Here is a 130664-nt window from a genome sequence, read left to right on the forward strand (position 1 = left end):
GGTTTAAGGAAACAAGGTGTTTCCAGGAGTAGTATTTATTGTGTAGAGCTGACATATTTAGATATTAGTCTTGAGGTGAATAGTGTATACGTACAACAAGACAGGGTTTCAGCTGGCTTTACTTGGAGTAGATAAACTGCTTATCTCTCCTTGGCAGTTGACCATTAAAGCATGTTCTCATGCCAGTTAAGTATGCCTGAAGTTTGGTGACGACCATAGAATCTGTCAACAGAGTCTGTAAAGTAAAATCCTGTTTATCATCAATGGTGTTTCTCCATGGATGTAGTTTCCAATGTCCAGTCATTTCTTGTGTCACTGGGCAGGAAAATCTGAGTCATGTCAGTCACCTGAACTGCCCCAGTCATTGAGTCATGTCAATTAGTCACCTTAGATGCCAGTAACCTATGACTGAATATATGGAATCAGTTAAACATACACTTAAAATGTTATCTGCTGTAACAATCGAGATTTTTTTTTCCCCCCTCAAATGCAGCACAAATGTCCTGTGGACATACCCCAGTTATTTCCTGATGTGTTAGTAATGAATTGGCTGTGCCGTGGTGTTTGCTTGCAGTCATGAAATTCTCCCTGCTTCCTGGAACAAAACCAGTCCCCAGCAGTGCTATTGCACTTGGGCCATTCCGTCGCCAACCTTAAAGAAGCCCTTTCTGGCACTCGGCAGTGAGGAATGGCAGGAGTGGGCGTAGCTGTTGCATGGATCTTTTGCGGTCTTACAGGTTGACACACAAGGTGTTGTGGTGCTGTTTCTTGTCAATGATCATTACAAGCCAGACACGGTGGAGAGGTGAGCCTGGTATACAGAAGAAATTTGTCTACGTTCTTTGGATCGGAGAGTCTTCTCTGTAGATAAAAAAACCGTACAAAACTGTTTGGCTTTTTTATTTATTTCTTTAGTGAAGTGGAGCATTGTAGATAGAGAAAGGAAAATTGGGACAGGAAAATAGGTCGTTTATGTACTGTGGCTAGAGCAACCCACAACTAGGTCAGAAATTAGCTCCTCCAAAAGCACAAAGACATAGCTCCTGTTCAGTTTAATAAATCTAACAAGTGGTTGCAAAGGAAAAAATGGTTTTTTCATTTGTGCTCTTGGAGAGACAGATAAGTGCAGTCTTTGACAAACTTTCTGACCAAAATCCAAATGGCATAAAGCTCTTGGATTGAGCCTGGGAAGCTAAATTGCTATTAGGAAACTACCTAGAATGGAGACTTACTCAAGCAGAAGCAGTTACAGGCAAGTGCAAAAGTGTTGTCCTTGATGGAGTGGCTGTACGCCCAGCCTCGCTTTTTGAGCCATTCTTTATGATTCCCACCAGATATACCATGCAGTGGTGGAAAGTAACATTGGAGTGTAATAATAACATGTCTCCTTGTTAACTCAGTTGATGCCCATGTTTTTTGAATTGTCTCATGAATAGCGCTTGCCAGAGAAGATAGGCTTGGTGAAATTTGTCCCTCTAAAGTTTGTAGACAGGTGGGGGGAAAAAGAAAAGCAAAACAACACAGTAAAGAACTTAAATAGCCCCAGAACACAGACTTTAAAGGGAAAGTGTATTTCAGAGGCCAGACTGCTGAAACTAGTAAAAGAGGCAAATACTTCTAAGTTCAGAAGCTATGTCTTGGGATATCTAAAGATCTTAACTGTAAGAATCACCTTTTGTCACATTTAAAATCCATTCTGAATTAAGCAGATAGAGGATTAGGATAAGGAGAGTTTGTTACATCTAATGTATTAAAGAAACAACCATAAACTGAAAATAGCAGTAAAATGGTATTTTGAATAGTAGTACATAAAAGGCTTGACTGGAAGCCCAGTTCTTCTATTCAGGACCAGGATTCAGAAATGTTCTGAAATTGGGCTGCTTTTAGTTAAGCCTGGAAGAGAAAAAGTCAGAATTCTAGATCCTGGAAGTGATCTAGGGCTTCCTTCAGACAAATCCAAACTTACTTGGCCTGTTACATAAAAGGCACTTGCGTGTCTCTCTGGAGAGGTGGATAACTAGCAGGAGAGTAGAGGAAAGCCTCTCAGAGACTGTGTTTATCATACTTTGTTTCCATGGGAAGGGAATCATGGCAACAGGCTGGTACCTGACCCAGTGCCACATCTGTTCTTCAGGTCTGAAATAAACCCAGCAAACTTCAATGGAAAATACAAGTTAATAACTCTGTGATTAACAGGACATTTTAATGCTTGTGGACTAACACTGGGGTGTAAGCCTTGGGAGAGTAAATGGCTTTCAGATTAATTGCAGGTTTTATTTGGTTTATGTTATGTCTGCTGTGAGTTCTCATTAACATTGCATCCCGAAGGGTTCCTATTTATCACATTCAGGTGGAAACCATCACCTCTTCAAGGGAAAATGGATATACCATATGCTGAATGCCCTTCCAGGTGATTTTCTGGGAGAGTTCCAAGAAATTCTAAGAAGCAGAAATCCTAAGTCTTTATAAGTACATAGCACAGCAGAAGAGGACGGTTTGACCAGGACCTGATATGGTGGAAGTGTAAGGGTGGGAGGAAAAGCTGGGAATCACAAAGGAAATTTGAGCACCAAGGTTCTGATGTAAGTTGGTTAGCTAAGTGATCATCACCAGGTGTTTGTGTTGGCTGTGTCACTGTTCCTCCTGTGCATGTGAGCTGTGAGATGAGGCTGTGTTGTGCCTCTCACAGAACAATGGAAAACACGGATTGGAGGGGACTCCTGGAGGTTGTCTGATCCAACAGTCAGCTTGAAAGCCAAAGCAGTTTTCCCAGAGGGACATTCAGTCAAATTTTGAATGTCTCTAAGGATGAAGGGCAACACCAACTTGTGCCAGTGGTTGAGTACTCTCACTCTAAAAACCTTTCCTTTATCAGAATTAACCTTGTTGCAACTTGTGGCCATTGTCTTGAAATGAGAAGTTTGGTTCTGTCTTCATTCTAACTCCTTTCTGGAGTTAGAAGAGTCTTCCACTTTCTGGAGTGGAAGACTGCAATAAGATCTACCCCCAGCCTTCTTCTATGTAGACTAATAAACACAATCCCATTGTCATTCCTACGTCATTTGTCCAGGAGTCAGAACAGTAAATTTTTTTCCCTGTGAAATCATGACTGGTACTTTCCTTTGATATCCTGCTAAAGAACAGAAGAGAGAGAGAGATAGAGACATTTTATCCAAATCAGCAAACCCCCAGTGAAACAAATTCACAGGGCAAAGAGAAAGACAGAATGCCAAGTTTTGGTGTACCTGTTATTTCCTTCTGTGGTTTCTGTAAAGCACGGTCAGTGTTCTCACCCTGCTGTATTAACGTGGCTTAGCTGTGGTAAAGTTAGCTTCTGTGCTCCTTTGGTTAGGTAAGAACTTTTCAGAAACAGGCAATTTGGTCATGAGCACAACCTTGAAATCATGAACAGTAAATGGCTCAAAATTCAGAAGTTAAAGAACACCATTTCTTTCTTAATATCAAATCTTAAACTAGCGTCATAACTAATTTAGACACTTGACATACATTTTGAAGCAGTTGGTTCAGTGATAATGCTGCATGCCTCTAGCCAGTCATCTTTCTTTAAAAGATCTCATTAGAATAGCCTAGCTTCTTTTCTTGCAAACAAAAGACCTATAGCTGTGAGCTGCCAGTAATGTGAATTCAGCACTTTGGAGCGTGCGTGAGGCGCGTATAGAAAAAGCTATGGCTCTTTAGTTAGGAAAACAACCTGCTGCTGCCAGCCAGTTCTGCTGCATCAACACCATCATCTGTGTGCAAGCTGGGAAGCAATTTCATCATCTGGTCCTTTCCCTTGACAGCACTACAAGCGTACCAGGTCCTCACATAAAAATTTAAAGCAACAAGAGTGCTCAGGAGTATGTTCATCTATAAGAACAGCTCTTTATTTTCCAGTAGTCTTCTTGCAAGCAGATGACACTAACAGCAGAATGGGTATCTAGCAACATGGAAATAGAAGAAACAAACCTTGTTTGTTGCTTGAAGTGGCAACCCAGAGTTTGACAGTGAAACCCTGAAGTCTCATGCTTATTCTGAATTCTCTGCTTTGCTCTTGAGCTAAATAAATCCAGCTTCAGTACAGCGGCAGACATATCACTGTGAAAATCAGCCCATTTGTATTGGTGTGGAGTGCATTTCTGGCCTTATGTAAGCTAAGCAGTATATAGGCTTACACATTTAAACTTAGTTTCCTGTTTTATCCTACAAGTTAGCTGCTTATGGAGTCTACTGTCAGTGCTTTTTGCTATCAGTGCCCAAACATCTGCATTAGGGACATTGCACAAGCTGACAGTCAGATACTGGTATCTGCAATAAGTAATTAATCCCTTAAGCACACAGGAATTTTCTGTCAGTCGAATTGTCTTGGTAGAGTTTCTCTAGAAGAAAGATAAAGCTGATAGGTCACAGCTTATCTTTCACCAAAGTTTCTTCTTGGCGTCACAAGATTGATCTCTTTTTACCATCTGGCTTCCCAGCCTGCAATCCCAGTTTAGGGTTTGCCCTTTTGAAACTGTGGGTTTCTGTCAGTGCTGATCAGACCAGCCATCAGTTGAAAATGGTTTTATATTAATTAGCCAGGTATTAGCTTTGGTTTGTTGTTTTGTTGTTTTTTTGTGTTTTTTTTTTTTTTTTTTAATATGCAGTTGTTTTACTATACAGCTTACACAGACAAAGAGAAGTGTTCTGCCAATGTGCTAATACAGTTTCCATTTAATTGTGTACTTCATATAGGTTAAGAACCCTTCTGCAAGAGGGTAAGAGGAGCATACAGTTAGGAAAAAAGGAAGAATAAAGTGGGTTTATACTGTTCTGTTTGTTTTTTTTAAGGAAGTAACTGAAGAATCCAAAAATAGAGTATTTGCAGTTACTATGCTTTATAGAACATACACTGAAATCTATGCAAATCCAAAGGTAAATCTAAACTTAATTCTGCAGACAATTTTAAATGATGGTGGATTTTCAAGTTTAAAATAATTTGTTTACTCCCTAGTATCAGCTGGAAGGTATTTTTTACACCATCTTGTGTTTTATTTCCACCTTCTATGTATGAGTGAGAGATGGCAGCTTGGAAAGCTGCCAGCCTGTTGCCACAGGAGTGGCTTTTCTCCTAGAGGTGTATCGAAACTTTTTGGCAGTTTCTCTAGAGCAACCCAAGTCATGGCAGCTGGCAGCATTCTTGGTGCTGCTTCCTTGTTGATGCTACTGAGACAGACACAACAGCTGAGAAAGCAATAACTGGGGCGCTGATGGAAAACAAGGCTGCTATTTTAAATATGAACCAATCTTTTTAGAGGATCTAGCCTTAAATTAATATGTACTCTGAATAAAGTGCTCTTGAAGGCTACTTTTCCTGGGAAACACTTCTTCCCATGATTTAGGGAGAGCAAGCAGTCAGTCATGTTAGGAGTGGAGAGATCTGGAGCACTGGCACCTCTGGGTGCACTGTGGTGCTGCCTTGCACCTGTTCAGTGGGATTGCTGACATGAGGGATAAAAGATTGCTATCAGGTATTACAAGTGATGATATAAGCAGGCTGACAAAAGTGGGAAAGACATTATGGCATTCTTCTCAGCAACAGAAGGCCAGGGTTTGTTTCTAGTCTCAATTCTGGCTATGGGTGCAAAGAAGTTTTTCTTTGAGAAAGAAAGGAATGGGCTTCAGATCTCTTACCTACCTCTCATTGCTATACCTATTGTTGGGATTGAGACAGCAACACTTCACCCTGCTAAGTCCCTGCTGTCAGAACTCATCCAGCATTTACAGGCATCTTAATATCTTCCTTAACTGTCATCTCCGTTTCTGAGTCAAAGGACAGTAAGGTCACAGGTCTGACAGAACAAAGAAGAAGATCCCTTAAAGGATTTACTCCCAATGCTGGGTAAATCCTTAACTACTTCATTTCATTGTTTTATTTGACACTCTTGTGTCGAAGGCATGTGCCCTTCACTAACCAAATGCTGCACTAACCAAGGCACCTCTGCATCTGGGGAGTAGAGCACACTTGATATTTTTATTCAGCAGTCAGGTTTTTTTCACAGTGCTTTATCACTTTATCTGTTTACTATTATTTTCCTGAGCTGGATAATTTCTTGGTTTTTTTTTGCCTCTGAAGAATATATTTCTGTCCATTACAGACTACCACAGCAGTAAAAAGTGGTTGGTGAGAGGTGACTCAGTAATACAATGACACTGTCTCCAAACACCTTCTCCAAACAGGAAGGTGTCCCTGGCTGTGATGAGAGAATCTTGTTAATCTTGGGGGGTTATCTGGATTCCTCCATTTTAAAGGCTGGACTAAGACCCCTTGGGAATTCAGAATATCTCTGGGTTCTTGATATTTTGAGTGACTTCTGGTGAGAAAAGTTAACATGCATTTCAGTATGGAAACAAAATTCCAGCTTAAATGTATCTACAGCATGATTCAGACCTCCCACTGTTGCAGGACTGGCAGGTTGTTGCTCTGCTGTCTGTTACATTTGTGGAAGGCCATGCCTTTGTACTTTTCCTCTAGTTTACATTTAGGAACTAAATGTATCTATACTATTAAAATTGTCCCTAGTGGATTCTTCCTTTGATATGGGAAGATGCTGTCCTTTTGCTTCCTCTTTGAGGATTAGTGTTCCCCAGACCACACTTTTTCTCTGTGCTTTTTTCATTTTAAAACTCCAGGGTTTTAAAATGCAGCATCAGCACCATCGTATGTCTCTCTTCAGTCCATTGCCCATACAGCTTTCAGACCTCTCCCACACCCTGTTGAAGCCATTTGGAGTTTAGGGTCATGAGAACCAGTTACTTTAGGACTTCTCTCGTAAATATATCCATGTCTTTGATTTATCCATGCTGATTCTTCTTGCCTACATCTGATTCTTGCATTTCATCTATCCTACTCAAGTTTAGTAATGCATAAAAGTGAAGTTGCACACATAAACAAGTTTGGTTTTTTAGTACTTGAAGGGAGGATAGTTTTATTCAGTTTAAATAAATCAGCCAGGGGTGTGCCTTATCATCTGAGCTGCATTTTGCCTGAAGAATCCTTCAGTTTAAAGGATTACCATGAGCTGCTGTTTCAAAAACGTTCCTTAAAAAAGAAATTAGTTGTTGTAACAGCCACTAAATTATAATGTAAACATGACACAAATGCTACAAAACCCACTAAATTATAGCCAATTATTATAAAAATGCCAAAACTCACACCCACAAACAAAAAAAAAAGGTAAAGAGAACTGTGGATGTGATTATGCAAAAAATGTTGTTAAAAGCTGAAATAGAAAAAAAAATAGAAATAAAGCTGTCTGCTTATCAGTAGAAGGGATCTGGTGTGACTATAAGAGGGGCAACACATGGGAGTGTTGCATAAATGCTGTTTGGTGCAAGAAGAGACAATACATGACCTTGAATGATGCAGATATTCTGAATTCTCTTTCTGCCTGTTTTTTGTGTCCTATACTTTTCTTGGCATTGCTACTTCTCTCTCTCTCTGTCCCCTCTCTCTCTCTCTCTCCTCTCTCTGTCTTTGGAGTGTTTGCTGGCATTTCCTTCCCCTGACAAGCTACTGGCCTATTTGGGATCTCTTGGGACTGCATCCCTACAAATCTGGCTGCTGTGATTATTTCAGTACTCGTCGCACATTTCCCTGAGGAGCAGCGGAACTGTGCCAGATGTGGTTCATGCGCTTTGCTTCCCCTGGGCCCGGCAGGGAGGCTTTGTGCCAGCTGGAGGGACACCAAGAGGGGGCTGGAACAATGGCATTGGTGCCTGCCTCAGCCCCTGGGAAAGGGGGATCCCCTTTCCTTCCTCCAAAGGAGAGGCTGCAGGACGTGTCTCTGCACAGGCTCTTCAGCAGCGTGGGACAGCACACAGCTGATTGCAGGTCCAGAAGTTTAGCTGAGTGTGACAAAATGCTTTCCCATTCTTTCTGGAAATCTGGGCCAACCTATGAGGTTGAGGAAGGTGAGAAACCACAGTAAATGAGAGGTGATCTGTCTGGGAGCAGAAGACATTTCCATATTGGATTTATTGAATTATGTGTGGTTTATGATGGAGAGAGAAATCAGGACTTTCTTAGCTGGGTACAGGATGAGATACCCTTTGATTAGAAATCAGCATTAATGGGTTCTTCAGGAACAGCTTTACAGGTTCAGTTTTCTGGGTTCACTATTTTCTTAAACTCAAAGCAAAATGCAGAAGATACAAAGAAAAAAAAAAAAAGGTTGTTTCTATTAATCTCAGAATATCATTGTCTTGATAAAAATCACAGAAAACTAGGGTTTGTTTTCAAAAGGTGGGAAAAGTATAATCTTCCAAGTCTTCCACTGCTTCCATTTCTTGACATCAGAAAAATTTCTGGTAGTGGAAGTAGAGTGTCATCTCCAGGCTCTTTCATAAGATGTCATTGCCTTCCTGTTATCCTAAGGGCCTGGATTGTCGGGACTGAAAGGAACAGAGGTGATGTAGGGATGGGAAGCAAGTCTCATGATATATTCACCTTCTCTAGCTATGTCATCAGTAAAAGAGAGAGACTCTGTGACAATTTTTTACCTTTTCTTTCACTGACTTACTTATTCCACAAACTGTGAATTATCTGCCTTCTCATTTCCCTTTAGAATCTCCTTCAGTATCACAGATACCATCAATTTTCTCTCAGGTGGTCTTACTGATGCAAGTCTAACTAAATTTTAGATCAGTTTTTCTCAGTTGGTTTTTATTTTTTCAAGGCTGCTCCTATTTGCTATTTTGGACCTGGAGAAGGAAATGTAGTTGAAAGCTTATTGACTTTTTCCCAGCAAGACTAGTGGGTTTAATAACATAGGTCTGGCTAAAAACCTTATTTTCATCATATCCAGGGATACATCAATGATACTGTTTTGTTATTTCTTCTAGCATAATTTATGGCTGTCAGTGCTAGGCAAATATCCCAACAGTAAGTAGTAATGATACAAGGAGTGTTACGTTAGCCCATTTCATCTGGGAAAAATTAACAGAAAAATCTCAGGCAACTGATGCACTTTGAGAAACTGCAACACAAATGTCTCTTCTTGTTATGAAGTTGCCATAAGACAGTTTTTTTTTTTGTTCACTGTGGATTGAATAATTTTTTTTTTTTATTCTTGTGTGCTTATAAATCAGAAAAATTTGGTGTTCAGGGTGTGTTTATCCCTGCTGGTGACATTCCAGAGCAGTTTGCAGTTTCCCTGCAGTCCTATGGAGTGCAGGGTGCTGAAGAGCATGGAAGCAGACCCTCGAATCTTGTAACACCATCAGTAGAAGAGCTGTGGTGAGCGTAGGACACAGTAAGCAGTTGTTAACATTGAACTCATATATTAAGAGACACTTGTGCTGAGGCAATTGAGTTTCTGGCAGCCATGGGAGGGACAGATCCAAGTACCAAAATGTTACCTGTCAGTCTGCAGCTGTGTCATATTAGCAGCTCCAGCACTGGCCTCTCCCCTCGTGCTTGGCATACACAGTCCAGCAATGCCTCTCCCATGGGCAGAGGACACATCCTGTATGTCTGCAAAACAGAGCCATGCCTGGGGTGCTGCTTGCTGAGCACTGAGACTGACAAGTGCATTTCTCTCCTGCATCCATGTGGGAGAGGCAGGGGGAAATCAAGCACGTACCCTTCACCCTCCTAATCCGGATCTCCTCAGATGAGTGCTAAGGTCACTCGTCTCCCAGCATGGCCTCTGGGGCGCCAGGGCAGCAGAGAGCCGTGGTGAGGTGAGACTCCAACTTGCACAGCTCCTATGGAACTTCTGAGGTTCTGTAAGCTCAGGACTTCTTTCTCATCAGGGAATAACATTGGTGAACTGGAAAGGAGCACCTGAAGCCCCTGCTAGTGCGTGGCGTGATATCAGCTACCAGGCCTCCGTGGGAGGAAACTGAGGCTGTCACCGTGGTGTTAATCAGATTCCTGCCAGGAGAAAATAGCAAGTGAGCTATTTTAGTCATCCAGGACACCAGTGCAGTGGCTCTGTGACATGGACCAAATATAGGTTACATGCACAGCCCAGGAGTGCTTGCCTGCCTGAATTGTGTCTTCCGCAGTTGTTGGCATAACTTTGCCTCCTGGCATTTGTTTTCATTTACATGAAGCTATAAAGGCCCATGTGGCTGGGAAGGAGCAAGAATTAACTTTTGCTTAAAATATCATAGCAAAAACAAAACCAAAAGCTTGGTGGAAAAGTAGAAGTCAACCCTTGCTTTTTTTCCCCTTCAAAATCAAAAGATGTGGCTTTTTTTGGAAAATATATACTTATGTAATTTGTACTAATTTTGGTTCTTAATAACCAGCACAGCTCAGTGAGAGATGAATGGTTGCTGCAATTAAACCCATGTAACGTTATTTGTGGCTCTTTTTGAGAAAAGGCTGGTTTGTCTCAGCCCACAAGACTTATTTTAGATAATCACCATTTTTAAGTGCAAATGTGACTTTAAAGGCAGTTATTCTTGTCCATGAACATGACAGGAGCTTAAAAGCCTTTGAAATACCAGAATGGACCTGTTAGAACTACCAGGCAGTTCACCAATGCCTCAGTTAAGGGCATACGTGGGAGCAAGAGGTTTTATTCTCCAAATGCTGTTTAGAATAACCTCGCATGACTGATTCACCATGTGCCCCCCATCTGCAACCACTCTAGGCTGAACCCACTGGTTCTGGTAGGTCACATTTTGAGGAAAGGGTTCAAAGCAGAAATCAGAGTTCAGCAACCCTAAGCCCTTACATTAACGAACATATGGGATTTTTTCCTTTTCTTGCCCCCTGCTTGCCTTGAAGTGCTGGCCTGTCTTTGCTGAAGTGCACAAGCTGCCCTGAAATAAAGCTGTGCTGCTCAAATACAGACACGAAGAAGCTTGTTTCTTGCTGCGAGTGAAATACCAAAGCTGCTTGTCAGTGCCCTGACCCAGGCATCACCCCTGGGGAGCTGTGCTGGGAGCAGGAGCCCCACGAAGAGCTGCACCAGACACTCTCAGCCCGAGTGTTACCTGGAGTGGGGAGGAAGAGCCTCCAACACTCTCCAGTCCACCAGTCCCTCAGTGCTGCTCACTCAGTGCACGGGTGTTTGTTCTGATCAGAGCTCTGCCTCTTAAACTGTGGATTATGGCAGCACTGAAGGAAAACATGACTCCCACACCCACCTATTTATGAGGCATTGTTTAGCACTACCTTGTCACTAAATGGACGAGGGAGGGGGAAGGCTTTTAAAGACTTGAGAAAATGGCTCTATATTGCCTGAAGAGCCACTTTTGTGGAAAAATCTTAATTGTGCACACACACAAGACCACCTACATTATCCCTCCATCTCCCAAGCGTGGTCATAAAGTGGACTCTGGGATCTTACAGGGGATCTCACCTGGCAGATGCTGGTTTCTCTGGGTGTTAAATGCCTTCCTTGCTCAGCCAGCCTGCAGCTGCCATAGGGATGAGGTTGAGGAGTTTTCCATCACTCCTTTTGGCACGGGTCTGGCTGCTGAGTTTGGGATGTGCTGACCAAGCAAAAAAGGGGGATGCTGGCACAGCAGGTCAACACCTACTTGGGGGTAAATCTCTCTCAGCACTTTAACCAACCTCACTGTAAAACCTCACTGTTGCGTTCCAAGGGTGATATGGTCTCTCTCCTGGAGAGCACTTGTACACCAGAGGAATGTTTTAAAGCAATATAATTGGCTTTCTTAGTTAAAACCTCAGCATTCCAGAAGGGAGAGACCAGAACAGAAGAATCACCTTCAAATTCAGCAATCTCCATTTTAAAGTGCATCCTATTGCAATTTATCGTAAAGCAAAAGATGCACAGTTCTGACATTAAGACTGCAGTTTCAAAATTGAATGCAATATATTATGTGAAGCACATTTTCTATGAAGTATCTTTTTATTTTTACAAGACACCTGATTTCATATTTAAAACATGTATTTGGTGTTGACTGTAGCTTTGATTTCTCTAGCAGAGAAACACCAGTTCAGGAGCTGTGTTGAAGAAATGCCTTGGGTTGGGAACATTTTTAACTGAAATGCAGACTCTCTGAAGGCTTCAAGGGAAGGGCACTTTGCCTGAAGGGAGTCACATCAAAAGCTCTGCCCAGCTTCTACTCTACAGGTTTCCTGAAAAACCTTATCATTACACACTTTTATACTGACATTCACTCTGATGCAAACCAGATCTACTTGTATTTGTGCTCCTACCTAGTTCAGTTACCAGCATAATGTATGTGAAATGCTGGATGAAAAAGTACATGCGTAAGTTCCCATCTGAACTGATCTCAGAGATTAAGTGGGAAAAACTGAAAACTAGATTCAGAAACTGTTAGTGCCTAATAATTTTCCTAGGGGAGGGCAAGCTGAGAGGGGCTCCCAGGAGCTACATATTAGGCATAATATGAACACAGAAGATGTAGGGCTTTGGGCATTGCATGACTGAAAAGTGAACAACTCCTGTCAGCCCAGAGTGCAACTCCTCACCCTACTCCAAATCACAAGCCTCAACTTGGCCAGCAGCCCTGTGCTAAAAACACCCATTTCTCTCCAACACAAAGTCTATAAATGGAGCTAGGACAACTGTGTCAGCAATCACAGAGTATCTCAGCTTAGCAGGGACCTGAAACAATCATCAAGTGCAGCTTGGGTGCCTGGCTTGGAGGTACCTGAACTCCAGTGCAGTGGATCCACTCAGCTTTGCTTGTACCTGCAGTGTGCTGGGGGCACAGTTGCAGCAGGCACCCCAGAGTTGCTGCCTTCGGCCTCACAGTGCCTCTTGCAGCCGATGATTTTTGTCTCCAGCAGATGGCCCAGCCAGCCCACAGCCAGCCGTGCTTGGCTCTCCCTTGGCAGTCTCACTGCAGGGAAATGGAATCGTGATCTCCGTGCACTACTTGAGATTGGCACCTTCAAAATCAGTCTAAGTTAAAGATTATACAGAAAAGTGGGTTTGTGTACGCCAAACTAAATGTCCATTAGTACCTCAGGAAACAGCAATTTTGAATTTAAGATGTTTTTAGCAGTAGTGGCTGCATATCAATGACTCAGTACTACCACGTCACAGCTGCAGAGTTTTGCGCATGTGTTTTCATGCCCAGCAAATTTATTTTCTGTAATAACAAGGACAAAATGGAAACTATGCAGCTAATGCATCAGTTCTGCTTTTTAATATGACTGGCTCTGGTCTTCTCAAACTTACTGGAAACATCACTATGACATTATTTCCCTTTCCAAAGATCTATACCGGTTAGGAAAATAAATGCTGTAATAGATGGAAAGCTGGCACTCAACAGCACTAGAGTTCCACTTGCTAATTGTTGTTTACAGTAAAGCTAGATACATACTGAGACACGACACTTCCACTCATATGATCTGTGGTTTATATGAACTGTTGACTTTTCCTCAGAAAAATCTGTACTATCTGTTATCTTACTGGCTTCTAATTACAAAATACACTACTTCATTAATTGATTATGCTGTCACGCTTTTCCCCTGTAAGAATACAAACCTGGCTTTTCTAAACCTGATGTAAATAAATTTCAGATTTCACATGTAATGACTTCTAGTCATGCATGTTCTGAAGCTAGTTCTTCTAAAATGGGACAATTTCTCTTTCAGAATTCAGCAATCACCAATAACTGAGTGTAGTTTGAACTGAGCAGAGCATATTATTCTATATACCATTTGCATAAACTGTACCTGCAAAATTGGGACTCCACAGATTTGTTCCTGTACATTTCTTTGAATTAAGGAACAGAATGAATCAATATTTGCTACGGAATATGGTTAATCTGTCCAAAGTTGTATGTAAGGATAGGAATACACAGTGATCCCTATACCAGTTAACTACAGCTGGTGGTTTTATGGGGAAGAAGTATGAAAATGATCTGTTTGCATTCTTATGTAATTTTTACTTGAAGAATCATAAAAACTTTGGCAAGCAAGAACTTTACATACACACTAATACCACAAAACTAAGATATAAAAGCCATTTATTCAAAAAAATGTGGTGGTGTCAAATCACATACACAAGCCAATATTGAGCTACAAACACAGACCAAACAGTTCTATAAACAGAAACTGGAGTGTTCATATACCATAGTACCTGAAAAAGACCGTTAATAAAAAGGAGTCCATAAGTATTTCACGTCACTTTTTCTATATGGCTCCTTGCTGAATGTCTTTGCCTAAGTTAGTGTACACTGAGCCAGAGGTAGAGTCCCAAGTAAAGCATCTAATGCCTCAGGGCTCCATTAAAAACCTTTATTCTTCTAAACAAAAGGAAAGTCTAGTCTATAATTTTCTGTATGACACTGAAGTAAAGCCTCTTTGCTTGAACAGTACGGCATTCCCAAGCGCATTTGGCATTAACCTAGACTGAGACTGTGCTCTGTGGAACCACCTCAGTTCTCCTCCCCTTCAGACTCCGACTCTAGAAGAGAAGAGAGTAAAACACTTCATGTAGGTTGCACAAGGACACTGATGTGAGTAATTCTGCAAAAAAGCAAGTTATCCTTCCAAAATGAAAACGAAAATTTTCACCACACCTTGTAGTTCCTAGGAAAGGTTGGCACATCAAACAGAGCAAACAAGAAAGAAATACACAGCTTCAGGAAATGAAGGTTTACTCTGCTGCCCTCCATGGTGGAGCTCTTAATTTACGGATCTGTCATTAAAATTTTCACCATGTTGCTATGAATGATTCTGGTCCTCAACTACAGAGCCACACGATGTGTACCTGAGCTGAGTTTAATAAAGGATCAGCATTATTTACTCACTCTTCTAATCTCTATGAGTAGACTGTACTGCTCTCATCCAGGAAGCACCCTTAAAACTATTTGCTTTGCAAGTATCAATCAGCATCACCATCCAGCCTATCTAGAAAGGCTAAGTGGTGTTACCTTACAGGAGGTATGAAACATGTACAAACCACATTTTTAAATGACTTTTATAGCATATGATAAAGTTCATTTAGTAATGGAAGCAGAAGAAGTAGGAAGTAACCCAGAAGCAGGAATACACATGCTGGCTTTGTAACCTAAAGCTACTTTGCATCATCTTGTATTTCTATGTTCACCTGACAGGAAAGGGCTCACTGCCAACAAATATTACACCATAGATCAGATTTCTGAGAGCAAACAGAAACATTTTGTCTCCGTTTGTACTGGACTTTGTAATTAAGGACATCTGGCAGAGGGGACGTGCAGGAAAGGATAAAAATAAAGAGCAGCCGAGGCATACAAGCAGAAAATTAAAAAGCGGGGCAAAAAAAAAAAAAAAAGCTTAATTAGACCAAGCTTGCCCATCCAAAATTTGAAGTGTGAAAGCAGCTGCCATTTTTATACTGCTACCTGAACATGTGAATTGCTGCTAAGATTTATCTAGTCCTTGTCACTAGTACATATTCCCCCAAAGTTTATAAAATTGATTATATTAAATGGATGCAAATGAACCCTAATAATTCTATCCCTATCTATTACACATGGATTTATCTTCCCAAGTGATGGGGAATTCTTTTTCCATGCAAAAAAGATAACTAACTTATTCAATAGAAGTATTTTCCTATCAAGAACATGAGGAAAACCAAGTTAGGGATTAAAGAAACCAGTTCCCCTTCTAAATAACATTTTTAAAGCAGCAAATACAGACCAAATAATGTTAACCTGACCATTCAGCTAATGCCAGTTTCAAGAGCCAGGGCACAGGCAAGCTCATGCTATGTGCCATTAAACATGACAATAGCAAAAAAGGCACTGAGACAGGAAACTGTGTGGCTGCAGGTGTTAGCACCGAGGTACTTCATGCTGTCATCAGTGCAGAGTTCCTCCCTGCAGAAGCTAGAAGAGTTTATCTATAGACAAGTGGTACCCAATGAATAAAGGACTTCACAGGACTAACAAAGCAGCAACTGTTGTTAGGTTTAGGCATGCCTGGAAACAACTGAGATGGTCATGCCTGCTGTTTTGTATTTTGAGTCTTGAATGCTTCATATCCTGGTAGAACTAAAATGTGAAAAAAAAAATTGTTTTGTAAAGAGACTACCATAGTTCTTCAAATGAACCCATACCTTCTTCAGCATTTTGCAGCCACTCCACAAATTTCTTCATCTGGTCAAGAAAAACACTTTTGCCTTTGGCAACATGTGCTTCTTTATACCACTTGAGGATAGCTTCTTCGCTCAGAACATCAGCTGAAATACAGATCAGTGTTTGTGAAAAAAAAAGTATTTTTTAGAGATTGGCAGATTTTGAACATGAGAGGAGAAAGGTATTTTAAAGGCCATATAAAGCTAATATGATTGCAGTGGAACAAGCTTTGCATGATCTATATTAGGCTACAAATAGAGAATATTTGATGCATATAATGGGTTCCAGATGCCATAGAATGTGTAATGTATTAGGCCTAAAATAAAGTATCAAACATTGTGCTTCTGTCAAGAAGAGTTCTTTATTCATCTGTTTTAAATATACCACATAAGATTGCTGGATAAAAGAAATATAATAATCAGCCTGCACATCTCGGAAGTTACCACAATAAGAATTACCATGATTTTCTTGCTGTTGTATCACAGAATTCTGCATGGTTCTAGATGTCTGAAGTGACAGATACCTCCTGACTGAACACTTAAGAAACAGCCAGTAGGGATTTTTTTGCAGTCATTTCCCCCTAAAGGTCTTATATTGTTTTTAGCTACTAAGTTTTAAGGTCACTATTCAGACCACCCATTTAATTGGCTTGGATGGACAGCACAGCTGACATTTTTATGTCAAGCATCAGAAGAAAAACAGCTATCAGTTAGGACATGTGAGGCTGAGTGCAATTCAGAATAAAAAAATACTAATAAATAGCAAGGACACTTATTGTTACCAACATATGCAAATTTAGGTCTAGCAACAGACCTCTAGCTCCAGGACAAAGCTCCTGTAATCCAGCCAAGTCAAGTATCTCAGTAATTGATGGCTTTGGAGGCAAAATCTGGGATCCACAATGGCATTTTGGCAGTTATGTAATACAAGAGGCAAGAACAAACAACAACACCAACACCACCACCAACAACAAAAAAATCAAACTGTATTTGTTCTATAAAAAGACTAAAGACAGCTTTCTACACCTCATTAAAATTTCCATTCTTTTTGTCTTTGAACAAACTACCCTCCCTGCTCAAAATCATCACATTTATGGACTTCCCTGCTTCTTGGTGCCATCCCACCCACTGGGTATTTGCTTGCCAAGGCACCAACCCTGACCATCACCTTCTGCTTCAGCCTAAAGTTAGAGCAGATGTGGCAGGGAAGGGAAGAAGACAAACTGAAATAAATGACACTAAAACCCCAAAGCATCTGATCAAATGAGACAGAGGAGACACATTTCACATATGCTGTTGAATAATAAACAGATGGAAGCAACCAGGGATACGTTTGAACTTAATCAAAACTATTCCAAGACATTAAACAGTAACTGAATATGAAATCTCCCTGAAAATTAGGAATTTAGTAAATGCATGTGACTGGCAATTACCTTGTCTCTCAGGCACATTTCCAAAATAAAACCTCTTCTGCAGTATACTGCAACTGACAGTAATGCTGAGGAAATGCAGGGAAAACAGGACTGAGCTGGCTCTAGGCTTTTTTCCTTACATATAAATTGTGCGTAGTGAACCTACCAGAGGCACAAAAATCCACCATCTTCCTGAAATCATAACCTGTCACAATAAACGTTTTCTCCAATGTTACAGAAATGCTGGAGACAAGAAAGAAGTTTTGAACATGTTGCATTAAGTACTTGGTTATAGTCCTTAGCAGCAGCTCAAAGGCATTACAGTATTTAATGAATCTGGATTTTAATTTAGCATACCTGAAAATATGTCACATGGACTCATGAGCCTGCCATTTAATGTTAAAGTGCATGTGAAAAGATAACATTTACCTCCAAGTCCTGAAGTTCAAAACTACATCTGGAAAATTACTCAGGATATGACACATAACAACAGGCAAAGAAAATCAGGAAAGATTTCAGGAAAAAAAACAACAACCAAAAAAAAAAAACCTAAGCAGAGCAGCTCTGTCCCCAGCTCAAGCTCTGGGGCACTGTGGACATTCACAAGTATGACGCTGCTGTATAGAAGTGCTGAAGCCCATTGCTGCATGACAGGTCACATTATGATACTGTACAAAGAAGCACCTCCAGGTAGGCACATAGCTCAGTTTAAAATAATAGGACTTAAGTCTGTTTTTTTTGATTTGAAGCCCGTAAGCTCAACGGTTTTGTTGCCAAAGGGGAAAGTGCAATTGCTCCTTCCCTTCCCAAAACCCCAGTCTAATGAAAGCAGGAAGTCTCACTGTGTGCATCAAAGGTTAAAACATGTGCAAGTCTGGAAGATGAAAAATTTGCCAGGATTTAACTCCATGGCAATAAACCTCCTACCCTAACAGAGAAGAACAAAATGCCCTGAACTACAAAAAGGACAACTGCGATGCTCTTTTAATTTCTAAGAAATATTATGTGCAATACATTCATGCCTCCAGTGCTCATAAGGGATGGCATTCTCCCACCAGCACAAAGATGCTCAATTCAACAATCATGCAGGATAGCGTGTAGTTAATCAGACCTTTAAGTTGCTTTGAAGCAGTGGGAAGGGAAAATGGAAGGAGGATGAAGGGAATGACTCATTTTGTATATATATAGTTATTCCTCATTAAAGTTGATTATAGATATATTTTAATGGCTGAAGCTGAGCACTGCGGCTTGTGGGCGTGTGCACATCATTCTCACTGCAGTCCCAGGTGATGTCAGCCCCAGGGAGCTGCTTTTCCTGCAGGTGCAGCCAACTGCCACTCAAACCACCCACGGCCAGAGCCTCTAGGGACGTCCCTCATGAAAGGGAGAAGCTGCAGAGCAGACAGACTGAACAGCCCAGTCTCTTTTCTTCAGGGTTAACTGGAGAGTTACTTGAAGTTCAGGTCTCAGCTTTGCATTTAATCACCCGCTTCAAATGAATTTCTGCTTTTAACTCAAACCACATAGCCACAGGCAGTAAAGGGAAAAGCACACCCTGGCAGCTGCCAACACAGACAATCAATCTGCAAAATTCAACTTTATTGCAGCTAACTCAGCTGGGAGAACGGAGCCTTCAGACAAGGGCTCTTTCAATGCAAGGAATGTCCCCCACAGTACAGTTAAGGCCTTTCTGGTTTGTTTTGGGTTTTTCCCAGGAAAATTTTGCATCAAGCACCACAAAAAGTACTTGCATAATGAAGATGTTTAAAGATAATTGTGATCCATCAAAAAACAAAACCCCTGTATGAAGTGGAACTTGAAGATTCCATTCTTCTGTTTCCTGCAGAGTTTGAGAATCTCTGTCAGTCTGCATCATTTGGTTGCTGTATCTGCAAAAGAGTATCTCTGAGGCCAATTATGCCTCAAACCAGAGCCCTACGTCACGTGTACTTGCAATCAGCTATTTCTTCTTGTATTTTGTAAATGTTGTCTTGAATTCTAATGAAAAAGTACACAGAGGCTTTGTGTTTGCCGTTCAGAGGGTGAAATTCTGATCCTCGTTAAAGGAACGATCGTTAATTTCAACACTGTTAAGATTTCACATTTGAAATTTCAAGGAGAGAGACAAACTAAAAGAAAGGGGATCAACAGGTGAATATGATATATAATACCTATTCCAATAACAACAGTGCTAATTTTACCAACAGTTAAGGGACACACTGCAACACAGAAGGAACTAACAAACAACATACATCTTTACAACACTAGCAAGGAAACCAGCAAACTTACTGAGTGCCACTCAGAATTCAGCAATTCTTATTCTGCAACTGGCTTTTAGATCTTGGTCAAAATGCAGCTGTCAGATTAAAAACTGTACTGGCTTTAAGTGAAAACCAAAGAAGCAAGATCATAGCCAGGGATCAGTATAGAACTGAACAGCTTATTTTTTGCTACACTGTCTCAGGAACACAAGGGTAGAGTATTAATATTAATAACGATGCCAACAAGCTTTAACCAACTACAGAACTGCTTTTGGAAATTATACCGAGAAGCCAGTAAGTAGCTGCTGCTACTTAAGGGAAAATAGGGCCTGGGTTTACATTGGGGAAAAAATGGATGCTCCTTCTTGTTTAGAGACAGAATAATAAATAAAAAAATCAGGACCACAGACTTTCAAGATCTTCTAGGTGCTAATGAGGCCCAGCTGTCAACATGTTTAAGTATTTCGAGGTAATTCACAGGAAAGTAATCCAAGGGCTATTTTATGACGGAAATATGGAAAGCATTGAGATGCAAGATGTTGGACATGCTGATGAGAGTAGTCATAGAACTAAATTAGTCAAAGCGTGACTGGCATTAGGTGCCTATCATCATCACTGCTGACTATTTTTATGCCCAGGAAGCTCTCCCTCATTATGAGTAACAAGCAACAAACTGTCCACATTCATGCTGGTACAAAGCTGCATTTTTATCTGCCCATTCACAGATATTCAGATATCTTTATTTGTCACTAGATGAAGTTCATTAGGGACCCTGAAACCTCTCGAGATCTTGTGCATGTTGCACCTAACAACAAAAAGGGGAACAAAGGTGTCTGCTGTTCCCTCACCACTGACACAGCCAGTAACAGCTTTAGGGGACCTTTTTCCTCAGCTATTAGGAAACAGAAGATATGCTGTCATTGGAAGTTATCTAAATAAAGTGTATGTCTCTAAAAAGACTTGATGGCTTTTTAGTAGATAGATAAGAATTGGGAAGAAGGAGAGGGTGAAATCTACCAGCACTGAAACAAAGAAGAGGCAGGCAGCATGGCACTGGACAAGCCACACCATGAGCCATTAAAGCTCAATACAGTCATGTAGAAGAAACAGGAATTGAAGGCCTAGTCCTCCCAGAATTTTCCCTGGTTGACAAAGCAGCATATCCTCAAATAACGGACACAGTTTAACTCCAAAGCTCCCAAAACCAGATGGAGCTGATGCTCCCTGTATCCAGTATCCAGAAGGGCCCTATGACCTGTAAAGTCAGGCAAGCAGTTGGCAGCAGGTAGCAGGTCTGTCAAACAGAGCAGATCCAGCTTCAGCCTAAATGGGGCCAGGAAGGGCTGGCAGCTGTGCTGCCCCATGACTGCATCAGATGGCAGAGGCAGGTGCTGCAGCACGCCCGCCCCACATATTCCAAACAGAAATGCAGGCACACCAAATACTGGACAGACCCTAAGGTAGCCCCAAACACTCCTCTAGACATCATGTGAATCCTAAACAGTATTGTGGCACCTGTAGTGCTGAGGCTGAAGTCTTCTCAGCCCTCCAGACAAGCCTGCCCAAGTAATCTCCAGAGTCAGAACAAGAGCATGTGGGGTGAGCAGAATAGATGGGAACTAGGTTCTTCAAGTATGTTAAGTTTAATGTAAAATTCAGTGATTTATTTTCTTTTTAATTTTTAAATGCTTTGGCATGTCAGGTTTGCTCTTGCAGGCTAATACAGTAATGAATCTACAAAAATTCTGAAGGCAATCCTACACAAGCCTATTTCTGGTTTGACCATCAGTTATGCTCTGAATGCAGAGCAATTACGCCTCTCATTCACCATGTCCGAAGCAAATGTTCTTTTCCAAAGAAAACTGAATTGCTGCAGCTTGCAGCTTCAAGCTGTTCCACAGTCATTAATAGTATTTACAAATTGTAGAATTTGAGGGCAGAAGGACAAGGTGCATTGCCTTTTCATTTATCATTGAGGCCACGCTATATTGAAAGGATAGAAATAAATCCACATGACTCACTTCCTTCTGCAACCATGAAATTATTTTAACAGTTGGAACTCATTTGCCTTGAACATGTACCTGGACTCAACAGGGTGAACAAAGATCAACATTGGGTTTCTACACCTGCTGATTTTTCTCCTCCAACTATTTATAGCAAGAACGTCAGAACAAACTGTTTGGCACCCACCCATCACACGCGGTGCAAGACCATTAGTCTCTATGACAACCTGATCAGAATAAACTTGTGAAGAAGTCAATTTCACAATAAAAATGAAATCCATCAAAACTATGGCACCTGCAAAAATCTGGCAGGAAAAGAAGAATAAGAAAAGCTCCTTCTGGTAGGGAGTGAGTCAAAAAAAACAAACTCCAACTCCAAACCCCTGAAAAATCTTCCTGCTAAAAGGGTTTGCACTTTCAAGGTTTCTTAAAACCAAGCTCTGATCTACTTTTGAAATCTGCCAGAAATTTATAGAAGTGTCTTCCCAGAACTGGTTTTATACAAGGACTAAACTGCACTTGAAGTGACTGGACAGTGCTTGATCCTGCTCATGCTTCTTGAATATGAGATGAAAGCAAGAAAGGGAGAGAAGGGCTTGTTTTGGCTTTTCCTGCTGCCATATACTCCTTTGAGCTATCAAAGTATTCCAGAGTTCAACACCAACACAGCCTTCTCATACACACTACCTGGTGAAACATCATAGGAGAGTGGTTGACACTGAGAATCCAAGCAGAGAATACAACAGTGGATTATACACTTTTACCTTTATAAAAGAGTACCACTATCTTCTGAAAGGCTTTCATGAAGTGGATGTTGTCATAACAGTACTCCTGCACCTTCTGGAGTAGGATCAACTCTGACTGGCCTTGAGTGCTGAACACAGCAAGCAGGGGGGCATATTGCTGAAAGGAAGAGAGGGTAAAAATCAAAATGCATGTCAGTATACTTAAAAATAATTAAGCTTTTTTGGAATAAACATTATTAATTACATCCCTGAAAATGTTTCACTGAAACCTTAGATTTACTTGCACACTGCATTTTCCGGAACACATACTATGCATATACACAAATATCCATGATTTTTTGTAGCATGTCCTGCATGCTGTAAACTAAATTTCAGTACCATTTAGTTACTGAATTCTGTAAAATCAATTTATAAAGCCCACAAGCTGGCATTACTTCTGTCATACATTTCACAATGCAGAATTCTGTTCATTCAGGAGTGATGCTTTACAGATGTTCATAAACTAAGACATCCCAGGATGAAATACATGAAAAAAGTCTCTGGTTTCACAGGGGTTTTAGAAGTCCCAGGAAACTGAAATAAAATAAATTATTCCAAGTTAACTGTAATCAACTGTCCTTATTTTTTCTCATTACCACAATGAAGAATATCATGACACTCTGGTAAATGGCAACGTTTTCCAAGCACAGTATTAACTGCTAATGTTGTTCTGACAAGACAGTGGTACATTTCATTGTCTTTCCCTGGAGTTTATTAATATAATAAAAAATAAAGCAAAAATTTATTTGTTATGCAATTTTCCACTCTTATTTCAGATCTTAAAACTAAAAAATACACTGAAGGACCACCTCTTTCCTTAAAAGCTAGTGTTTATGTCCATATTTCTCCAATTTCCTGTCATCTTAGCCTGTGATGAGTCTGGCTAAGACTGCAGTCTTAAATTTAAGGTAATATTATGAGCATTTTTCAGAGATGAAGTTAAATTACCTTTGATCTTCAGAGACCCTAGCCAAATATACACTTCATGTTACTATTTCATCTGCTCTTGCACTAATCAGCTCAGCCTTTCTTCCAAGCCTTCAGTAACCCCAGTCTGGCATTCTTCAGCTGGATTTGCAATGGCCTGATATCACAGAGTTCTGGTCTGAGTGACCAGGGCTGCTGCTGGTCTTAGTCAAGTGACAAACCACCCATCACCACAGCACTGATGGGCATGTTTAAAAGTACACTTCAGCACTTCTCTGCAAGGGGCTAGATCCTGAGGGTTTTTCCCAATATGGTCCATGGAAATAATTACTAAAACACATGAAAATCAACTGAAATTTGAAAGGTTGTTCCAAAATGTGTTTTGCAATAATTATCAGCTATTTAAGAGAGCACAGAACCACAATAGCAACGAGAAGGTCAGCAGGCTGATGTTATTTAGTACTTTTGGAAGAAACACCCTTGAAATGACTAGATATAGCTTACACCAGAGGTCAAGTTTTTCCACTCCTGGCAGGTATAGCCACATCTTTAGAAACAACATCAGTGCTTTGGTAAGAGCACTGAAAAACTTGTGCAGGCTGTGAGTAGCTCTTTTTCCCCTTTTAGCCCTTGTAGCATCTAGCTGGTATCTAGGCAAATTGCAGGGAGGCAGGTCAATACACAATGCAGTTTATTTAATACCCTCAGCAGAACTCACCCCCATCCACATGTTTGTGAAGTGCTGCTCTATATAAACATTGATAACTTCTAATAAAAATCCTATGCTTTCAGTTTGGAAGTAAATTGTCTTCATTTTGCCATATCTGACTTTATCCCCTTCACATTCCTCCCTTACTTCTCAACTAGTACAGGCTCATAGTTATGAGTTTCACGAATGTCTAACTGACTTAGGAACCTTCTTTTAAATGCTAGCTGAGCAAGTGTCGTTATTTTCCATTTGCATCATGTTAGGGAGCAGGGGTTCAGCACCCACACTGCTCTGAAGCTTACCAGAGCCTTCCTTCCAGTGAGAATAGCCTGGAAGATTCTCCTCACCCATGCAGAACATCTCTTCTCTGCACTGGAGGCAGCCTAGGCACTAAGCCCCAGTGTCACAGTGAGGTTACTGGGACAATGAGGAGCTTATTCTGTGAGATGCAGGGTTGAACAGCTTGCCCTGTCTCCTCCTGAGGTCAGCTCCTGCTGGTCCTGCCATATGGATGGCACACATGACTTTTACTGCGCTGCCCGAGTACGCTGGTTCATGGCTGCCCGCCTCAACCCTGCCATTAGGTAGCCACTCATCCAGCAAGGATTTTTGAGACCTGTAAACTAGGTCAATACCCTGTGTTCTGACACATCTTTTCAGGGGTGCCTTCTGTACAACTTACTGGAAGAATCTGCTAAGTTAGAGACTGGTATCCAGATGTCAAAGCTCTGGCAATGTGCTTTGTGAAAGTTACCTGTTAGCTAGAGCTATACAAGAATAAATCCCACCATCTGACATGTCACATCAGGTATGTATTTATACACATCCTAATCACAGCACCAGGTCAAAGCAACTCCCTGACTGTTTCCTGGGACATTGACACACAGGAGGGCACAGAACTGAGCTCTGTATCATCCTAACACTGTTAATCCACTTTATAGAGTTGGCTCATACATTGAGCTAGCTGAGAGCCCTAAGAGAAGGATCTAAGATGTCTCCACCTGTCCTAAGAGGAAGGATGTGAAAAATGCTGTTTCATTTTTGAAGACCGAACTGTAAAACTGTGTATCAAAGCCTAAATTGCTATTTCTATTGTTTCTATTAAAATCTTACCCATGAATGCAAATAGTAAATACCCCATACAAATTTTCCTTACTTTTTAGAAAGTGGATATACGTAGAAAGATGCCTATCTTATATAGGCAAGATGCCTTACCTAATTCATTGGGGATACATTTACAGCTGATGGATTGGGTCAGTGAGATGCATAGGACTAAACATCCAGTCAACAGAATTTGTACAAAACCAGCTATGTTTCTCTTTTCCCAGAGTTCAAATATTCCAGAAAGTGTTTGTTAATTTGCCCTGCAGCACTAAACAATAAATCCCAATGGATACTTTGTTACAACTCAAAGAGAGATAATCAAATTTTACATCAAAAGAACAAGAAAAACAATGTCTCTCCTCCTTCTGGAAACTATCTGTCTTCCTCCCGATATTTGAGCCACTTCAGAAGACTTGAAGGCGGTCAGTCTTACCATCAAAGACTACACAATATCCCAAGTGACTGCATTTCTAGGACTGTGGATTGGGAAATCAAATTCAGACAAAAGGACAGCTGCAGCAGGAGCTAAGACAACATGGGAACACCCAAGTATGGGGAGACATCCAATATGAAGAAAGATCTACTTTATCATGAAGAATAAAGCCCAGACTGCTTCTGTTCCAAGGCAAGCCTTTGAAGCCCTGGCTATGAGGGAGTATTCTCCTGGTCATAGATTACCAGCTTAAAAGGACCAAGTCTGCTGAAAAGCCTCTGCTCTCAGATCCAGTGTCTTGCACTGCACAGTTACTTCACACTTAGATGAGGAACACCAATGATGGCAGTGATTGATGCCTCTGCATTCATTTCATGTTTCTTTTCTATCCCAAGTCCTTTAGAGTTTTTGTACCAAGATGCAACGAATGGTGGTACTGCAATACTGCAGCCTGTCTTTTTATGTATTCAGTTCCCCCATCCTCAAGGACAGTAGCTGGACCAGAGAGTAACCATGCTGTATGTACACACAGTCCCAAGCCAGCACCTGGCTTATCACCTGACAAGTCACTGAGTGTTCAGCTACCACAGCCAAGATGGGCAACAACCAATTCACAGATTCTGGCCTCACCATTCCTGCCCGGATCTATCCAGCCCTCTGCATAGCCAGCACAGGTGCTGCCTTATCATGCTCCCAAAACGTCTTTGCTTCTGGCAAAGACATTGCAAAGGCAGTTCCTGCAGGCTTACTAGTCAGGTCTGAGCAGGCTGAGTCCCAGCAGTTGCTTAGCCCTGCCCCAGTACAAGGAGCCTCTCAGGGATCTGGCACCCTGGGAAAGCACAAGGAAGAGGTGCTCAGGCTGTGACCACCTTGGCCTGCCCTGGCACTGTGGGACTCAGGGTACTCCATGATCTGAACTACCTCAGTTTTGCATCCATTTGACTGAAGTCAGACTATAAACAAGACTTGGCATGCTCAGCATCAGCCTTCTAAAATCTAAATCTCCTGGATTTAAAAAGGTAAAAGCTTGACAGCCAAAGAATGCATTCTGTGAATTCACCCATGTAGGTACCTTCAGATGTTTGAGGGCCTGCTCTGCAACCAGCTCTTCTTTCTTGTTCCATTCCACAGCATTCATGACACAGGTCCAAAGGAGACCAATCACTGCTGGCTCTGGCAGCTCATTTCTTTTCATTTCCTCTTTTACATAAAGTACTACCTGGAGAAGGAAATAAGGGACATTTCCAGTGAACCACAGATTATGCTGACTTTCCAAATACTTTCAGTCATTTACAACACAATGATGTAGAAGTATTAAGAAATAAAATTAGAACGAGATTTTGTCCCTCCCCTCTAACCTAACAGTTAATGCAGTTAAAGAAAATACATTTTCAAGGATAAATGAGGGAGAAACCCCCCCTTCCTGCAAATAACTACACTTGGAAATCCAGGATATTTGGCTGCTTTAGTCTGAAGCACAGAGTGAATTGATGGATAAATTAAAATAGTTTAAAGAAAAACAGAGGAAATCTGTTCCTCTCTACCTAATGTTGATTTAAGTCTTTGATTACAATTAAATAAACAGAAAGTTGTAAAAAACCACTTTTACCTCCTTAATTGGGCATTCCTGAGAGAGACGTTCTTGTAGTTCTTTTTGAAGTTCTTTACGAGTCCCCAGAGACTGCTGAACTCTAAGGAAATCTGAGAGCTCTTTTAGACCCGCTTCAGTAAAATACTTGGCAAAATGGTCCACATTCTGCCGGTTGGCTGGAAATAGTTCCTAAAAAGACAGGAATGCTCTCTGTTAAATAATCAACTATGACTCTTGACAGAATGGAGAGAACATTTTTCAAGAATGAACAGTGGGAATAACCTGCTACTTCCCTTAAAACACTGCTCGTATCCACACTGGAAAAGTCAACACTTCATTCATATTGCAGTGTTTCGCTGCAGTGGAGGGAAAAAGGATGTCCAGTTACGCAAATAAGCTAGCACTCACTCTATGTGAAGCGTATGTACGTATGAATAGCCCGGAGCCACACATGTTGCTCAAAACAAACCTAAGAGGAACCATACTTTTTCCAGATTCCAAGTCTTGTAGGGAAAATACAAAGGAATAGATGGCAAAGCCATTATAGGCAAAGCACATTTATCACGCTCCCTCAGCGCATCGCCACATTTAAGAAAAATGCATTTAATAATACTTAAGTGGCCCAGACACCCTGGCCTACCACTAATGCATCATTTAAGAAAAATCACAAAATCCACTATGTACTTTTAACATTAACTCCTGTAGACATTTCTAATTATAAGGCACTATCATTTTATGGAATTCCAGCTACTTAGAAAAGTTAAAATTATTCTTAAAAATCACTACAGCAAACGCCCCATCTTGGAAAGCGTTCAAAGAAGCTGGAGACTGTCCATCTATTTACTTACTGACTAATGAAATTAAGAAGAAATTTTCATAAAGGCATCTATGCTAGGGCAATGTCATCTGATACTTTACAGTTGTTTAATAGAGCAGAGTAATGAGACCCAACAGCTGAAAGTTTAAGTCAGTCAAGCCTGAAACAGAAATAAGATGCACTTTTCTTCCCTGCCCTCCCCCCCAATAAACAGTGTAATTAGCCATTTCCCACCTTAATGGCAAATTATTTATGACTTGGACACTTAAAATCAAGTACAGATTGAAGAGATGGAGGAGCATGGGAGGCATGTTACTTTTGAAAAATACTTGCTTAATTATATATTACTGAGGTAGAAACAGGAAATACTGATGAGTCTCCAGGCAGTGCTACACGGGACATGTGTTTGACTGCATTATCACAGCAGCAATCTTTCTGAGGACTGAAAAACCCCAAATGATCTTCAGAAAGACACTGGGAGAAAAAGGCACATGAAATTGCTCCATATGTATATATTCTCTGAACACCTTGCTAGGAACCCAGAACACAGGTTCTGAGTCCTGAGGCTGAAAGCATCTTGCACTGTACTTACTAGGTCTGAGGTCACCACTGCAGGACCATTTATGCTACCTAGATGGCTACTGCTGCAGAAAATTACCTTACTATTCATCTGCTATACTACTTAAACACTGCTGCTTCAGAAACTTACATTCAAATCATAATTCCTTATACTTTATATACCATTTACAAAAGGAAAACATATTTAAAGAAACAGAGCTTCTCACGCCCATTTGCTGGTATTTTTTTTAGCAGTAGTTAGGAAAAAAAATCCCATTTATTTAATTCTCAAGCCTCATATATACAGTCTCTTAGAAGACATCTGACTACAGGAAAAATAGAGACAGAATGTAAAAACATGTGATACTTAATATTCCTGAACCTGTATCAATGCTACAGCCATAACAATATTGCTGTGTTTCAAAACATTTTAGAAACTCTAACAGAGTCTGAGGGGGAGTTAACATGCTTACAGCAAACTACCATCTGCATTTCATTTCCTTCTTTTTCCCTGGGAGAGATAAAGATTATTGAAAATATCTTGTACTTACTAGCAATCTCTTATCGAGGTTGGCTTTTCTCAAAGCAGAGGTAACAGAATTGGCATCTTTCTCTGCCATCCATGCTTTAAAAAGCTTTACAGCAAAAGAGGCTGCAATCCCTATTAGAGAAAAGCACAAAACATGTTTCAGCAATTTTCAACATAAATTAGAGTTGACCATAAGAAGTTCAAGGTTACAAAAAAGTTACAAGACTGTGGAATGAAAATACATTTATGACAACAGAAACAAACACGTAGAGCTGAAACGCCTATTTTTTTTCTTTAATGCAAAATTAGTTTTCTGAATTATGCCAGATTGTTTGAAAATCTTTTCATTTGGTATTGCCCATCTCCATTCAGTTGTTCAAAGATTTTCTTTGCGATTATTTTTCCTACATTCTCAATTCACAGACTGAGTACAATGCAAAAGGAAAAATTATGCATTGAATGGATAGGAAACAAAGGCACAAAACAATAAAGGATAATCAGAAATAAGAACTAAGAAAACAGATCTTCAAATGTTTTTTTAGCAAATTCTGGAATAGGGTTAAACAACTTTACAACTTCAAGGTGACTGATTGTACTATATCCTCCTAGGAGCCATTTAGTAGCCAGCTGCACCAGGCACAAACACTATTTTAAGTGAAAAAATTCTTCCTTGAGGCACAACGTAGTATTTTGTGTATTAAATCAAACAGACTCTACCTCCACTAGCTGTGGATTTCCCAGAGAAGTTAAGAAACCATTAAGTTCACGCCTCCTATTTTCTAGAGCTGCACCACCACCATGACCTGCTCCATATTCGTCACTGCAAGTGCAGGGAGGTGAAGGAAGCTGAAAGGTCTCAGAAATGGAGCTCACTGTTGAGGAAGGTTGCCTGTAGGTCAGTCATGATTCTCCATACTACACTCACACCAACATCAGGGCTACTGAAGGTAGTGATAATGGTAATGCATGATGAAAAGCACAATCCCATGCTACAGCTGGCCACTGTAGTTTTCTGTCTCACCTCCAGATAGTCCAGAAGCTCTCAGAGCTACATGGAACCTACTGGTGAGAAGGAGCTTCATCACTCTTAGCCACTTTATAGATAGATATTCATTATTTTAACTTCTAGGATACTTCGACTAAATGCGCCACCAAACAAGAACAGAAGAGACTATTCCCTGACCACTGTAAAATTCACTGACAGTCTTAACACATCTTGACTGTTACAGCAGTTTTGGCAAGCTTATTTCAGGAGCTCAGTCATAAGATGTGATCCTTAGAGAAGTACTGTACGGAACCAGGCATGCACAATGCCACGCCAAGAGAGCCCTGCAAATACTTCTTTGGGCTTGTTTTACATATTGGACATGATGCAGCAATCCTAAGTGCTGCAAGCAGACTAAGCAAGATTCACAAAGCCTGGTCAACCAGTAGGTGACTTAGGCATAACTTCCACCTGCAAACACACTTCAGCATATCGATGTTCTTATGTGCTCAATAACAAAATTGAATGGAATGCTCTCTGTCACCAAGCATTGTCCCAAGACACATATCCTAAACACATTTTGTAGTTTTAGCTTAAAACAAAGTAAGTTTTATGCCAGTATCAGTATTAGAGAGTATGCTGTTTTCAGCTGGGGTAGTTAATTTTTTTCACAGTGGCTGTATAGGGCTGTATTGTGGGTTTATGCTGAACACAGGGTTGATTATACAGATATGTTTTTGTTATTGCTGAGCAGGGCTTACACAGAGCCAAGGCCTTTTCTGCTTGTCCAACTGCCACTCTGGCAAGGAAGTTGGGAGGAGACACAGCCAGGACAGGTGACCCCAACTGACCACAGGGATATTCCAGACTGTATGACATCATGCACAGTATATGAAGTGAGGGGAAGAAGCAAGAAGAGGGGAATATTTTAAGTGGCAGCTTTTGTCTTCCTAAGTACCCATTATGTGTGATGGGGCCCTGCTCTCGTGGACATGGTTGAACACCTGTCCATGGGAAGCAGTGAACTAATTCATTGTTTTGCCTTGTGTGTGCAACTTCTGCTTTCCCCATTAAATGTCTTTATCTCAACCCATGAGTTCTCCAGCTTTTACTCTTCCCATTCTCTCCTCATCCTGCTGGTGTGGGAGTGAGCCAGAGGCTGTGTGGGGGCTTGACTGCAGGCTAGGATTACACCATGACAGAGGTGGGCTGTTCTACGGCTTCACTACCCACAGATTTACAAACTTCTCATTTACAGCCCAAATTTATCACTGGCCTGTTCCCATACTCTATGCACGTGCTGCCACTCTTTCGCTTTAAATAGCTCTTCTCTTTTTGTTTGCTTTGGGTTTTTTTCCCCTTATTTGCAGAAAGTAATTCCAGCCATTTATATTATTGACTAACCCCATTAGCTGCTTTCTGCATTTCCACTACTTTGCCAGCAGAGTGGACAAGAAGGATACACTTAACCCTGACAAGATTCCATCACCATCCACACCTTTCTCAGTCTCTACTACAAGTTCGTCAGCAATCCATGAAAGATTATTTTGTTTTTCATCTATATATAACAGTGAAAGTAATGACAACACTGAAATAAGGTAACCTAAAATTAAAGCAAGTATTTGCACTCAAACTTGATAGAGTTCCTGTCTACACAATCTACTCTTACCTCACTTTCAGCCATTTCTTAGCCAGTGTTACAAGTCCAATGCTGATCAACAACTCTCTCAGCTCACCTGTTTAACTTGTAAACTACTCATGCAGTTTAACTTCAACTGCCTGCAGCATTTTTTTTTTGTAAATCAAAGAAATCTTTGCGTTTATTCATGCATGATCTACTTCTTTTGCCTTGCTAGGTCCCCCATTTTTAAACTATCTTTGCATATTGCATATTTTATTCTTGTATAAAATATCTACCCCAGGATACCGACTGGACAATCTTTCCTCGAATGCTGTCACGGATGCATTTTCAGTATATATAAACCAATAACTCAAAGTATATGTAAGCTCTGACAAATTTTAGGGCTCCTAGAAATGTAAGGTCATGATGCAAATAAGAATTGAATTCTTAAAATGCTAATTTAAAATACAGCAATTTTCATGATTTTTAAAAATTTGGGTTTTCCAATGCCTCTTGTCTTCCCATAACTAGGAAGACTTTAATTTAAACACATTGCAGACAATCACCCTAAAAACATGGATTAGTGCCTTTGTTTGAGATTTTTCCTAGTTTGATTCTGATTCCAAAAGCCATGAGTGATGACAGAGCAAAGCTGCAGCTGTGCCTTTTCTTTCTGCAGCATTTAGAAAACAAATGTAATGGTTAGCATGCTGCAAATGAGAACATGAAGTTAGAATAATTTTTTAAAATGAAAATTAGAATACATTTTAGCTAATTCATAACTCTAACAAAATCAAAAAAAGGTCATGAAAACTGCTCAAAACTGCCAGCATCCTTGCAATCATGCCAGGCAGTCAGAACTCTCAGAGAAATTGTTGAGCAAGCAGTTGCAAAATCAGGACTCCATGGTAGAAAGCTATAAATATAAAACAAAAATCCTTTTATAAAAGTAATCTCAAAAAGGCATTGTACCTTAAGACTGAAAGACCTCATTTACTTATCATATAATAAACACAAATTCATGAGAATGTTTATCAGTCACTCATCACTACTAGTATGAAGGCAAAATGAGGGATTGATTTTCCTCCTGCAATATCCCACTGGCCTGCACAGGATCTCTGTCCCACTTCTCACTCACAAGACATTAGCAACACTTGAAGAAATGCCAGCAGATCTATCTCAGGAGTAGATATACTTCACACCTTTATAGTACCACAATAATACATCAATTCTACAATTTTGCACACACAAGTATGACTTCCAAAAAACTATAAATCCTTTGGGGTTTGTTTTTGTTTGTGGCTTTTTTTCTGTCTAATTGGCATCTTACAAGATTTCACAAAGTATGCTGGGCACTGCTGTCTCTATATGCTTCTGCTTTAAAATACTGATTTCTGTTGTACAGTTACAAGTTTCCAACTTACATTTTATTGCAACATGCATCATACATTGCAATAAAATACATCTTCTTTAAAAAAGCTAAGAGAAGAAAAAAGATATGGAAAATTACCTTCTTTGACTATATTGTCAGTGAAGAGGCTTGTTAAAATTGTAGCAGGAAGAGTCCCATTGGCTAACAGGATGCCAGAAAGCATTGCCAGTTTTGTCTGCTCCGTCTCAGTAAAGGCTTTAAGAAACAACAGGAGCTGTTGACCAGACAAGGGAAAAAAAAAAAGTATTTATCTGAGGCATAGGTAGACAATAGGCAGAAATTAATATTAACAGTTTTATTTCTTGTTTCTTGAGAAGTCTCAATGCAAATTATAGCAATCACATCAAAATCTAACTAGAAGCATGACAGTGTCATTTCACTGATCCCTTGTAATTTCACTTTCTCTAAGAACACAAGATAGTACCTGAAGGGAGCCTACAAACAAAATGTAGAGAGATTATTTACAAGAGCAGCTACTGACAGGAAAAGGGGGAATGGCTTCAAACTGAAAGAAGGTTGGTTTAGATCATATATTAGAAAGAAATCTTTACTGTGAGGGTGGCAAGGCTTTGGGATAGGTTGCCCAGAGAAGCTGTGGATATCCCAACCTTGGCAGTGTTCAAGGCCAGGTTAAATGGAGCTCTGAGAAACCTGCCCTAGTAAAGACCCTGTGGCAGGGGGTTTGGAGTCAGATATCTTTAAGCCCCCTTCCAACCCAAACCATTCTGTGATTCTGTGATGCTTTGGGGATATGGCCTTAGTCAGGTATAAAACACCGGTCTTCTCCAAATATACATATATATACATATATATATAAAGGTAAAAGTACTTGCCACAGGCTTGAGACACACAGAAATTACAGGATCACAGACAGGAGCCTGACTATTCACACCTTCTGACTTCCAGCTAAGCCACACAGAGTTGCAGTTTGTTATCTAGCTTTCAAAAACTATTGCTCATGCAAACAATAAAAGGATAGGGAAATTTCATGGTTTTCTTTTAGGGAAGGGAATACAGCACAACTACAACAGATTTTTCTACTGGCTAAAATAAGAAATATAGTTCAAGATCAGACATTCTTGATAAAGCTGACAAAGGACAGACAGGAACGCAGGCTAATTTAAGACCTTGCCAGTACTAATTACAAGAGAAAACAAACAGCTTGAGAAAAAAATACAAATCTCATAATCTTGGAAGATCTGATCTTTTAATTCTAAAACTGGCAATTAAGTCTGTTTTTAAAATTTTAATTTCATATGTTAAAATTATTGACTTGAGAGCATACTGATGAAGTACATTATTCCCTTTTTCCTTTATATCAGGAAAAAAAAGTTATGCAGAATCGGATTTTGTCAATGGCATTACTGTTAACAATAATGGATTTTTTTAAAATTTTTTTTTAGTGATCACAATATGGATGATGGAAAAAAAGAGATGAGACAATAAAGGACAGCTTCATTCAATGCAAAAAGCTGCTAATTCCATCAGATGCTAGCTTACAAATTTACCATCACCACAGAAGAATGGGGGGAAAAAAAGTACTGCAAATACAGTATTCGGCAGTTAAAAAGAGTACTCATTTTTTCTTTTATAAGGAAGAACAAATGGCGCCCCTCCAAAAGGATGTCCTGACCTTCTGCTGTCAGGACGTCCGTTTTTTCTTTTCTGCATAAGCAACAAATGTAATCAAAGCAAAACAGTTTGTTTTGATAGAAAATTCTCACTAGTTTTGCACATTGAAGGTATTTCTCAATTACCAGATTCTACCTCTACAAAGGGACAGAATATTACACATGGCCCTGGTCCTTATTTGTTACCATGGACAGTGAGGGATCTTCTCTGGAATATCTAAGCAGCTTATCAACAACTGTAAAGCTTTCTGAATGCAGCGATGTTCTAAAAATCCAGGTAACTAATGAAGTTATTAAATCTCATGCAGTGTTTTATGAATAGTTCTGCTCCGCATCGGTGAACAGAATGGAAAAAACCTCATTCATACGGTAGTACTTACATAATGAACATCAGCTTTAAATTACAGCTCACACAGGACTGAATGAGTCAGCCACAGACAAATCACTCAGAATTTTTTTTCAGTGGGCTTCAGCCAAATGACTGCAACATACACTTTCAGCTTAAAAGAACAATTATGAAACGACCAAATTTCAAGGTGTAATTTTATTTCAGCAAACTGTGACTCAACCACAAAATGCACGAAAATTTGGGATGCAGAAGAATGGAGTTATTATTTCTAAATATATGAATGAGAAACAAATGGTGTGCTGTATTTCCAAATGCAGCAACTAACTGGTGTGTATAACGGTGTAGGCAAAGAACTCCAGGGCTACATTTAATGGAAAACAGAGTATTTTTACAGAATTTCAATATAATCCTAGGGCAATCCTAGTGTTTACTGGAAGCCTGTGGATTTAAAGCTTTCTTTATACAAGCTTTATCAATAATACCGTACTAAAATTAAGATCTGCCAAGAAAAAAAAAATATGAATCAGACCTCTTTACTAGAAGTACTGAGACTGTTAATAAAGAGGGAACAGCATCAGATTTCTGTGTACCCCACTTAAATCTTTTTTCTTTTGCCTCTATATAATCAATAGATGAAGATTTTGACTAGAAAGTGGTCACACTGACTACTTTAACATTACAGGTTATGTTTTGATATACTTCTGAGCTCTACTGATAAAAGGATGGAGGTTAATGTAGAGATAATGAACAGTTATAGCCATTCATGTCAAATTTGAGCCAGGAAAGCAAGAACCCAGCAGCAAAGCCAAAGTTATAGCTGCAGTCCAAGATGAAGACAGATTGCATGAGGACACCCAAAAATTCATCAACTCTAATTTTGAGAAATCTGTTTTAGTTCAAATGTTTTGGAAGGTCTGAAACCACATGTCTGTGGAGTTTGCAGCCTCATCTTTTTCCCCTTCCTCTGAAACATGCTCCTTGTAAGTCTCTCAGCATTTATGCGGTTTCTGGTGTTCTTTAACTGCATCCCACTGCAGTATGTTTGAAACAGTACCCTCATCTTCTACACATCCTTCTCTACTTAAAGTACCGTTAGTGCTACTAGGCTAATTTTTGTTTCATTATTTTTCAAAAGCAGCTCAAACCAAGACATGTCTTTTTCTGCTGTTTAAGGATACTATTCTGTACTTTCCAGTAATTGCAAAACATAGTTTAGGGGAAGACTGGGGGATAGGAAAACCCAAATCCTTTCATAAATCCATTTGAAAAACCATGAAACAGAACCTAAATTTGAGTTCAAAGTTGTTACTTCAGATTTCTATCGCTGATTGATTTAAGCACTCTTCTTTTGCCACCACAATTACAAACCTCAGCAGGGAAGTCACAAAACGTCCAAGACACTTCAGAATAGTTCCCAACCACCCACAGAACATTCCCCAAGCTAATGCCTCCCTGCTGTCAGCCAAGCACAGACATTACTGCTTTTGCTAGATACAAACTGCTTCCAGGCATAAAAAGGGCAGCTCTGGCTCACAATTTTGTATTGCTATGATATCTGTAAGAACTCCCAACTATTTAGGCAGAAATTCAGAATACCTAATAAGCACAAGACCAGACCTAATGCGATGTTCCATGTTGTTTTTGTCATTAAAGTCTTTTAAGCACAATTTCTGGGCAGAGAAGATGTGCACAAGTAAACACCTGCATGCAACATTAAAAACCACAAAAGAGAAACAAGTGTTTCTGATCACTTCTTCTGATCCAGAAATCTTAAATGGTGAAAATTAAGGAACTCTACCCACACAGGGAGCGTGGTGTTGTTTTATGTCTTCATTATCTGAACTGGTCTGTCACTGACAGTTTGTCACATCTGCAGACAGCACTGAATTGTCAGCAATGGAGAAGGCAGCTAATATAGCAACAGGTATCTGCTGACTCTGCCTTGCCTTTCACTTAGCTGACTTAAAGCATTTCTGCTAACTATACAATCTCAGAATGCTATTCTCCTCTTATTTCCTAATTCCTAGCTTAATTTAAAGTTCTTTCATCAGGAAAATAGGAACACAAATAGCGGATGTCACAACATCTCCCAGCACTTCAGACGTCCTCTCATGACACAGCAGTATTTACCACAGTTAAGACAAAAAAATTTATCTGTACTTTATCCCACTTTTGATACTAAAAGGTTTATATAGAAAATTACCTAAACACATAAACATACTAAAGAGACAGAAAATAACTGCATTCTTCATCCATGGAAATACATATGTAGAGGAACACATGTTTGGAACCTAGAATTCTTGAAATATCATGGGCCTATGTCACTACACTGGGCCACGCTCATATGAACTTAAGCTACATACATCCAAACACAGAAAGTAAGCAATGCATCTAAACATCTTTGTCTTCTGTTGAAATTGCTTGCACAAAATAATTTAGCTGTAAAACTTCAGATACATGGTTTGCTTATGCCATCAGAAAAATGAGTAACTGGCAATTTTGAGGAGAGTTAAGAAATAAAACAACTGAAAGCTAGAAGTAGACAAAAAGGGGAAAGATGGTAGAAAATAATGTCCTAATGACAAAGTTGTGACCTAAAAGACATAAAGCAAATACTTATGCAAATACTGCAATCTAAGATAATAATCTCTCTTGAAAGAAAAGTCCCACTGACACCATCTGCTTCTTTAGTGTGAAACTGCTGGTACTGCCTTGGCTTTTTTGGTATGCCTTTTTTTATGAGAAGAGCTAATTTTCCCCCAAGTGCTCTATCTGCCTAATGAGTGACAGAAACACCACTTTCATTGCTGGGACCATGACCCACAAAAAAAAAAAAAAAAAAAATCAATGAGTCACTCTCTTACATATCTAACCACCAACTAACTGCAGCAGTCTTTGTTCTAGCAGAAACACCTTCTGGAAATACAAAGGTATCTATCTTCTGGCCCTCCATGGGCAGCTACTCCTGTACAAATTACAGCATGCAGGGATTAAAGGATTAAGTGGTTAAAAACCCTGCAGCCTCATAAATAAGAAAACAGCCACTTTGTGGGTTCACACAAGCAGGGGGAGGGAGAAGGTAAGCAAAAGGCACCTACAAGAAGTTCCTAAGGGTTTTAAGGGCAACGGCAGTAGAGGTGCATTACAAGGCACAAACACCCTCACAACCACCATCCTATTTTCTGAATCTCTAAAAACTGGATTAACTGAGGAGGATACACCCTGCATCCCCAGGAGCCACACCAAGATTCACACCAGCACCATGGGTGGTGATGAAAGGGCAGATGGAAAGATTTCCCCACAGCCTAAGATCACTGTGTGAACCTCATCTCATGATTTGTCATACAAGATGCAGCCTGACACTGAAAACTATCCAAAAACCATGTACATAAAATTAAAGTTTCCAGTCTGCAAGAACAAGACTGCTCTGATCCCACACTGCCATGGCTAGGATGTTTCCAATGGCTTTCAATGAGTAGCTTGGCCCTAGTCACACTGCACCTCAAATGACTGCTTTCTCTCAAGCTGGCACGTGCCTAAACTTTACATCAGAGGCACCTGTTCCCTTACTAAGAGTTAAATTATTATGTATTAACCATAGCCTCATCTTGTCACTTAGAGTGCAAAGTGAATTTTTGGAAGCCTAAGAGGATGCAAAGCCAAGCAAGTTACAGAGATGAGCAGAGGCGGCTTGAATTGACATGGCACTTGATTAATATGCTGAGCGCTCTCTGAAATTTGAATGCTGTGAGTCAGCGCTTCTCATGTCAGTGATTACAGTAATTAACAGCAGGAACATTAGATTTGTGTGGGGATAGAGGTAAATTTAGGTCTTTAGAATGATGTACTGAGTAATCAGCAGCAGTTGATAGGCATGCTGGCCACAAGTGTAAAAATAATTTCCTGTATTAGCAAGAATGTATAAATCAGAGCCAAATTAATTCAGGCACAAGAAGTGTTGGTGAGGTATCAAGCTACAAATGTGCCTTCATTTGATGCTTACAGCAATCTTTCTAAAGTTTAAATAATATGGAAACACATTTTTATGTTTAACAAACATGATACTTTACTCACGGGCAGGTTTTGCCACTACCAGCATGCCTGTTAAGTTACATGACAGTACAGTGTTTATTACTCATTCAGGCCGTTAGAAAAAGATATTTACATTTGTTACTAGGAACTCAGAATAGACAAAATCAATCTCTACGCTGCTTTTCAAACATTTTCACTCTGGCTTTTCCTGTCTCCTGAGAATTCAGTATCACCAAACAAAACAGTATCCACAAATAGCCACTGGAGTCTAACAGGCAAATGCTGAGCACTGTGGCACTGGTGAGGACTTTCTCTTACACAGATTTGTGGCCTCAAATACAAAAAACTTTTGGTTAGGATTCAGTCCACAATGCAGGAGTGGTTTAATACTCATACATGAAAGAGACATCCTGCATAGCAGATTTGCATTTGTTTTTTGGAAAAAAAAAAGAGTTATGTTCTATTTGCAGGACAGTAAAACCACTTCTCATTAAGAGGTACATCTCAAAGTGTATCAAACCTCTGCACAAAAAAAGTCTGAAATAAGAAAGGGAGTTTGGTCAGAGCAACCAAAGGAATCATTAATTCAGAAATACTCTACATCAAGTGCTTCCTGCAGTATTCCCAAAGAGGTGAATTTGCACAGGAAAACTGCCTCCTGTAGATTCCATCCCTTTTCCAGTAGAGCTAAATAAAATACTTAACAGCACCACATTTGTATATATATAATTATATTAGAAATACAGTAAAAAATATTAGCATTCCAGTAAAGACTGCTATCAACATTACCTTTTTGATTTCATCTTCAAATGCTTTCTCCAGATATTTGTATCTCCTGATAAGTTTATTGAAGACCTAAAGATAAACACAGATTAATTTTAAAAATGTAACAATTAGAGCCATCTTTCTGTACAAAAAAAAGTAAAGAGAAATAAGCAGCTTGCAGAATGATATTTCTCTAGTGTAGCTGCATGGAGAGCATGAAACACCCTTCTCTCAATTCTGTGATTCTTGCTTCATGGAGCAATGCTTGAATTGGAGAATTCATTGCAGCTTGAATCTTTTCATATTTCTCAACAGTTGTTCCTTCTCTACTTTTCACCCTATCCACAGATAAAAGCAAGGGAGAGGAGGAGAAGGAGAATAACTGCACCCTTCCCCCAGTAAGGCAGCGCTGGGGAAGCTCTCACCTGTAGGCTGATGGAGTGAGGCAGTCAGGATGCTGGGCATCTTCAATAGATACAATATCTTGGCAAATCAACTAACATCAATGTTTACAACAAAACACACTACTGTCAAAGAAAGAGGAAGAACATTTGCCAAAGCTTCTACAACAATTACGTTACTGGAACCACTTGTTCTGCAGTTTTGACCATTTGTTTCCCACCATGTGACCACATTTTATGAAACCAGAAGCAGCACAGGTGCAGAGTTCATTCAAGGTGAAGAAGGAAGAGATAAGAAATTAAATAAACAAATCATTGCTTGCACTGCTGTACAAAGGCACAAAGCGTATGACTCACTGTCACAGGTAAAAAGGTTTATGTGGGGAACAAATGATATTATTGCCACACTGGATGGGGGAGGAAGGGAAATTAGGTTTAGAAAGCTTCAATTCACTTTCCAGAATATAAAATACATCCAAACAATAAAATACATCCAAACATCCTAACTGGTAGTATTTTGGCTCAGAAAATCAAGTGTGGCCATGCTGAGAAGTAGTGACACACAGTATCCTAAAAAAATAAGACAGAAGACGAAAATATAGGATTCTTGTTAATATTTCTAAACAAAATTCTGCATATTTTTAAGCCTCTGTAAATGACAGAAGCATGACTTCATATGCAAATAATCTGCTAAAATATCAATACTAACTTCAGTCTTTTGACTTCAAGACTTTTAAATTTTAATTGTTCCACAAAAAAAAAAAAAAAACAGCCACGCTACTAGTTCATTTCGGAGACAGAGTAGGAAATTACCTTCTAGGTAAAAAGATCTAAGTAATATTTTAGACTCATTCCACATTTTGATAATACAGTAAGAGCTCTATTTTTCATTATGCATGAAAAAATGGCAAGGTCAATAAAAAGACACATCTCTTCAGGCATTAATTACAAAATGTTAATTTATTTTAGTGGCTTTTGAAGTGCATAGAATCCATTGAAAATCTCGCTCCTTCAAACCCTGAAGCGAAGCCTTCCTTTCCATTTTCGAAAACGCAATCTTTTACTTTAAATTTCTCCTTGGAGGACTGGCACTGCTGATTTTTGTTCAAAAGATCATTAAAATATTAGAATTCAAGAAGACAGAATCAATGTCTTTACTGATAACAGAGATTCTCCTGAAGCAGAATACCCTGTTTTTAAGAGACGATAAAGCTGATGCATAAGAAATACTGACTCCCTTTCCAAAAATAAGTATATTTCACTAGTTTAGGTTATTAAAGATGTTTTTTAAAGGAGATTTCTGCTATTAAGCAAACATTTTTTACCAAGGCAGATTTTGATCCCAGCATTCTTTAAATCAACTATGCACCTTTCCAGGAACTTATCACCCTAGGCACCTTAGCAGGAAAAGCAGCTTTTATGCTTTTAGTTGCTGTCTCCAGCATTCCAATAATACCTAGCAATTAAAAAAGATAAATACATACATAGAGTTTTGACGTATGTGAGTTGCAAGGGTATTGCATTTTTATGAAGTCCTGCTGGTATCCAGAATTGCATGGTGGCTTTGAACTTTCCACAGAATTCTTACTGTACTTTCTCATATAATTACTACTTTCCATTAAGGAGTTATGCAAAGTTAGCTTCTTTTCAAGAATGTTTTAGGGTTCACTGTTTTTTTGTATTAATTTCACACAGACTTATTTATGCAAGCCTGATTCCTGAAGGAAGAAATTATACATCCCATATGTAGGAGAAATGAAAGCTTTTGGAATATATGCCCAACTCCTAACTAGTTATGCAACTAAAGGTTGGAGGCGTGAGCTTTATATTTTTTGTCATTCATGTACTTCATAGAATTGGAAAATACCTTTAAGACCACAGAGTCCAACTGTTAACCCATCACCCAAGTGCCACTAAACCATGGCCCTAGGCTACCATGTCTACAGATCTCTTAAATACCTCCAAGACTGGTGACTCCACCATTTTCCTAGGCAGTCTACTACAATGTTTAATAACTCTTTCAGTGAATAAATTTTCCTAATATCCATCTAAACCTCACCTGGCACAACTTGAGGCCATCTCCTCTCATCCTGTCACTTGTTGCATGGGAGAAGAGACCAACCTCCACCTGGCTACAGCCCCCTTTCTGGGAATTATAGAGAGCAATAAGGTCTACCTTGAGCCTCCTTTCCTCCAGGCTGAACACTCCCAGCTCTCTCAGCTGCTCCTCCAGACGTTCTCCAGCTCCATTGCCCTTCTCTGAACACTCTCCACCACCTCAGTGTCTTTCTTGCAGTGAGTGCCAGAAAACTGAACATAGGATTTGAGGTGTGGTCTCACCAGTGAGAAATGTACAGGGAAATGTACACTGCTGTGCTGGCCACACCATTGCTTATAAAAGCTGAATTTCTGATACAGTTCGTGTCTTTCTCAAAATACGGTCACATAAACACTTCAGTCTGCACACAGAAAAGGTCAACAAAATTAATAAGGGTGGTGTCTAAAAACAGACTCAACCAATCAGACTGTGATAAGCAAGACTGCTTTTTGTAAAGAAAGCATTGTCAACTGTGATCAGATTATTTTAGACATCCTATTTTCTTACCTAAAATGTGTACATTAGGGTAGATTAATGATTAACTGGATTTTCAATTGGTCTGTAGCTAGCCTAGTGCAGCTTAGACAGTCTGCAGATGTTCCACTATAATCTCTTTTGACACATAAATGGAAAACAGTAATCAGCTGTGCCTTTACTGACCTGAGCATAATTTCGGATGGCATCATGATCTTCATCTGCAAAAAATACACAGTGGTTGGTCATCTTGGTCTTGTCATTGTCATCTATGCGTGTGCCTCCAGGAGCTATAAGAAAGCAGAAGAAAAAGGAAAGGAATTATTTCTTACTTTAAAGAATATAAGATTTAATAACTCTAGTAAGTCTTACATTAATATCACTGAGGGAAAAGGCCCCAGTAACAGTTAGCAGGGGAGAGGGAGAAACAGAGACAGACCAAGCCTTGCTAAGATGTGGTGGCACCTGACAGAAGGGACATCTGGCTGATTTGCTGCACCATAGATCACAGACTCCTCACAGGACTGAGTGATTCAGTTCACCCTAAGGAATCTCCAATGGTCTTGAGAGCATGGAGAGTGATCAAATAGTATGGGTTGGAGCACAACCCTTACACATTACTTTAACTCTTACTTTAAACACCATCATAATGTAAATCCTTCCCAAAGAGAAAAGTATTAGCACTGTGTTAGTAATCAGAGTACTTGGAACATCCTGCTAACCCTTCTAATACTCACCAGGCTCATGTAAACATTCAAAACACTGGCTTATTTTTTTTATCCTAGGTATTTTCATTAGCTGTTGATTCCTGCATTACCTCAAGTCTTACAAAAACATCTTTTCTTTTTACATACCAAAGAGCAGGAAGCAGGAGTCAAAGCAATGTGATCAATAAAAGGAGATAACTTACTCAAAATAAAGAGGAAAGTGAAAAGTATGTTTTTGCCAGAAACCACCACTGATACCTGGCAGAAATGTCCCATGAACATCCACAGAGCACTTCATTATTTCTCCTAAGCTACCTTTTGTTGCAACATCTATAAAGCAAGATTTGCAGCAGCTCTTAACCTGGAGTGCACCTTTTTATGCTAATAAATCCTTCTGTTTCCCCTAGTTAGTATGTCTCATTCTCTTTGCTGTTGCAATTATATGCTGGTTTAGCTCAGACTGAAGGCTTCTCAGAGCAGTATCCAGAAAGTACTGAGGTGTTACTGCACGACAAACAGTGCTATGATATGAGATGCAAGCAGTGAAATTGTAATACAGGTTATAATTTCCACTGTAGAGGAAGATAGCATCTTAAAAGGAGCAAGCAAGGCTGATTATCAGAATTCTCTGTCAGATACTCTGCAAGTTACCTAACATGCTGCCAGCTACCAAAATATCAAAGAGTGTGTCAGCATAGCGGCGATAATCAAGTCGTGAGCCTGCTGCATCCAGAAACTTGGCTATAGCCTCCAAGTCATTCCCAGCTTCATTGAGGCCTTGGACAATTGTATCCCTGAAGACTGTGGGTTCAAATTTCTCCTTTTCATCTGAAACAGAGAGAAAGGAGAAGGAAAGAAAGCGTCAGTTTTTAAACTTGTTAAAATCCTGTATTGGTCAGCAACCGAAAGGACCATGGCATCTAATATACTCTTTTCATTCTGGTCGACACACCAAAAGTGTGTTTGACTTGAATCATTTCTGGAAATTCTGCAGTGTTTATTCCTGCTTCCCCTCTCTTCCTCATCTCCCAACACCAAAACACACACAAACATACGGGAATAAATAAACAGAGGAAAAGCAACTATTGAAACTGTTTTCAAACTTCATACTCTCCTCTTGCTGAGGATATTATTCCATGCGTGTAGCACTGTGCATTGCTAAATTTGATAGCAGAATAAAGGGAATGCCAAGCTATGAGTATGTAATTTCACTGTATGAACATTTCACTTCTCTTGCTATTTTTCTTTTACTAACTATGGTCACATAACTAAAATGTTTTCAAAAAGACAAGTCTTCAAGAAGAAAAGGAGACTGAGTTATTAATAAAACTAGTTTTTGAATAAACACTTAAGGCAACACGGTGTAACAAAGAACTTATCTTTTATATTCACACACCTATGCAGCACTAGGAACACAGCACTCACATTGCATTTTCCACAGCTGTCCTTTGTTGAATTCAATTAAGGCACAGCCTGACCCCCAGACAATGTCCCTGTGTCAAGGTCATTAGTCACAACAGAAACAACTGTAATGTCCAGATAACTCTTATGTAGATTTATCCATACCTCCTGCTGCCTTTTTGCAGTTAACAGCTTACCATGGCTACTTGAAGCTTTGTAAGAAACTTGCCCGGGCTCTATGTAAGGGCACAAATGACATACTTGTTACTGTTAAAATAACTTTGAACTCCAGAAACAAAATAGCAAGCTGTTCTGTGCACTCAAACCCCGGGTTGTAATCACCGGCTGACACGAACACTGATACAAGTTCTTGAAAACCTGGAAAATACTATATCCGGAGGATAAATTCAGAGATTTTTACTAACTAAGATAAAAAATGATTGGTTAATTTCTGTCTAAACACCAGCTGCAACTCTTGCAGGCTTTTTGTGACAAGAGGTTCTGGCCTTTATGCATCCTTTGGCTGCAGGCTTCTGTTCCCTGCTACTCATAGTGCAGTTTTTCATTAAACAAGAGACCTTGGCTTTTAACATCCTCTCTTCCCTAATCTCTTCCCTCCTGCCACAGTACTTTCATGGCCATTAAATAACTATTTTACAGACAATTCCTACTTTTGATAGCTTTTCTTTTCTCATACAGAAAAGTTGTCTCTCCTCTGCTGCAAGTACCCAGGGTGTGCTCATTCTAGCTCCTTCAGTACATCACTTGTGCATTTTCCTCCTATTCCAAAGCATCCCCTTCTTCCATAGCAATTGGACCTGGAAGGCATAAAGCAGTCCCTTCCACTCTGTCTCAGGCCACTGGAAAGCTCAGGGGACTAGTCCACTTGTCCTTCCAGAGACCCTGGCAGCACACAGCCACCTGCAGTTCAAGGGCTGTCTTTCAAGCACTAAGCATTGGAAAACTGTAGCATCCCCTTACTTTCCAGAAATCCTGTGCCATGCTTAGCTTTTCGTGACTTACTGAGTCTACTACCCTTCTCCACATGGATTGCTTCCCCATCCCCCAAATCTGATCTCCTCAGACCAAAACTGAGACAACTCCATGGACACTCACATATATGCTCATACAACCATCTGCTCCCAACTGTGGCTCATCCTGAAGTGATGCATACAAACATAGGGCCAACCTAGATTCTCCACTACCACGCTCTCACCACCCCAATACACTACTCAATATGACCCTTCTTTGGACTGCAAATGACTTCCTCCCAGGCTTTTACTCCACACCAGACCTTGGAGATGTTCAGGCTCTCAGCCATGTTACCTCAACTTTGGCTGGATAAAAACCTGGAGTCTGTGTTCTGAGGAATCACCTCTCAAAGTTGCAGGGCACAGCCATCAGGGACAAACCAGAAGGTTGAGAGGGGAACTGAAGTACGTGCCTTTGCTCCAGGAAAATGCCCACAGAGAGGCATACTATTGGAATCCCATCTGAGCCACCAGACCTGTTACCAAACACTCAGTTGCAGCTCTCCTCCAACTTGAAGTACAAAACCAACCCAAAACAAAGAACAAACCAGCCAACCAAGCCACAAACAAACCAGTCTTTCACTGAAATAAGTACTTCAGTATGTGTACTTCAGTCAGTTTTACTTGTGCACAAGAAACAGTTCCACCCATAAACAAGCATCTGAGTATAATTATTCTCTTTGGATTGCCAAATAAGTATGTATTATTTGAAAAGTAAAAAAAACCAACCAAACAAAAAAAACAAAAAAAAACAAAAACAAAACCAAAAAAAACCCCAAAAAAACCAAAACTTGATGACACCTCAACCAGCAAGAAGACAGACTTTTGTCTTAAGAGATAAAAAAAAATCCTGTTTTACTTTTTCTAATGTATTTTGCCTAAAAATTTAAGATGTTCCCATATAAACTGGAAGGTATTTTATGCCTGGTATCATGAGTACACAGTGCTCAGTACAAACACAAATACCATGATTAATATTTCTTAGCTATTTTAAATAGATTCTTCCCCTATCCCAGAAGTCCTCCTCTCATCTGTAGCACCCTATTATTTTCTTGTCTATCACAATCTAAAAATTTACACAGGAACAGAAGGTGAATTCATTGCATGAAAAAATGATTTATAATTTTATTGAAACATTTTCCCACCAAGCTAATGTACTGAAGAGGAATATGCTGATGTAGTACAATAGGGTGAGTAAGAAGCTATCACCATCAAGGGGTGACAGTCTGTTGAGCTGTCAAGTGCACAATTATTGAACAAGCACAGCTCCAATCATGGGCTAGCAGAGGCAGGTGTAGCTTGCAGATGCGATGCACATAATATCCACTGCAGCAGTGCAATACATAGCTTTTCATTTTCAGCATGTTCCCAGAGCCTTATTTCCTATCTTTTGCTTCCAAGAAAATCACAAAACACGTTCATAGCCCTGTCCTTAATTAATTTTATCACTTCAACAGAAGGCCCACAATTCTGTGGAAGAAAAAAAAAGAACATGAAGAAAGAAGAGGGGTCAAACAAGGTAACAGAAAGGTGTTAATATTGACTTTTTATTAGATAATTTTCTTATCTCCATAAACATAGCTCCATAAACAGAGGTATTGGCCAGACACCAACAACTGCTGACCCTCACTGAAAAAGGAATATTCAACAGGTGCTGAGATTATATCAAGAGCTAGCCAAACTACTTTATTTGCCTAGATTGATAGGAACTGTGAGACGTCTCCTTCCCTTGGCAGGTTCTCCCCTTAACAGCATCATTTTTCTTCCTTCCATCTTTTTAAAGTGATTTGAATGTCTGACACTACATATGATGCATGCAAGCCATATTTCTTTCATTTGGTTAATCAATATAACTAGAAAGAGTGAGATTTACAAGCTCCTCCTTCATGGTTCTCTCTAAAAGGTATTTTACACACTAAGCATACTTTTAAACTTTAAATTGAAAAACACTGTATTACTCTTTTTTGCTCTCTGAAAGCTCATAAGTTGTTCACAACCTGAGATTAGTTGCAGCCACCTGACCAGCGATAAGAGTTCACATATGCAATTAGGTTTATTGGATGCCTGACTGCAGTCTCACACCTTGCTGAGATGGCAGTGCTCCAGGGATCTGCAGAAGGGAAAAAGGAGTATCATGGGACACAAAGGGGTAAAAACAAGCAGCTCACTGTCCCCAGCATGTGCATGTTTCAGAACCCCAACCTGCCTGCCTGTTACACACCACAGTCCAGTCTCCAAAAAGTGAAATGTCATGGTCAAACCACAGCTACTGCACTCTGTCCTACGTGGGTGACATTTCAGGACTCCCCAGTATACTGAAACTCAGCACAAAAAAATCCTAATACTATCATTTAGTCTCAAGTCAACGACATAACAATCCAGAACACTGCTGTGATACAAAAGTATATGGAAACCAAAGCGAATAAACATACTCGGAAGCTATTTCTCTTCCTCAAACATTTTGCCTCTAGAAAGGGCCAAGTGTCTAAATATTTCTAAGCAGGATATTAAAATGTTAAGGCAACCAGGATGACACCACTTTTGAAGAAGAGATTTTGTGCTTTGAGTACAAAAGTTTGCATGTTGAAATTTCTATATTAAAGCCACTTAATATCCAAGATCCCACTTAAGCAACCTTTCTCAGAAGAAAAACCCCAACCAATCTTTCAGACCACCCCCATGTCTTTTCTTTCTTCCATGTACTCAGCGAGCCACCTAGGACCCTAGCAAAGTATCTAAACTGAGGCCATTCCCTGTACCAGCCAAACTATTTGTAGATAAGAAGACACCTGCAGTCTTGTTTTTCAGAATTCTCAAGGATTCGTCAAGGCTACGGGAACAACAAGAAGTCTAAAAATAATGAGCAAGAGCCTAGAAAAGTGTCTACAAGAAATGCAAAACTCAGATAGAAGACACACAGCGTGGTGATGGACACTTGACCAATTAGGTGCCCTGAAGGATGTGTGCCTGTCTGATGGACAAATGACTTAGCCAAACGAGAGACTCCTGCAGGCATGGACAGTAGTGCTAAAAACTATAACTGTGCTTTATGTAAACAATACATGGCTTCTGTTGGAATCACATTGATTCATTTATTTTAGTAGCCCATCCCCCCCTGCACAGGGCTACTTTCAATCACCGTGAACAGGAATCCAAAGGATAGGCACAGAATTGCAAAGCAAACATCTTTACTTATTTTAATTATGGCCTGCATTAAATAGGAGTCAAAGACCAAACCTGTATTAGGACAGATTATGCCAGACTCAGTGGAAAATATAAGGTGAAAATCTCAGAGAGAGAGAGAGAGAGAGAGAGAGAGAGAGAGAAAGAAAATATTCTCTCTCTCTCTCTTTCTCTAAGACAAGTTTGTCAAATAACATATTTACCACAACTGACTGACCTCGACTGAAAAATACATGGGATCAATCCAGCAGTGTGCCCATCTGAGTGCTTTTACTGGCTCATCTGACAGAGGGATTTCTTTAGGGATTGTTAATTCCACTCCTCTGGCTACATCGATATGGTTTTGAGTCAATGCAGTGTACAGCTCCCTCTGCATAATGCTCTCGACCGTGCTGAGAGAAAGTTAATCCCACTAATTACTGGAGCACCATGGTATTTAATCACAAACAATACTGGTTGCTTTTTTAATTAGTTATCCTTACAAATGTTTGTATATGCACCATAGGAAAGACATATTGCATTTAAGAGACTGTACTAGTGAAACAAATTGAAGAAGTGCTGGGTGAAAGAGAGGAAAGACAAGAGAAAGCTGGCATTGCTTTTTAACATGACTGAAACAAAACCAATATTTTGCAATTCCTACCTAAGATTCGTGATCATCCTAGATCCCTAGACACTCATCATTCAGCTCTTCAGACTTGTGATAGAATTTGAAATTTTCTGAGAAAGGTTACCAACTTTTTTGTTTCTCTCATCCACACTAACAAAATGCTAATATTTACATTTTCTGTCAGAAGACATTTAGATAAGGTGTTAGCTTTTGATCAGAAACAGGAAAGTCAAGACGGAAAAAGTCTGTTTCATGACAGATAGGAACTCCACCTGTGTCTGCTGTAATAAATCTACTATTATACTACCAAAAATGTGATCCTTCTTTTCACAAACCAGATTTTTGGTTTTGTTTTTTTGCTGGGGGAGCAGGAAGGGAATAAAATAGTAATTATATATATTTTGTCTCTCTGCCTCAAACTGTTGGGCATTCATCCCAGCCACCTAAACTGCAACAAATGAATTCTGAGTATAGTATTAGTAAGCATGTTAGGATAACACCTGCTGTACCAGAATACCTGGATGGTCAGCACAATCAGCACCACTCAGCTTTCTTTAAAAACTGATGCCCTACTGCACTTAATGAAACAAAGTGTTGGTCATGTTTACCATGAAAATCAGTATCACAATGAGTAAATTGGAACTCACACAATTGTTTTATTTTAACAATTAAAAAAAAAGACTACACTAACAGAGGAGAAATAAATATTTGTGAAAAAAGAAGTTTCTGACCTCCTTCTGACCTGAAAGCAGGGCCAGTGAGATGATCTGACCATCTCATGGAGAAGGAAGGTGAGAAAATTCCTTTTTAGATATGAAAGGTTCACTTACAAACATGGCATTAATTTGAGACCAAAAAAAAGTAACAATGAAAATCAAACCAAAAAAAGCACAGGTAATTTTCGTTACACAACTTTTAAATAAAAGCTCGTATTTTGCCTTCTTAGTTGAAAAGGACATTTTAAGAAACACCCAAAACAAACATCTAACAAGTTTTCTTTACCATATGTAAGTATACTGTAAATTCATTTAGCATCTAATCTTTAACTGAAGCCTCCACAGGACTGCATAGCTAACAAACTCAAATTTTAAGTAAAGGCCCAGGGTATATAGTGAAAATAATACAATTCATAGAGCTTTGCTAAAAGTAACATCTTCAATATTAACACGGCTGAAAAGAAGGGGAGAAAAATCCTTCAGCTCAACTTTCAACTATTCCGTCTGATCTGTTTCTAGTCATTTTAACAAAGAAGAAAATAAAGCAAAAAATGAAATGCAACCTACCCCTCTTCCTAGTTTTGAACCGCTGGCCTGTTAGCACCGGCTTCTGATTCTTATTCATAAAATTTCTGGAGAAAGAAAAAAAGGGAAAAATATTTATACTCCAGCATTTACAGTAACAGTTTAATCTAAAAGCAAAATAAAGAGTCACTGTAGCAAAATCCCAACATATGAAAGGTAAAGAAAGTTCTTAAGATATATTCCAAGAGTGATTCACATTATCTTTAAGACGAAGAGCACTACAATCCAAGGATAACTCCAGTGAGATGTGTTTTTCTTAAAACCCGGCTGTTGGCATCTCTGTAAAAAAACGTGAAGATTCAAAACTGAACAGGAATGTGATGGAGTCACTGGCCTTACTCCTGGGGCAGGGCTACAGCACCACTGCCCATGCAGCTCACGGGGATGCTGGGGGCACAGAAGCCACTAAGGCAGAGGACTGGGAACCATCCTGGTGAGGCTCAGCATGGCACAGGTCTCACTCTCTGGCATGCTCATCAGGCAGATGAACGCCCAGGGTTACGTACTGTCCAGCCCAAGACAAGATTCTGTGGTCTAACCATAAAGACAGCATTCTAACCATCAAATTCTAATCAAGTATTTCTTACAAGCATCATTGTATCTTAGCAACTTTTAGTTCTGAAAAGCATGTGGCTGTTGTAAAAATAATAGAAGATAAACAAATCCCTCATCCCATCAACTCCAAGCATAAATACAGAGTTAAGGACCTACATGGCACATTATACAACAGTAAAAAATCCTGGGCTTGTATTACTTCAGACTTTTACAGCGAATCTCAACACATAATGTCAAAAAAATTGGGAAGTGATAATATATTGTTATTTTATCTAAAGAAAACAAAACTATTTTAAAGCTTCGGATATAATCAGTTTCCTCGAACAAAACATGGCTTATGCAAAGCGCAGCTAAACCAAGGGCTGAATGCAAACAGCAGCAATTAAAAGGGAGCTTTGCAGCACATAGGAATCACCACCTGTCCTGCCCACAGAATGCGCCAGCCCTGAGACTTAGAGGCCACCTACTTCACACCCTGCAGGCCATTAGCTCACTGTAACTTATGAATTGCTTGTCCAAAATTAAGCCTTTTCATGCAAGACGGAGTGTGTTCTTCTAGTAACTTTAGTTTTACAGAAATCTGTATTATTTGTATTTCTTCATTGTGGACTTTGCAGGTCTAGTTCAGAAGTATGCAGATTTGCCAACATGCTTCCTTACCACAAATGAAATGAAACTCGAGCTCCATGGCTGAGAAAGAAGCCATCAATCACATGTTACTATCCAAGAAGTGTTTTCTCTACCCATGAAAATTCATTTAACTCTCTTAACAATGCTCCAGCTATACAATATATCCCCATTCACCAGACTTCTAGTGGCAGCATCCCTAGCTGGCCACTTCTGCAGCATTTCAAATGTTTTGCTTGGCAAACCACTTCCTTCTAGTCTAGGTTTACCACTTATTCACAGTCATAAACTCTGCATGCAGGCATATGAACTGGAAATAGACAGTAAAGTTCGGAGTCGAGACTGGGTTTGCTTCCTGCAGGTCACAAAAACACAGATACACAACAAGCAGTGCAACTGAAATTCACACTCATCACTGAAATTTCAAGCTGCATTTGTAACAGATCAAGGAGCATTTCAAAACAACTGGTGCACTTAACAGCCTTCTGGAAAAACGTTCTGCTCATCTGCAAAGACAGTTAAAAATGGCAAACCAGGATATTATGAGATTCCTCAAAGTGCTGTAGGATCCAAGAGTGCCTTCACAGCAGAGCTCAAAAGGCTCTTTCCCCTGATGAGACAGCTCGGTGTTAAGAGGAACAGGAGGTGCTTTCCAAGGTAATTAGGCAGATAATCTAACAGTCTACAGGGATAAGCAACAGCCCAGCCTCTAGCCAGTGACAGGCTACGTTTGACATACTGATCTGCTTTGTCTTCCTGACCTTCAATTATCTGTAAAGAGAAAGACCTATAACATTCGTTTCTGACTTGTGTTTATGTTTTGCCTGGACACCTTACAGCTTATTTTAAAAAGGTTCATTTCAAGAGATGGCAAGAGAAGCCCAAAAGGTTTGCAAAGCAGCAAGCCACACAGCAGGAAAGAACTGTAAGAATTCACTTTTCACAGCTCTTCCAGAGCACAAACATACTGTCAGGCTGGGGTCGACAGTGCCCATTTCCTCAAGGAACACACAAAAGCCTTCAACCCAGCACAGTGGTACAGTTTCCAGTTTCCACAGAAGACAGAAATGCACACGTTAAATTTCTAACACCAAAATTCTTTCTTTCCTTGGATGCAGTATATTTTTAAGCTGCAAAAAAACTTGCATCCACCTGAGGCTTGACTATGGATTTTAACTGTTCCTGTGAACATAAAATATGTCCTTTAAGACAGCTGGGAAAAAGATTTTTAAAAAAAGCAGTTAAAGCAGGATTCACAACTTGTGGCAGATTTAATGACTAGAGGTTCAGTGCAACAGAACAGACTCTTGAATAGTTAATTACTAGGAACACAGGATATGCCTTCTTCTATATTTAGCTTAAAATGTACTGTGCTTTAATCTGCTCAAGTGAGGGTCTGGCTTTATAAGGCACTGCCTCAAGCACTGGCCCAGGATCCTTCATTAAGAAACAGCATCTTGAGACTGAGCAAAACCAATCCAGTGATCTATACAACAATCCAGAATGGCATCAGCTCTTGAAAATGAGATTTTAAGGTGCTGTTGCTACCACAATAGATGTCTAGATGATGGTTTAAAATTTACAAAGTGAATGCAATGCAAAAACTTTTTTTTTTTTTTAATCAAGAAGAAACCAACAACAGCACAAAAGCAGTGGCTGAAGGTTGTGAATTCAGGGTGGCAGCATATAAACTTGCACAGCACATTTGATTGCATCAGAGTGCAGCCTGCCTCCCAGGTGTCAGATAGCTGTAAAACCTCCAAATCACTTAAGACCTTGAACTATTATATATATTCTCCATTTTGAAAGGTACAGCACCTGGGTGGCTCAAAGCCAATGGCCAATATTGAAATGGCAGCTAGAGAAGTCATAATGGTTTCAATGATCTTAAGGACTGAAATAGGCACGAAGGGAAGAGCCTCCAAAAGAAAACCCCAACCACCATTCAACCTTTTATCTTGCAGCCCAACAACCTCCAGGATTCATATTAATTTTGAGTAGGAAAGCAAGCAAGAGAGATATGGAAATGGCACCTCACTCCTTGCACACACTCCGCTCTTCACCAGAAGATGGGACAGGCTCAGCAATAGAAACTTTATTCTCAATTTACTGCTCGGTACTCAAGCAGATGTCAGAGCAGTACAGAACCTGGCACTACACTCCACAACTGGTTCATTTTCCACACAAACCACAAAATGTCTAAGCCTGCTAATTACTAACTCCGAGCTACAAAATTCATCAGAAAACTAAAAAGAATGCATGACTTCAAAGTTTACCAAATTCCACTCCCACTCTTGTTAACAGGCTTGTATGAAACAGATTCATACTTTAAAAATTCATAAATTGGTGAGTTGGCACATTCTCTTGAGACTGCCTGAAGTCCAGGAGCTAAGCTTTCTCTACAGTTGCTCCTCATTCTCATGCTAAAGATCCTAAAGAGTTAAAATAAAACTGAGGGACATCTACAGTTGTAGATATCCAGACATATATTATACAGCAGTTACTCTAATCAACCAATCCTTCTCACGCAATTTATAAAATTTGTAACAGTTTTAATTAATAAATCCAGCATTAATTAATAAAACTAATTTATAAAACCTGCAACAGATGAAGTGAAACTTTCTTCACCGCTTCAGCAAGTATGAACTCGCTTATTAAGTTAGAAAAACGCAGTCTTTTATCCACACCACAGGGAAATTCTTATGATGATTAATTCCTGAATTATTTAAAGCCTTGGTAATGCTGAAGTTTCTACCATTTGTTCTTGGAAACATTTTGCTCAAATTGAAAGAAAAAACATACTGAAAACCTTTATTCAAAGCAACACTATTTTTCTAAGCATCATTTTACACTTCTTTTGACCAAATTATCAGAATCATCTGAGATTCTTCAAACATTAACATGCTCAGATGAATCTGGGAACAGTTGCTCCACAGCAGCGAAACTTCACTGCCCTAGTTACAGAGAGAAGGGAATCAATGCCAGACAACGTAAGAGAAAGAACAACGTTTTAATAAAAACCACCAAGATTTCATGGCTCTCTGTGTGCAGGGCACAAAATACAGCACCCAGGTCAGGCAGTGACCCTCTGGGCAGCCCAGTGGATTGGGGGGGAGGTGAAGCAGCACTGCTCCACAGGATGTTGCTGCTGCTGTGGGGACTGGCACTGGTGGCGTTTGACTGACAGAGTGATGGAGAGAGCTGCTAGAACACCACCAACACAGCACCACCAGCTTTCACAGGAACAGATGCTTGGCAGGAACTATTTCCATCCCCTTCCCTTGCTGAGATATCACGTAAGACAGGGGCACTCATCACAAAGGCAAATAAAATAGAAGCAGAAACGGGTACAGTTGCTATGAAGGATATATCCCAACCCACATATCAATGGCAATCTTTTCCCCCAAAGAACATCCAGGACATTAAAAGGTTTACTGAGTCTTTTTTATCCAGCAACGTTATTGGGTGTTTTCATCCTCTCAGTTACAGTTCCAGGCTTGGGGCAAAGAGGGTTTTCCATCCCTTTCACCCGCAAGCCAAGAAGTTACACTAAATGCAAATTACTGAACTTGAGCAGCATAGAGGAAGAGCTGCCCTTGCACTTTTGCCAGAGAGAAAACATGTCAGTATGCAGCCAGCAGCTGTCTCTGCTCTCTGAAAAGCAGCAGACAGCTAGATTATGAGCTAACAAAATCTGTAGGTGGAAAACTTATAAATCATTACCAGTAGGGAGGAACAGAGCAATGTAAGGGGACAAGAAGACAGAGCAGATGAAATACAGACACAGGTTCTCAACAAATCCCCACCAGGTTTCCCACTTTCCACCAGGACACTGTGCTCTTTGTTCCTAAAACATAGGGATTTTTTTTACAAGTGACTAATAAGCTGGAGGTGTGTAAATTCAACCATGGCACAAATCACCAGGAAGTGCAGCACTGCCAACCAGGTTTATCTTGCAGTCTTGCCACAGAGGCACCAGCACAGGCGCCATGTTTATGACACCTTTAACCCAAAGGTGCTGTTCATTAGGAACAATAAAGGCAAAGCCAGGCTCTTGCCACATTAAAATCCTTTCCCTGACTTTATAGCCTCAATGGCAACATGCAGGGACAAAACAGTAATGTAAGAATCCACAGGGTAAATACGATCAACATGGGATTTTAATGTTCACATGAAATATGAATATTGCTGAACCACATGCCCCTTCTTTCCCAGAAGAGCCTTCCAGAAGCTCTCAAGGCACTTAAATTTCTTTAAAATGTTTATTTTTTAATCACAGAACAGTACTGGCCCACAGTAAAAAGTGTATCTACATCAATAAAACTATTTGTCCCTTATTTTCATGCCTAGTGGGAGAGAGATAACAAAGAGATGAAACAAAAGCTATTGATTTAATACTGCAGCAAGTAGAAACAAATACCTGAAGAGAATGAAACTTACCATGCAATTAAACAATAAATAAAAACCTGTGTTCCTGTAAGATTCTCCAGGAATGAATTGGGCATGCAGCTTGTGAAGAATTAACCTGGAGAAGAAGGAGGGAGAAGGGAAGACCTTACTGCTCTTTGCAGCCACCTGAAATGAAAGGAGGCCAGAGCCAGGTGGGGCCGGTCTCTTCCAACTAATGAGCAGCAAGACAAGAGGAAATGGACTCATGTTACATCAGGAGAGGTTTAAACAGGAGAGGTTTAAATTGGGTACGAGGAAAATTTTCTTCACTGAAAGCATTGTGAAGCATTGGAATAGGCTGCCCAGGGAAGTGGTAGAGTCACTGTCACTGAAAGCATTCAAAACACGTGTAGATGGACTTGGAAGACATGCAGATGGAACTTAAGGACTTGATAAACCCAGAAATAATGAGAAAACAAACTCACTGAAGTCTGCAGCATAAATCACATCACCTAACAGCTCAACTGCAAAGCACAGGAAGATGTTTCTTGAAAAGCAGTCAGAAAAACCCCAGTTCCCACTGCCACCAATGAATGTACAATCACACACTGCATTAGAGATCCACCTCACTGCATTTATTTCAGAAGAGTGGGTATTTCTTAGGTCACTAACCAGGAATTCCTACAGAAGTGGCTCAGATGAGTAACACTACTGAAGCACTTTCACAGTGTCAAGAGAACTGTAAACTGAGCACCGAAGACAATGGAACTTCTCTGTCGTGTCATCAGGAGCCATATAAAAGATGTGTGAGTCATAGCACAGTCAGTGAAAGAAAAGAAAAAAGAAAAAGTAAAAAATTCCTAATAATTGATATAAGGTAGAAATACACGTTAAGAAAATTAGATCTTAATTTTAAATCACAACACTCAGGTTGTGATTTAAAAAATGTTGACTTTCAGTAACAAGATTTCTTCCAGCAACTAAAGAGGAGGAATTAGATGTAATTCTTTAAGAACAAGGTATTAGCAGGAGCTTTTCTCACTGTTGAGAGCTCTCTTAGGTGCTGTACTCTTCACTGGAATAGGCTGCAATAATGGAGATGGTGTATTGCTACAGATCAATTCATATCCAATTAACATTCATTTTAAGGTAAAATGCCAAGTCCAAGCTTGCATACCTTGCTAACCACAAAAAAGAAGGGGATAAAAGAGATCAGGCAGAGACTGGGATCAGATGAACTGAGAAAACATGCTGAAGAAAGACAGAACTCTTCCAAAGCTAACAAAGCTTTTTCCTCACACAAGACACCATATTCAATGGACTGTGTAAATGCTAAAACAGGGTTCTTGAATTTGGAGACACTGGATGTCCTGATCATCCTGAAAAATACAACTGTCTTAGCAATTGCCACAGAGACGATTTTTTAATAGGAAAAATGGTGTAGCTAAAATTCTGCAAAAACATGACTGTAAAGGTACTGCAGCAGTTTAGCTCAATCCTTCATTAATGTTTGGGGGAGAACTGTAGTAGCCACTGTTCACAGTACATTTGCAAGAAATCATTAATGAAGTTACTTTATAGGGTTTCCTTGAACCAGGTCCCTAATAAACCAATAAATACAGGGATTTGGAAGAAAATGTGTTAAAAAGAATACCAGAGAGGCTTCATTTCCAGGAACAAAGCTTGTAAGACACAAGACACCACAATGACAGTTCAGTAATGAGAGCAGGAAGATCGGCTTTCTCATGTAGAGTACCACTCCTCAGTTCAAGTCAATTCTGCTTCTGTTTTTTTTCAATGTATCAGCCCACTGGAAGTTTTTACAATGTTGACCCTACTCACACAACTTCAGTATCAACAGTAAAATCAGAAGATGTGCTACTTACATTCTTCTTGCTACCTCAAAGCTCTGAGAAACAGCAAAAGCACCGGACATCACTAGAGCCTCCAGGACACAGCACTGCAGCACTTGAAAACCAATAAACTAAGGGGCTAAGGTTAAAAATAAAAATGAATAAATACAATCTGTGCATTCTCCAGAAAGCAATGCCCCCCAGATGCTAGCAGTTCATTACTTGTTGAACTAAATACAGTAATGGGAGGAGGGATGTATTAACAGCCAGCACCTCCTACACACCTGCAATTGGTAAAGGTCTTGATTTTAATAGAACAACTGCTAGAAGTATTAAAGCAAGTTTCAATTCAGAACGCCCTAATTATTTCGTCAAAGCATGTGCAAGGAGTTCACCAAGATAATGCATGGGTTTTTTAACCTGAGGGAAAGTGAATCAGCTTCCAGATATCTGAATTCTGATCTTTCTGGCACAAAGGGCCAGCAGCGAAAACATACAACACTTTTGCACCATATGTAGTATTCTAAGCATACCAGCTAACACTGGTTATGCTGTTAGCAGTACTCACTCGGAAAAAAAAAAAAAAGGAGTCTGTAACTGACTTGTGGCACTCTGCAACCCAAGCAGTCCCACATTCCCTGCGGCTGCTTCTTCCTCCTCAGAGCGGGTGAACACTTTGACAGAACACACTAGTTCTGGTAAATAAATTCCTGGAGTGGGAAATGAAGCAGTCAATGCTTGGACTGTTTCAACCTGCAAACAGTTATTTTCTAAGCAATGGTGGGTACAACTCTTCTCAGATCAAGCTAAGATAATCCCATGGCAATAGATACTGATTCACATCCAAGGTATGAGTTGCGGAAAAAAAAAAAGAAATAAAGGCCTCCCATTGGGTGTCGACACAATCAACTGTTATGCTAGGTGAGCCAGAAAAATAGCTATTCCAGACTGAGTGCTGTAGAGTGCTATTCTACCCACTGCTTGGCAGCTCCCGCACGGGCACTCTCAGCCTTACTTCATAACAGCATTTCTTCACCTCTATGTGGAAACCTGAAAGCTCTTAGACTTAATTCAAGGAAGAAGTGTCTTTCAAGGGCTATTAAACACATGAATGATACAACCTTCTAAGCTTGAATACTGCTGTGAGTTTCACAGGACATGAAAGAGAAATGTAACTCTCCCTTTTATCTATATGGTTGATGGTTTGTTTGTTTTTTGGTTTTTTTCTCCCTGTTTTTGTCTATTCATCTACCAACACTACAGGCCACTTCCAGAGATGAGACTATAGACCCAAGGCAAATTTCTCTCAGTAAGCCAAGCCTTCGTATGAGAAGGTTGTCTCTTAAACCCACAAACACAAGACAAGCATTACCTACCCACGACAGCACACTTCATCCAAGAGTATTATGACAACAAGCACTGAGAGCTGGGTGGCACCCGAGTAAGGTCAGGTTAGGAGGAGAAGTAAACAAAAATCCCAAAAGGATTATCCTGGGTCAGCTTGTTTTATTACTAATTTTACAGGAAGACTTCAGTTGCATTTTGTAAGATAAGGGAAAACATTCAAACCAGTTTTCTTCAGAGAGAAAAAGTCTTTGAGACATATTGTGATCCAAGCCACGTATTTCTTCCCAAAAACAGGGGGTGCCCAGGGAATACTGTCAAGACTCGTAATGGGAAACACATCGGTATTGTGATTGAATTGTGTATCCCAACTGCTTTACTTTATTATGGATCATTTACAACTGTATGGCATTCTCAGTATAATCTGTATTACTCTGCTAAATCAGAAATCCCACATAATATCCACTATCTTCAGGTGGGGAAATAAGATATTAAACATCATACCTTCCACATCTGGAATATCTAAAAGATGCTGATCATAGAGTATTGGACTTCAACACTATTCACATATCAGAACTGGGAGATCAGTTTTGGTTTGGTAACCCAAAGATCAAATGCCAAGCAATCACGTATGGCAAAGTTTCCCTTATTTTGGAATATCATACACAGATACAATCCTGAAAATTTTCGAAGCACTGAGTCTTCACTCAATTTTGACAGTTTAACTTTGCTTTTCTTAATCTTCTTCCATCCTGTATCTAAACATAAATGACATTAAATGCAAGATTTACCTGAAAATATAAATGCATAAAACCAAGAATATGTCTTTGAAGGTAATCTGTATTCAGGAGACTTTGAAATACATCAAACTGAACCCAAAGAATTCACAGTCTATCTATAAACACAGCACTGCAAGCAATGGCTATTTTGAATGCTTCTTAAGTTTTGCTTCTCAAAAAGTGGTAATTATATGCAATTTTGATCATAATTGCAATCAGATGAAAACTTGGTTCTCAAAAATGCATTTATATACACAGGTGGCATACATATATTCAGAACTAAGAAACATCGCCAGGAAAGGATGTCAAATAAAGCAACAATATAAATCACTTGAGGCAGAAAAAAACCAGAGCAACTAGCCTGTTGTGTCACTAATTTGTATCTATTTTCCAGTATTAGCGTCATCTCCTAACAGCTTATTCACATCAGTTATTGAGACATCTGTTCCACCCAGACGTAGATCAGAGCAGGTATATAACATTTTACCCCACTCCACCACAGAGGCAGCAGGCAATGCTGAATACACTGCAGTGCTTTGTGCCCACGCACTGGTAATGGAAGCACAGAGAACTGTGAGTCAGCTCAGTTCAATGCAAAACCCAGCAATTTAATTGATACTACTGGTTGTGAGGACCACTCCCTGTTTCACTGTCGATCATTTTAGAAGGCAATCAGCTAAGCCAGAACCCCTATCGACTTTTCTTGACTAAACAGCCAACTGTCAGAACCCAAATATGGGGTGCATTTGACTTGCCTTTAAAAATGAACGATAACATCTAGTCTGTCCCTGCAATTCTTGCCTATTTTCACCATAAGGAGAAACATAAACATTTCCAGAAAATAGTTTATCTAAAACATTCAGTGCGCCCTCCCTAGAGTGAGATGCGTGAACAGCTTCACAGCTTCAGATTTAAGCGCTTCTTAGGTATCTGAATCAGATCAAACTTCACACCTGCAGATTGGCCATCTGTGTGAAAGTCTATAGCTCAGCAGTACCTATGAACACCTCAGAATAAGGAATTTAGCTACCCACCCAAAATCAACAATAAGGCAATTACTATTTGTATACTATTCAGTTCTATAGTTAATTCAGTAGACCTGCTTGTTTATATTTCTGAAATAATTCACAGAACTTTCATTGTTGGCTGAGAAGTTTCAAAATCCAGAGTACCACAAATACGTTGAGAGCACAGTCTGAGCATCAGACCACAGCCATCCACCCACTCCCAACCCAGTTTCTGAAGCCAAGCATTACTGCAGGAGTTATGGATTTCTAACCAGAATATGTTTAGTATCTTTTTTAAAGGGCATAAAGCATCACTTTGCCAGACGGCCTTGCTTCCTTCAGAGAAAGCACGCGTGCACTTTGAGGCTGGTTGGCCTACGTCAACGTCAGCTTGACACAATGATATTTGATACTATTAATTGGGAAATCTATTTTCTTGTTTACAACATCACTGTTCATGCTCTGGAAAGACCAATATCAGCAACCTACTTCTGTAGATAACGTAATAAGGATTCCATGGAATGTATACCTGTAGGTGTATGCATACATACATATGTACGAGTAAAAACACCAGTAAAAGCTACATTAGATTTCTACAACTCACTTCCTATGAAGATGCAAACTATGAAGAATTTTAAAGGTTTTACTAATGAGGCAGCTAAAGGATTTTTCTTTTTTTTTGCTGGACTGAGAAACCACAATGAAAGAGGGACCTCAGAGGCTGGTCCCTCTGAGGTTTCAGAAAAACACAGTAGTTAACCTAGCTAAACTCTAGAACATGGAGCTGTTCACTCATTGGATACAGCCAAACTCTCCCAGTCAGTGACCTGACTGCCGAAGGCCATGCCAACCAGCACAGTTGTATACCACCTACCACCTCAAATGCTGCTCTGCAGAGTTTGATACACTCTGTAGAGCTGAATAACTAGTAAAAGCAGCATATGTTCTTTGCTAAGGGAGGATAAAAATGCAAAGGTACAAGTGACAACCTAAATTAATTTTTCTTCAATTCTAAAACAGAAAGGAGCAGATATTCAACATGACTCTCAGTTGGAGGCTTTGCAATAACTGGTATTTTTTTGCTATTCCTGGCAATGCTTTAAAAATAAAGTTGATACTCAGATAAAAATATGTCAATATGAACTTTTACTTATCAGGTGTTAGGAACACGAATTAAGGTACTTTACTCAGTAATTTAGTAGCCTGGTTTTCAACATAAATTAAGTCATTTATCTTGGGATTACAAAAAAAAAAAAAAAGGCAACAAGTAGATTGAAAACAATAAATGGGGAACATAATAAATGGGCCTACAGTTCTTGTCCCCATCACCAAGATCCTGCTCTCCTTCAGCTTCAAAAGACTTTATTGTCTCCTCATAACATAACACTGCTTTTGCAGTGCTGATAGCTATTAAAAAGGTCAACAATTGTTTAAACTGACAGGACAAAAGAAAATGGGGAAGGAATGAGGCCTTCTATACCTCAACAAAACACAGCTTAGGGAGGGCACTGAGATACTAAACTAATCCTAGCACCAAACAGGCTACCCATGAAATGCTTTGGCTTGACATACTTGGTTTCAGTGAGCTGGGAACCGCCGCTCACAGATAAAAGTTCAAGAATCTCAAAACTCCCTCACGGGAGAGGCCTGGGAGTCGGATGCCTTGACAATTTAGCAGTGTGACTCACCAACAAACCAGTCCACTGCCATCATGAAGAATCTTGGAGGCACAACAGCATTGCAAATTGACATACTGATGGCAAAGTACATTGGGAAAAAGGCACTTTTCAGCATACACCAATAAACAATTTAACAGGAACAAAACTGACAAAATAAAGTCCTTCCCTTGGCTCTCCTAGAGACTTATGTGCATCCTTTCCTTCTAATTCAAGAAGCCTTTTAACAAGGCCCCACAAAACAAGACAGCCAAAGTCAAAACCTGGCAAAAGACATCAAGCATGTGCTTGAGCATAGAAGTAGGTGTTTCCTCATGCTGGGAAGGGAGCTGAGATGCATGGGCAGGATGATAAATTTGAAGGGCAGAGCCAAGGATTCACACGGCCCTGGGGGCATACTGACAGGGGCCTCTTTTCATACAAGATGTAGAGAAAGAAACCCACAAACATCTTTTGTGGTATTCAGAATATGGTATTCAACAGCACAACATTGGGTTTCCACAGCACTGGCTGATGATTTTGGGATCCTCAGGTCTTTCTATTTTAAGAAAATATAGTCAAAGCAGACCTAAGACAAAAAAGACTTAACACAGGCTTCAGAAAGGTGCAGAGACATGGAAGAAAACAGCAACCAGACTCAAACCAAACTCACATCAATATTGGTGCATACAAAGAAAGTTGTAGACTGAAAAGAAACTTACCATCCCCTCTTCTAAAGGGCTGACTACTCCTCAAGCATTTAAAAGAAAAAAAATGCTTTGTTTTTCTAATTTACTGTTGCTCAAGGCAAGAAACGGTAGTGAAAATAAATGACAAGCCCTGTACCTAATGCTCAGTAGTATCTTCCCAAGATTTCACCGCTGTGTCTTACCAGAAGAAAACGACTAACGTACAACTTGAATGCACTGTAAGTATCTTCCCTCTTAAAAAGCATTTCTAGAGAACTGGAGGATTTTATTTATGGAAACAAAACCTAAAATGAAAGGATCACTTTAGCTGCAAATTATAAACCGTTGAACTGCTTAGACTTCTTTTCTGCATGAAAACACATCTAAGGAAAATACATGAGACAGTAGTTATTACAAGCAAGTACAACCCCAAAGCCATATTTAATTGTTCTGCCTGCAGTAATTGAAGGACTTGTAGAAGGGTGTAACTTGTTGAGATTCCCGACATCACAGAAGATGCTTCCTTCCAATGTCCCTGGCCAACCTCTGTCTCAGAGCGTGTCTAGCATTTCCTTTGCCTGACCTGTCTGTCCTCAGCACTAATTCTCACTAGAGGTAATCCATCGTCTCACGGGCTGAATAAAAGCCGTAATCTCTGTCTGCCACTATGAGTCTGCAAAAATTGTAAGAGATCTCTACACAAAACTTCTCCATCCAACCTAAGTATAGCTCAGATTTTGTAGAGCAAGACCTTATACAGAATGCAAAAACACATGTATGTATGAAGGACTCAGGGAATTTTAAAATTCACTCTGTAGTTTCTGTAGTAGAAAAAAAGCCACATTTCTAATTTCAAAAGCTCTTAGACACATAGCAACTAAAAGCTCTCACAGACAAAGTAGGAATTACTACTGATTTACTTCCTGGAAGTATTTTCCTGGCTTGCTGTGATTTAAAAACGAAAACAAGTGACTCAACATTGATTATTTGTTTTCTATGGCACATATGAGGAAGACTTTTTACTTTATTAAAACCAGCTTAGCCAACAAAAATGTATCTAAAGATGGAGTGAGAACAGTCCTGCAATCTGATCTACATGAGCTGCCACACTTGGACTTAACCATCCCCATCACAAACAGCAATCCAAGTCGCAAGTTCTACCAGCAAATTGTTACAAACACGAGTTCCCTGTACTGTGCTTGCACTATATAACCACATTTTACAAAAGCTGTTAAACCCTGAAACTCCAGAGTTTAATTCTGCTCCCAGCTGCACAGAATGCAAGAATGGTAAAGAGCACTACAGTGCAGTAAAATGGCCACCACACCTCCGCACGTGCGTACTGGACTCTGTCTGGCTTTCTATTCTGACTTCTGCAGTCTCCTACAAGATTTACAGCTACATTTAAGAACTATGGTATAGCAAGTTCAAAAGGGCTTTCAGGCATGGCAGATTATTATTGCACTCCACAGACTTCTCTCTAGGGAGAAAAAATAGATTTTTTCCATTTGTCAATTATTCTCTCACACACCAGCATTACACAGGAGTGATCCTTGAGTATTTTATTTATCTTAGAACAGATAGTTAGTACTTTAACAGGTAAGTACTGTTACAGTTAAGGGGAAGTGTAATTTTTAATCAACACTGGATCACATGGAAAAAGAAACAGTTTCAGAAATCAAATCTACAGTTTAATGGGCAACTACGGCAGCTCACAGGTGATTTGTTGCTCATAAAATATCAAAATGGAATTACTTCACCTGTAAGCTCAGGCAGAGAGGCAGATGTGAGTGACAGCCTATTGCCTTATGAGCAACACAGACACAAGGAATTCTTGAATTTGCACAGGAGGAATGAGGACAGGAAATAAGATGAGGAATGAAAGATGATGTCTCTTAAAGCACTCTGAATTTAACTGCACATATCCATTCAGTGCATGATCTAATTCCTCTGTCCTAAACAATAACCTTAAGCCTACAAAGAGGTACATATATCTGCACATGACTGTATGCAGAGTTTAAATAATCCTGTCTGAAGGTTAAAAAAATTACTCACTAATTAGATCTAATTAAATGTTTAACCCAAGTGCCTCGACCATTCTTCACCAAAAAAAGGTTTGATTGTCACTGACTAAATGCTGCTAACACTGTTTTTCCCAGTACTGCACTCATGAATCCCCAAAGCCAGTAAAATTCTATGTGTGCTGTAGTTTTTCAGTCTCCTTCTACATGCAGATATATTTCCCTTGCTGCTTTACGTAATTTTATTTGCTTTAGATCTCTGAAATTTTGAATTTATTTTAGGAACAGCCATCTGAAAAGCCACTGCCAATCAACTCTTACAGAAGCTGTGCCAATGCATTACTGGGTTAATGCTACCACCTGCAAAGCTTAAGTGGGAAAGAAGGTAGCCTTGCAAAGATGCTCAGGCATCCTCTGACACATATTGCTCTGCTGTCACCAAACACGTCTCAGTCTTTAACAGCAAAAAGCTACCCGCATGCCATCGCTTCCAATAAATGCAAGTGTCTACCTACGTGGAATTCATAGGCATGAAACAATTTCTTCAAAGCTTAGATTTCTTTTAATTCAATAAACCACAGTGAGTTAGAGCTACACATGAAAAGCACAGAACATGTATTGTCTGAGCCAGCTGCTCATACTAGAACCACCTAGAAGAAACAATTACGAGAGCGTGAACTCAATCTGCAAAAGGGCAATTTATTTTTTCCTATGCTGGGGATATAAAAGAAGAAAGAGGTACACATATCTGATTTTGTTGTGAAAGCAATGCTGACTTTTTCACAGGAAGCTTTTAACCAGGTAGTACAAATGCACATTCATCTAAGGCACTTACATTACCCATGATCATCATCACAATACCTGAGCACCTCGAAATTTCTTCTTTGCTCTGTTAATCCTCACTCCCTGTGGGAAGATTCTGGTTGCTCTGGCATGATTAGCAGTTAAAGACACAAAAATAAAAGCATATGCTCAAATATGCACTTTGTAACATATACAATTAAACTTGTGAACAGTTTTCTTAGAAGAAAATTCTATAGGTGACTGCTATTCTGGGTATATTTTTGGTGCAAAACCACCAAAGCTGGCTCTGCTCAACCAGGTCAAGTCTTGGAGCAAACCAACACCCAAGTTAAATCAGACTATTAAGCTCAGACAGGAATTCCTTACCATTATACAGACGTTCAAGCCCCAAACTGGTACTTTCACACTGCTCTGACCTGTATTTCCTGCTGGAGAACACTGCTCACCCAACCACGCTCATCCTATAGTCTGGATCAGGCAATCTTTTGGAAAATACTTTGGTGTCTTGTCCCATATATATAAGAATCCTTCAAGTCAGGATTCAAGAGAAGATGAAAGAAGCATAAATCTCATCTTACCAGATTTTGGATACAGTTACAGTCAAGTCCTGGGATTTGCTCCTTAAGTTCAAAGTGCAGAGAAAGCCTAACTTTGTGCAAGGTCTCCAAAGGAATTGGTAGCAAGTGGAGATCTCTCTCGAGGTCTTAGATTAGCACCTTAGCTACAGGGATACCTTGTGTGTAGCTACTGTGGATACACCAATTGTGTTCAAAAACATGTATCAGCGCTCACCAGTTTCAGCTATTTTTCTGTGGTTTTATAATCAACCCTCTGGTACAAAACAGGCCTTAGCAACCTTGACAGATCATAACATAGACCAAGTGGCTGTCCTGAGATCCAGAATCAGATGAAAGTTGAAAAAACATCCTTAAAGAAGTCAAAGAGTTATACAATGCCAATCAACTGGGCCGGGGGGGGGGGGGGGAATACGGGGAGGGGAAGTAACTTATCCACAGATTACTATTTGTGAGCTCTGAGAGGAAAAAACAGAGCATGTTTCTAAGCAATAAAAACCCCTTGACCTTGCATGAACTTGAATTGATCTAAATGAATAATCCTATTAGACCCTCTCGACTTTGGCCAGGATATAATTATAAGGATTGGAGACAGCAGGACCAAAACCCAGTGGGGGTCTGTCTGCAAGGCTCAGCTCCACTTGACGGAGATTTCTTCTTGCCCAGGGCATGCAGGAAGACAGAGCTAGTTTACAAAAAACACACTTAGCAACAATATGAAATGGATTTTACGTAGGAATGACTCAATACACCTAAAACTTCAGCTGGGCAAAAACACAATGGCAGGGGACACCACAGGTCTGTCAAGGCATGACTGCTGAACAGGAAACAATTCCTCATCGGCTCCCAAAACAGGAACTGGGGGCTGGGGATTCAACAAAACCATGAAACAACAGGTTCAAAAACAGGAAAGAAATGTCCTCTTTCAAGCAGTCATGAAAGTCATAATCATGGGGTGCTGCACACACACAAAATACCTGAATTTAAAAAGCCTACCAGCATACTTAGGCTGGCAACTATAAAGGTAAACACAACGACACCACTTCTTGCTGAGGAAATCCCTCAGCTGAACCAGTGAGATGGGAGTTAGGAAATATGTCACAGAACTATGTGTACTGGTTTGACCCATTATTTTATTTTCCCCCAGACAAAATGTAGTGAGTCAGACAGGTTTCTGAGTCTGCCAGGCCCAGGCACTGAAAGAGGTTATGGGATCTTTCACCTCTGCAGAGTTCATGCCCAGAAAAAGGTTACTGCTCTGTACACTCTCCCAAAATGAATGTTACTTAATTAAAGAAATTCTTGCTATCTTCTTGCATGAATCTTACTCCTGACAACTGCACAGGGGCACTTAGGATCATCTATACACTGCTAACAATAGCTATCACAAATCCCCATGAGCACACCTCCATGAAGTAAAACCAGCAAACCACTGGGGAAAACTGTCACCACTGGTTTCCTGCTTCACAAATCACAAGTACCAGATGTATCACCTGATGAGGAAACAGGGAATTTTTAATATGTAAACATATTATTTAAAATCTAAAAAATATACTGAATCACAGTGAGGTTAACATTTCCTTCTCCCTCTGTAATACCCAAAATATAAATTATTAATTACCAAGCAGTAATACACACATCTTAAATATGTGAAACAAACAGATGCAGCAGATAAAAGAAAATGCATTAAGGGGCAAGACACAAAGACACAGAACCTACATTTTCATGTTCCAGTTCCCTGCTCTGACACAGACTCCCTACATTGCCTTGAAAAAAACCCATTTGTTGCCTCCATGCTTCAAATGATGTTCATAAAATGGAGGCAATGCCACTTCATCACGATCTCACAAGGATAAACTGAAGATTGTGAAATGTCTGCATATTACAGGATTAAAGGTCATACAGAAGCCAGGTGAGAGTGAGAAACATGTTTTAACTAGCACTGAAAGTACTTTATTACCCTTGCAGATGGAGCACTCCTGTAGCCTTAGTCACCAAGTGAGATCCAGTGAGGCTGCCAAGGAAAAACTGTGTGTGCCTGTTCACTCTGTGAACAGCGGTGGGATGACAAAAATGACATTCTCATATTAAAGAAAAGGAATGTAATATGCATACGTTAGTGTGCTGAATGCCCAACAAGTTTAGGGTGGATTTTTTTGAATGCAAAAGGAACTTTGCAGGCTCTTGTTATTTAATAGTGCCACAGGGATTATCAGGGCACTGTGGTATCACAAAATTTGTTCACAGCAGGTGAAATTCACACCCTGCAGTGAACCAACAAAAGACCACTTAAATCCTAATTTGAGCCTTCATGGTTGAGCCAGTGACATACTTCTGTTAACACTACATCGGGATCGTTCTCCGGATCAGAATATCAAAAGCACTTGTGCCTCAACGACATTTCCTTCAAGTCATTTTTGGCTCCCCACAAAAAAAAAAGTCAAGGGAATATGTTATAATCTGAAGTCCAAACCAATCTCTTTTATTTACACTTGCTGATGCAAGTAAAACTAGATGGTGGTACACTCCTGTATTTCCATGATTTTTAAAAATCATGGAAACGTACACAATTTGGCTGTTTAGTTAAAACAAAATCGTATCACTTTTTTTCCCCCAAATAGTTACGAAGATACACTATATTCAGAGAGGATTCTCTCCTGTGAGAGACTTCATCATTTCTGAAAGTCAGTCAACACAGTCATCAACAAGTATCAAAATAAAGAACAAGATTAGTATTAGAAAGAGAAATTTCAATATGTAAGTAAACATTAGATAACCTGCAAGTATTAAGGAAAGGAAAAATTCGGGTTGCTGATAAAGCCCTGCCTTCAAAAATCAGTTACGTGAAAAAAATGGGTTCCTTAAAAAGAAAGACACAAAAACCAGAGAGTAAGGCAAAGCAGGGTAAAAGTCAGCACCAAGTACCAGGGTCCTGCTCTTTTCTCTGGTACAAACACAGGCAAAAATCAAGGGTGTTAAACTTCAGTCTCTGTCCCTTAGAGGGAATCTGCATGACCGTCCCTGTGCTTACCGAGCTTCCACTGGAATAGTGGAAAGTTGGATCTGTAACAAAGATTATTTTTCCACCAACAGTTTAATTTTAGAAAGGCGCCAACAAAAGGCTCCGAACACCCCGAGTGCGTTCCTTCCCCTCCCGATCCATCAGCGCCCACTTCCTTCTGGAGACACGATGCCGCGACACAGCCACGGCTCCGTTCGGCCGCTTTAGCCAAACAAAACGCTCTTCCTGCCTGGAAAAAAAATAAAGCAACGAAAAGCCCAGCCACCCAACCAACCGATGCCATAAAAAGGCAGGAAAGCACGAGCACGGAACGAAGGGCCGGCGTGCACAAGATCCCGCACCGCCGCCCTCCCGCAGCGGACCCGGAGCCACCGGTGCCCCGCGAACCCGCGCACGGCGGCACTTCCGAACCCGCGGTCCAGCACCGACACCGGGGCTGTGACGCCGCCGCCCGCCCTGCCCCGCCATGGCCGCCGCGCCCGCCCGCCCGGCCGGAGCTGCCCCACGGCAGCCGCGGTCGCCTGGGCAGCGCGGCCGCGAGGCTCCGGCGGGGCTCCGGCACAGCTCCCGCCCGGCGCTCTCCCCGTCCCGGCCGCACCTGTCGGGTGGTTGCGCGGTCCGGGGCGGGGAGGGCGAGCGAGCGCGACGGCAGCGGCGACGGCGGGAGACAATGGAGGAGTGAAGGACGGACACATTGACACACGGGCGCCTCCGCCCGCCCGCACCACTCCCGGCACCTCCCCGGGGGGAGAAGGAACGAAGGAGTCACGGAGAAGCCAAAAAGAGGAGGCCAAAGAAAAGCGGAACGCATTTCTCAACTTGAAAATCACGGACAAAAGCGGACAGGCCCCTTCTCTCCGGTAGCGGCGGGTGGGAGGCTGGCGGAAGGCGAGAGGCTGGCACGCAGTCTCCCCCATCCCTGGACAGGAATGGTTCGCCCCGCAGCCGGCCCCGGCAGGGCGGGGCTGCGGGCGGAAGGCTCCGTGAGGAGCGGGGCGGGGGCGGTGCCGCGGGCGGAGGAGCTGCGGGCGCCGTCCCGGGCTGATCCCGCCTTACCGTGCGCGGGGACCGCGATGGCTCCCCCCAGGAAAGGCGATCTGAGCGCGGAGGAGAAGGACTTGCTGGCAGTGATCGCCACAGGTGAGCCCTCCCGGCCCTCGCCGCTGGCGGCCCCGGGCCGCAGCTCCCACGGGCCGCGCTGGCCGTGCCCCGGGAGGGATTTCGTGTCCCCGCACGTTGGCGGCGGCGGGTGTGGCGCCGTTAGCGGCCGCTTGCCGCGGGCTCCCCTCGCCGCCGGCCGCGCTCCTCAGGCCACGGCGCTGAAGGCCGCCTGCCTTCCCGCCCCGCCTTCGGGCCGTCAGCCTTCTCCCTGCCGGGGAGAGAGAGTGCCTGTTCCCATGGCTTACGTCCCTCTCGGGCAGGCCCGCGTCACCCAGGGAGTGCAGTGGGGGCGCGTTGCGGTGAACTCGGGCTGAGGAGGCTCAACGGGGCGGGTCTAACTCTGCCAAGGAAAGCTTGCATCTTATTGGCAATGTCTGTTGGCATTTTACTAATTATTGCTGTTAACGGCCACTGCCAAAAAAAAGAAAAGACGTTTTCTTGGTAATCGAATCTTCTAGCGTGCTCTAAGGTTTTCCTCATGTGCTGTTGCCAGACCAGGGCCTCTTTGCAGACATGTTATATTACATTGCCAGAACTTGAGCTTGCTTGGGGTCTTGTGTACCTTTTATCCCGTACTGTGTTCTGTTTTACTGTCCCTTATACTGTCCTCTCAGAGAGAGGAGAGGGGATCAATGTCCATCTGAAGGAAGGGTGTCAAGAGGATGGAGCTAGGCTCTTCCCGGTGGTGCCGAGCAACAGGACACGAGGCCCTGGGCAGAAACTGGTGCACTTAAAATTCCACCTGAATAAGAGGAAGAACTTCTTTACTGTGCACTGGAACAGATTAACCAGAGAAGTTGTGGAGTCTCCATCACTAGAGATACTCAAGAACTGTCTGGATGCAATTCTGGGCCATGTGCTCTAGGATGAGCCTGCTTGAGAGCAGGGAGGTTGGACCAGATAACCAGACTACTGTGGTCCGTTCTAACCTGGCCCATTCTGTGTTTTTGCATTTCATGTGAGTGTTGCAGTTTCATTGCACTGTCTGGCACACTTGCTGGTTGCCAGGGGAGGCTTCTGTCATTTGGGTTTCTTGGACCAGCAATGTGAACTTCATAACCCCAACTAAGTAGTTACCCTCCAACTGTTACTTTGAAAATCATGGGCAACATTCGTTGGTTGGAGCCAAACTGAAACCACTTTCTGCTCTATGCATTTCTATATGTAGTTTCCAGGCAATTTGAACTCATGAAAGTTTTACTGCAGTTTTGGTCCTTCACTCTCAGCTGTGTTAAAATGTTCCTCTGTGTCAGAGACACAAGCGTAGGACAATCAGCAGCAAATTTATGGTGGACCAGAACCAGTTTGATTAACTCACTTTAATAAGAGTTTCAGACCTTGGTCTTTCAGACACCTCTGTCTAACTTACCTGATGCTTCTGATTGGGGTCATGGGATTATTCAGGTTGGAAGAGGCCTCAGGAGGTCTCTAGGCCTCCTGCTCAGGGCTTTATCTCATCAGGTCTTGAAAGCTTCTGAGGAGGAAGGCTGCACAGTGTCTCTGGGCAACCTCTTTGCCTTACTGGGTTCACAGTGAAAATGGTTTTCCTTGTATCCAGTCTGAAGCTTCCTTTTATTTCAGCTTCTGCCTGTTACCCCTTGGCTTTGTACCATGCCACCACTGTGAGGAGCCTGGCTCCAACTTTTAGCTCTGGCCAGTTCTAGAAGTCTGGCTTCCCTCAGTTTAATGTCTTGTTTGAAAATCCTTCAGTGTTTTGTAGTACAGAACTCTGAACTTGTAAATGCACCTTTGCTTTGCTTGTATTGAAATTTACTTGAAGATCACCCCTTGAAGACTTTCTCTTACTGATGTTTGTTCTTTGGCTGGGATATTCTTTGAAAAATGGTAAAAGCTCCTGTGGTGTAGTTAAACTACACCAAAAAGCCTTATGAAAAGATATTATTTGTAGTATTTTAGTGGGGTTTTCAGTCAAAACTGAAGCTACAGGAGCTGTTTGGCTGAAAAATTGCTGGATGACCACCTCCTTCTGAAAGAGTGAAGATAAACACGAAAAACATTAAAATAAGGGATGCAATGCTTATTTTTATTAAGCACATCACTGCTGAAAGAGCTTTGCTTATGATTGAATCAGCAATTAGAAGTTTCTGTTAATTTGCCATAAATATCCTCCAAACTCAGACTCTTGGAATGTTCTTTCATTTCTATTTGTTTTGTGCCTGTAGAAGCTGCATTTGCAATATCTGAATAGTCCTCCAGTGGGCTTTAAATCAGGTTCTCTGACCTGTGGCTTAGCCAAAAGGATTTTGGTAAGGGATTGAAAAATAGTAGGACAGTAGAATTGAAAAACAGGTGCAGCCTGTTTTTCCTGGCACATTTTTTTTTCCAGACTTCAGTCTGCTTATGCATTTGGCAACTTTTAGAAATGTCAACAATCAAGCTATCTGGGTCCTTGTCTTTTCTATCTCTATTCTCTCTTACCAAAAGCAAATTCATTCCACTTCTGTGAATGCGATACATTGTAAATTTCAAATGGAACAGGAAAAATGACGTGAGTAAAATGATAAAACATGTTTCATTCAAACCAAAATGTCTTTGAAGTGAGGCAATTTCCTTTTTTAAGAATGTAGACAGCTCTTTTAGGCAAAAGATGCTCCAAAAGAGATGAAAGTACAAAAGGTGTTAAAATTCTCAGTATCATTATACTCCTTCAGAGCTGTTCCTGTGCTGTTGATGATGAGACATGTGAGTGTCCAGTTCTTGTTTGTATAGGTCAGTTACATCACAAGAAATGGATGTTTACTTGTAGTACATGCTTTCCAACTGCTCTTTGATGTTGTGAGTTCTTGGGTTTTAGCTTCTCAAACATAATACTGTTCATTCCTAAGCTTCTTCACTAAGTGCAATTAATTTATTGGTGGTTAATCTGCATCCCAAGCAGTTAACATACAAAGATTTTGATTCTAATGAGAAATGGAAACTACCATTTTCCTCCAGATTCTCAGTTTATTCTATTCCTCACCTCTTTTTCTCTCTGTGTGTTTTTATTTTTAATCAAAGGAAACACTGAGGAGGCTGGAAGGCTGCTGGGAAGCAAGAATGTCCGTGTCAATTGCTTGGATGAGGTACTGCAAAACTGTGCAAGCATTATGCTGAGTTTAATAAGGAAAATGCTGGCTCTGAAGGCCTTTGTGTTGTTAAATAACATTTCTCTAACAGCAGCTATTGCCCTGAAAATCAGAGTTACTCTCAAGATATTTCTAGCCTGCAGCTGGATAATAAACCTTTGAAGAGTTCTTACTGGTTTTTTAAGAAAGTTTAAAGGTTAATGTTACTTAAAGTACTGCACTGTATTTTATCTCAAGTTCCAGCATGAGCTTTGTCTGTAAGGTAAGATAAACACTGCAGCAGAACACGTGGGAGTGCTCCCTGACTTCTTGTCCCCTTCACAAGCAGTTGTCCCTCTGCTTAGTCCCCCTGTGGCAGACTCAGCTCTGTCCCCACCCCCTGCTTGGGTCTCATTGCCCACAGCCCTGTTCTTGCCGAGCCATAAACACACTTGGAGGGTGAGTAGCTCAATCAGAAATGGAACCACAGCCTTTTGAACAGGTGGGTGTGGTAAATATGTAGAAGATTAAATCCTGAAGTGCTTCCTGAAGATGGGAATAAGTTTGTGGGAAAAGGAACCTTCTGTGATGTTCATGTTTCCTCTTCTTTTTCTTTTTACAATGTTTTTCTAAAGCATGCCACATTAATATGAAATGTAACATGCAAGCAAAACTAATTCCCCATCATCCATGTGTAATTTATCAATTTAAATGTTAATTAGTGTTTTTTTCACAGCTTTATAATTTCATAGGAATCACTGGGAAATTCTGGGAATGTGTCTAGTTCAACCTCTGGCTTAAAGCAGCTTCAGCTCCAGGGTCAGATGAGAGACTGCTCTGAGTTTTGACCTGTCTGGCCTTGTAAATCTCTAAGGATGGAGACTGCACAATATTTCTGGGCAACTTGTTCTACTCTCTTCCTGTGATATTGGTGAAAAAGTGTTTCACTTTTGTCTGACCCTCAGCTCAGGCTCAGTGTCTCTTGCCCTCCTGCCACCATAAGTGAAGAGTTTGTCTTGTCACTGATCTCCCTGTCAGCCCTGGCAGGCTGCTGTTGAGTCCCACCAAAGCCATTTCTTCTGCAGGCTGAGCAAGCCCAGCTCCTGCAGCTTCTCTTCACTGCACAGGTGCTCAGGTTCCTACCATGTAGTGGTGATACTCCACTGATTTTTTTGCAGTTTATCCATGTCTTTATTGCACTGGAAGGCTCAAAATGGGACAGGGTATATTGTAGATGTGATCTCATGAATGATAAATGGAGAAAAATTGTCACTTCTCCTACCAGATATCTTTATGAAATATTGTTAGCTTTTTTTTTTTTTTTCTGCCAGCAGATCTATTTTCTGATTGTTCTTAAGTTAAATACTAAGCTTGAATTTCTATTGTATGAATTTCAACAAATTTCTGTAAAACTAGTCAAACTGAACTTCACAGTGAACTTTAGGAACCCAAGACACAATATAAGTATGCTTGCAAGTGTGCTTTGTTGTATGGACATCAGAAGGTTTTCCTGAAGAGTTGCTGAAGTCGTGCTGCAGGATTAGTGCAGCACCCAGGATTAGTGTTGAGAGGATGTGGCTTATTCAAAGAAACCATGTCTGAGTTATGCCTCAGGCTATTGTTGTTGGAGAAGGAGTATTAACAGTATTTGCCTAAGGCTCACATCTGACTAAATACACATAAGACTCATCAAACTTTAAAAGTTCATGCAATGGACTTTCTTGCAGACTCCTTTTTGTCCCCAAGAAGTGTGTGTAATCATGCATATTAAACAGGAGAAGGTTCAGGTTTGTTTAGGTTTCTTAAATTCATCAGCCTTGTCATCTTTACAGTTTTTCTTTTATACCCTCTTTTCCCTCCAATGTGTTGTTCTAATATCTATATATAAATCCCGGTTAAACATCAGTTTCATCATCAGCTTCATTCATTGTTGCCACAACTGGAGACTGCTCTCAGTGTATCAGGTCCTATTTTTTTTCTCTGTTGCCTTAGTTGCTTATCCTGAAATTCACATTTGTATTACTACTGTTACTTATTTTATTAATGTTAAGAAGTAAGGAAGCCCTGGAGATGGAATGCTTAGGTATTGAAGTGGGAGCTCAGTTCAGTTAGGAACTCATTTCCATTCTTAAAGACTTCTTTACTTGAGAGAATCCACAGAATGTGCAGAGGTTTAATGTAATTCTGTCTTTTAGCTGTGGTACAGCAAGCATGCAATCACAATTTAATAATTTCAGGCTGGAGAGCTCACAGCAACCACAAGCAGGCTGTTATATAGTGCACTTCGTACTTTTAAAAAAGAAAATCACACATAATCTGTTCCTTTATTTTTTGGTTTGACCATATATTCTAACTGCTTGGATCCACCTTTCTGTAGATTAAAAACTACTAACAATCAGCTGTCTTTTCTCTATGTATCTTTAGACAAGGACCAAGTCACATTTTAACATCTTCCAGATGCAGTGGCCTTTTAAGTATATTGCCTAAAGTTATGTTTCTGCAGCAAGTGATCTATAATTGTGGCTCTTTTTCAAACCCTTTCCAGTTGTTTTGGCTTCTTACTTTAAAAACATACATACGAGCTGGATGCAGTATTTCAGCATCCTTTCTGCTGCTGGTGCATGTATTTAAAATAAAAAAAATACTGTAAGTCTGCTTGCTTTTCCTGCCCTTGTTCCAAGACTCCTTCACACCCTTCACCTCCTGCTGTCTGCCAAGCTCTGCTGGGAGTGTCAGCACAGAGTAAGATCCCTTCACTCGAATGAGTTTTACAGGTGCCCATCTTCCAGAAGGTTGGAGATATCCAGTAGATCCAGTCCTGTTTTTTCTCGACACCCTTTCTGACCAAATAAATTGTTTTGTCATGTCTTAGTGGATTTAGGTAGATGAAGAAAGGAAGGATATTTAGGCTTGATCACTGTCATTTTGAAAACAAATAAGTTCAATGGCTTTTCTGCAAAACTGGTCTTTAACAGTTTGGCAGCTTTAAAACTTCAGGGACATTGAAGTTCAGGTGTCCTCAAACATTAGAACAGATAGGTGGGCTGTAGAAATGGATGTAAAATAAACAGAAATATATTTAATTTAAATGCACACTGCTTAGTAATTTTTTGTCCCATTTTAAATGGAGTGGTTGCTAATTTGGAAATTTAGTATGGGAGAAAGTGTTCAGGACTTTTCTTTCCCCTGAGAACGCAGAGCTTGTAAATATTGTGACTTTTTGTCTGCACTCTGCTGACTTGAACTCATTCTCAGCATGTGGCTAAAATATTTCAGATTGTTATAGAAAGTCAGGCTCAAGGAAGCATATGGGCTTTCCAACTGTGGAGGTTTCTTTTGTTAGTAGCTAAGGTTGCAAAGGAGCACGGTAGTACTATATCCCCTATTTTCTGCAGATCAAGCCAACAGACTTGACCTGAAAAGTACATAATTCTTCTCTATTTAAAATAACTGTAAGGTTGTTCATAATCTTCTTACATCCAGAACTATCATCTGGCATTAGTGGCATTACATTTTTCCTCTAGTTTGGTAATTCAGCTGTTCAGTTCAGTAACGCAGCATTTAGGAACAGTGCCCTTCTCTATGCTACAGAACTGAACACTTCCTGGGAATCACAGCAGCAGTCTGCTTTTCCATGGCTGAGATGTGTGTAGCTTCACTCATACTGAGTATGTTCAGTGGAGGGTTCTTCAGGTAATCTGTCCAGCTATCCTAGTGTGAATATCCAGTGCTAGCAGAAAATGCCCAGGTCCTTAGCCTTGGCTGAGGAGGAAGCATTTTGTCTTTTGATGTTTTTTACACAGTCCTTCAAAATACACAAACCAAAGAAAATTCCACTGCCAGTAAGAATTATCTGGTTTCAATTCAGGTTGCTGATTGATGTAGGCTTTAACTTTTCAGCACTGCAGATGAACTGAAAGATCATCAGAGGAATCTAATGTGTTACATATGTGAAACCAACAGCTGAGCAGGATGACTATAAAGGAGAACTGTAGTTGTGATTGACACTTACTGAACACTGTTTCATATTCTAATTAGTCCATACTTAGCTACAGCTAAAATTATTTGTGCATGTAACTGTTGACCTCCTTCCAAATCCTGCTTTTAGGAAATTTAAGATGTGTAAGGGCAATCTTATTCAAAAGCTTGAAGGGTGAAATTTCTAAAGGCTTTCATCCAATGAAGAGTCAAGTTGTATTTCTAGACTAGCAGCATTCATTACCAGAGAGCTGATTTTGAAGATATGCATCAACATGTATTTCTGCCTTGTGGCACTTACTTTTTTTACATCACTTTTAATAATGTCCCTAATACTGTCTCAAGGAAAAGCCAAACCTGGAGTTATGTGTTTTGTTGATAATTTTCTGCATTGAACTGTTGCCTGAATCTAAAGTATAAAATAAGACACTCTTTCATAGGTTAACATGTAGCTGGGCTCCTCCTTGGAAAATGAGCTGGGAAAGAGAGAGGTGAATGCTTTAGTATTGCTGCCATACAGGTGTCTGCAGCAGCTTTTCAGCTAGGGTTTTGACGGCCCTTTCCCTTTCTTTTTTTACTTTTCCCGCTCTAAATAGCTGGTACTCATATGTGCAGTGTCTTAGTGTACCCCAGTACCTGCTGAGGGACTGCTCCAGTGTGATCCAGCCTGTTTGCCACACCTTGACACGGTTCCATGGTTGGGAAGAAGTGTGAAGTGAGCGTGGGAATGTTGGGAGCGCTTGGATTGTGCTTTTCACTCGAGTAACCCAGGTTTCTGTGGCTATTTCAGTGGTGAATTGTCATTGTGTTATCCACAGAACAATTCACATGTGATGTCTGTTCTCCTACACAGTCAGCTTGAGTGTTTAAATGTTCACAAAATTGAGAGGTTTTGTGCCAAATATGGACATGTCACTGGAGTGGGAGATAGTTTATGTGTTGTTTGTTTGTTTGTTTGTTTGGCCCACTTGTTCCCTAGCTCTCCTGTGTTTCCCTGCTCCTCTGGTTGATGAAGGTTGAGCAGGAGTTTTGTTGGAAGCTTCCTTTGTAGTTCCTAGGAAGCAGAAGTTTGCTTTTCCAGTTTATTATCTTCATAAATTTGTTCTTAGTCATCCTGTTCAAGCACATCTCAGCTGGATGCTGAAGAGAGATTGACCTGCTTTCTTCTTCCTCTGTGTCTGGTGGTAGAGTCCAACCCCTCCCCGGTTCTGGTCCTCATCTGCCTGCCTCTCCACTGACCCCATAGTTCATTGTTTAGGTTTTTTTAATCAATTGACTTCCCCACCATGGCAGCAATTTTTGGAATCCCATTCCTCAGTCTGCTTTTGGGTTATTTTCAACATGAGGAGCTGGGAAGGATGGTCTGTAATGGCCTTGTTGGTTGGTGAGCTGGAGAAACCCAGTCAAGAGAAATGCCAGGTAGTTTTTAGAGGTGCTGCAAACTATTCCTCTTGTATAGTGAGACATACAGGGAATAGTTACAACCCTGCAGAAGTGAAGAGATGTTTCCTTGTGACAAACCTGCAAAAAAACCAAAACAAAATAAACAAACAAACAAAAAAAACCCAAAAAACACATACAAAAAAAAAAAACCCAACTGGAAGGATTCATTTTTGTCCTGGGGAATAAGATTTTAAAAAATCTCGATTTTTTTTGGTCAGAAGAGTGTTGCATGGTAACAGCTAAAACAAAAAAACGATTCTTCATCTGAAGTTTTGTAGTGGAACAAAACTTTGTTTCATCTGTATGCTTAATAAACCATCTGCAAGTTTTGTCTTTCAAGGACGTTGTATTGACAATCCAAATGTCATCTGTGAGAAAACAGACTGTTGCTGGACCTGTCTGACATTCAGGCTGAGAAAAGTATTTGCTGTCAGGCCAGTTTCAGTGTAGGGACATAATACAGGATACCAAGCATTTCCAGATAAACTCAGGTTTAGCCTGACCCCCTTTTGTTTACTGTGAATGTGAAAAACTGATATAAATGTGACTTTAAATCCAATTCTATAGCAACTGTCCACATATTTTCTGCCTGATATGTTTTTTTGATCCACACCACAACCTGACACTTCCAAAATTTAATCAAAGGATTTTAAAAACAGTTTTCTGAGAGGAGATGATAAAACAAACCCAATTCTTTACTTTGTCATATAATCTTCAGATCTTAATTGAAACAACTGGCTTTCAAGATAAAACCAAACTTAAAAGTCATTTTCTAAAATTTCATTCTCCCATCAAAAACCGTGCTGTGTTTATATTCCCTTACTGCAGTACCTTTCTGTGCTGCTAAAGGAGACAAATCCCTACTGTGACTCCAGACTGGGATTGGCCTGGAAAATTGCTTCTGATGTAACATTATGATATGTAATATAATAAAATGTACTTTATATAGTAGGACAGAAAGTCTTTATTCAACATTTGTGACACCCCAAATGAAATCTAGCAAAAGCAGTGTGTTTTGTATTCATAAAGTGATATCTTCAGGTATTTTGTTTCTTCAATGGCAGTTTATATTACAGTTTACCAAAATATGTGGGTTACTAAAATACAAGGCATCAAATAAGCAGTTTTTATTATTTTTAGTTAGGATGGAAAGTCATGAAACTAATACCTTAAATTATTATACTTTTAACTTTTCCAATTTCCCTCACCTTTAGAAACTTTTTGAAAATTATGCTGGTAAATTAAACTTACTTGGATTTCACTCAGTCATAAATTGAAACAAGAAATACATTAAGGCTTAAACTAACAATTATATTATTTCAGAGTGTCACCTCACCAGGCATTTACAGAGCTGCAATAATGGTGCACATGAAGGTACTCAAGCACACAGCCTTGTCTGGCAAAGAAAGGAACAGAATGCCATCTTGATTTTTTTCAGGGACAAACTAAAGCTCTCTCCTCAGCATGCAGTGTTGAAGGGTGTTCTTGGGCAATTAAAGTGTCTTGGCTGATAACGTGAATCCTGACCTGATGTTAAGTGAAAATAAACAGCATATTGGAAAAAGCATACTTTCTATATTCTGAAAATGGAGTGTTGTGCAATTTTCTCAAACAGCAGCTTCTCCCTGCCCTTGAAGAGGGACAGAGCCTGCACTAACTGTTCACCCTAGTTCTGAAAATTTCCTCTGGGGTTTGCCCAGCTTTGGATTTATAATCACACCTCAGTCCTCCCATGCTGAAGGAAATCCTTTTTGTCCTGGGGCAGTTGATCAAACCAGCCAGGTTTGTTAAAGCCTGACAAGAGCTGTGTGTCTTCATGAGGCTTTCAGAGCTCTGGCTGATCATGGACACAATGCCAAAAGGGTGGAGAAGTGGGAGAGAGGCTTTGGTAGTTATATTGAACATATACATAGCCAAGGAAAAATGTTCAGTAGTATGAAGATCAAGAGATGTAACTTTTTTTTTTTTTTTGGATGCTACTTGCTTCTCCTTTCTTTTGCCAGCATGGCATGACCCCTCTGATGCATGCAGCTTACAAAGGGAAGGTGGACATGTGCAGATTGCTGTTGAGACATGGAGCTGATGTAAACTGCAATGAACATGAGCATGGATACACTGCTTTGATGTTTGCTGGACTTTCAGGTAACTTCTTACTAAACTCAGATCACTGATTTTTATGATATCAAAGGGTAAAATTTGCCATAAGTTAATAATTTAAAAGTAAGTGTTGACATGCTTTTATTATTCAGGTTTGCGGTTATTTTTGTGAACCATGCAACTGTGTCATGACCGGTAGAATCCTGTGGGTAGTGCAACAGGAGAGCTTCTGTTTGGGCTCATACTAAAATTGATTTTGTTCAGCCTTTTGAGGCATACAGTCTACTTGTCCTGTTTGTTAGAGATCTCAACATTCACTTTCCTGTGATGGTTTTCTTGTGCAGTGGGATAAATTCTGTTTACTTAGACTGTGTTACACTGAAAATGATGCTGCATCAATAGCTTTTGGTAGTATTTGAGACTTCTCAATCCAGTACTTTACAAATTTTGTCTTTTCTCTGCATTATTTTTACAACTGTCATGTGGACTTTTAAAAATGTGTTTAGTAAGTTTTAAAAATGTATTTTCCCACAATAATTTTCACTTTCCTCTTACATTTTTTTTTTTTCATGAGAGTGCATATAGCTGTATATATCTTCTCCTGTCTCAAATGGTGGTTTGCAGCTTTCCTCTTGCTGTTCTTTTTCCCTAATGGCAGGAACAGTAATTTCCCTGAGTGGGAAAAAGACACTACATTAAAATATTGTTCCTTCTGGGGAAAAGATTCGATTTGGGAATATTAGGTTATTTTAAGTATCTTCTTTACTAGGCCATTTATGTCTTCCCAAAAATGAGATTCTAGGAGAGTCAGGTTCCTTAGCAGGTAGAGTTTAAACTGCCTTCTTTCATCGTAAGTATATTAAAAACAAAAAGGCTTCTGTGTATGTATGTGAACCTTAACTAGATCATCAGATTGTTTTTCAGCTGCAACTTCACTAAAGAGATTTGGGAAATGCCAGTGTTCTGTAGTATTGAGCAATATCACAGCTGCAGCAGATAGATGGGAACAAACTCTTAGAGGCTGTTAAATGGCTGCAGCTTTATGGAAAATGCTGGATTTTTACCATTTTCTTCACAGCTGAGCTTTTAGCCTGTCATTCTGGGTGTGAAAGCTTCTGAATGTTGACTTTAGGGTCTGTTATCTGTGAGCACAAAAGGTACATGAGCACTACTGACGCAGTGACTTTGTTTTTAAACATAATTTTCATCCACCATCCCCTTTTTGTATTCACTTTTCTGTACTTAGCATCTGCACAAAAACTGATAAAGGAAGAGAATACCATTGAAAGCAGAACGAGCAGGAGTGGTGACAAATGTCCTTTTTTAGTCTCTGAAGGGCACCAATTAAGTCATCTAATCTTCCCATCAAATTTTAGCTCCATTTTACTTGGTATTTAGCCCAGTCTGAACACCCAGTTTGCACTGTGGAGAAAGGAACAATCTGTTCTGTTCACTGTGTTCCTGCTACATCATAGCCCTGAATGTGTTTTTTCTTCTTAGAATAGCAAATGTAGTGGAACTGTTAAACTAGATTAGTAGAATGGTACTCTGTACTGCTTTCCAGAGGGACCAAGATCTAGTGTAGCTACATGAGTATGACTCCCATAAGCTCCATGGGAAGCTGAATGTGCATTGCAGTGAGCAGAGTTACGCCTGCTGGAACTCTAAATAAGCACATGCATTTCTCTTAATCCATGCTTAAAATCATGACATTAAGAATATTCATTTTCCTCAGTGTTGTTCCTGGTCTTTAAGAAATTCAGTACATATTTTTCTGAAGCATAGAGAATTACAAGTTCTGATTTGTCCTTGCTCATTCCCCATATCTTTCCTGCAAATTCAGGAAATAAAGAAATCACCTGGATGATGTTAGAGGCTGGAGCAGAAACTGATGTTGTCAACTCTGTGGGAAGGACAGCAGCTCAGATGGCTGCTTTTGTGGGTAAGATGAAAATTATTATCATTTCCTAAACTTCTAAAGAAGTAAGGTGTTAGATTCTGATGCTTCTTGTTGGAGGAACGTTAATGACTAGTTCTGAACTGACACATTGTTGGTCTTTGTTTTCCACATCTCATTATGTAAGAGTCAATTTGTGTTCTATTCTCATGTTTGATTTCCTGAAAACACAGATGATCTTACTGTGAAAACAGGTGCTACGGTTCAAGTATGTTAGTTTTTGCAATGTCACCACTTTGGAAATAGAGGAAGCTGGTTACATTGGACGGGTCTGAAGTGCAGCACCAAGTGCTAATTGGAGCTTCCCTTGTGGTAAAGGACAAGCCAGGAGTCGGGAACTCAGCTGAGCTTTGCAGCTGTGTGCTGCAGTGAGCCACCCCCTGCCCTTCTCCCCAGCTTCTGGGAAAGGGAGAAGTCTTGGAACCTCTTCTAAGGTAGTCACTACTTACTGACCTGAACTTCACTAGAATAAGATAAAGATTTGTCATTCCAGCATATGGAATTATCCCTGGCAAATCATGCAACAGGCTTTTTTGCTGTTGTGGTTTTTTTGGTCTTTTTAAAATTTCTTTTTATAAGCCTGTTTTATATTTTTTACCCTCCTTGACAATAGTAGGGTCCTGGTTTAATGTTCCACTTCTTCTATAGCAAGGAGAATTGATAAAATATTATGAGGTTATGTGGAGTCACTTACAATGGCACTGCTGCTGCTTCCCAAAAACAAGGACCTGTATCTTCTTTCAAACACAACCCTCTCATGGTGTTTAAATGCCTGAGAATTCTCTTTCAAGTCCTTTTGGTGTTCTGAATTCAAGCCTACTTTGCCATTTAGATTTACTTCCTTGAATAGTGATTCAGTGCTAAGTTTCAGTTTCTATTTTATCTCATTCTGCCATTTTAAAGAAGAAAAGGTTGACATTGCTTACTTGAGATTTGAGCAGCAAAACCTTAACTGTTCACTTCATATCAGAGAAGTCTACTCCTGTTAATTATTCCTTGGGTTTGGAGAGTCTTTTCCAATGTGATGCTGTATGGAGTGAATAGGGAACAACATTATCTCCAACATAATTTTTGAGAATTCTTGTTTAAAATCTCATCACATCACCAAGGTAGCATAAATATTTTCAGGCATACTGAGGTAGACTGGTCTGTAAAAGTCTGCACATTGGAATCTATTCCTGTTCCTTTTTTATTCTTTGTCCAATCAACACTAATTCATCTGCCTGTGTGTGGGAAGTGAGGATACTTCTTCCCCTGTCATTTGTCTTACACTGTGCTCTATTAGCTCAGAGCTGTCGCTTCTAAAACAGTGGAGGATTATAAATGCTGGAATTTGGTTGGCTCTGTCTTCTACTGATTATAGGATTAGTGCCAAGATGAATCAATCAATTTAAAGAATGCAGTCTTGAGCCAGAAAAGATAAATTTTACTTTCCCTCTAGTCAAGTAATCCGTTGTATTGTCAGATGTAGAAAACAAGAAGAGAGTGTAACTTTTCTCATCTTATTACTTTCATTACAGTCCTTTTATTTTTTGTAAACTTAAAGCACGATCTGTTCTAATAACTTCTTCCACCTTAGGTTAATACTGTAATGTCTGCTTCAGGTCTGAGAACTTACGATTCTCTACGCAAATGTCAATAATTTTAAAAATACAGTGGAAAAAATCTTACCTTGAAAAATTGTAACACCAGTATGAGACTGCTAGTACAGTACAATTTGGGGGAGAAATAACTATTCTCTTAGTTGTGGCTTACCATGGAAAGAGGATGCAGGAAGGGGACAGGATATTCAAAATGAATTTGCATGAGGGCATTCCCTGGGCATTACCGACTCATGGGAGTCAGTAAGTTAATAACACGTACTGAAAATGAAATCTACACACTAGAGAATGACAAAAGTTGTCTCTTAGCAGTGCAAAATGTATCATGCAAAGCTCCTTTTCATGTGGGTAATTCTCACTTGTATTGCTTATATTAGATTTAGGTTTGTAGGTGTTTTTTTGGTTTTTGTTTGTTTGTTTTGTTTTGTTGTTATTATTTCACTGGTGATTTTTTTTCTTATGTGCCTTTAGGTCAACATGACTGTGTGACTGTCATCAACAACTTCTTTCCACGTGAAAGGCTGGACTACTATACTAAACCACAAGGCTTAGACAAAGAACCAAAACTGCCAGTAAAATTAGCTGGGCCTCTGCATAAAATTATTACTACTACCAACATGCATCCTGTTAAGGTGGAGTAATATGTAAATTGTAGGTGTTTGTTGGTGTAGGAGCTGTTTCTGTGTCAGAAATCATTTGGCCCTTCTGCAAGTTCAGCTAAGATCAAAAGCATTATCTGGTAATTCCGCTACTTCTGAAAATGCGGAAGAATCAGGCTCAACATTTAGATGTGATTAAAAAACTATTTCACTGTTTGTATACACCAGAATCTGGAACTAACACCTTTAAGTGGAGAGATTCTTATTTCTTCTGTCAGTAACCATAAATAGCTGTCTTTTTTGGCGGTATTTCTCAGCCCCACTTGAAGTGGAAACATAGAACAATTTCCTATCTTAACAAAATCTCATTGTTCTCTCAATGCTTTTCTCAGCATGTATCTTCCTACCTTCATCACTGCTTCGCCACAGTAACATCTACCACTGCTGCTGTTTCTGAAAGTATGTGCAAGAGAATGTTTATTTTACTTCCCAGGATATTGCTGACAATAATGTCTTTTATGGTTTGCTCCTCCAGTGTAGTTCAGAGAAATGAATAAACCTAAATTCAAATACAAATTCCTTGGGCTTGCCAATCAAAGCCCAAAATTTGTTAACAGTTTCCAGCCAGGTATCTGCAGTACACAGAGACAGTAGTGCAGTGGCAGCTAATTGAGAGAGTAGAGCATAGTTTCCTCTTAGAACATTTTATTCAGTGCTTTACTAGGCTACAGGAAGTACTCCACGATTATGTGAAGTTGATGTGTTCTGTGAAACTTCTTAAATCATACAAGTACAGTTTATTTTAGTGTTCAAAAGGAAGGAGATTTTAGGATAGTGTATGGTATTTTCTGTAACTTGCTTTAGAAGTAGTTTTGATTTTTCAGGTTCTTATTCTAAAAAAAACCCAAACAATTTTGCTATTTTTAATACCAGTCTTAGTTTCAAATGTTTTTTTCTATGGGACCTGTGCATTACAGTATCCTGAACAATAATGCTAAATAATGACTGGAAAAAGAAAGGGAAAACTACATAAGAAGGAAGTAAAAGAATATTAGAAACTCCAGTGAAATTTAGCTACAGTGAGCTATATAAGCTTTAATGCCAATGCACAGGTCTTGACTGGATTACATTTTCTTCACTCTTTCTCCTAGATTGTGTTGCTGGTGAAAGAGAACCCTCTGTTGGCCGAAGTAGAGGCACTGCAGAAATGTTACAGGGTTCTGGATCTCATTTGTGAGAAATGCATGAAGCAGAAGGACATGAATGAAGTTCTTGCTATGAAAATGCACTACATTAGTTGCATCTTCCAGAAATGTATTACATTTTTAAAAGAGCGAGAGGATAAACTAGATGGGTTTATCAAAAGGTGAGCATTTCTACAGAGGCGTCTGAAAGCATATGTATGCCCTGGCATTACAGATACCAGGAAAGAGACAACTGAAAAAATGGATGGGATTGGCTTGGATAAAGGTTGTGACAAATAACTTGTTAAATAATCCCAGCTGCATTTATTTCAGGGTGGCACTGTATCCCTTTTTTTTCTGTGTCTGAAGTGACACTGTCCTTTACTGGGTACAAAGGAAACATTCTTAGAATTTCAGCTCTGCTGGAACTGGTTAGAACTTGGCATTTACATACACACCAGGAAGCAGCAGATAGCAATGTGTGATGGAAAAAAAGAGGAGTGATAGGCTTGAAAAAAGAATTTCTCTGTGTCCAGTATGGTTCACCTGGGAACATTTCTTGTGATGTTTTGCTCTCCAGCAGTCATACAGGTTGAGATTCTTTTTGAAAAACACTTAAGCAAGTGAGAACTGCAAATCCCACAGATTCTGGATGAGACTTACACTCTTAAATCACTTAGACATATCTTCAAAATGTACTGAGTTGCAAACCAGCTGCCTGATCTTACATGTCAAAGTGAGTGACCTGGCTTTAAGAACGATCACATTCCCCATACACCTGTGTGGATTTTTACTGAAAATAAATTACAAAGTCAGCTTTCACATAATGAAATCAAATAGTTCATCAGTGATCTATATAAAAATATAGTAGCCAAAGAGGTGTAAGGACTACAACATGTTATTAAACATAATAAAGTGGAATTTGTGTTTTAAGGTATTGTTCATTTATCAGTGTTTATTATTACAATGGTCATTTTTAAACAGCACAAAGCATTTTGATATTTTAGTCAGATGTAGATAGTTTACCTATAGATGATTATTTTTCTCTGTGGCTGAATTAGTATGTCCTGGTTTCAGGGCATACCTTTATATACTGTATGTTTCATAATGATTGTGCATTAGAATAAAAACACTTTCATTTGCGTTTTAACATATGAACTTAACATACGAAGTTGCCAAATTATTATGAATTCTTCTCTAAAATCTGAAAGGGGACAAAGTAGAGCATGCTGTATATTCTTGAATATTCACTGTGTGATTTCTTATTTCACATGCATTTTTAAAAATTTAGCCTCTTGAAAGGGAGAGATAAAGATGGTTTTCCTGTGTATCAAGAGAAGCTCATTCGAGAAAGTATCCGGAAGTTTCCTTACTGTGAAGCTACATTGCTTCAGCAGCTTGTGAGAAGTATTGCTCCTGTTGAAATAGTAAGTGTTTCCTGTCAAGAAAATCCTTTTTCAGTAACTTGCATAGTAAATCCAGATTGAGACATCTTTCTGTCCTCATCCTCTGCAATATATTATGTTAAGCAAAGGGTTTTGATGTCCCTAAACTCTCTAGAGCTGGATTTTACATATTGCAGGAAAGTGCTCTAAAATACTTCCACCAGTGTTTTTTTCATGTGCCCATATAGAATGCTTAAACACCTCAGCTTTTAAAGAAAACTGATGCAATTTTTTTCTTGTCTCTGAGCTTTCTTTTCCTCCTCTGGGATGTCTATTCAGTTTTTCAATGGCAGTTCACCTATTGAAATGGTAGTTTCAGACAAAAATGAAGCTTAATTTGCACTCTGTTTTCACAATGTCTAAATTCAGTTTAGGATTGAATAATTTCCTAGATATAATGCTTTCATTTGTTCTACTGTACACAAGAAGTTGGTAATATATGATGGTAGAAAAAGGAGAAATGTTCTGTGAGGTTCCTTTTATCACAGAGAGGGAGAGGCAAGATGATGCAATGTGCAGCAAAATTTATATCTAAATTAGGAAATCAAAATTACAAGTTAAAAATCTAACCTCAATTGTCCTCTTATGTCTTTCCTAACACTCTATTTTAGGACTATTTATTGCTTCAAAATAAATTTTACACGAGTGGCTGTTGATTTTAAGCATGTTCTCTCTGGTCTCTGAGGGCGAGATGGTGAAGGCACAAACACTGGGGAATTGGAACAATCTTGTGACGTGTTTGGATTATTCAGAGCCAATTAAAAATAGCCTCCATCTTAAGTGGCTCCAGGTCTGCTAAAATGTCCTGAGGCTTAGTGCAATCTCTACTGTTTGTCTAAGCCAGGAAGATAAACACAGTGTGAAAACATAAGTCATTGTCATGCATTACGACTTGCTTTAGAGTAAACATTTTCCTTCTTGTTGCTTTTTTCTTAGGAGAGCCTGCAGTCTTTTCTGTCTTTATAGCAATGACAATTTACTCCATTTGATTTCTGTTCATTTAGCAGAACTGGAAAGGAGGAAATGCTATAATTTTTATTTATGTGGAAACCTTTGACCTTTGTCATTGCACAATTACTTGGGTTGAGTCTGGGTATCTTGAGTGTTGTCGTAGTAGTTATGACTGTACATATTCCATGGGAGTGTAACAGTTGAAGGAATTACTTACAGCCAGAACAACTTGGCATTTTTTCTTCAAATATTTACATCATTGCCCAAAAGAGTAGTTTTAATGTATGGTTGCCTAAACCTTACTGCTTGCATTGCATGGGAAGGATGCTGCAAATGACATCTGAATAGTAATATGCAAATAATTGAAAATTTCAAGTTCTGACCATAGCACCTATGTGCATTGGGCACAAAAATGACAAATGAAACATTTTTTTGTGTGCCAGCACAGAGACTGAGCTGGCAAAGGATCTACAGATGTAAAGAACGTGGAGTTTATTAATAACTTAGAGAGGAAATACTACAGAAGCTCAGGGCTTAAGTTAACTTCATATACAAAAGTTTAAAGATAAATCTGAAGTTGTGCATGTTAGTTGAAGTTCTGTGATTTGGTTTTATGTTTTTATTACTGCAGCAGTTTCAGTGAGACCAACACTTTGGTTAATCATTTCTAGTCTTCCCTTGTGTGTCCCCCTCTGCAATAGTGGTGAGTTTTAATCTCATTACCACCTCTTGTCTTTCAGGGCTCTGATCCCACAGCTTTTTCTGTGCTTACACAAGCCATTACTGGCCAAGTGGGTTTTGTGGATGCTGAATTCTGTACAACTTGTGGGGGAAAGGGAGCAGACAAAAGATGCTCAGTATGTAAAATGGTAAGAATAAAAAAAAAATAGTTCCACTGAGATGCTGAGGATTTTGAATGCTTCCCTGTTTACTCTGTAGACTTAGGAGAAATGGCATGCATGCCTGCACTGAAGACATTCAAGCCATCTACTTCTGGGAAAGATGCCTGAAATTTACAAGTAGGAAGGAATACTTGGATTTCCAAGTGTGTACACTTAAGAATGAAGAAAGAGTAAAATTTCTGTATGTTTACAGTTAATAAAAAACTGCTCTTTATAGATTCTTATATAGGTTAGAATCACTCCATATGACCTTACAGATTGCTTTAAAAAATACCATTAAGTGCTATACATAGGCATTTAACTTGCTGCACTAAGAAATGCAAGGAAATTGTCTGTTCTTTTAGTACATGCAAATGAATTGATAACTGGTAACTTTCAGGTGATGTACTGTGACCAGAACTGCCAGAAAATACACTGGTTTACCCACAAAAAAGTCTGCAAGATCCTGAAGGAAATTCATGAGAAACAAGAACTAGAAGCTGCCAAAGAGAAAAGGAAACAAGAAAAGAAGCAAAAGAAAGGTCAGGATCTGTTGTTCCCTTGCTGAAACTAATGCTGTGGTAACTGCATCACAAAAAGCAATTTAACAGGTCTTAAAACTGTTACAGCTGAGGTTGGGAGAAAAATCTTTGATGAAACATAACAGCAAAGCTGAGTTTGTTGGGATTCTGGCCTTTGGATTTACAAATGCTGTATACTTTCCAAATGTGGTTTTTAATGATACAGTTACACAGATTTCTACAATGAAAGCATTCTGATTTATACTGCACTGTTTCAAAACCCAGTTCTTTAATCAAGCTGATGCAGAACTTTAATGCTGCTCTACGTTTTGTTGGAGGTGTTAGGACAAGTTGAATAATTAGCAAGCAACCTGCTCCTTCCAGTTGCAAAGGTTAATGTAGATGTTAAACCTCCCATAATACTTCTTTCCATAATCACAGTATCAAGTTGTGTCGTGTGCTTTGAATGTGAGGAAAGCAAGCAGGAGTCTTCAAACTGCCCATGGGGGTTTTCTCCCTTCAAGAAACAAGTCATTAAAACATAATAACTGAATAAACACTGTATTGTCCCTTCCCATGTTTCTCCAAGTGAAATAATAGGAAAATAGGGGATGAAATCACCTTTTCTCTTTTACAACTTACTGACTTTCCCTTACAAAACAACTTTTGTTTTAAGGATTGTAGAAGTGCACTGCACAACTCATGGTTGCCTTACAATGGCTGTACTCGCTTCAGCTGTACTCAAAATAGCAATATATAAATCAGTAATAATTGAAGTTTTCAACAGTTGCTTCTGTTGATCCTGTTACAAGAGCTGCTGTTGCATGGGATCAGGATGACTGTGGAAGTTGGAGGCAAGGATATTAGGACTCCCTGGATATACTGTGTACCAGTACAACAAAACATAATGAGCTGTGAGCAGTGATGCCTCACACTGGTGCCAAACACACACCCTTGCAGGTTCATATTTACTGAAGGAGTCAGTGGCCAGGTGCTGTTCTTTCCAGAGGGAGAGGCAGGATCTTGGTGGATGGCTCTTCTCCCTCCCTGACTAAAAATGGGAAGCTAGAATTTTTTGTTATGTTTTTATTCCACTATCTACATGTTAATCTTCATTAACTGATTCAGGTACACGACCAGCACGGCCAGACTTTATCAGATTGTGCCCTGTTAGCAAGACACCGAAGTCATCTGAGCTTCAGGTCACCTTGTGAGTGGTGTTGTATCAGAACATTTCGTATCAACAGCAGTTTTATTTCTCAAATTTAGCAATACCCCCTACAAATCCTGTACATCAGGAAAGTAATAATTAAAAAACCAAATGTGACAGCTACAACTACATGCAAACCCAAGAGTTGAAGCATTTCCACTGTACTGGGGTGAGTGTCAAGGAAGTCCACACTTCAGCCTGTGCTGAAGGCTGTCAGGTCACTGCCACATAAGACCTTGGCAGGGTTGTGGCTAGCTAGCTGTGATTGGTTTTGGCTGGCTGTCAATCACAACAGAGAACAAGAAACCAAGCTTCAATTACTGCTCCCACTTAGGCTTTTCCCTCCTTTTCAGAATTCTTAGCATGCAAGCCCTACTTAGGAGAATGAGGGGGAAAAAAGTTACTTAACTTTTTTTTCTCAGAAAACGTTGCTTGAAGAGTAAAGGTGCACTAACTGATGCTGTTCCATGCAGTCAAATTACAAATTTTTCATTTCAACCCAAGTTCATTGTTTTTAAGCACGTAATTTCTTCAGTCTGTTCTATGCAGAAATGCTTCCTTATATAGTTGTGTCCATGCCTTTTTGATTTAAAATAAACCCCACTTATACTCGGTGTTTAACTGGCTTGCAGCCATTCTTTGAAAAGCTGGTGATAAGAATAGTGTCAATAAAGCATGTTTGAGTTTAAAGTTAAAATAACTGTAGTGTCCTACTGCTGCTCCTCTCTATATTAAAAAAGGAAGTCTGGCAAAATGGAAGATAGATAGATTAATGAGAGCTTTGTATAGGGTTAGTTCAAGAGCAACCTTATACCAGCTTAAGCAAAGCTTTAGTGTTTTGGGTTTTTCAAGAAGATTTTCTAAATTAATCATTTCTGTAATAGATGCAAAGTATCTTAGTGTTATTGTTCTTCAACAATAAAAATGTTTGCTTGCAGAGGAGTTGAGTGTTTATTAATTGTGTGATTTCTCTTTTGTTTAGATGAAATGCAGCCAGTAGAGGGTAGTTCCACGAGTGAACAACCATCAGATCCTGGTCCAGATCCTACAAAAGAAGTGGATCTAAATCATCCTGCTGATGAAACAGAAGAACCTGAATTAACCAAAGAGATGGAGGCACTAGCCCTGCAACCTGAAAGTCCACTGGAAAGTGAAACTGCCTTAGATGACATTGATCTTCAAAAAATTCAAGATTCTGAAGAGTAAGAAGATGATAGGAAGGGACTGAGTTCTCAAGGGTACTAAACAATTTTTTATGCTGACCATGTCTGAGTTCTTGGAGCATGGCTTATACAAGACTCCCTTTAAAAGACAGAATGTCTCTGATCATCAAGAGATAGAAAACTGGCTACTTTGTGTATAAATACTCCAGGTTTTGTTGTAAATTGTCAAGATAGATATTTATTATCTGCTACAAATTAGTGGCCTAGATCCATCTGTATGTATACCAACAATAAGCCTAATGAAACTGAGTTTCTGTGGTTCATTAACCACTTAGTGAAAAATGAACAGCATTTGATTTGGATTATTCATGTTTTCCAAACTTAAAACATATTTTAATCATAATTTAAATATTTTTTTCTGCAAGTACATAGACCTGTCATTAAAAGCACTGGAAGGCCAACTTTTAAATTGCTTTTTTTTCAGCACTTTATGAAGCTTCATCTGAAGGAATTCAGTAGCAATTAAGTTTCTGAAGATACTCACCTGAACTCTCAACTTTTCATGACATTACTGTAAATATTTTTGACTAGTGAGAGCACAACAATGTCTATTTTGTGGCAATTGTAGTAAATGAAACTGCTGTTTCAGGTGTCTCAAGCTGATGGTGAAATGTGTATTTCACTATTGGTTTGGTTAGAAATATTCCAAAGTCTAATGAAGGGAAGAGCAGAACGTCTCAAAATATTTTGACTGACAAGTATAACACATTCTAAATAATTTTTCAGGTAAAGATGCCTTAGAGCATAGTGGAATGATGCTTATGAATTATTTCATAAACGAAAAATGCTTATTATATTCCATGCTGAACTGGTCATAGTGAATGAGATGAGGAAATTCATGTGTGCACTGATACAACTGGGATTTCACTTCAGCTTTCAGCTAAATACCAGATCTAGAAAATAGCTTCCCTCAACTTTGTTTTTCACTCACATTTATTTCTGCATCTCATGAAATCAGTGGGAATGCCACAACAGAAAATATCACTTGCTGCATAAGGATGGCAAATTGGAGACTGTCTTATTGTCAGCTGAATCACTGGTGTTTTAAATGCAGCATTATTCTTCTAATTAGAGGAGTAAGGACCATCCTCAAAACAGAGGGAAAACGCTATTAATTTTTTTACTATTTAATATGTTGAAAGCTTTTGTTCAATATTCTGAAAACTGTAAGAGTGAGGATACGTAAGTGCACCTGTGCAGGGAATGTACCTGTGTTTTAATTTCAAGGATTGGCAGATTGAGAAGAATAAAGGGAAATTTTTTACAAGGAGGCTATGTGGCAATTCTGTTTCCCGCGTCTGTAACAGGGTGATGTTCTCATGTGACATTGCAGGGGCATCCTGTAGCTTGAGTGTACAAGTTTAACTTCATGACAACTGGCAAGCAAGAGATTCCTGCCTGGAGCTCAGATCTGTAGTCATGCTGTTGCAGTCACCCTCCACTCTGAGGTCTGGGAATGCAGAAGTGCTGCTGCCTTCCTGTTCCACTCATAGCGTTCGGGGCTAACAGGGATGTGTTGCTCTTCAAGGATTCTCTGAAAATGCCATCCCTTCAGGGCAGAAGGGTCAAGGTTCTGGAAGTGTGCTAAAATCCCCAGCACCAGTCCTGCTTTCATTCTCCCAGTGGTGGTGCCTTGCTCATTGGAAATCTTTGGTTCCCCCTGACAGGGCACCGGACAACCTCATCTCCAGCCTGCTTCCAACAGGAAGGTTAGACTAGATAAGCCCCAGAGATCCCTGCCACAGACTCTCCTGTGGCTCTGTGCTAACTTAGGGGACAAGGAAGGAACTCAGAAGACAAGCTACAACCTGAAAGAAGGGCTTTGATATGTTTAGAAAGCATCGTTGACTTTAAGCCTTGACAGTATGGAAGGAGAAATGTGTGAGGAAGTGTATTAAAAGAAATAAAAGTATTTATCCTTAGTTTCCTCAAAATTGATGTGCAGTTTAGTACTTTCAGATAATAAAATTATGGTAAGAATTGCATTTCAAGCAACTTTTATTATAACGTTGCCCCTATTTATCATTTGTTATCTTAATTTCTTCACTCTCTATGCTACATAGGATAAATGTTACACTAACATTTTTTTCTGAAAATTCACTTAATTAGATGCGTGTTGTGTTCTTGTTTTATTGAGCTGTCAACCTACTTATGGGCTTTACATTAGAGAGAAAAATAGGTTTTTTCTCATCTAAACTGGACTGTCAGCTTCTCAAGGGGTTCTTCTGCTTTGTCTTTGAGCCGTCTTTCTTGACAGGTGCCTACTTTGTTCCAGTCCACAGAGGAAAATTCCATGAGAGATCTTGTCATTGCCCGTACTAAAACCGCATCTTCGGGGTCCTCAAATGGTACTCTGCAAGAAGAACAAAGTAGGTCCATTAGCTGAACATTTCCAAACCACTTCAGAGCTAATTTACAACACACACTCTCTGGAAAGTGAAAGTAGCAATCATGATGGCACTAAGAGGGAGGATTTAAAATTTTCAGGTTTCTTCTACCAAATTTAAGAAAGCAAAACGAAGTGAGGAAAGGTCGGAGTCATGGGATTCTATTTGAAAAAATCATGCTATTTAAAAAACATTCATGGTAGACTTAAAAATGTTTGTTTTCAATTTTTTCCCCCACAAAAGTTATAATTGTATACTTTTAGTGCTCTGATTCAATGAACATGATTCAAGTGATTTGGTCCCCATTAATGGAAATGCACATTTATTTCACTGTGGCTCTCTTAACTAGCACAACAGCAAATACCCCTTCTCCAAGCTCTGAATGCAGATCACTGTGAGCTTGTGTTCATGTATCTTGCCACAGTTGCAGTCTGGGAGAGAAAAGCAGCAGATTCACATCAAAGCAGCACTGGCAAGGAACAAAAACCTTCCAACTGACACACAGTATTAAAACTTTATCTTTTAAGAACTTATTTCTTAAAGATGTCCCTGTAGTAACACACTTCATTTAAGCCACAGGACTATGTCCACTGAGTATAATGCACTTTGTCACGGAAAGGCACCTTTCAAAGCCTCAGCATTTCCATAAAGACTCGAGGCAGCTGTACATCCATTCCATCAGTGAGGACAGCTAACTGCACTGAAGGCAGCTAAGAATTAATTTTTCAACAGAAATTAGCTTAATTTTTAAAGACCTGTGCTCAGAGTACTGTTTAAGAATATTATATGTAGGCTCTTATTATTTCCTTCAATGCATTTTTCAAATCTTTTCATGTGTAAAGCTAGAAAGTAAAGCCAAGCCTGATAACTTTAGATAACTGTAAATCTGCTCTTACAAAGTTTGCATCTGAAATTTCATCACATTAAAATGCAACCTTTCTCCTGTCTCAATCCAGACACAGAGATAAAAGTTTTACATTTATTTCCATGATTTTGAAACTGAACAGAATAAAAATAACATCACGTCCATACTAAAAATGTTTCATTCATTCTACAAGTCATAATATTTTCCAGAGTGTATTTTGGAACAGCCAGTCAGGAGAACATTTTCTAGGCCATAATACAGAACAGCTATTCTGATGCTCTAATAGTATAAGCATGCTTTTTCTAGTGATCAGTGTTTGATCTTACAAATAAATGGCATTTTTTATGTGCCCATTTCCAAATGTGGAATACCTTTCAATACTAAATTTTAGACAGCAAGCAGCTATATTGAATACAAAGACCTGAAACTGTTTCAAAAGCTCATTTTTACTGGATATTAGGGTATTTTTAGGCATGGGAAGAGAACTTAAATGCTTCAGAGATGCAAAAGGAAGAAGACACTGAAAACATTACTTACTTATTTGTGTTATTTCCGAATTCACGACCTAAAACAGAAAGTTCAAATTTTGACATTAATGGCTGTACAGCAATTTGAGTAGCTGAGAATTAATTGCTATCCTGATCCTAAATTGCTTGTTCAAATTAATTGAAAACTAGCACATGATTTGTAATACTTTATTAAATTACTATGGAAGCAAGTATTTGCTGGGTTTTAAGTGTATGTAATTTTACATTTCTTGTATTTTATTTCCTATAGACATACACATTCAGGCTTTTTTTTTTTTTTCCAGAGAAAATGATGCCACTGTATATGTGTATGATTGCAGGGTAGAGATAGACTGCTGTCCGGCTGTTTTGATAATCATAAGCAAAAAAAATTATTAAATATACTTAAACTATCCTCCTTTTCCCAGCCTCTTCGAAATCATTGTTAAATACAGTGCTTTCCGTTTTACTATTGTGATGTATACATTCAAAAAAACTTGTAGGTATTTGATTACTTTCCAAACTTCCATCTACACTATTTAAAATGCTACAGTGTCCGTTCTTTATGCACAATGGTGGGGTTTTTTTAATCTTTAAAACTTCAAAAAAGCTGACAAGATTGTGTGGGATTTCAGATTTGGTTCTGGATTGTGATACAACTCTCATGGTTCCAGGTGGTATTCACCTGCTTTCTTGTGCCAGGATCATGCTGTTTTTCAGATCTGAATGTTTTAAGAACTCTAAAAATTGCTTTATATGCTATTATAAAACATCATTAAAATATTCTCAGCTTGGAAAGCACAAAGAGGAATCTGCTTACAAAACCAGGAAAGATATGTAAAATTTAGAACATTAGAAGAAAATATTTTCTTCAAGAGATTATCTTGTAAAAGCACTAGAGGGCATCAAAACCCTATGATGCTGAGCACTGAGAGTCAGAAGTGTATTGAGATGTTTTAAATATAAGTAAAACTAAACACAAGACTCATACTGACAAAAAAATTTTCAGTTATCTTTAAAGACAATTCTGTAACTACAGGGTGTGACTAGAATTCATCTGCCACAATACTCTTAGTAGAAGGATGTGTTTGTTGCCTCCTGCTGCTGCTACAACTACTTACTTTATGAAGCAAACCAGCTGAATTCTTGATGAGTTTCTATTTTATTACTAAAACCAATAATGTTTTATCAGACGAGTGAGAAAAACTGTTTCTAATTTAAATGACCTAGAAATATAAGCCTTCCTTCAAGTATTATAAATACCTGAGGGCATTATTGGTCTTCTGGCTGGTTGAGTGCATCTGCCAGATCCCACCGTAGTCCCCAGGGATGTATCTCCTCTCTGGCCAAAAGCTATTGACTGCATGACCCAAGCCCTTTTGGGGTTAAAGAGACGAAGCGCTGACTCCCTTTCTCTTGGTGTAACTACTGTTAAAAGGGAGAGAAAAAAATCAAGTTTATTTCTATCAGTTGAAAAGGCAGCATACAAAAAGTGATTTGTATATTTTCTGTGCAGTTTTTAAAGTGATGTTAATTACACAATTTCATGGCAATTCAAAGTGGGAACATGGAGTGATACTTTCTAAGGCTTTAGGGTGAAGCCCTGTACAATAAAGTATTTTCTTCTGAGTACAGCAGGATCAGAAGTTTTAAATGAAGATGCTAGAAAGCAAGATTTCGTGCTGCTTAAATGAGATCTCCTGCAGAAGTCAGTAAAGATTTGGAAATATCTTTACCAATAGCAAAAACAAGTTCTGGTTTAAGGCCAGTTCACTTCCCATTGGTCAATTACAGAAAAACCTTAGGCATGCAATCAAAAGAAAATTAAAATTTTCCTGCTTTGCACTTTAAGAGAAATAACTTTCATTTTTAAACAAATAGTTTGAAGCTGTTAAATCAAATTGGAGATGCTAGCTTCAATTTTATGAACCTTATACTAATCTAGTACTTCAGCTATGGAACACAAGTCAGCCGAACTTTTAGAACAAGTAACTGGCAGAAGCATTTTCAGTTCAGGGAAGTTTTGGAGTCATGGTGTCTAGGGGACCAATTAGGAAGGAACTGCAGTAGTCATGCCTGAAGGTAACAGAACATGAGCACATGTCTTGTGTGCAGGAGACAGCCAGGACTGTGCTGCTAATGTTCTACAGATGGTGAAGAAGTTTTGTAATATTTTAGAGAAATAGTTCACTAAATAGAAAGTCCAGGATACATCTTGATACAAATTACTGCCTCAAGTCTTAATCCAGGACTGACTACAGTAGAACTGCATTTAGGAGATGAAGTCCAGGAAGTTTTATGGAAGTGTTTCTAGACATGTAAATACAACACGTATTTTTCAGCACATTAAGCTTCAGCCATCACTCCCCAGTCAAAAAGTGATGTTGAGTAACAGCCTGACAGATGTGTTAAGCACAAGTGCAACACAAGAGCAAGCGCTCAGGAGAGTGGAGGTACCTGAGCAAAATGACTGTGTGAGCAAATGGGCACCTGGTCAGATCTAGCAATTCCTCATCAAGCCCTGGCACCTGCTGGGGCCCATCCACCAGCTTTCCTCCTTCAGGACAGCTGCACAGCCCCCCAGCACCTGCACATGTCCTGCATCTCCCTTGCTCAGTCCCCTCTCAAGAAAGCGCTGGCTTTTCCTTGCTACTTTCTTACAGAGCTGAGGTAGGAATCAGCTACTTTCTCAGAGCTCTAATTTTCAGTCCTGTCAGTCACACAGTTCTCCAAACACCAAAGACAAAAATCACCAAAGGTGATTTTCTGGGTACATTGTGGCATGTTTCTGGATTCACGGATTTAAAATCTGGCTATTTTAAAGACAATTTTTTTTTCTGTAGAATTTACAGTAGACAAGCTGTGAAAATCTCTTGATAACCTGTGAGTATTTATTATATTTGAAAGCTTGGTCTGTGTTTACTTTATCAAGAAATGTGCATATAGATACTTAAACTGTACAGAAAAATGCAGATAGCTCAGGATATTATCCAAACCTAAGTAAGCACAGTCGCCCATGTGAATGTACCAATCTGAATGCACAGAGGTAGGTACATGTTTCTAAGCACAAACTTTTATATTTACCCAAACAGGCCATGGTACAAGAAAAGCCAACACAATTTAAAAAGAAAAAGAAATCAAAAACGTTTGACAAAGTGTTTATGCCATGCAAACTCTTTTTGCTTGATAAAGCTTGCAAAAACCAGGTATCTTGTTCATTAGTTCTCTTTCTCTATCAACAAATGCATGTAAAAGGACAGATAGGATAATTTCACCTATTTTTCCAAACCAGTTAGAATCAAAAGCAACTGTCAATGCTTTGTGAGAGAGGAAAGCAATCCTTACACTTCCTGTCGAGGAGCTGAACTGAAGGAAGGAAGTATATCACATGAAGCCGGTAGTCTGGATCATATGCCAAAGGGTTTTGGAATAGGTCTGCAAAACACATACAGAAAAACCCCAACAGTCACAAAAAACCAAACCCAGCAAAACAACAACTTTGCAAGGCAGGAAAATCAAAGGTCACAAGGAGCCAAAGATTTTATACAAAATATCAAATTCAAATTGTTCTTAGGCTGGGTAAACAAAGTAGTCTCTACACATGTGAAATTACTCATCTAAACATGGACTGCAGGAACTGACTTACTGCAGAATATGCAAAATACCACAGGCAAGAACTGAGTAAAGGTGTCATCACACACTCTATACCTTTAAAGCTTTTTTTCTAATTTTTAAGATCTACAGAAAAAAAAAAAAACCAACAACCACAAAAACAAAAAAAACACTGAAGTGTTTGCCTTTGATTTTCTTACATATTGTTAGGTAATGCCTATTTTAAATAGCAATGGTCTTTTAGGTGTGACAGCTTAAAGGTAAGACACAAAATTTGTAGAAGGATGGAGTTTTTAATATCAGATGAATTTTAGGACACCAAAGACTTTATCAGAGCTGATAAAAGCCTGTATCCCACAGATGCATTATAAAATGCAAATACACAGCCTTCTGATATTTTGGCAGATGATAGGTTTGAAAACTCAAGAAACGTAAGAGAAAATTGTTTCAGAGGGCCTAAATTCCTGAGAACTTGGGTCCCAGTTGCTTTCTTTAAGACTGGAGATACCAAAATCCCATGAGCAACTTGGCTAAAATGTTTATTATGTTCAGCTTCACATGATCTGTATAACCAAACCTTTGCAACACAGGTACAACCCTGGGCTGCTGCTTTGCCAGGTGTGGAACATTAGCCTAGCTCACATGTCAGAGCAGTTGGTTCAGTGACAGTGATAGCTGAGGCTGACTGAAATACAAACTGGCTCATTCACAGGTAGGCTAATAAACAAGCAAGTGTTTTGGGGTGGGGCCTCTTTTCTAAATAAAAAAACATAATGCTTTTTATCTCCTTATAGAAATGCTGTTCTTCTAACACAGTAAAAATAATCAGGAGGCTGTCACCTTGAGACCACAGCAGAAAAAAAAATCCTTAAATTAATAATTTTTACAGCTACTGCTAGTGTCTACAGTCATCTGTTTTTCTGAGTAGAGGCTGTGGCTAATACTTGCTCTAGGGTAAAAAAATTATGTCATTTTAGCAGTTAGGGAGAAGAAGATGGTATTACAAAAGCAAGTAAGAGATAGTAGAAGAAAAAAGTCTGAAAATATTCCAGACAGTTTTGTAAACTACAAGATGCAATTTCATGTTCTTCAGGACAAATATGACTGCTGAGAGGGCTCAGTGCTTGATGGGGTTTAGCAAGTATTTTGAAGATGCAACAAGACTGGAATGAGCATTTGTCCTCTCCTACATAGAAAACACCTGTTCATGTATTCAGAGGAGAATTTTTAATTTGAATTCTTTGAACAATATTTTAAAAATCGCTGTACTGAAAATTAGAAAGACACCCACAAGGTGGCAGCAAATGAAAATTCTATTTTAACTGAACGAATTTTCTTCCTAGAAAGTGTTAATCAGAAAGGATATTATGTATGTATCTGATAAGTCTGTTCTTGAGTCAAGAAAATATACTATAACATATAGAAATGTTTCAAAAAGATCTCGAAAAGCAAGTATGTTTGGCAGTGGAATAGAATAAAGATTCAAGAGAGATTTTTCCAAGGCACTAACTAGGTCTGATGTTAAACACTTGTGAATCTGGATGCTGCTTGAACTACATCCCTGCTCAACAACACTGATTTGTAGGTTTGTTTTAGAGAATGTCCATTTTTCTACTACTCATTTTTACAATAAATTCAACCATTGTACAGATCAAGATGGTTTTGTTTTACAGAAACATCTGGGATCAATTCCTGGCTGAGCTATCTACTTTCTTGTCAAGGTCATGTAATTTTAGTTCTACAAATTAGGATAATGCTTTCTTCCTCCACAGTTTTGTCTGTTTTCTCTATTTGGAGTGTAGGAAAACAGTGTGCCTCTGCCACATGGGGCAGAAACATGGTGAACAAGAGAGTTTTCTGAGGTCTAGCAGCAGGATGTTATCAGCTGCGGACAATAAATCAATTGAGGCAATTTACAGAGTACACAACAAAAATCTTGGATTCCAAAAGGGAGATGTGAGCACAAGGTGAGCCCATAAAGAAACACTCTGAATCTCCCAAAGGGCTGCAGTTGTAAGCAGCATGTGCAGTAAATCTTTTCAAGCTGAGTGTCTACCCTAGACACCTGATGAAGGATGGTTGTTAGGCTGCACATCCAGTGCAGGGCAGTGCCTAAAATCATGAGAGAGCCTTCACGAAGAGAAATGCAACATTTTGGCAGCTGGATGCTACTCCTGAAGCAAACAATAATAGTGTGTTTTAATAGTTCTATTGTCCTTAAGAGCTACAAAATAATAAAATACTGTTAAGCATCCAAAAGCTCTATTGAAGGCTAGCGAGTGATTTTTTTTTTTTTTTTTTTTTTTTTTTTTTTTTTTTTTTTTTTTTTTTAAGATCAGATTGGCAATAAAAAATATCTACCTCAAAACAGTGAGAAATCTCACTGGTTTTATTTTATAAAACTGAGTTATGGGCACAGCCCTTTTCAAAGCTACATAATGCAAATTCTGCACCCATTTAATATTTATTAATATTGCAAGAAGGCAGATAAATTATATAGTAATATGATATATAGGATATGGTTTTTAAAATTTATTTTGTTCATTTACTGATTTAATTTACTTCAAATATGACAGGGCATTTTATTAAACCAATAGAGACCTGTTAATTTGAGAATTCATTATTATGAAATCCCCTTGAAGCAAACACATTGACAATTTTTTTCATGATTGCAAAGGTCAAGAAGGAATGACTTTGACGTTATGGTTATTAAGGTTGTTAAGTTTCTTCCACTGAGTACTGTTTACTCTTGTACAAATCTTTGAACTTAAAAACATTTTTTAAAAAAATTAGGGTAGATCAGTATATTATATATATTGTCTGATGGTTCTTCCAAACACTTCCTTTTCTATGGTGTTGGCCAGTCCAATTTGCATCCAATTTTCACTGTGCCTTTGTAACTGCTATTTGTAATAACTTAGCAATTTTAACTTTAACTATCTGCTATGTATTTCCCACAGATGATTGCAACAAGTACAACAAACTTCCTGTGCTTGTTGAAGCTCCTTATTAATTTGTAGAGCTAACATTAAATTCAAGTGACTGCACCATTCATACATAGGATGTCTCTCCAGACACTGCCTAATCATTTCAAACAACTGCATTCTTAAATAGACTAATTTTTCTATCTTGGATATAATGAAAAGAATTTCCATAGTTTGGCTGGCATGTTGTCTTCCTAAACACTTGATTTGTTTTTCTTAGTTTTGGTCCAGGGTCAAGTTCAATGAAAAGTTTAATTTTTCATTCATATTTTCCTTTCCTACGATCACACATTCAGTTTTCTGAATGCTTAAGGAGGTGTTATGGCCTGGTGACATTCTGACATTCATCTCCTTAACCATGTCACCAAGGCACAAAACTTGTTTACTGTCTTACCCAAATATGAAGCGTTTGGCATGATCTATGTTGGCATTCCTTTAGGAAACATGGAAAAAGACTGCTTATATTTTCACTTCCAATATGTTAAATAGCATATAATCCTACCTTCCCTGGAGGCTACTTCTTATATTGTAACTTAGTGGTGCCAACACTGTCTTGTATAACTTCATTTGAAATTTCAGAGACAGTGCTATTTTCATTTTCAGCCAGTGTATCAGAAAACATGCTCCTTAACAGACATTGTTATGAATAACACCTAAAGTACATTTATTCTTAGACTCTAGAAATCAACACTCTGCCAAAAAGTTGCAGAAAGGAAGTTCTATAAGCAAGAGAATTAATAAGGCAGGAATTCGGTTCTATAACCTATTACTCACACTCTCCACAGCAACAATACCCATTTTTCAACTCCATTCACCCCTACGATAATCCCACCATACTCCTATGTTCCATTATAAAGAGGCAGCTATAAACTCCTTAGACACCCTACAAACTATCCAGCCAAGCTACTGGCAGCCAGCAGCCAAAAGTTAACTTCTCAACTCACTTAGTTTTTCCTCAGTTGAAGTACTCTGTGGAATTTTCATGTCTTAGAGATCTCTTTCTTCTGTCAAATTTGGCTGAAATTGCTAATTAGCTTCAAAAGCTATTGGCAAATTATGCAGAAATAGACACAAAACTAAGTATCTATACGCAAGAAACTAAAAAGCTACTACTTGCTGTTCTGCAAAATAAAAACAAGGTATTACTTAGAGTCTTCAAGTTTATCATTCCTTTCAATTCCTTCACTGTTTTGCCAAGATTTTTTAGCTCATTGTTGTGAAGAAAAAGGATCTGTAATGAATATAAGTGTTTCAGAGCACCTGAAATAAAATGAAAAATAATTAATCATTCTCACCATAGCTGCCTTTATTAGAACATTATTTTGTTATGCTGTACAACTATTTTGGATTTTAGTTATCTATCTATGCCTGTGTTTTGGTAACACATTGCATGAGATGTTAATTAAAACTATAAATTAAAGATATTTCAATATCCTTTTTACCTTTCTAGTCACATCCTTTAAGCACATGCCTATCTATCTGTTTCTCATTCCAGTTTTTTCCATTTGTCCACACCAGCCTTGCATCAACAGATCAGCCTCAACTGCAACCTCTCTTCTACCTCCCTTCATTCCTCCTATATCCCTATCATCTTTGGTTAATTCACTTCCTTTTACCTTGACTTAATATTACCTTTGCCTCACAAACAATAGTACATCCCTAATACTACCATTGCCTCACAAGTAATAAATAGTGAATTCCTTAGAAAATGGTTCCAAGTAATTATCGATGTATTAAAAAGCTATTACAAAATATTGTTTTGACCCAGGCTGTGTTCACATCCGCACATCACATCAAGATCAGACATCTCATTTTCCAAACTACATACAGTATTTTATTCACATTTCACATCCTCACATCACATCAAGATTAGACATCTCATTTTCCAAACTATATACAGTATTTTATCCACATTTCTCTACTAACGACACCCTTCTGTTTACTTGTATATTATCATCTCTATTGTCTCTTGTATCCATGTTTATGCCTTTCAAAGATAAAGTTTGCTTGAAATCCCACAGAAACTAATCAACATCATTTCTCATCCCAGTATTTCATAGGGACAGAAAAAACCTAATATTCACACTGAACATGTCTAAAATATTTAGAAATTTACTATGCTTTGGCCTGTTCATTCACAAATTTACAAGTCTGATAAAGCCATTTTAATCTACAAGGGCAAGCAAAACTAAAATAGAAGTATAAGATAGATGCATTTTTAAAATAAACCAAGTTTGGCAGTAACTTTGCAAAATACTTCTGGTCATACATCCTCAATATTAAATATGGTCATGTAAGATGAAAAATATTTCAAAATTGCCTGACAGAAAGTGAATGATATTTCATCCCTTAGACCAGAATAAACACATCACCTTATTGCCACTCAAGTATGCTGGAAAAATTAAATATCTAATAATTAACACGTTTTAATTATGCAGACATAGGAGCTTTCAACCAGTAAGTTACTTGCTGTCATCCAGTTTTATAAATTTGAATGCCATTACAAAAAAAAGAAAGTATAGGCCTCTGTTCAACAACTTAAAAAGGGCAGATTGATACCTGATACATCCGTCAGCTGGTTATTGTTGAGATAGAGTTCAGTCAAGGAATAGTTTTTGATCAAGAAGGTTAAATCTTGGATCTGAAATTAGAGTTAGGCAAACTGTTACATGTCACTCTGAATGTAGTGTTGGGGAATTATAAATGTGGCCTCTTGAAAACTGTTTAACCACAGGTAGTTTCTCATATTTCTGTTTAAGATTCTTAAGGAGGTTTAAGGATCCTCTTGACAGCTGAACCTTCATTAGAAATACTAATTATAAATCAAATACAAGCAGTACAGCCTTAACTAACTTTTTGAATTACAGATTTAACGTTTGTATTTGGAAACACATTTCCTTGAATGACTGGTCTCCACATTTTCTCTTCCTTCTATTCATATTTGAAATCATTTTTATTGCCAGATGATCCCTGAAGAGCATAGTAATTCCATGATGGTTTAAGAATATTTCTGAAATATACCATTGGAATAAACCCAGCATCTTGCTTTTAAATTATTTTTTCACCAGCAGGTTCAAAGAGCAAAAATTTGTTCTAATTTACCAGAAATGTCATCTAATCATATTTAGACAATCAATTAGAGTTACAGAAAAAAAAATCAGTATGTTCATGAGTGTATTCCCAATAAAGAGTTATCTTCAGTCCCTATGGAATTACATGTCCTTGTTTGGAGAAGCTCAGTTCCAACAAACTTTTGACTCCAGTGCAAGGTGAAGTATCTGCAGTGGGATAGCAAGCTGACCTTCATAATCACTGAGAACTGGGAGTACTAATGGTGCTGAAGATTTTATCCTACAGTTTAAATGCAAGAACAACAAACAGAATTTTATTTTTGACTCTTTGAATTCTGTGAAAAGTAATTTGTTAGGAAAGTAATTCTTTCAGTCCTTGAATTTTGCCACTGACTCCGAAATAAATGTGCTTTGCTCTGTGCATTAACAGTATCTAAAAGCTGGAAGGAAGAGCAAAAGAAAGAAGTTTTTCCACTCCCTTGTACAGTGGTTTTCCCTATTTTTGGCAAGTCTTCTTTTCAGAATCATCCAAAGTTTGCTTGTTTCCTGAAAAAATTATTGAGTACAGAAAAATATGCTCCTCCTATTGAGGCATTTAAGTGAGACTTTTCCTTTGAGAAGCCACTGAGTGAATTCTGCACACAAGTTATACAGACGAACAAAAGAATGTTCTTTGTTACTGCTTACGTAGGAAAGTGAGAGTTGTGCAAAACTCCGATTTATTTACCCTTTTTGATCAGCAAGATCAGTTCTGCTTAGTCACCAGGACACTTCTTCTTTTCCTTTAATATCCTTTAGCTATACAAGGAAAAGCCTTATTATACCTGTAATTTTAGTTCAACATTTTAATATATCTATACATTTTCTTTTTTCAAAAAGAGTCAGTCAAGTAGAGATCTTTTGATGAATTGGACATAAGATGCCATATAACTGATGCTAGCCTGGGGCAGCAGATGTACATGTGCTCTGAAGTGACATGGAATGTAAATTTATTTTTTTCTGCTGCTCACAGACCTACTTACTTACCTGAGCAAGCAATTCTGGAGATTTAAGAATTTGGGCTCACTGTGAAAGTCACATAAACAACTGTACAGTAAAATATTCATACCCCATCATCCCTAGAACTGCGGTGCTGTTTCCTGTGCACAGGGAGAAGCTCATTTCACAGAGTTTTATGTTGCTCCTGTGAGCATGACATCAAAAAGGAGCCTCACCTTGACCACCAGCCTGCCAGGAAATAAACTATGCATGTCTGCAAGAATGTAAAAGAAGAGCCATGCATTTCCTGAAATCCACTCCTGTCCTACAGCCACAACACCCCTCAGTCTGTTCCAAGAACCGCCCGCTTTAGCTACACTGGGAACTCATGAATTAGCACAAAACCTCAACCTCTTAAATACACAAAATTTATAAATCTGATGTGAATCTGAAGGAAAACATATTAGCTTATACTCTGTAATGTTTAAAAAAAAAGTTTTCCTCAAATCTGTTATATTCGACAGTTAAATTAGCCTGGAAATTAAAAACCACAAAATAATAATCAGGGAGTATGGATGCATTGTTCTGCTCTTTAAAGGAATATCTTATTACCTTATTGTCATTAATCCACAAATACCTTAATCTGCGAAACTGTGATAGACTTGGGATACTTCTTAGTCCTCTGGTGAACGAAAAAAAAAAGAGTAATGAATTCTTAACATTAACAGTGCTTAGTAATTTTATAAATATTTAAATTTTCCATAAATACTATTATACAAGAACTAGAAAGGCACACTTAGAATTTATAGCAGAGAAAGACACAAATAAAAGATGGCAGAGACAGTGTAAGCACTCTGCACACCTGCAAGCATAACAAGGCAGCAGGTGGTAAAAAAACAGGAACAAAATAAGTGATACATTAATTGCTTTTCCATAACAGCATGAGTTATGAGTCTGAGTCACATGTACTTTGCAGTTTGTAGAAATCCTGCTCAGAACACAGGAAGAGAAGTTTGGCACTTTGGGGACACGAAGCTAAAAGGAAAACTGCTTTGAAGGTGCAGTGGGGATTGTCCAGCCACAGTGCCAGAGAAGCCAACAGAAGACAGACATCAAGCACTTCTTCAATGTGCATTTTTTATTCTTTTTGTATTAGTGTATATTATGAAATATTGTGCCTTTTTTCCATTCTTGTCCTATTCTCATAGAAACTTAGTACATCCACTGAGGCTGAAATGATCTTCCATGTGCTAGTATGGTTTTATGTTTAATTGTATATCTAGCACTTTGAGTTTGCTAGTGTACTATAAATAAAAAATACCTACCGATCAGAAAATATTAGTGAGCTGCCAAGTGATTTAAACCAATTGCTCTTCTTTATTTTCATTGCTATAAATAAATGTTCTTAATTTCCACTAGAAAAATTATAGATGACTTTTACCCAACAATTTTTAATGGCCATAATAAAAATTTCCTGGTGGATTTTAATGCGTTGCAAGATGAAGGCCAGTGTTTCAGAAAGTAACAGGACTGATAAAAATTAACTTCACATCATCAGGCTAAAGGCATGTTTGTTTCCCAACTGTGAAGTCTGGTCTCTATCTTTCCATGTTGTCTTTTTTATTTCTTGGGTTGTGTTTTTTTTTTTTTCCAACACACCCTCCAGGTACAGACAAAGGGAGGGTGGATGCCTTTTCTCATCTTGTTTTTTTGCAAATGAAAAGTCTGTCAAGAGCAAACCCTACAAAGTGGAGGTGCTGCACTTTTAGTCCCTTGTATTACTGCAAATCAGATTATCCTCTCATGTTGTTACTTTAAACTGTTTATTTGGCTTCCTCAGATAAGCCATAAAAACCTGCAAATACATACTTAATGGGTCTACTGTCACAAGTAACAGAAAAAGACATTACTGCAAGTAGCAGGGAAGGGCAGATGGCTGCTGACAGGACAGAAAGAGCTCCTACAGAGCTCCTAACTAATTCTCCTGTGCATCCCTGAACTACATTTCAGGTAGGAAAGCCAAAATTTCTTATATTCTTGGTCACTGCCACTGTATAACTAGTTTACAGCTTTACATTTAATTGGCTTTTCTCCCTGTCTAGTAAAGGTCTCATCTTGACTATCTCCAAGCCTCAATCTGTTGTTTTTTTGGTTTTGGTTTGTTTTGCTGGGTTTTGGTTTGGTGTTTTGTTTGTTTGTTTGTTGTTTTGGTTTTTTTTCATATTAAGGCATTTAATTTGCCTCAGGTAAAGCTTAATTCCTCTAACATTTTAAAAGAGCCTGTCCTTTTCTAGATGCCTTCTAGACTTTGTATGTCTTTCATAAACTGATCCTTTTTGGCCAGTAGCACTCTTTTTTTAACCTACTGCTAAGTTAATCAGTTTTCCTGGGATGACAGCTTTCAGTCTCCAAAATACAGTTTCATATCCCTTTAATAGTAGTGATTTAAAAATATAAACTCATTCCCTATTATTTTATTGACTTTAATTTTTTTCCATTTTCTTATTTCAGCTAGCAGAAAAATATGTCAAACCAACAGTAAAGGAAGCATGATCTGATACTGAGCTTGGCTGGGGTTCAAGTTTATATAAACTATACAGAATAAAAGGAGTTCACTTCTATTCAATCATGAAAGAATTCATCTTGCATCATCTTTACCAAAATGGTTTAATGGGAAGACAGATCACTTCTGTATCTGCCATGTGAACACTTCTTTTTATTCTATACCAAAAAAAAATACTTGAAAGCCAGTGAGGGCACACATTTAAGCATTTAAAAACAGAAAATACACCAATTAAGACTGTATACACTGTTTTAATTCTTTACATGTGTGGTATAATAATTGTATTGTTTAGAAAATATGCATATATGCACCTTGTAATTTTCTCATTATTTAAACTTCTCCCTTAAATTTTACCTTTCTTCTTCTTTCTAAAATGCACATTTTAAAACATTTGACAGTAACTATATGTTTTGCCTCACAAAGCATCAAATACTCTCTCAGTATAAATGAGGAGATGTGATAAGGAATTTAAACATATTAGTGAGGACATTTAGATTTTCAAGACCATATGCCCTCCACTAAAAACATACTGGACAACACTGAAATCCCTTAATCCCATAACACCTTTTTTTTTTTTTTCTTTTTTTCACTCAGTGGACCAAGAGACCTTGAAGACCTTCTCCCTGAATTATTAAACTACATTAGTTTTTCTATATGCTATCAACCATGTGAGCAGTGGATGCATTTGTGAGGCTGCAGACAGGTATGCAACACTTGGAATTGTGCCCTGGCCAGAAATTCAAAGCACGCTTCCCCAAAACTTTGAAGTATGTCCTGTCATGTATCCATCCCTCTATGGCAGCCTCTCAGCATGCTCATGCTACAACATACACCTCTATCAACCTAGATCACCCACAGGTTCATGAAAGCTTTGCCTTCCTTCACTTAGCACGTCGTCTTCTCCTCATCTGCCCTACATCTCAAGCTGTTTCATAAAGCTCTCAGAGGAGATCAGCTCTCTCATCAGTACCGCCTGCCCAAAATAAGTGTTCTTGTGCTTGTGTTCACTTAATGTTGCCCTGCCCTCCCTTCAGTTCTTAGCAGTACAGATGCAGGTGATTTTAAAGGTGGTACCACTCACTTTTGCCATTGCAGTATCACATTTCTTCGGGGAGGTCAGAAATTTGGCAGTGCTTAAACTGGGCAGGTCCCATGTTCTTTCATTTGGCTTCTTGATACTCCTTCCACCCAGCCTTACAAGCCTGTTAAAACAGGCAGAGATCAGCTCATCAAGTCTCACTCCTCTGCTCCCCATGGCAGAAATTCATGTACAACTCTGTGAACTCGCAGACCCTCCAGCAACTCTGGGTTGGTGGAGACAGATTGTGTATCTGGGGATGAGGCTGTGAGCTGTGAGCACAGTGCTGCTGTGTGTCGGTGCACCTTCACCATTCCTTCACTCACAACCTGCATGGATCACGTAAGAATATGATTTACTGGTATTTCACATATAAATGATGTTCAGAGAGTTCCTGATACAGAAAGCACGATGAAAGATTATCACTTACTGTGTGCTCTACTTCTAGTAAAAATCAAAACAAGAAACATTTAACTTACTGTCTAGCCAGATACAGTGCTAGGACATCCATATTGCTCTTGTAGCCACAGATCTTCAGCTGGTTTTCTATTGCCTGACAGTATACAGTACCTTTGTCAGTACAACATGCAGCATCACTATGGATTCATTACATTGTAACCTATGCGAATCAGTGTTTAAAGTAACATGCAGACCAAAATTAATACATGTATCACAGCACCTTGCGAACTGTAACATGGTCTAAGAGAGATAGAGGCATTAAATTTCCAGTCTCTATTTTAAATTGATACAAATACCCTAGTGATTAGGCTACCCTTACACTAATTTTCTTTTCCTATGGAGAATCATAGTTGGTAGACATGAAGTGAGAAATTAATGTATGTTAACTAGAGAATGGGCTTCTCACCCAGGTCAGCTAACCCAGTTCTTGTGACGAACAAGGGAACTGCTACTTTGCATTACAGTTGCAACTTTATTTTATGCAGCTTTACTTTAAAACTGCGTACATGACCTTTTTGAACTACGCATCTAGAAAACTCCGCTTGTACATTTAACATTGAAAAATGCAGACATGATTTTTTATTTTCAGAGTATGTTACTGATATGTCATAACTTGCAGAAGCAACAAAACCCATTAACATAGGAATTATGGATCTGTCTTACTAGAGGTTGATAAAAACTGTGTACCAGAAAAAAATGGGCTTAATATATGAGCTATTCTGCCCAACATCATTATGATCACTATTGTTCAAAACACAAAACTGATACAACTTTACAAGTACAAAATGTCTTGGAAGCACTGACAGGCATGTCAAGAGTGGTGCGTATTGGCTGCACAACCACTCCAGCGTGTCCTGGGTGTACAAAACCTACACAAAATAACTTGCCAATGTGTGGGACTGCTGGCACTCTCTGACTGGAGGCCGGCAGGCACTCGCAGACCGCTTGTTCCACACAGCGGCTGTGTGGGACCCTGCCTTTTGCCCAGAACCCGGCACAGCCAGCTGTCAACTGCAGCCGTCGGGTAGGGGAAGGATCTGGCATAAATGGCCATAGTTTTGTTTCTACACGTGCAAATTCTGCCCGTGGAAAACCAAGTGATCCCTAGAGAAAAGCGGCTGTGACACACCCCAAGAGTGCCGATGTGAGGCCCGGCACTGCGGGACACACCGATGGGGAGCGCCGACGTGACAACGGGCAGGAGCGCCCACGGCAGAGAGCACCAATCCCGCGTGTCGCCTTCCACAGTCAGGAGGGCTGTGCCCAAAGATTCGTATTTCGCATCCTCCGTTATGCGAAATCTCGTTCTTTCCCCACCCTGGAGCCCCGTCCCTGTCGACCCCGGCGGGGCCCGCAGGGCTCAGGCGTGCTCGGCCGCTGCTCAGGAAGGACAGGAAAGACTGCTCCGGCCCTCTCGGAGGACCCGAGCCGCTCGCTGCCGCCCCGGGGCGGGGTGGGGGAGCAGAGCACCTTCCGCCGCCGCGGGAGGACGCAGCACGCCTCGCCCGGGGGTGCGGCGGCGGTGCCGAGCACAGCCAGAGGGCGAGGCCCAGGCCTCCGTTCCGGGCCGGGCGGGGTGGGGAGCGGCGCGGCCGGGCGGGCCGAGGGGAGAGGAGGGGCAGCGCCCACTCACCTGCCCGCCGGCCGTGGCGGCCGCCGCCATCTTAGGGGCCTGCTGTGGGCGGCCGCGGGGCGGGACTGCGGGACGCGAGCTGAGCTGGGCTTGCCTTGCGGGGGCAGCGCCCCCAGCGCGCCCCTGGAATCCCGGAGGCAGTTTAAAAAAGTACCTCTGAGATTAAGTCCAACCTGTGACTGATCACCATCGCCTCAACTACACCATGTCACTGAGTGCCACATCCAGTGTTTCCTTAAACGTCTCCAGGGACGGTGACTCCACCAGCTCCCCGGGCAGCCCATTCCAATATCTAATCACCCTTTTTGTGAAGAAATTATTTCTTCCTCTGGCACAGCTTGACACTGTGTCCTCTGGTCCTGTCACTGGTTGCCTGGAAGAAGAGACTGACCCCCACCCGGTACACCTTCCTTTCAGCAGTGTAGAGAGCGATAAGGTCTCCACCGAGCCTCCTTTCCTCCAGGCTAAACACCCCCAGCCCCCTCAGCCTCTCCGCGTCAGACTTGGCCTCCAGAGCCTTCACTGTCTCATTGCCCTTCTCCGGACATGCTCCAGCAGCACCTCAGTGTCCTTTCTGAACTGACGGTCCCACAAGTGGACACAGTAGAAATGGCGTAACACCGAAATGGGACCCCAGCCTGGGCGTAAATCGAGACAGGGCTTCGTGCTGGGGAAGGAGCTCCATGGCAAGCGAGGGGTACCCACACCGGGAGCCAGGACTCGGGCAGGGCGCCTGGGTGGGCCAGTGAGAGATCCCGGTGGGCAATGGCTAAGGGAACTGGGAGAGACTTCTGGTACCTCTGGGCTGTCTCCTGGATCATATTCACTCACAACCCAGAAAAAGTGTGCTTGCTTTTTTTTCTTCTTTTATTTTTAAATTATATTCCTATGGTTTATTTTTAAGCACAGATCCCACGTCCATGTATGTATATTACAGGATCACAGAATTAATTAGGTTGGAAGAGATCTCTGCAAACATTGAGTCCAACCTGTGACCAAAACCCACCATGCCCACTAGACCATGGCACCAAGTGTCACATCCTGTCTTTCCTTAAAAACCTTCAGGGACTGAGGCTCCGCCACCTCCCTGCTAAGTCCATTCCGATGTCTAATCACCCTTTCTATGAAGAAATTCCTCCGAAATACATGTCACTTATAAAGAAAACACTTGTGCATTTAATTTACAGCTAATTCACACCGTATGTATTACTCCCTTGTAACTTGCAAATCACCTTGGTGCCTGAGAGCCCCTCTCCCATGCTGGCTCCTGGAGTGGGCCCACTGCTGCGACAGTGCTTTGGATTGAATTTGGCTGCAAAGGAACACAAAATGTTTATGACATCCACATGTGCAAGCAACTGTTGCCATGTTGCTATTTTTATAACCATTTTACTGCATAGCACAAGCTGAAGAATAGAAAAGGCCATTTCCAGTGTGTGTGTGTGCACGCACTCATGTGCAAGTAGGACAATAGAAAATGTTTGATCAAGCTACAACAAAAATATGTCTGAAAACTTGGAGCTTTATTTAGAATTTAATTTACACCGAGTATTCAAGTTAGCAGAAATAGTCATTGTAAATTATGTGTAACTGATATACAAAGAACAAGAGTTGTGTGTGCAAATATATGAATAAGCTGTCCCTCATGGAATTAATTATGTGCATGCCTTTGCTTGTTCAGACCACTGAAGCTAGATGTAGTGTGTATGATGGAGGAATGGAACTACAGTACAAGTATTATATTGCAAATATCTAATTTTCATGGAAAAAATGCTGTGGGTGGCTTCCATTTCAGCTAGGTAGCTTTAAACAAATAAAAACCTCAAATAAGAAAACTAGACATGTTAAAGGTATAAAACTGACAGGAGAAATTCCTTTAATCCCTTATTTTAGCTTCTGAAAATATCTCTAGGGTATTTAAAATCATGAAAAGAGGAACTATAAGGGAGAAGAAGAAACTGGTACCTTTTTTTTTTTCATTTTACATTCAAGTTCAGTGTTTTCAATCAACAAGATAGAGCTACCAATTTAGAATTGTGAAAGGCAAGGTAGTTATTAAAGTCACATTTATTAATAAAAGTGACTTATCAACTAGTCCAATTAACATGTTAGGACAAGAAAATTCAGTAATTAAGTACGGGAAAAGGGAGAGAGAGAGATGGAACCTCTGGAAGGTATTTTGTTGTATTCCCTCACAGAGATGTGCTGTACATGGAGTGAGGGGTTTTTTTGATATGTTTTTGGGTTTTGAGGTGCTTGTCTGTGTTAGCTACAGACTTAATCTGGATGATTAGAGACTGTCTCAAATTCAGTAAAGTTAATGCATATTTTTTTTTCTGCATTTGCAAGTTGATTCTAAAAATCCCCAATGAGTTTAAAGGAACTTGGGCAGAAAATGAATATTTTTTTATTCAGACTGAACTGTCACCATATCTTACACTGGCTTGATATTTTTTCCAAAATACATAGCCTATCACCCATTTATTACTATTCCTGAATTGCTGTCCATATGTGAACAAATGATCATTTTTCCTTTGGGTTACTCAGAATAATGACTGACTCGTTATACATATTTTTCAAAAAAGCTTGTCATATTTATGTAGTAAAAATACTTAATGTGCTTATGCATGGATAAGCAGTTGCAACAAGGCAACGTGACCTTATAGTATGTAATAACAGAACATAGAAATAGGGGAAAGCATAGACAGATCTGCTTTTACTGACAAAGGTGATAAAGGTGACAAAGGGTGGAACAGGAGGTTACTGATTTTGTAAGTCATCAGGCTGCAGGTGCCTTGGGAAGTGACACCTTTCTTTTTCTACTTCAGGGGCTTCCTGGTAAGTCCATGCTTCAGCCACACACCAAGGATATAGGAGATTGTAGTTTTATTGCTTTAGAGACCGTATTATAGAAACACAGATTTGCTAGGACAATAAAATTCAGATTAAACCTGATTTAAAATGTAACATATCTCTGTTGGATGCTGTCTTGTTCCGTCACCCACATGCTTCAGCATCTCTGGGGAAAACTCTTCTGTGGAAGAGTTTTATCACAGTCTAGCAACTGACACTTGGAAAATAATGATTTGATATGCTAAATCATTCTGCTATTTTTTTACTTCCCAATGACTTTGACAGTACTTTACTGAAAAACCAATAGCACAATAGCTATTTGTAACTTAAAACTGTTGTTCAATGGCTGTGAAAGATGAAATATACTAAAACAAATGCCTAATAACTGGTATTTTTAATCACCAAAGTTTATAATCTTCAGAATTCAGTTATTCTTTGCCTAGGATATTAGAAAAGGTACTGTGCTGTATGGCTTTTCCCCAAGGGTAGTTTTAAAAACTGCATCTACATTTTATAGACTCACATAATTTACATTGAAAGGGATTTCTGGAGGTCATCTAGTCCAACCCCCCAAGGAAAGTAAATTCAACTACAGAATTATTTTCCATCTCACAGGTTTGTGCAGTTCTGCTACTTATAGAACATCCATCAAAGAACAAAAGCACTATCAGGGACAAATTTAAAATTGCCTGTGTTATACTAATGATACATAAAAATTAGGACAATTAACTTGTTTTTGAGGTTATTAAATATGCTTCACCTGGAAAGCGAAATGCAAAATATTGCAGATAAATGCGTAATTCCTTTTCTTCTTCTTGTAACCGGAAATTCGTTATCAGTGTTTATCAGGTGAAAGCCAGGAGCCTGAGGAAAGATCAGTAGGACATCCCACCTGCATTCCAGCTATTGCTCCAGAAAAGTGCAGTTCTCTCATAGGTCCAGTAGCTGCAAGCCCTGTGCAGATGTTTCAAATGCTCAGCTCTGTCTAAAGCATTCAGGAATTTGAATCACTTCTCTCATTCATGCTATTAATCTTGCTGATGGCACTGATAACATCCCAGCAAACCTTTAGCAGGTTCAGGAGCAGATTTTTGGGAGGTGGGTAGGTTTTGGGTTTTTTTAAAATAAATAATACAAAGTTGATCCTATATCTAAACAGTTCAGACTATTTTCAGCTTGAAGGTAATGATTAACTGGAATGGTTAGGCTGCTGCCTGGAAAACATGATTTAATTTTTCTAGTATTATGTGTAATATAAATTAATATATTATACACAATGGTGAGTGTAAGGAAAGAAGATATAAAAGTCCAGATGCAACTTATGGCAAAATTGTCCCCGCAGACTGCATCATATGGATGAACCACCTTGTTTGAATCCAGCTTCACTGTGACTTGACAATTGAATACTACCCTGGAGAATAAAGACCACCACCACTAATGTGACAAGCCTGCTGGAGAGGGGGCCAAACAGGTTTATAAATATTCTGTCTTATTTTTCTATCAGCACAATTTGGACATATCTTTCATTTCAACATAGCCAACTCTTTAACTTTTTTCCCTGGCCATTCTGCATGCTGGAGCATTCCTGCAGTTTGGCTTCCAAGTCAAAGTGATCAACAGTCAGGAAAGAAATTATTGTCTGCTGCAGCTCTTTAATGGGTACGTAAACAACGTTCAGCAAACAACATCCTTGTGGCAAATGTGACTATTATTCTAGTCTCAGAAATTTACATCCTAATCTTTCAAAATTTGTATGTGCACTTCTACAGTGGTTTATAGCTATTCTTATATTATATATATATATATATATATATATATATATATATATATATATATATATACTAATATTGATGGTATTTTTCATTAAAACATATTATGCATGTTTAAAACTTTTAATATTACTTGCTAACAAAGTTGACTACCTTAACCTTTAAGTGATAACTGCTTTCTAGAAGAATAACTGCAGAGCTCTCTACAAGTAGAAGTCAATACTTTTGTTGCTGATGACTGACCAAGTGTCCCTGTTAATTCCGAGAATTCTCTGTCAGTGAGCTGTTTTGTAACCTTCAGATACTGAAAAAAGCCCTTAACTTTTCATTTTCAATAATATTTAATAGTGGTATCTGCCAATGTAATTATCAGATGTAAATTTCCAGTATTCTCTCTCTTTAATATGTTGACAGTGAAACTGTGCTTATATGGTGCAAGACTACCACACAGAGATGCACAAAAGCAGTTCTGAATCATTTTCCTGGGTGTTGGAGGGTCCGTATCCATTGCTGACCCCTAAACACACTCTGTGGAGCCAGGAGGGTTTAGATTAAGTGCTCAGAGAGCATAAGTATTACCAATAACAAGAGAAATAACTTAATTGGTCAGTTAATGCCATGAAGATAATACATATCCTGTGCTGAATTCATACTGTAATATTAAATAGATACAAATTATTATATGCAATACAAAATAAAACTAAAGTCTGAAGAAGAGTTTGAATTTATCCATGTAAGAACTTGCAAGTACTTGCATTCATTCAAGGGAAGAGGAATGCAATCTTGATACCAGGACTCTTAAAATTATTATCTGAATTATTAAAAAAATCTTTATTTATATAGTACTGATCATACATCTTAATCTAAATATGGAATACATTATGTTTCTTGGCTACCTGGCACAGAAATTGGTTCTTCATGCGTTCTGCCTTGGGAGAAATTCTGACTCGTCTGTCTCACTGATTTGATATTTTGATATCCTGTAACTGTTGTTTAGTCTATCAAAGCTCTACTGACCTGAACTGTGTGAATGAATTACTTACACACTATGTTACTACTACTGTTCTTATTCTACAATTCTTGCCATATACTCAGTACTGTACCTAGGCTAAGGCTACAAAAAAGTAGCTAAATCTAGAAAAGAGTTAGGGTCAAATGTCTTCTGGACATCATAGCAGTGCATCAAAGGCAAGTAATGGATTAATTCTCAGTTGTCTCTTAAATTTTTGTACATGGCAAAAGCCACCATTGCATTACTGTCCTGCACAGAACATAGGATCTAGACTTGGAACAGATCTTCTAAATCAAGTCCACAGTTTTCCTCTTAGTTTCATGTAATCACTTTCATAAATTTGTCATATCTTTGTCAATTAGCAGCAGAATGAAAATATCATGATTATGTTTCACAACCGTTTCTCAGTTTGTTTCTTCTTTCTTTCATTCATGCTGGAGAAGGGAGCAGGTAGCATTGAATGGTGAAAAGTTGGAGGAGATGCTTGAAGAGCACCTTCATGAACTTCAACATTTTCACAAACTACATAACTGTTACTGATTTCAGAGGTTTTTCTACAGCTGGTAGGCATGATGATTTCCCTGTCACAGAGGAACGGTTTAATAAATTTAGATTAAAATTTTCTTTTGCCCATATTCTCATTTTTCACTGTGATTTTGTGCAATGATATGTATGGGTATGGTGTGCATATTGATGATAGTATATATATAGATATGTATTTGCATTATTTAGGCCCATGACTAACAAAAATACATGTTCAAGTTCACAAAACTGCACTGGGGAGAAAAATATTGAGAGTATTTCTGTAAAAGTGGTAGGGAACTTTTGAGCAAGTAACAGTCTGTGTAGTAGAACACAATTTGAATCCAATATGGACCCTTTGGAAATTTGTTGAACGGAGAGGAATTGCTGAAAAAACATGAATTATAAAGGCCATTTAGACAATTGGAATTCTAAGTACACTGGTACCTTTGAGAATTTTACTTTTTGTCTGTCAGCATGAATTTGTGATTTCTGTTTAAAAAGACTGGCACAAGTTATAAAATCACATATGGATAGAGGCCGTTTCCACTTCTACAGAAAAATCTATGTTTTTTTAGAAAAATGTGCTAGATGTGTTCTGTAAATATGCCAGGGGACCTTAAAAGGAATTGTCATCTTAGACATTTGTTCTACCTTCAAATAGTTTGGCGTATGAACATGGCTTTAATCCATACTACATCTCCTCTCCTAAGTGTATCTGATAATTGTTCCAATCCCACAGTAGGCTAACTTTTAAACCCCTGAGTTCTAGGGGTTTGTTTTATTGGAAAAAAAGTAGTACTTCATGATTGCACAATCTCTAAGCACCAGCTAAAGTATTTTGAATGCATTTACTGTATTTGTATTTCCCCAGGCTCCCACTAGTTTGATTCCTTCTTAGGTGAATGTTTACAGTAGCTGCAGGTGTCAGAGCTACCTGATGGTTTGCCTTGAGGGAACAGAAGATTTGCTGTTACTTAAAGGTTATTGATACAAGGGAGCTCCCTGTTTTGTGTGGATTGAGGATTAGGAATATTTTTCTATTAAAAAGTATATGTCTCATGCAATAAAAAGAATTCTAGTCACACACACACACAGACACACAGCATTGACTTTTGTTATTTTAGCTCATTCAAGGCAATAAGATTTTTATCTAAAAATGCTACCCTAATACATTGTTTTGTTAAAACCGAACATTTTTTGAAAGTCCCAGAGATCCAGGAAACATGTAACTTCTGAATGGAAAGGAGAAGTGTAGCAAAACTTTCAGATTTAAAAAATGCTCCTTTGAAAAAAAGCATTTCACATGTTTAAAATACTTTGTTCAACAAAGGCAGGAATAAAAATGCTGCCTAGACTGTACTGTGATAGTTTTCTACAAGATTTCCTGTATCTGTCAGTGCATTGCTGGGAATTTGCTTGAGTTGGATATTTATCTGCAAGCTTTTTACACAGTATTATCTTAACTCTCAGAACAGGCTGAACCATATACTATTAGAACATGAATAACTGCCAGTAACACTTACGCTTTTTCATGCTAATGTTAGATCATTAGTAAGCAGTGCTGAATATTTAACTCCAGAGTAGATGGGATTGTAGTTAAAGACTGGTTATTTTCCAAAATAATTACCAGCAAAAAAATCCACCACAAAATAAGAACAAGCTGAACTGCCATTCAATTGCAACTACTTTCTGGTTTGGGATTTTTGTTGGTGTTTTTGGGTTTTTTTCCCCCCACTCTATTGGTGTGCTAACCACATACATAAACAACTCTGGCATACAGTGTGTGTGCGCTAAAATTAAACAGTACATCCTGAACAGTTTTCTGTGATCTTTTCCCCTACTGCCTAAAAGAACCAAAGGAGTCCCAATTAATGTTTTAGAAACCGTGTCAACAAAGGTAGAAAGCAGCTCTGTAGAATTCTCACAGAATTTCAAAAGTGATACAAATTAATTTTTGGTACTGGCACCTGAGGCTTCCCACTGTAAAATAAATGGATCTTCCCTAACCTCAAAGCATCTTCAGCCCATCCCCCTCATCAAGGCAGTCAGACCTCAAGGCCCTCACAGAACAGCCAGCATGGACAAATGCCTTTGCAGCCTTTCTTGATAGCACCACGGTGTGACACCTCTATCTTCAGTGCTCTGATGGCCTTCAGAACTTCCCTTTTGGGCTTTAAAGTTCTTAATTGTGCAGCTTCTCATTATACCCTGACTCTCAGCAATACATTTTCATCAGCAATCCATTATCACTTATGTAGTATAGCCCATGTCATTTTTTATCACAAGGATATTTGAGAAACAGTAGATAAGAAGAAAGAAAAAACTAAAGTAGTAAGTTTTAGTTACTTTAGTAAACTTAAATAATAGAGATAAAACATAAGATCAAACCTACCAGAAATAAGTGTCCCTGGCTTAATCCCATTATGAAATGTAATTGTGTGAAAATTTTATTCAATACTCACAAGCAGAAGACTTTTATAAAAAGGAAACATAAGAGTTATAAAACTTAGTATTGCTGTGCCTGACTCATGAAAACCCTCTCACTTACAGAAATTCATAATTTTGAGTGAACTTGCTGTGCTAGAAAAATGAGCTGTCCAGAAGGGAACTAATGGAAATCAGTTTGCGGTGCAGACTGTACACCGAACTAGCCAACAGAAAATGCAATTTGCAGCTCTGACATCTGCTAGGTGCCCAAAGCACCCCAGCACCCTCTTCCTCTGCCTGTAAAGAATGAGGAGAACATTCAGGGGTAATTTTTGGGCAGTGATACCTGTACCCAACAGGATTCCCCTTGTCTCAAAGGCTCTCCAGCATCAGCACAACAAGCCAGTTCCATCAGTTCTTCTGTGTGTACTTTCCTCTCAGAAGGTCATTTATACCCCAAGTCCAATGAGTATAGAGCACAAATCTCTGTCAGATTTGTGGCAGGAATTTCAGTTCAAGGCTTCCATGAGCAAAATGTAACTGATCGTTCACTGGACAAACTACAATGGTGAACCTATTCCGCTTAGGGCTTTGGTTTGGTTTTAGGTCTCAAATTTGTTCTAAGATATCTAGAAAACTTAGAGCTTTTCTTGGGAGCCAGCAACCAAGTCTCATTTGTTTCTGTGAATAGATATTTCAATCAATAAATCCTGAAGCTTTACACTAAAGAAGTTATTTTTATCAGTGCAAAATTCGAAGGACAATATAGTAATGATGGAAACAAAATTAAGATCTACTGACTCTCATCCAATAGCAGAGCTCTCTGCAGTTAGAAGGGGGCAAAAAGGAAGTGGATTGAAAGATATTTTAATAAAATGGTTTAAAAAACTTTTAAAATACTTGAATGCATACAGTGAAGTTTGACCCTGAGAATAATTCTTGAAGTGCCTGACAATTGGTATAAGTGATTCAGCATTCTTGCTTGACTGGGACATTCACAGGTTATAGTGATGGTTCCTATGTTCCCTCAGAAATGTTTAAATTGATTTTTTTTCCAAATTTTGACAGGGAAGCAAGACATTTTTCAGAGAACATACTATTTCCTCAGCTTGTGCTATGGCAGAGTGAATGTGGTCTCACTCTTCTTGAAAGATGCTTCCATATTTAACACTAACTTCTGAGGCAGAATTTTTAAATGGGAACATTGGTTTTTTTCTCTCAGTCTCACAAACTAAGAACTTCCTTTATATCTCATTTTGTAAGGGCAGACAGCTTACTATAAGAACATCTAAGAAAAACTGGAAATTGAATTAAATCCAAGTCCATACTGTGAGAATGTATTTTCATATTTATATGACAAAAGCATAACTTATACAAATAAACAATTTTAATTAAAAAATACTGTCAAAATCCCAACTATTTGGACTGGTTTTGATTTCAGACATAAAAGAGTCTTAATTTTATAGAAAAGATGATGGGACCATGTATTATTCAGTCCTCAACTGTCAATATAAATATTGTGATCTTGTCCAACAGTGAGGGGATTGTATTCATTTTGCAATATTCAAAATGCAATCAACCATAGATTATGAATGCCTTTAGACACTGTGCAATGGTGCATAAAACCAATCAATTATCTTTTTTGACTAGGCTTATTTGGCACTGAGACTGGAAACCTGTCTTATTGTGAATTGTATGCACCTCAAAAATACATAGAAACTATTTTCTTGTTTCTGTTTGCTTAATTAGTATACATGACATTCCTAGTTGATCTGGGCATGGGAATCTTTACCATCCAATTTTCACATGTGTCCTACTTCTATGAAACTTATCCAGGAATTAAATAAACCCAGTTTATTGCTCCTTAGAACCTTGTTGTATGTATCTTTTTGTCTCAGTCTCATGGTATACCTCACTATATTATTAATTTACGTGTGCAGCATGGAACTCTTGATTGTGTAGCATACCATGAGATTTTTTGAACCCCACAGGAAAATAAACAACTAAATGTCTTTGCATTAGTTTCCTGAATAATTACTTGATTTATTCCACCAGTATAGGTCAGTTTGGACCTTTGTCACCACTGCTATTTGTAATTCAGATCAGAAATAGGCAATTGTGCCAAACTGTGCATCCTGTCAATGTGCTCATATGAAACTCAGCAGCACTATCAGGGCATTCCCTTGAATGCTGTAAAGTGGCTTCCCACAGAGGAATAAAGGAGCCAGAAAAAGATACTGTATTCTCCGAGCTTCTCGCACATTGCTCTGCTTTATCCAACACGCAACTCCCCTCTCTTCTTGGCTAAATAAGCCATTTGTTTAAGACTTGATTCTGATCAATATTCCAGTTCACCGTTACATTAAAAATGACACTTGCCATTTTATCACAACTGTAAGGCATGGAAGTTTTCTCCACATTCCTTACTATGTGTTGCTTTTAGAGGTTGCTCTCTTCAATCATACTATTACTGCCTTGACAGTTTAGTCATTGTTATTCATGAGGACTTCTTGATGCTTATCTGCAAGTTGTTCAAAGAAGATCACACAGCAATGACCCTGAAATGAGAATGAATGAGGCCTTTGTGTTCCATAAATCTCCAACAGTCAGCACAATGCTCGTATTTTTCTCCTGGGAGGAAAAAAGGATAGCTACCTGTGGCCATAAGCTTCTGTGCTGGTAAATAATACTTGTTACTAATGCAAAATTAAATCTCTAGCAGATGAGGGTGAAAAATCACCCCTCAAATAAAGTGGGAAGTATTCAGTCGAAGTTGCTAGAGCAGAAGAAATACTGAGTGTCACAGAAGGCAACGAATATACATGATTCAGAGTCTGAGCAACACTTTAAAGACATTCCAGGAGAGCCTAACATAATTAAAAGAGCTGTAGATATAGATAAATGCACTAAAGGAATAAGCAAATAGCACACTGGAGGAAAGTGTAAGTATTACTGAAGCACAGCTAAATATATTAGCCTGCTATAGCAAAAATGAGGAACTGTTTAAATACTAAATTTAAAGTTAATGAATAGCATTTCATATAAAATAGTTGTTGGAAATTAGTAAGGAGGAAAGTCAAACTCTGTTCTCCAGAAGTAATTTTTGGACATCTGTGCATAAACAATAGGGAAAAAATACCTGTCGTGCTAGAAAAGCAACTATCAGATTGATGATGTGAAAAGCTTCAGTTTTCTTTTCACTAGTACAGCAGTTGAATCACAAAGTTGATGAGAAGCTCTCAAAAAATTAAAAAATGTCTTGGCATTCCGTATAAAACATGTAGCTCTAGGGGGAACTTAATATGCAATTCAGCAACTGCTTTATGTTAAGAGACTAAAAATACTGGGGGTCTTCAGCAGTGAAAGGAGAAGGTGGGAAAGAGAAGTGACAACCTTGTGAAAAATCTGGATAAGGTAGAAGCAAATTTTCTGTTCATTCTATCCTATAATATGAAAACTTGAAAATAATAGAATATCAGCCTAAAGCAAATTTTAAAATGCATTTATTTGAACACAGAGTAATGATTTCTGGCACTTGCTATCACGTGGGATTTCAGGACATCAAGAGGTTCCAAAAGTAATTAGACAAATGGATGGACAGTATCACAATAGGGTGAGGATGTATCTCTGACAACCCTGACACAATGGTGGTGTGTCATGGAAAGAGAAAGAGGAATGGACCTCTGAGAACAGCTGGGTTTGTTAATCTCTGAATAACTTTTCCTATTGCCACTGCTGAAAACAGAAAATTTGGCTGGAGAGACCATTGGTCTTACCCAGTAAAACCTTTCTTACATTCTTAAAGTTAAATTAATAATTTAGGTAAATGCAAGGATCAATCTGTTAAGCATTATTAATCCTAAAAGTGAATGTAAAGCTTGTTTTACTTGTTGTTAAAATAACTTAAGAAATCCATGTTACTTATCTTGGCCTCATAAAAGTCAAAATCGGGCTTGCCTAATAAAAATAATTTTCAGCAAATTTTGTCCTTCCTTTTCAGGAATACTGCTGCTTTCTAAATAGTAAGAATTTGTGGTTACTCTGTTTTATTTATTATTATATACAACTTGTATTTTAGTTTCTTTATTGTATCATATAATGGGAAAGTACTACATGGTTGCATGTGCTTACAAATTTACAGCCAAACTTAACCTAGAAACCAGCACACAGAAATGTATTATACCTCTTTAGAAATATAGTGGTGTTGATATTTCCCAACACTGCTGCAATGTGGAAAAGTCCGGGCTATTTAACTCATTTGTTGGCAAAAGAAGGGGTGATTGTGTGAGGTTTTGCTGAGGATGAGCTCACAATAGATCTGCAAATTTTCAGCACATCAGCTATAATTATACACAGATGCTTTTTTTTAACTATTAAAAATTACACAGATGCTTTTTTTTAACTATTAAAAATGACACCCTAGCTCTCTCTTTGCATGCTTCATGAAAAATATAAACATAGCGGACAAAAAGCATTTTTCAGGCAAATGTACAACATACATTGTCAATAATGCTGTCTTCAAAATTCTTCAGAATTCTTTTTTTGCTGCTAGGAAATTCAGTAGAATACTCTGCTTCTAAGGAAATCTCTCAAACATTCATCCCATGACGCCAAAGGGGGAAAAAAGCACATATTCTAGAAATTAATTGTTCTGCACTCTATAGAGAAAAGTTTTGATCCAGGGCTTTTTATCCAGCTACTACATTACATACCTTAGGTACATGCCTAATCCTTGAGCACAGAAGAACCTGCCCCAGTTGTGTTTCCATTTTTTAGTACGCTTTGCTGGATGGGCTGAAATTTCCAGTCAGATTCACAAGACCCATCTAGGTAATCTCTGCTTTAGAGGTAGGGTGAGGTGAGCCACGTGAATGATGTCTGCTTTAGTGAGCAGTGCAGGCTAATGGGAAAGCATTTATGGCATGAGTTAGTGCTGGGAACTTAACAGCCATATCACATATTTCAGAAAGTTATTTCTAGGATAGATGGATAGATGGATAGATAGATAGATAGATAGATAGATAGATAGATAGATAGACAGACAGACAGACATACATACATACATACATACATACATACATACATACATACATAGCCCAGACCTGTGGCTAGAGAACATTAGGTGTGGTTTTGGAGCATATCTTTTAGATAAATCTTATCTAGAAGCTACCTGGTTTCTGTGCTTTGAGATTGCTTTATGATGTGAATAAAAACATGATAAATACTGCAGAAGCACAGGCTAAAATGTCAGTGATTAAATGCTGCTGTGGGTATCATCAACATTTGAAATTAGTTATATTTCAATACTTTAAGCACAAAGGTCTTTGATTGTCTGAGTTACTTAGAGGCCACTCTTGTAAAGGATTTTAATCAGAATACTGCTCCTTACCATTAGCATGAGTCTAAATATGGCTATGAAACAGTAAAATATATGAGCCAAACCAAATTTTATAGTACAAAAATACGTATTTGCTTGCAAATATAAACATTTGTTTTAAGTACATTTACCCACTTTCTGGATGGCCCACAACATCACTTTGGACCCACCTGAAGGAACAAGGGACAGTTATGTGCACATTTCACAGATACCAACAGCAATTCTTGAAATTCACAAACATTTTTTGATACTTGAATGCTCAAGGACAAATTTCACAGTTTACTAAACTGCCCTATCTGGGAAAAAAACTCCATGGTAAACCATGCTTTTTATTTGTGCATTACATTTTGCCCATTTTCATCTTTCAACAAGCAATGGAGTCAGGAAGATCTCAAGTGTCCACATTTTGTTAGACCTGAAGAAATTCTGCATGGTTTAGAGAATATTTACACTAAATTAATCAATTCAAGCTGGTTTAGGAAAAGACCAGGCTTTTATAAATATAAAATATTCAATAGCCTACTAAATGACAAAATTTTGAAAAAGGGAGGCCACTAAAAAGTGGAAAAATAGATCCTTTTAAATAATGACTCAGTAGTGGAAGAATGTTGCCCATACCCATCTGTGTCCCAGACAGAGTGAAGGAGATGGTTTGTCTCCTGCCAGGACAAAAGCCAGCACAAAAGGAAGATTTTACAATAGAGCATTCTGGTGAATCTTCACTTATGGTACCCTGTGGAGTGTGAAGTAACAATAGAGAAAGGAAATGTGACAGACTGAAAAAATTTCACAGAAAACCACAAGATGAGAATTGAAGGTTTTATACTGAATGGAGCTGTAGGTGTGTATTTGAGTGCAATCTGGTTGTGCTTATGAAAGAATACCGTATCACTTTAAATTCCCTACTAGCAAAACAGTAAGTCAGGAAAAACCAAATAGAAAATAAAAATAGAATCTATGGTTCCTGTAGTGTGTCATTCATTGTGTACATGTCAGCTAAACTAAACTCTTGCCAAAGGCAATTTCTTTGTTGGACAAGTAGATATATAGCCACGGGTAAAAGAAAGTCAACTCCATACCATGTAGATCCCATACTCAGAGTTGCGATTGATTTAGTTAACTTTGAAGAGCACTAATGTTTCTATTCCTGGTATAATCTCCAGCATTCTGTTCTGGATGAGGACATAGGTTCTAGAGCTCTCATGGTTCAGGAGGTGGATTCACTGTTTCATGGCCTCCTTCTACTCCCTGCCGTCCTCCAAACAGACATTTCCCCAGCACAGTTCTATGCCTTGGCCTCATCTGTCTTTTTGCCACTTCTCAAGCAGCATGATTTATGGGGACTTACCTCCTATGTATAGAACTGGCCCAGAATGACAAATAAATAACAGTTGCGCACACGCACACACACAAAAAAAAAAAAAAAAAGCCCAAGAACTCAGGCTTCTTTTGGCTTTAAGTCATAAGATTTCTAAGAAGTGGTTGAGATAGAGCTCATAATTTGGTATAAAGTGCATAGTGATGACGTGCAGCTACTTGGTACCCTATTTAATAGTATGCTCCATCCTTTTATTCACTGTATTCTGTCTCTGATTTTATAATTAGTTTCCAATCTTTGTGTTAAATCCTTGTTTATTAGTAGAATTTGGGGGGTTTTACTTCCCAGTGATTTCTATGGCACTTACTAAATATGAGGAGAAATTGCATTTACCCTTATGTGGTTTAAAATGTCAGTATTCACTGCCTTTATTCCTTGGTATGCACCTGGACATTCACACTCTGCTGGTATGTGGGGCATCAGTATAACTGCTAAGGCCTTCTGCAGATTCATGTGTTTGCCTGACGAATTAGAGAAGAAATATAGAAATATACCTCTAGGGGATGGAAATTTTGGTCTGAAACCACAGTGCTCGCCTGAACATGTAACCTTGCTCCCAGTTCACATCAAATGACACCAACCTTCATCCCACAAGTTCTAGGAAGGCACTTGTTTCATGTTCATGAAAGCACCAACTTCCCAGTTTGTGCACAGCTTTAGAATTGAAGACAATGTCTGTATTCATAAACTTATGAATAAACCACTACAGTTCAGTGAGACCAGTCTAATGAGTCTGTAATTTATACTGCAAGATGATTTTAGAGAGAATGTAAAATTGCACTGTGCAGAGGTACAAATTACCAGCATCCAGTGAAAATTAGCAACCAGTTTGAAACAGGCCCAGTTCTTACTATGTGATCTTTTAAAAAGCTCAAAAAAACCAGAGGCATGGGGGGGTCCACCTCAACTAATAATTTTCTAGAAGTACCTATCTTCGTGATGAAGCAAAGCTTGTAAAAGGTCGAGACAGATATAACTATTTTTGTCAAGGTATTCTTCACTCTGACACTGCTCAGAACTTGACAGCACTGTTCTTATATTAGGTTTTTGTCATGAATGCCTTGATGTTTTGTACTCTGTGTATAGCAGGCCTCATATCATATTCTTAGAGACAAAAATAACTCCTTTGTGTTCAGCTGAGTGGATTGGCATTGTCTGAGAGCCCGAACAGTGATAAATGAGAGAAATAAAAAAGACTTAGAGATCTCTGAAACCTAGTGTGCCTGTACCTTTACAAGGGAAAGTTCTAGGTAGTATTATAGCCGAGAAATCTTTGTGGTAAAAAAATGGAATCCCAAACCTTCAGGCTACAGATAAGATATATATTCTTAATAACAACA

General features: G+C 39.2%; 3 protein-coding genes across 8 annotated transcripts; 1 reads left to right on the forward strand and 2 right to left on the reverse strand.

The window, feature by feature from the left end:
* Nucleotides 1-13951: 13951 nt before the first annotated feature.
* BZW2 (basic leucine zipper and W2 domains 2) lies at nucleotides 13952-71608 on the reverse strand. 5 transcript variants are annotated; one of them, XM_066196386.1, is made up of 12 exons: nucleotides 71588-71608; nucleotides 51194-51258; nucleotides 44337-44513; nucleotides 43165-43268; nucleotides 40030-40095; nucleotides 33307-33442; nucleotides 29213-29322; nucleotides 27305-27475; nucleotides 26768-26914; nucleotides 22502-22640; nucleotides 16044-16166; nucleotides 13952-14408 (listed from the first exon to the last, which is right to left on the reverse strand). In XM_066196386.1, the coding sequence occupies exons 2-12, from the start codon at nucleotides 51249-51251 to the stop codon at nucleotides 14380-14382; spliced, it is 1260 nt and encodes a 419-aa protein (XP_066052483.1). In that variant the 5' UTR covers nucleotides 51252-51258; nucleotides 71588-71608; the 3' UTR covers nucleotides 13952-14379. The 5 variants fall into 5 exon arrangements, with proteins under 5 accessions (XP_066052483.1, XP_066052497.1, XP_066052474.1 ...); XM_066196400.1 differs by lacking the exon at nucleotides 71588-71608 and adding an exon at nucleotides 71130-71235; XM_066196377.1 differs by lacking the exon at nucleotides 71588-71608 and adding an exon at nucleotides 70541-70889.
* ANKMY2 (ankyrin repeat and MYND domain containing 2) lies at nucleotides 71461-95114 on the forward strand. Its single transcript, XM_066196357.1, has 10 exons — nucleotides 71461-71671; nucleotides 74711-74775; nucleotides 82182-82320; nucleotides 84119-84217; nucleotides 86305-86465; nucleotides 87584-87798; nucleotides 88908-89043; nucleotides 90753-90881; nucleotides 91294-91435; nucleotides 93607-95114. Exons 1-10 carry the CDS (start codon nucleotides 71461-71463, stop codon nucleotides 93828-93830), a joined length of 1521 nt encoding a protein of 506 aa, XP_066052454.1. The 3' UTR covers nucleotides 93831-95114.
* Nucleotides 95115-95837: 723 nt separating this feature from the next.
* Nucleotides 95838-114022, reverse strand: LRRC72 (leucine rich repeat containing 72). 2 transcript variants are annotated; one of them, XM_066196413.1, is made up of 10 exons: nucleotides 113984-114022; nucleotides 112371-112444; nucleotides 111895-112015; nucleotides 108888-108932; nucleotides 106761-106842; nucleotides 105348-105461; nucleotides 100951-101040; nucleotides 98869-99033; nucleotides 97637-97664; nucleotides 95838-96200 (listed from the first exon to the last, which is right to left on the reverse strand). In XM_066196413.1, the coding sequence occupies exons 1-10, from the start codon at nucleotides 114011-114013 to the stop codon at nucleotides 96035-96037; spliced, it is 915 nt and encodes a 304-aa protein (XP_066052510.1). In that variant the 5' UTR covers nucleotides 114014-114022; the 3' UTR covers nucleotides 95838-96034. The 2 variants fall into 2 exon arrangements, with proteins under 2 accessions (XP_066052510.1, XP_066052518.1); XM_066196421.1 differs by lacking the exon at nucleotides 111895-112015 and having other exon boundaries at nucleotides 108863-108932.
* Between the last annotated feature and the right edge of the window lie 16642 nt (nucleotides 114023-130664).

Source organism: Chamaea fasciata, unplaced genomic scaffold (assembly GCF_029207755.1).
Source record: "Chamaea fasciata isolate MVZ Bird 193981 ecotype frontalis unplaced genomic scaffold, bChaFas1.0.hap1 SCAF_1, whole genome shotgun sequence".
In the NCBI taxonomy this organism is placed as follows: domain Eukaryota; kingdom Metazoa; phylum Chordata; class Aves; order Passeriformes; family Sylviidae; genus Chamaea; species Chamaea fasciata.

Coding starts and splice junctions, on each gene's coding strand:
- BZW2 (XM_066196386.1), bottom strand. CDS start 51,251: ATGAATAAGAATCAGAAGCCGGTGCTAACAGGCCAGCGGTTCAAAACT. Junction 40,096..43,164: donor CCATCCGAAATTATGCTCAG/GTCAGTAAAGGC, acceptor GTTTATCTTTAG/GTCTTCAATAAACTTATCAG. Junction 14,409..16,043: donor GCTGCAAAATGCTGAAGAAG/GTATGGGTTCAT, acceptor CTTCTCTTCTAG/AGTCGGAGTCTGAAGGGGAG.
- ANKMY2 (XM_066196357.1), top strand. CDS start 71,461: ATGGTTCGCCCCGCAGCCGGCCCCGGCAGGGCGGGGCTGCGGGCGGAA. Junction 74,776..82,181: donor GTGTCAATTGCTTGGATGAG/GTACTGCAAAAC, acceptor TTCTTTTGCCAG/CATGGCATGACCCCTCTGAT. Junction 82,321..84,118: donor GATGTTTGCTGGACTTTCAG/GTAACTTCTTAC, acceptor CTGCAAATTCAG/GAAATAAAGAAATCACCTGG.
- LRRC72 (XM_066196413.1), bottom strand. CDS start 114,013: ATGGCGGCGGCCGCCACGGCCGGCGGGCAG. Junction 112,016..112,370: donor GCACTGTATCTGGCTAGACA/GTAAGTTAAATG, acceptor CTGTTTTAACAG/GCTTGTAAGGCTGGGTGGAA. Junction 97,665..98,868: donor AAGACCAATAATGCCCTCAG/GTATTTATAATA, acceptor TTTCTGTTTTAG/GTCGTGAATTCGGAAATAAC.